Genomic DNA, 144,179 nt, shown 5'->3' on the forward strand with positions numbered 1-144,179 from the left:
GGACATTGTGCTGGTTGTCTTGTATAGGTGACTTCCAAGTCAGCCGTGTTGCATGGGGGACATTGTGCTGGTGGCCATGTTCTATAGGTGACTTCCAAGTCAGCCATATTGCATGGGGAACATTGTGCTGGTTGCCATGTTGTATAGGTGACTTCCAAGTCAGCCATATTGCTTGGGGGACATTGTGCTGGTTGCCATGTCCTATAGGTGACTTCCAAGTCAGCCATATTGCATGGGGGACATTGTGCTGGTTGTGTTGTATAGGTGACTTCCAAATCAGCCATATTGCATGGGGGACATTGTGCTGGTTGTATTGTATAGGTGACTTCCAAGTCAGCCATATTGCATGGGGGACATTGTGCTGGTGGCCATGTCCTATAGGTGACTTCCAAGTGAGCCATATTGCATGGGGGACATTGTGCTGGTTGTCTTGTATAGGTTACTTCCAAGTCAGCCATATTGCTTGGGGGACTTTGTGCTGGTTGCCATGTTGTATAGGTGACTTCCAAGTCAGCCATATTGCATGGGGGACATTGTGCTGGTGGCCATGTTCTATAGGTGACTTCCAAGTCAGCCATATTGCATTTGGGACATTGTGCTGGTTGTCTTGTATAGGTGACTTCCAAGTCAGCCATATTGCATGGGGGACATTGTGCTGGTTGTGTTGTATAGGTGACTTCCAAATCAGCCATATTGCATGGGGGACATTGTGCTGGTTGTCTTGTATAGGTGACTTCCAAGTCAGCCATATTGCTTGGGGGACATTGTGCTGGTTGTATTGTATAGGTGACTTCCAAGTCAGCCATATTGCATGGGGGACATTGTGCTGGTTGCCATGTTGTATAGGTGACTTCCAAGTCAGCCATACTGCATGGGGGACATTGTGCTGGTGGCCATGTTCTATAGGTGACTTCCAAGTCAGCCATATTGCATTTGGGACATTGTGCTGGTTGTCTTGTATAGGTGACTTCCAAGTCAGCCATATTGCTTGGGGGACATTGTGCTGGTTGCCATGTCCTATAGGTGACTTCCAAGTCAGCCATATTGCATTGGGGACATTGTGCTGGTTGTCTTGTATAGGTGACTTCCAAGTCAGCCATATTGCATGGGGGACATTGTGCTGGTTGCCATGTTGAATAGGTGACTTCCAAGTCAGCCATATTGCATGGGGGACATTGTGCTGGTTGCCATGTGGTATAGGTGACTTCCAAGTGAGCCATATTGCTTGGGGGACATTGTGCTGGTTGTGTTGTAAAGGTGACTTCCAAGTCAGCCATATTGCATTGGGGACATTGCGCTGGTTGTCTTGTATAGGTGACTTCCAAGTCAGCCGTGTTGCATGGGGGACATTGTGCTGGTGGCCATGTTCTATAGGTGACTTCCAAGTCAGCCATATTGCATGAGGGACATTGTGCTGGTTGCCATGTTGTATAGGTGACTTCCAAGTCAGCCATATTGCTTGGGGGACATTGTGCTGGTTGCCATGTTCTATAGGTGACTTCCAAGTGAGCCATATTGCTTGGGGGACATTGTGCTGGTTGCCATGTTGTATAGGTGACTTCCAAGTCAGCCATATTGCATGGGGGACATTGTGCTGGTGGCCATGTTCTATAGGTGACTTCCAAGTCAGCCATATTGCATGGGGGACATTGTGCTGGTTGTCTTGTATAGGTGACTTCCAAGTCAGCCATATTGCATGGGGGACATTGTGCTGGTTGCCATGTCCTATAGGTGACTTCCAAGTCAGCCATATTGCATGGGGGAAATTGTGCTGGTTGTCTTGTATAGGTGACTTTTAAGTCAGCAATATTGCTTGGGGGACATTGTGCTGGTTGCCATGTTCTATAGGTGACTTGCAAGTCAGCCATATTGCTTGGGGGACATTGTGCTGGTTGCCATGTTGTATAGGTGACTTCCAAGTCAGCCATATTGCTTGGGGGACATTGTGCTGGTTGCCATGTTGTATAGGTGACTTCCAAGTCAGCCATATTGCTTGGGGGACATTGTGCTGGTTGTATTGTATAGGTGACTTCCAAGTCAGCCATATTGCATGGGGGACATTGTGCTGGTTGCCATGTTGTATAGGTGACTTCCAAGTCAGCCATATTGCATGGGGGACATTGTGCTGGTGGCCATGTTCTATAGGTGACTTCCAAGTCAGCCATATTGCATTTGGGACATTGTGCTGGTTGTCTTGTATAGGTGACTTCCAAGTCAGCCATATTGCATGGGGGACATTGTGCTGGTTGTGTTGTATAGGTGACTTCCAAATCAGCCATATTGCATGGGGGACATTGTGCTGGTTGTATTGTATAGGTGACTTCCAAGTCAGCCATATTGCATGGGGGATATTGTGCTGGTTGTATTGTATAGGTGACTTCCAAGTCAGCCATATTGCATGGGGGACATTGTGCTGGTGGCCATGTCCTATAGGTGACTTCCAAGTCAGCCATATTGCATGGGGGACATTGTGCTGGTTGTCTTGTATAGGTGACTTCCAAGTCAGCCATATTGCTTGGGGGACATTGTGCTGGTTGTATTGTATAGGTGACTTCCAAGTCAGCCATATTGCATGGGGGACATTGTGCTGGTTGCCATGTTGTATAGGTGACTTCCAAGTCAGCCATACTGCATGGGGGACATTGTGCTGGTGGCCATGTTCTATAGGTGACTTCCAAGTCAGCTATATTGCATTTGGGACATTGTGCTGGTTGTCTTGTATAGGTGACTTCCAAGTCAGCCATATTGCTTGGGGGACATTGTGCTGGTTGCCATGTCCTATAGGTGACTTCCAAGTCAGCCATATTGCATTGGGGACATTGTGCTGGTTGTCTTGTATAGGTGACTTCCAAGTCAGCCATATTGCATGGGGGACATTGTGCTGGTTGCCATGTTGAATAGGTGACTTCCAAGTCAGCCATATTGCATGGGGGACATTGTGCTGGTTGCCATGTGGTATAGGTGACTTCCAAGTGAGCCATATTGCTTGGGGGACATTGTGCTGGTTGTGTTGTAAAGGTGACTTCCAAGTCAGCCATATTGCATTGGGGACATTGCGCTGGTTGTCTTGTATAGGTGACTTCCAAGTCAGCCGTGTTGCATGGGGGACATTGTGCTGGTGGCCATGTTCTATAGGTGACTTCCAAGTCAGCCATATTGCATGAGGGACATTGTGCTGGTTGCCATGTTGTATAGGTGACTTCCAAGTCAGCCATATTGCTTGGGGGACATTGTGCTGGTTGCCATGTTCTATAGGTGACTTCCAAGTGAGCCATATTGCTTGGGGGACATTGTGCTGGTTGCCATGTTGTATAGGTGACTTCCAAGTCAGCCATATTGCATGGGGGACATTGTGCTGGTGGCCATGTTCTATAGGTGACTTCCAAGTCAGCCATATTGCATGGGGGACATTGTGCTGGTTGTCTTGTATAGGTGACTTCCAAGTCAGCCATATTGCATGGGGGACATTGTGCTGGTTGCCATGTTGTATAGGTGACTTCCAAGTCAGCCATATTGCATGGGGGACATTGTGCTGGTTGTGTTGTATAGGTGACTTCCAAGTCAGCCAGATTGCATGGGGGACATTGTGCTGGTTGTGTTGTATAGGTGACTTCCAAGTCAGCCATATTGCATGGGGGTCATTGTGCTGGTTGTATTGTATAGGTGACTTCCAAGTCAGCCATATTGCATGGGGGACATTGTGCTGGTTGTATTGTATAGGTGACTTCCAAGTGAGCCATATTGCTTGGGGGACATTGTGCTGGTGGCCATGTTCTATAGGTGACTTCCAAGTCAGCCATATTGCATGGGGGACATTTTGCTGGTTGCCATGTCCTATAGGTGACTTCCAAGTCAGCCATATTGCATGGGGGACATTGTGCTGGTGGCCATGTTGTAAAGGTGACTTCCAAGTCAGCCATATTGCATGGGGGACATTGTGCTGGTTGCCATGTTGTATAGGTGACTTCCAAGTCAGCCATATTGCATGGGGGACATTGTGCTGGTTGCCATGTTGTATAGGTGACTTACAAGTCAGCCATATTGCATGGGGACATTGTGCTGGTTGCCATGTCCTATAGGTGACTTCCAAGTCAGCCATATTGCATGGGGGAAATTGTGCTGGTTGTCTTGTATAGGTGACTTTTAAGTCAGCAATATTGCTTGGGGGACATTGTGCTGGTTGCCATGTTCTATAGGTGACTTGCAAGTCAGCCATATTGCTTGGGGGACATTGTGCTGGTTGCCATGTTGTATAGGTGACTTCCAAGTCAGCCATATTGCTTGGGGGACATTGTGCTGGTTGCCATGTTGTATAGGTGACTTCCAAGTCAGCCATATTGCATGGGGGACATTGTGCTGGTGGCCATGTTCTATAGGTGACTTCCAAGTCAGCCATATTGCATGGGGGACATTGTGCTGGTTGTCTTGTATAGGTGACTTCCAAGTCAGCCATATTGCATGGGGGACATTGTGCTGGTTGTGTTGTATAGTTGACTTCCAAATCAGCCATATTGCATGGGGGACATCGTGCTGGTTGTATTGTATAGGTGACTTCCAAGTCAGCCATATTGCATGGGGGACATTGTGCTGGTTGTATTGTATAGGTGACTTCCAAGTCAGCCATATTGCATGGGGGACATTGTGCTGGTGACCATGTCATATAGGTGACTTCGAAGTCAGCCATATTGCATGGGGGAAATTGTGCTGGTTGTCTTGTATAGGTGACTTCCAAGTCAGCCATATTGCTTGGGGGACATTTTGCTGGTTGTATTGTATAGGTGACTTCCAAGTCAGCCATATTGCATGGGGGACATTGTGCTGGTTGCCATGTTGTATAGGTGACTTCCAAGTCAGCCATATTGCATGGGGGACATTGTGCTGGTGGCCATGTTCTATAGGTGACTTCCAAGTCAGCCATATTGCATTTGGGACATTGTGCTGGTTGTCTTGTATAGGTGACTTCCAAGTCAGCCATATTGCATGGGGGACATTGTGCTGGTTGTATTGTATAGGTGACTTCCAAGTCAGCCATATTGCATGGGGGACATTGTGCTGGTGGCCATGTCGTATAGGTGACTTCCAAGTCAGCCATATTGCATGGGGGACATTGTGCTGGTTGTCTTGTATAGGTGACTTCCAAGTCAGCCATATTGCTTGGGGGACATTGTGCTGGTTGTATTGTATAGGTGACTTCCAAGTCAGCCATATTGCATGGGGGACATTGTGCTGGTTGCCATGTTGTATAGGTGACTTCCAAGTCAGCCATATTTCATGGGGGACTTTGTGCTGGTGGCCATGTTCTATAGGTGACTTCCAAGTCAGCCATATTGCATTTGGGACATTGTGCTGGTTGTATTGTATAGGTGACTTCCAAGTCAGCCATATTGCATGGGGGACATTGTGCTGGTTGTATTGTATAGGTGACTTCCAAGTGAGCCATATTGCTTGGGGTACATTTAGCTGGTGGCCATGTTTTATAGGTGACTTCCAAGTCAGCCATATTGCATGGGGGACATTGTGCTGGTTGCCATGTCCTATAGGTGACTTCCAAGTCAGCCATATTGCATTGGGGACATTGTGCTGGTTGTCTTGTATAGGTGACTTCCAAGTCAGCCATATTGCTTGGGGGACATTGTGCTGGTGGCCATGTTCTATAGGTGACTTCCAAGTCAGCCATATTGCTTGGGGGACATTGTGCTGGTTGCCATGTTGTATAGGTGACTTCCAAGTCAGCCATATTGCATGGGGGACATTGTGCTGGTGGCCATGTTCTATAGGTGACTTCCAAGTCAGCCATATTGCATGGGGGACATTGTGCTGGTTGTGTTGTATAGGTGACTTCCAAGTCAGCCATATTGCATGGGGGACATTGTGCTGGTTGTATTGTATAGGTGACTTCCAAGTCAGCCATATTGCATGGGGGACATTGTGCTGGTTGTATTGTATAGGTGACTTCCAAGTCAGCCATATTGCATTTGGGACATTGTGCTGGTTGTATTGTATAGGTGACTTCCAAGTCAGCCATATTGCATGGGGGACATTGTGCTGGTTGTATTGTATATTTGACTTCCAAGTGAGCCATATTGCTTGGGGGACATTTAGCTGGTGGCCATGTTTTATAGGTGACTTCCAAGTCAGCCATATTGCATGGGGGACATTGTGCTGGTTGCCATGTCCTATAGGTGACTTCCAAGTCAGCCATATTGCATTGGGGACATTGTGCTGGTTGTCTTGTATAGGTGACTTCCAAGTCAGCCATATTGCTTGGGGGACATTGTGCTGGTTGCCATGTTCTATAGGTGACTTCCAAGTCAGCCATATTGCTTGGGGGACATTGTTCTGGTGGCCATGTTCTAGAGGTGACTTCCAAGTCAGCCATATTGCTTGGGGGACATTGTGCTGGTTGCCATGTTGTATAGGTGACTTCCAAGTCAGCCATATTGCATGGGGGACATTGTGCTGGTGGCCATGTTCTATAGGTGACTTCCAAGTCAGCCATATTGCATGGGGGACATTGTGCTGGTTGTGTTGTATAGGTGACTTCCAAGTCAGCCATATTGCATGGGGGACATTGTGCTGGTTGTATTGTATAGGTGACTTCCAAGTCAGCCATATTGCATGGGGGACATTGTGCTGGTTGTATTGTATAGGTGACTTCCAAGTCAGCCATATTGCATGGGGCACATTGTGCTGGTTGTCTTGTATAGGTGACTTCCAAGTCAGCCATATTGCTTGGGGGACATTGTGCTGGTTGCCATTTTCTATAGGTGACTTCCAATTCAGCCATATTGCATGGGGGACATTGTGCTGGTTGTATTGTATAGGTGTCTTCCAAGTCAGCCATATTGCATGGGGGACATTGTGCTGGTTGTATGTATAGGTGACTTCCAAGTCAGCCATATTGCATGGGGGACATTGTGCTGGTTGCCATGTCCTATAGGTGACTTCCAAGTCAGCCATATTGCATGGGGGACATTGTGCTGGTTGTTTTGTATAGGTGACTTCCAAGTCAGCCATATTGCTTGGGGGACATTGTGCTGGTTGCCATGTTCTATAGGTGACTTCCAAGTCAGCCATATTGCTTGGGGGACATTGTGCTGGTGGCCATGTTCTATAGGTGACTTCCAAGTCAGCCATATTGCTTGGGGGACATTGTGCTGGTTGCCATGTTGTATAGGTGACTTCCAAGTCAGCCATATTGCATGGGGGACATTGTGCTGGTGGCCATGTTCTATAGGTGACTTCCAAGTCAGCCATATTGCATGGGGGACATTGTGCTGGTTGTCTTGTATAGGTGACTTCCAAGTCAGCCATATTGCATGGGGGACATTGTGCTGGTGGCCATGTTCTATAGGTGACTTCCAAGTCAGCCATATTGCTTGGGGGACATTGTGCTGGTTGTATTGTATAGGTGACTTCCAAGTCAGCCATATTGCATGGGGGACATTGTGCTGGTTGCCATGTTGTATAGGTGACTTCCAAGTGAGCCATATTGCTTGGGGGACATTGTGCTGGTTGTGTTGTATAGGTGACTTCCAAGTCAGCCATATTGCATGGGGGACATTGTGCTGGTTGTCTTGTATAGGTGACTTCCAAGTCAGCCGTGTTGCATGGGGGACATTGTGCTGGTGGCCATGTTGTATAGGTGACTTCCAAGTCAGCCATATTGCTTGGGGGACATTGTGCTGGTGGCCATGTTCTATAGGTGACTTCCAAGTCAGCCATATTGCATGGGGGACATTGTGCTGGTTGCCATGTTGTATAGGTGACTTACAAGTCAGCCATATTGCATGGGGGACATTGTGCTGGTTGCCATGTCCTATAGGTGACTTCCAAGTCAGCCATATTGCATGGGGGAAATTGTGCTGGTTGTCTTGTATAGGTGACTTTTAAGTCAGCCATATTGCTTGGGGGACATTGTGCTGGTTGCCATGTTCTATAGGTGACTTCCAAGTCAGCCATATTGCTTGGGGGACATTGTGCTGGTTGCCATGTTGTATAGGTGACTTCCAAGTCAGCCATATTGCTTGGAGGACATTGTGCTGGTTGCCATGTTGTATAGGTGACTTCCAAGTCAGCCATATTGCATGGGGGACATTGTGCTGGTGGCCATGTTCTATAGGTGACTTCCAAGTCAGCCATATTGCATGGGGGACATTGTGCTGGTTGTCTTGTATAGGTGACTTCCAAGTCAGCCATATTGCATGGGGGACATTGTGCTGGTTGTGTTGTATAGGTGACTTCCCAATCAGCCATATTGCATGGGGGACATTGTGCTGGTTGCCATGTTGTATAGGTGACTTCCAAGTCAGCCATATTGCATGGGGGACATTGTGCTGGTGGCCATGTTCTATAGGTGACTTCCAAGTCAGCCATATTGCATTTGCGACATTGTGCTGGTTGTCTTGTATAGGTGACTTCCAAGTCAGCCATATTGCATGGGAGACATTGTGCTGGTTGTGTTGTATAGGTGACTTCCAAGTCAGCCATATTGCATGGGGGACATTGTGCTGGTTGTATTGTATAGGTGACTTCCAAGTCAGCCATATTGCATGGGGGACATTGTGCTGGTGGCCATGTCCTATAGGTGACTTCCAAGTCAGCCATATTGCATGGGGGACATTGTGCTGGTTGTCTTGTATAGGTGACTTCCAAGTCAGCCATATTGCTTGGGGGACATTGTGCTGGTTGTATTGTATAGGTGACTTCCAAGTCAGCCATATTGCATGGGGGACATTGTGCTGGTTGCCATGTTGTATAGGTGACTTCCAAGTCAGCCATATTGCATGGGGGACATTGTGCTGGTTGTCTTGTATAGGTGACTTCCAAGTCAGCCATATTGCATGGGGGACATTGTGCTGGTTGCCATGTTGTAGAGGTGACTTCCAAGTGAGCCATATTGCATGGGGAACATTGTGCTGGTTGCCATGTTGTATAGGTGACTTCCAAGTCAGCCATATTGCATGGGGGACATTGTGCTGGTTGCCATGTTGTATAGGTGACTTCCAAGTCAGCCATATTGCATGGGGGACATTGTGCTGGTTGCCATGTTGTAGAGGTGACTTCCAAGTGAGCCATATTGCTTGGGGGACATTGTGCTGGTTGCCATGTTGTATAGGTGACTTCCAAGTCAGCCATATTGCATGGGGGACATTGTGCTGGTTGCCATGTTGTATAGGTGACTTCCAAGTCAGCCATATTGCATGGGGGACATTGTGCTGGTGGCCATGTTCTATAGGTGACTTCCAAGTCAGCCATATTGCATGGGGGACATTGTGCTGGTTGTCTTGTATAGGTGACTTCCAAGTCAGCCATATTGCATGGGGGACATTGTGCTGGTTGTGTTGTATAGGTGACTTCCAAATCAGCCATATTGCATGGGGGACATTGTGCTGGTTGTATTGTATAGGTGACTTCCAAGTCAGCCATATTGCATGGGGGACATTGTGCTGGTTGTATTGTATAGGTGACTTCCAAGTCAGCCATATTGCATGTGGGACATTGTGCTGGTGGCCATGTCCTATAGGTGACTTCCAAGTCAGCCATATTGCATGGGGGACATTGTGCTGGTTGTCTTGTATAGGTGACTTCCAAGTCAGCCATATTGCTTGGGGGACATTGTGCTGGTTGTATTGTATAGGTGACTTCCAAGTCAGCCATATTGCATAGGGGACATTGTGCTGGTTGCCATGTTGTATAGGTGACTTCCAAGTCAGCCATATTGCATGGGGGACATTGTGCTGGTGGCCATGTTCTATAGGTGACTTCCAAGTCAGCCATATTGCATTTGGGACATTGTGCTGGTTGTCTTGTATAGGTGACTTCCAAGTCAGCCATATTGCATGGGGGACATTGTGCTGGTTGTCTTGTATAGGTGACTTCCAAGTCAGCCATATTGCTTGGGGGACATTGTGCTGGTTGTATTGTATAGGTGACTTCCAAGTCAGCCATATTGCATGGGGGACATTGTGCTGGTTGCCATGTTGTATAGGTGACTTCCAAGTCAGCCATATTGCATGGGGGACATTGTGCTGGTGGCCATGTTCTATAGGTGACTTCCAAGTCAGCCATATTGCATTTGGGACATTGTGCTGGTTGTATTGTATAGGTGACTTCCAAGTCAGCCATATTGCATGGGGGACATTGTGCTGGTTGTATTGTATAGGTGACTTCCAAGTGAGCCATATTGCTTGGCGGACATTGTGCTGGTGGCCATGTTCTATAGGTGACTTCCAAGTCAGCCATATTGCATTCGGGACATTGTGCTGGTTGCCATGTCCTATAGGTGACTTCCAAGTCAGCCATATTGCATGGGGGACATTGTGCTGGTTGTCTTGTATAGGTGACTTCCAAGTCAGCCATATTGCTTGGGGGACATTGTGCTGGTTGCCATGTTCTATAGGTGACTTCCAAGTCAGCCATATTGCATGGGGGACATTGTGCTGGTGGCCATGTCCTATAGGTGACTTCCAAGTCAGCCATATTGCATGGGGGACATTGTGCTGGTTGTCTTGTATAGGTGACTTCCAAGTCAGCCATATTGCTTGGGGGACATTGTGCTGGTTGTATTGTATAGGTGACTTCCAAGTCAGCCATATTGCATGGGGGACATTGTGCTGGTTGCCATGTTGTATAAGTGACTTCCAAGTCAGCCATATTGCATGGGGGACATTGTGCTGGCGGCCATGTTCTATAGGTGACTTCCAAGTCAGCCATATTGCATTTGGGACATTGTGCTGGTTGTCTTGTATAGGTGACTTCCAAGTCAGCCATATTGCATGGGGGACATTGTGCTGGTTGTGTTGTATAGGTGACTTCCAAATCAGCCATATTGCATGGGGGACATTGTGCTGGTTGTATTGTATAGGTGACTTCCAAGTCAGCCATATTGCATGGGGGACATTGTGCTGGTTGTCTTGTATAGGTGACTTCCAAGTCAGCCATATTGCGTGGGGGACATAGTGCTGGTTGTATTGTATAGGTGACTTCCAAGTCAGCCATATTGCATGGAGGACATTGTGCTGGTTGCCATGTTGTATAGGTGACTTCCAAGTCAGCCATATTGCATGGGGGACATTGTGCTGGTGGCCATGTTGTATAGGTGACTTCCAAGTGAGCCATATTGCATGGGGGACATTGTGCTGGTTGTGTTGTATAGGTGACTTCCAAGTCAGCCATATTGCATGGGGGACATTGTTCTGGTTGTGTTGTATAGATGACTTCCAAGTCAGCCATATTGCATGGGGGACATTGTGCTGGTTGTATTGTAAAGGTGACTTCCAAGTCAGCCATATTGCATGGGGGACATTGTGCTGGTTGTATTGTATAGGTGACTTCCAAGTGAGCCATATTGCTTGGGGGACATTGTGCTGGTGGCCATGTTCTATAGGTGACTTTCAAGTCAGCCATATTGCATGGGGGACATTGTGCTGGTTGCCATGTCCTATAGGTGACTTCCAAGTCAGCCATATTGCATGGGGGACATTGTGCTGGTTGCCATGTTGTAAAGGTGACTTCCAAGTCAGCCATATTGCATGAGGGACATTGTGCTGGTTGCCATGTTGTATAGGTGACTTCCAAGTCAGCCATATTGCATGGGGGACATTGTGCTGGTTGCCATGTTGTATAGGTGACTTACAAGTCAGCCATATTGCATAGGGGACATTGTGCTGGTTGCCATGTCCTATAGGTGACTTCCAAGTCAGCCAAATTGCATGGGGGAAATTGTGCTGGTTGTCTTGTATAGGTGACTTTTAAGTCAGCCATATTGCTTGGGGGACATTGTGCTGGTTGCCATGTTCTATAGGTGACTTCCAAGTCAGCCATATTGCTTGGGGGACATTGTGCTGGTTGCCATGTTGTATAGGTGACTTCCAAGTCAGCCATATTGCTTGGGGGACATTGTGTTGGTTGCCATGTTGTATAGGTGACTTCCAAGTCAGCCATATTGCATGGGGGACATTGTGCTGGTGGCCATGTTCTATAGGTGACTTCCAAGTCAGCCATATTGCATGGGGGACATTGTGCTGGTTGTGTTATATAGGTGACTTCCAAATAAGCCATATTGCATGGGGGACATTGTGCTGGTTGTATTGTATAGGTGACTTCCAAGTCAGCCATATTGCATGGGGGACATTGTGCTGGTTGTATTGTATAGGTGACTTCCAAGTCAGCCATATTGCATGGGGGACATTGTGCTGGTGGCCATGTCCTATAGGTGACTTCCAAGTCAGCCATATTGCATGGGGGACATTGTGCTGGTTGTCTTGTATAGGTGACTTCCAAGTCAGCCATATTGCTTGGGGGACATTGTGCTGGTTGTATTGTATAGGTGACTTCCAAGTCAGCCATATTGCATGGGGGACATTGTGCTGGTTGCCATGTTGTATAAGTGACTTCCAAGTCAGCCATATTGCATGGGGGACATTGTGCTGGCGGCCATGTTCTATAGGTGACTTCCAAGTCAGCCATATTGCATTTGGGACATTGTGCTGGTTGTCTTGTATAGGTGACTTCCAAGTCAGCCATATTGCATGGGGGACATTGTGCTGGTTGTGTTGTATAGGTGACTTCCAAATCAGCCATATTGCATGGGGGACATTGTGCTGGTTGTATTGTATAGGTGACTTCCAAGTCAGCCATATTGCATGGGGGACATTGTGCTGGTTGTCTTGTATAGGTGACTTCCAAGTCAGCCATATTGCTTGGGGGACATTGTGCTGGTTGTATTGTATAGGTGACTTCCAAGTCAGCCATATTGCATGGAGGACATTGTGCTGGTTGCCATGTTGTATAGGTGACTTCCAAGTCAGCCATATTGCATGGGGGACATTGTGCTGGTGGCCATGTTCTATAGGTGACTTCCAAGTCAGCCATATTGCATTTGGGACATTGTGCTGGTTGTATTGTATAGGTGACTTCCAAGTCAGCCATATTGCATGGGGGACATTGTGCTGGTTGTATTGTATAGGTGACTTCCAAGTGAGCCATATTGCTTGGGGGACATTGTGCTGGTGGCCATGTTCTATAGGTGACTTCCAAGTCAGCCATATTGCATGGGGGACATTGTGCTGGTTGCCATGTTCTATAGGTGACTTCCAAGTCAGCCATATTGCATGGGGGACATTGTGCTGGTTGTCTTGTATAGGTGACTTCCAAGTCAGTCATATTGCTTGGGGGACATTGTGCTGGTTGCCATGTTCTATAGGTGACTTCCAAGTCAGCCATATTGCTTGGGGGACATTGTGCTGGTGGCCATGTTCTATAGGTGACTTCCAAGTCAGCCATATTGCATGGGGGACATTGTGCTGGTGGCCATGTTCTATAGGTGACTTCCAAGTCAGCCATATTGCATGGGGGACATTGTGCTGGTTGCCATGTTGTATAGGTGACTTCCAAGTCAGCCATATTGCATGGGGGACATTGTGCTGGTGGCCATGTTCTATAGGTGACTTCCAAGTCAGCCATATTGCATGGGGGACATTGTGCTGGTTGTCTTGTATAGGTGACTTCCAAGTCAGCCATATTGCATGGGGGACATTGTGCTGGTTGTGTTGTATAGGTGACTTCCAAATCAGCCATATTGCATGGGGGACATTGTGCTGGTTGTATTGTATAGGTGACTTCCAAGTCAGCCATATTGCATGGGGGACATTGTGCTGGTTGTATTGTATAGGTGACTTCCAAGTCAGCCATATTGCATGTGGGACATTGTGCTGGTGGCCATGTCCTATAGGTGACTTCCAAGTCAGCCATATTGCATGGGGGACATTGTGCTGGTTGTCTTGTATAGGTGACTTCCAAGTCAGCCATATTGCTTGGGGGACATTGTGCTGGTTGTATTGTATAGGTGACTTCCAAGTCAGCCATATTGCATAGGGGACATTGTGCTGGTTGCCATGTTGTATAGGTGACTTCCAAGTCAGCCATATTGCATGGGGGACATTGTGCTGGTGGCCATGTTCTATAGGTGACTTCCAAGTCAGCCATATTGCATTTGGGACATTGTGCTGGTTGTCTTGTATAGGTGACTTCCAAGTCAGCCATATTGCATGGGGGACATTGTGCTGGTTGTGTTTGTAAAGGTGACTTCCAAATCAGCCATATTGCATCGGGGACATTGTGCTGGTTGTATTGTATAGGTGACTTCCAAGTCAGCCATATTGCATGGGGGACATTGTGCTGGTTGTCTTGTATAGGTGACTTCCAAGTCAGCCATATTGCTTGGGGGACATTGTGCTGGTTGTATTGTATAGGTGACTTCCAAGTCAGCCATATTGCATGGGGGACATTGTGCTGGTTGCCATGTTGTATAGGTGACTTCCAAGTCAGCCATATTGCATGGGGGACATTGTGCTGGTGGCCATGTTCTATAGGTGACTTCCAAGTCAGCCATATTGCATTTGGGACATTGTGCTGGTTGTATTGTATAGGTGACTTCCAAGTCAGCCATATTGCATGGGGGACATTGTGCTGGTTGTATTGTATAGGTGACTTCCAAGTGAGCCATATTGCTTGGCGGACATTGTGCTGGTGGCCATGTTCTATAGGTGACTTCCAAGTCAGCCATATTGCATTCGGGACATTGTGCTGGTTGCCATGTCCTATAGGTGACTTCCAAGTCAGCCATATTGCATGGGGGACATTGTGCTGGTTGTCTTGTATAGGTGACTTCCAAGTCAGCCATATTGCTTGGGGGACATTGTGCTGGTTGCCATGTTCTATAGGTGACTTCCAAGTCAGCCATATTGCTTGGGGGACATTGTGCTGGTGGCCATGTTCTATAGGTGACTTCCAAGTCAGCAATATTGCTTGGGGGACATTGTGCTGGTTGCCATGTTGTATAGGTGACTTCCAAGTCAGCCATATTGCATGGGGGACATTGTGCTGGTGGCCATGTTCTATAGGTGACTTCCAAGTCAGCCATATTGCATGGGGGACATTGTGCTGGTTGCCATGTTGTATAGGTGACTTCCAAGTCAGCCATATTGCATGGGGGACATTGTGCTGGTTGTATTGTATAGGTGACTTCCAAGTCAGCCATATTGCATGGGGGACATTGTGCTGGTTGCCTTGTCCTATAGGTGACTTCCAAGTCAGCCATATAGCATGGGGGAAATTGTGCTGGTTGTCTTGTATAGGTGACTTCCAAGTCAGCCATATTGCTTGGGGGACATTGTGCTGGTTGCCATGTTCTATAGGTGACTTCCAAGTCAGCCATATTGCATGGGGGACATTGTGCTGGTGGCCATGTTCTATAGGTGACTTCCAAGTCAGCCATATTGCATGGGGGACATTGTGCTGGTTGTCTTGTATAGGTGACTTCCAAGTCAGCCATATTGCATGGGGGACATTGTGCTGGTGGCCATGTTCTATAGGTGACTTCCAAGTCAGCCATATTGCTTGGGGGACATTGTGCTGGTTGTATTGTATAGGTGACTTCCAAGTCAGCCATATTGCATGGGGGACATTGTGCTGGTTGCCATGTTGTATAGGTGACTTCCAAGTGAGCCATATTGCTTGGGGGACATTGTGCTGGTTGTGTTGTATAGGTGACTTCCAAGTCAGCCATATTGCATGGGGGACATTGTGCTGGTTGTCTTGTATAGGTGACTTCCAAGTCAGCCATATTGCATAGGGGACTTTGTGCTGGTTGCCATGTTGTATAGGTGACTTCCAAGTCAGCCATATTGCATGGGGGACATTGTGCTGGTGGCCATGTTCTATAGGTGACTTCCAAGTCAGCCATATTGCATTTGGGACATTGTGCTGGTTGTCTTGTATAGGTGACTTCCAAGTCAGCCATATTGCATGGGGGACATTGTGCTGGTTGTGTTTGTATAGGTGACTTCCAAATCAGCCATATTGCATCGGGGACATTGTGCTGGTTGTATTGTATAGGTGACTTCCAAGTCAGCCATATTGCATGGGGGACATTGTGCTGGTTGTCTTGTATAGGTGACTTCCAAGTCAGCCATATTGCTTGGGGGACATTGTGCTGGTTGCCATGTTGTATAGGTGACTTCCAAGTCAGCCATATTGCATGGGGGACATTGTGCTGGTGGCCATGTTCTATAGGTGACTTCCAAGTCAGCCATATTGCATTTGGGACATTGTGCTGGTTGTATTGTATAGGTGACTTCCAAGTCAGCCATATTGCATGGGGGACATTGTGCTGGTTGTATTGTATAGGTGACTTCCAAGTGAGCCATATTGCTTGGCGGACATTGTGCTGGTGGCCATGTTCTATAGGTGACTTCCAAGTCAGCCATATTGCATTCGGGACATTGTGCTGGTTGCCATGTCCTATAGGTGACTTCCAAGTCAGCCATATTGCATGGGGGACATTGTGCTGATTGTCTTGTATAGGTGACTTCCAAGTCAGCCATATTGCTTGGGGGACATTGTGCTGGTTGCCATGTTCTATAGGTGACTTCCAAGTCAGCCATATTGCTTGGGGGACATTGTGCTGGTGGCCATGTTCTATAGGTGACTTCCAAGTCAGCCATATTGCTTGGGGGACATTGTGCTGGTTGCCATGTTGTATAGGTGACTTCCAAGTCAGCCATATTGCATGGGGGACATTGTGCTGGTGGCCATGTTCTATAGGTGACTTCCAAGTCAGCCATATTGCATGGGGACATTGTGCTGGTTGCCATGTTGTATAGGTGACTTCCAAGTCAGCCATATTGCATGGGGGACATTGTGCTGGTTGTATTGTATAGGTGACTTCCAAGTCAGCCATATTGCATGGGGGACATTGTGCTGGTTGTATTGTATAGGTGACTTCCAAGTGAGCCATATTGCTTGGCGGACATTGTGCTGGTGGCCATGTTCTATAGGTGACTTCCAAGTCAGCCATATTGCATTCGGGACATTGTGCTCTTTGCCATGTCCTATAGGTGACTTCCAAGTCAGCCATATTGCATGGGGGACATTGTGCTGGTTGTCTTGTATAGGTGACTTCCAAGTCAGCCATATTGCTTGGGGGACATTGTGCTGGTTGCCATGTTCTATAGGTGACTTCCAAGTCAGCCATATTGCTTGGGGGACATTGTGCTGGTGGCCATGTTCTATAGGTGACTTCCAAGTCAGCCATATTGCTTGGGGGACATTGTGCTGGTTGTATTGTATAGGTGACTTCCAAGTCAGCCATATTGCATGGGGGACATTGTGCTGGTTGCCATGTTGTATAGGTGACTTCCAAGTCAGCCATATTGCATGGGGGACATTGTGCTGGTGGCCATGTTCTATAGGTGACTTCCAAGTCAGCCATATTGCATTTGGGACATTGTGCTGGTTGTCTTGTATAGGTGACTTCCAAATCAGCCATATTGCATGGGGGACATTGTGCTGGTTGCCATGTTGTAGAGGTGACTTCCAAGTGAGCCATATTGCATGGGGAACATTGTGCTGGTTGCCATGTTGTATAGGTGACTTCCAAGTCAGCCATATTGCATGGGGGACATTGTGCTGGTTGCCATGTTGTATAGGTGACTTCCAAGTCAGCCATATTGCATGGGGGACATTGTGCTGGTTGCCATGTTGTAGAGGTGACTTCCAAGTGAGCCATATTGCTTGGGGGACATTGTGCTGGTTGCCATGTTGTATAGGTGACTTCCAAGTCAGCCATATTGCATGGGGGACATTGTGCTGGTTGCCATGTTGTATAGGTGACTTCCAAGTCAGCCATATTGCATGGGGGACATTGTGCTGGTGGCCATGTTCTATAGGTGACTTCCAAGTCAGCCATATTGCATGGGGGACATTGTGCTGGTTGTCTTGTATAGGTGACTTCCAAGTCAGCCATATTGCATGGGGGACATTGTGCTGGTTGTGTTGTATAGGTGACTTCCAAATCAGCCATATTGCATGGGGGACATTGTGCTGGTTGTATTGTATAGGTGACTTCCAAGTCAGCCATATTGCATGGGGGACATTGTGCTGGTTGTATTGTATAGGTGACTTCCAAGTCAGCCATATTGCATGTGGGACATTGTGCTGGTGGCCATGTCCTATAGGTGACTTCCAAGTCAGCCATATTGCATGGGGGACATTGTGCTGGTTGTCTTGTATAGGTGACTTCCAAGTCAGCCATATTGCTTGGGGGACATTGTGCTGGTTGTATTGTATAGGTGACTTCCAAGTCAGCCATATTGCATAGGGGACATTGTGCTGGTTGCCATGTTGTATAGGTGACTTCCAAGTCAGCCATATTGCATGGGGGACATTGTGCTGGTGGCCATGTTCTATAGGTGACTTCCAAGTCAGCCATATTGCATTTGGGACATTGTGCTGGTTGTCTTGTATAGGTGACTTCCAAGTCAGCCATATTGCATGGGGGACATTGTGCTGGTTGTGTTTGTAAAGGTGACTTCCAAATCAGCCATATTGCATCGGGGACATTGTGCTGGTTGTATTGTATAGGTGACTTCCAAGTCAGCCATATTGCATGGGGGACATTGTGCTGGTTGTCTTGTATAGGTGACTTCCAAGTCAGCCATATTGCTTGGGGGACATTGTGCTGGTTGTATTGTATAGGTGACTTCCAAGTCAGCCATATTGCATGGGGGACATTGTGCTGGTTGCCATGTTGTATAGGTGACTTCCAAGTCAGCCATATTGCATGGGGGACATTGTGCTGGTGGCCATGTTCTATAGGTGACTTCCAAGTCAGCCATATTGCATTTGGGACATTGTGCTGGTTGTATTGTATAGGTGACTTCCAAGTCAGCCATATTGCTTGGGGGACATTGTGCTGGTGGCCATGTTCTATAGGTGACTTCCAAGTCAGCAATATTGCTTGGGGGACATTGTGCTGGTTGCCATGTTGTATAGGTGACTTCCAAGTCAGCCATATTGCATGGGGGACATTGTGCTGGTGGCCATGTTCTATAGGTGACTTCCAAGTCAGCCATATTGCATGGGGGACATTGTGCTGGTTGCCATGTTGTATAGGTGACTTCCAAGTCAGCCATATTGCATGGGGGACATTGTGCTGGTTGTATTGTATAGGTGACTTCCAAGTCAGCCATATTGCATGGGGGACATTGTGCTGGTTGCCTTGTCCTATAGGTGACTTCCAAGTCAGCCATATAGCATGGGGGAAATTGTGCTGGTTGTCTTGTATAGGTGACTTCCAAGTCAGCCATATTGCTTGGGGGACATTGTGCTGGTTGCCATGTTCTATAGGTGACTTCCAAGTCAGCCATATTGCATGGGGGACATTGTGCTGGTGGCCATGTTCTATAGGTGACTTCCAAGTCAGCCATATTGCATGGGGGACATTGTGCTGGTTGTCTTGTATAGGTGACTTCCAAGTCAGCCATATTGCATGGGGGACATTGTGCTGGTGGCCATGTTCTATAGGTGACTTCCAAGTCAGCCATATTGCTTGGGGGACATTGTGCTGGTTGTATTGTATAGGTGACTTCCAAGTCAGCCATATTGCATGGGGGACATTGTGCTGGTTGCCATGTTGTATAGGTGACTTCCAAGTGAGCCATATTGCTTGGGGGACATTGTGCTGGTTGTGTTGTATAGGTGACTTCCAAGTCAGCCATATTGCATGGGGGACATTGTGCTGGTTGTCTTGTATAGGTGACTTCCAAGTCAGCCATATTGCATAGGGGACTTTGTGCTGGTTGCCATGTTGTATAGGTGACTTCCAAGTCAGCCATATTGCATGGGGGACATTGTGCTGGTGGCCATGTTCTATAGGTGACTTCCAAGTCAGCCATATTGCATTTGGGACATTGTGCTGGTTGTCTTGTATAGGTGACTTCCAAGTCAGCCATATTGCATGGGGGACATTGTGCTGGTTGTGTTTGTATAGGTGACTTCCAAATCAGCCATATTGCATCGGGGACATTGTGCTGGTTGTATTGTATAGGTGACTTCCAAGTCAGCCATATTGCATGGGGGACATTGTGCTGGTTGTCTTGTATAGGTGACTTCCAAGTCAGCCATATTGCTTGGGGGACATTGTGCTGGTTGCCATGTTGTATAGGTGACTTCCAAGTCAGCCATATTGCATGGGGGACATTGTGCTGGTGGCCATGTTCTATAGGTGACTTCCAAGTCAGCCATATTGCATTTGGGACATTGTGCTGGTTGTATTGTATAGGTGACTTCCAAGTCAGCCATATTGCATGGGGGACATTGTGCTGGTTGTATTGTATAGGTGACTTCCAAGTGAGCCATATTGCTTGGCGGACATTGTGCTGGTGGCCATGTTCTATAGGTGACTTCCAAGTCAGCCATATTGCATTCGGGACATTGTGCTGGTTGCCATGTCCTATAGGTGACTTCCAAGTCAGCCATATTGCATGGGGGACATTGTGCTGATTGTCTTGTATAGGTGACTTCCAAGTCAGCCATATTGCTTGGGGGACATTGTGCTGGTTGCCATGTTCTATAGGTGACTTCCAAGTCAGCCATATTGCTTGGGGGACATTGTGCTGGTGGCCATGTTCTATAGGTGACTTCCAAGTCAGCCATATTGCTTGGGGGACATTGTGCTGGTTGCCATGTTGTATAGGTGACTTCCAAGTCAGCCATATTGCATGGGGGACATTGTGCTGGTGGCCATGTTCTATAGGTGACTTCCAAGTCAGCCATATTGCATGGGGACATTGTGCTGGTTGCCATGTTGTATAGGTGACTTCCAAGTCAGCCATATTGCATGGGGGACATTGTGCTGGTTGTATTGTATAGGTGACTTCCAAGTCAGCCATATTGCATGGGGGACATTGTGCTGGTTGTATTGTATAGGTGACTTCCAAGTGAGCCATATTGCTTGGCGGACATTGTGCTGGTGGCCATGTTCTATAGGTGACTTCCAAGTCAGCCATATTGCATTCGGGACATTGTGCTCTTTGCCATGTCCTATAGGTGACTTCCAAGTCAGCCATATTGCATGGGGGACATTGTGCTGGTTGTCTTGTATAGGTGACTTCCAAGTCAGCCATATTGCTTGGGGGACATTGTGCTGGTTGCCATGTTCTATAGGTGACTTCCAAGTCAGCCATATTGCTTGGGGGACATTGTGCTGGTGGCCATGTTCTATAGGTGACTTCCAAGTCAGCCATATTGCTTGGGGGACATTGTGCTGGTTGTATTGTATAGGTGACTTCCAAGTCAGCCATATTGCATGGGGGACATTGTGCTGGTTGCCATGTTGTATAGGTGACTTCCAAGTCAGCCATATTGCATGGGGGACATTGTGCTGGTGGCCATGTTCTATAGGTGACTTCCAAGTCAGCCATATTGCATTTGGGACATTGTGCTGGTTGTCTTGTATAGGTGACTTCCAAATCAGCCATATTGCATGGGGGACATTGTGCTGGTTGCCATGTTGTAGAGGTGACTTCCAAGTGAGCCATATTGCATGGGGAACATTGTGCTGGTTGCCATGTTGTATAGGTGACTTCCAAGTCAGCCATATTGCATGGGGGACATTGTGCTGGTTGCCATGTTGTATAGGTGACTTCCAAGTCAGCCATATTGCATGGGGGACATTGTGCTGGTTGCCATGTTGTAGAGGTGACTTCCAAGTGAGCCATATTGCTTGGGGGACATTGTGCTGGTTGCCATGTTGTATAGGTGACTTCCAAGTCAGCCATATTGCATGGGGGACATTGTGCTGGTTGCCATGTTGTATAGGTGACTTCCAAGTCAGCCATATTGCATGGGGGACATTGTGCTGGTGGCCATGTTCTATAGGTGACTTCCAAGTCAGCCATATTGCATGGGGGACATTGTGCTGGTTGTCTTGTATAGGTGACTTCCAAGTCAGCCATATTGCATGGGGGACATTGTGCTGGTTGTGTTGTATAGGTGACTTCCAAATCAGCCATATTGCATGGGGGACATTGTGCTGGTTGTATTGTATAGGTGACTTCCAAGTCAGCCATATTGCATGGGGGACATTGTGCTGGTTGTATTGTATAGGTGACTTCCAAGTCAGCCATATTGCATGTGGGACATTGTGCTGGTGGCCATGTCCTATAGGTGACTTCCAAGTCAGCCATATTGCATGGGGGACATTGTGCTGGTTGTCTTGTATAGGTGACTTCCAAGTCAGCCATATTGCTTGGGGGACATTGTGCTGGTTGTATTGTATAGGTGACTTCCAAGTCAGCCATATTGCATAGGGGACATTGTGCTGGTTGCCATGTTGTATAGGTGACTTCCAAGTCAGCCATATTGCATGGGGGACATTGTGCTGGTGGCCATGTTCTATAGGTGACTTCCAAGTCAGCCATATTGCATTTGGGACATTGTGCTGGTTGTCTTGTATAGGTGACTTCCAAGTCAGCCATATTGCATGGGGGACATTGTGCTGGTTGTGTTTGTAAAGGTGACTTCCAAATCAGCCATATTGCATCGGGGACATTGTGCTGGTTGTATTGTATAGGTGACTTCCAAGTCAGCCATATTGCATGGGGGACATTGTGCTGGTTGTCTTGTATAGGTGACTTCCAAGTCAGCCATATTGCTTGGGGGACATTGTGCTGGTTGTATTGTATAGGTGACTTCCAAGTCAGCCATATTGCATGGGGGACATTGTGCTGGTTGCCATGTTGTATAGGTGACTTCCAAGTCAGCCATATTGCATGGGGGACATTGTGCTGGTGGCCATGTTCTATAGGTGACTTCCAAGTCAGCCATATTGCATTTGGGACATTGTGCTGGTTGTATTGTATAGGTGACTTCCAAGTCAGCCATATTGCATGGGGGACATTATGCTGGTTGTATTGTATAGGTGACTTCCAAGTGAGCCATATTGCTTGGCGGACATTGTGCTGGTGGCCATGTTCTATAGGTGACTTCCAAGTCAGCCATATTGCATTCGGGACATTGTGCTGGTTGCCATGTCCTATAGGTGACTTCCAAGTCAGCCATATTGCATGGGGGACATTGTGCTGGTTGTCTTGTATAGGTGACTTCCAAGTCAGCCATATTGCTTGGGGGACATTGTGCTGGTTGCCATGTTCTATAGGTGACTTCCAAGTCAGCCATATTGCATGGGGGACATTGTGCTGGTGGCCATGTCCTATAGGTGACTTCCAAGTCAGCCATATTGCATGGGGGACATTGTGCTGGTTGTCTTGTATAGGTGACTTCCAAGTCAGCCATATTGCTTGGGGGACATTGTGCTGGTTGTATTGTATAGGTGACTTCCAAGTCAGCCATATTGCATGGGGGACATTGTGCTGGTTGCCATGTTGTATAAGTGACTTCCAAGTCAGCCATATTGCATGGGGGACATTGTGCTGGCGGCCATGTTCTATAGGTGACTTCCAAGTCAGCCATATTGCATTTGGGACATTGTGCTGGTTGTCTTGTATAGGTGACTTCCAAGTCAGCCATATTGCATGGGGGACATTGTGCTGGTTGTGTTGTATAGGTGACTTCCAAATCAGCCATATTGCATGGGGGACATTGTGCTGGTTGTATTGTATAGGTGACTTCCAAGTCAGCCATATTGCATGGGGGACATTGTGCTGGTTGTCTTGTATAGGTGACTTCCAAGTCAGCCATATTGCGTGGGGGACATAGTGCTGGTTGTATTGTATAGGTGACTTCCAAGTCAGCCATATTGCATGGAGGACATTGTGCTGGTTGCCATGTTGTATAGGTGACTTCCAAGTCAGCCATATTGCATGGGGGACATTGTGCTGGTGGCCATGTTGTATAGGTGACTTCCAAGTGAGCCATATTGCATGGGGGACATTGTGCTGGTTGTGTTGTATAGGTGACTTCCAAGTCAGCCATATTGCATGGGGGACATTGTTCTGGTTGTGTTGTATAGATGACTTCCAAGTCAGCCATATTGCATGGGGGACATTGTGCTGGTTGTATTGTATAGGTGACTTCCAAGTCAGCCATATTGCATGGGGGACATTGTGCTGGTTGTATTGTATAGGTGACTTCCAAGTGAGCCATATTGCTTGGGGGACATTGTGCTGGTGGCCATGTTCTATAGGTGACTTTCAAGTCAGCCATATTGCATGGGGGACATTGTGCTGGTTGCCATGTCCTATAGGTGACTTCCAAGTCAGCCATATTGCATGGGGGACATTGTGCTGGTTGCCATGTTGTAAAGGTGACTTCCAAGTCAGCCATATTGCATGAGGGACATTGTGCTGGTTGCCATGTTGTATAGGTGACTTCCAAGTCAGCCATATTGCATGGGGGACATTGTGCTGGTTGCCATGTTGTATAGGTGACTTACAAGTCAGCCATATTGCATAGGGGACATTGTGCTGGTTGCCATGTCCTATAGGTGACTTCCAAGTCAGCCAAATTGCATGGGGGAAATTGTGCTGGTTGTCTTGTATAGGTGACTTTTAAGTCAGCCATATTGCTTGGGGGACATTGTGCTGGTTGCCAAGTTCTATAGGTGACTTCCAAGTCAGCCATATTGCTTGGGGGACATTGTGCTGGTTGCCATGTTGTATAGGTGACTTCCAAGTCAGCCATATTGCTTGGGGGACATTGTGTTGGTTGCCATGTTGTATAGGTGATTTCCAAGTCAGCCATATTGCATGGGGGACATTGTGCTGGTGGCCATGTTCTATAGGTGACTTCCAAGTCAGCCATATTGCATGGGGGACATTGTGCTGGTTGTGTTATATAGGTGACTTCCAAATAAGCCATATTGCATGGGGGACATTGTGCTGGTTGTATTGTATAGGTGACTTCCAAGTCAGCCATATTGCATGGGGGACATTGTGCTGGTTGTATTGTATAGGTGACTTCCAAGTCAGCCATATTGCATGGGGGACATTGTGCTGGTGGCCATGTCCTATAGGTGACTTCCAAGTCAGCCATATTGCATGGGGGACATTGTGCTGGTTGTCTTGTATAGGTGACTTCCAAGTCAGCCATATTGCTTGGGGGACATTGTGCTGGTTGTATTGTATAGGTGACTTCCAAGTCAGCCATATTGCATGGGGGACATTGTGCTGGTTGCCATGTTGTATAAGTGACTTCCAAGTCAGCCATATTGCATGGGGGACATTGTGCTGGCGGCCATGTTCTATAGGTGACTTCCAAGTCAGCCATATTGCATTTGGGACATTGTGCTGGTTGTCTTGTATAGGTGACTTCCAAGTCAGCCATATTGCATGGGGGACATTGTGCTGGTTGTGTTGTATAGGTGACTTCCAAATCAGCCATATTGCATGGGGGACATTGTGCTGGTTGTATTGTATAGGTGACTTCCAAGTCAGCCATATTGCATGGGGGACATTGTGCTGGTTGTCTTGTATAGGTGACTTCCAAGTCAGCCATATTGCTTGGGGGACATTGTGCTGGTTGTATTGTATAGGTGACTTCCAAGTCAGCCATATTGCATGGAGGACATTGTGCTGGTTGCCATGTTGTATAGGTGACTTCCAAGTCAGCCATATTGCATGGGGGACATTGTGCTGGTGGCCATGTTCTATAGGTGACTTCCAAGTCAGCCATATTGCATTTGGGACATTGTGCTGGTTGTATTGTATAGGTGACTTCCAAGTCAGCCATATTGCATGGGGGACATTGTGCTGGTTGTATTGTATAGGTGACTTCCAAGTGAGCCATATTGCTTGGGGGACATTGTGCTGGTGGCCATGTTCTATAGGTGACTTCCAAGTCAGCCATATTGCATGGGGGACATTGTGCTGGTTGCCATGTTCTATAGGTGACTTCCAAGTCAGCCATATTGCATGGGGGACATTGTGCTGGTTGTCTTGTATAGGTGACTTCCAAGTCAGTCATATTGCTTGGGGGACATTGTGCTGGTTGCCATGTTCTATAGGTGACTTCCAAGTCAGCCATATTGCTTGGGGGACATTGTGCTGGTGGCCATGTTCTATAGGTGACTTCCAAGTCAGCCATATTGCATGGGGGACATTGTGCTGGTGGCCATGTTCTATAGGTGACTTCCAAGTCAGCCATATTGCATGGGGGACATTGTGCTGGTTGCCATGTTGTATAGGTGACTTCCAAGTCAGCCATATTGCATGGGGGACATTGTGCTGGTGGCCATGTTCTATAGGTGACTTCCAAGTCAGCCATATTGCATGGGGGACATTGTGCTGGTTGTCTTGTATAGGTGACTTCCAAGTCAGCCATATTGCATGGGGGACATTGTGCTGGTTGTGTTGTATAGGTGACTTCCAAATCAGCCATATTGCATGGGGGACATTGTGCTGGTTGTATTGTATAGGTGACTTCCAAGTCAGCCATATTGCATGGGGGACATTGTGCTGGTTGTATTGTATAGGTGACTTCCAAGTCAGCCATATTGCATGTGGGACATTGTGCTGGTGGCCATGTCCTATAGGTGACTTCCAAGTCAGCCATATTGCATGGGGGACATTGTGCTGGTTGTCTTGTATAGGTGACTTCCAAGTCAGCCATATTGCTTGGGGGACATTGTGCTGGTTGTATTGTATAGGTGACTTCCAAGTCAGCCATATTGCATAGGGGACATTGTGCTGGTTGCCATGTTGTATAGGTGACTTCCACGTCAGCCATATTGCATGGGGGACATTGTGCTGGTGGCCATGTTCTATAGGTGACTTCCAAGTCAGCCATATTGCATTTGGGACATTGTGCTGGTTGTCTTGTATAGGTGACTTCCAAGTCAGCCATATTGCATGGGGGACATTGTGCTGGTTGTGTTTGTAAAGGTGACTTCCAAATCAGCCATATTGCATCGGGGACATTGTGCTGGTTGTATTGTATAGGTGACTTCCAAGTCAGCCATATTGCATGGGGGACATTGTGCTGGTTGTCTTGTATAGGTGACTTCCAAGTCAGCCATATTGCTTGGGGGACATTGTGCTGGTTGTATTGTATAGGTGACTTCCAAGTCAGCCATATTGCATGGGGGACATTGTGCTGGTTGCCATGTTGTATAGGTGACTTCCAAGTCAGCCATATTGCATGGGGGACATTGTGCTGGTGGCCATGTTCTATAGGTGACTTCCAAGTCAGCCATATTGCATTTGGGACATTGTGCTGGTTGTATTGTATAGGTGACTTCCAAGTCAGCCATATTGCATGGGGGACATGGTGCTGGGTGTATTGTATAGGTGACTTCCAAGTGAGCCATATTGCTTGGCGGACATTGTGCTGGTGGCCATGTTCTATAGGTGACTTCCAAGTCAGCCATATTGCATTCGGGACATTGTGCTGGTTGCCATGTCCTATAGGTGACTTCCAAGTCAGCCATATTGCATGGGGGACATTGTGCTGGTTGTCTTGTATAGGTGACTTCCAAGTCAGCCATATTGCTTGGGGGACATTGTGCTGGTTGCCATGTTCTATAGGTGACTTCCAAGTCAGCCATATTGCTTGGGGGACATTGTGCTGGTGGCCATGTTCTATAGGTGACTTCCAAGTCAGCAATATTGCTTGGGGGACATTGTGCTGGTTGCCATGTTGTATAGGTGACTTCCAAGTCAGCCATATTGCATGGGGGACATTGTGCTGGTGGCCATGTTCTATAGGTGACTTCCAAGTCAGCCATATTGCATGGGGGACATTGTGCTGGTTGCCATGTTGTATAGGTGACTTCCAAGTCAGCCATATTGCATGGGGGACATTGTGCTGGTTGTATTGTATAGGTGACTTCCAAGTCAGCCATATTGCATGGGGGACATTGTGCTGGTTGCCTTGTCCTATAGGTGACTTCCAAGTCAGCCATATAGCATGGGGGAAATTGTGCTGGTTGTCTTGTATAGGTGACTTCCAAGTCAGCCATATTGCTTGGGGGACATTGTGCTGGTTGCCATGTTCTATAGGTGACTTCCAAGTCAGCCATATTGCATGGGGGACATTGTGCTGGTGGCCATGTTCTATAGGTGACTTCCAAGTCAGCCATATGCATGGGGGACATTGTGCTGGTTGTCTTGTATAGGTGACTTCCAAGTCAGCCATATTGCATGGGGGACATTGTGCTGGTGGCCATGTTCTATAGGTGACTTCCAAGTCAGCCATATTGCTTGGGGGACATTGTGCTGGTTGTATTGTATAGGTGACTTCCAAGTCAGCCATATTGCATGGGGGACATTGTGCTGGTTGCCATGTTGTATAGGTGACTTCCAAGTGAGCCATATTGCTTGGGGGACATTGTGCTGGTTGTGTTGTATAGGTGACTTCCAAGTCAGCCATATTGCATGGGTGACATTGTGCTGGTTGTCTTGTATAGGTGACTTCCAAGTCAGCCATATTGCATAGGGGACTTTGTGCTGGTTGCCATGTTGTATAGGTGACTTCCAAGTCAGCCATATTGCATGGGGGACATTGTGCTGGTGGCCATGTTCTATAGGTGACTTCCAAGTCAGCCATATTGCATTTGGGACATTGTGCTGGTTGTCTTGTATAGGTGACTTCCAAGTCAGCCATATTGCATGGGGGACATTGTGCTGGTTGTGTTTGTATAGGTGACTTCCAAATCAGCCATATTGCATCGGGGACATTGTGCTGGTTGTATTGTATAGGTGACTTCCAAGTCAGCCATATTGCATGGGGGACATTGTGCTGGTTGTCTTGTATAGGTGACTTCCAAGTCAGCCATATTGCTTGGGGGACATTGTGCTGGTTGCCATGTTGTATAGGTCACTTCCAAGTCAGCCATATTGCATGGGGGACATTGTGCTGGTGGCCATGTTCTATAGGTGACTTCCAAGTCAGCCATATTGCATTTGGGACATTGTGCTGGTTGTATTGTATAGGTGACTTCCAAGTCAGCCATATTGCATGGGGGACATTGTGCTGGTTGTATTGTATAGGTGACTTCCAAGTGAGCCATATTGCTTGGCGGACATTGTGCTGGTGGCCATGTTCTATAGGTGACTTCCAAGTCAGCCATATTGCATTCGGGACATTGTGCTGGTTGCCATGTCCTATAGGTGACTTCCAAGTCAGCCATATTGCATGGGGGACATTGTGCTGATTGTCTTGTATAGGTGACTTCCAAGTCAGCCATATTGCTTGGGGGACATTGTGCTGGTTGCCATGTTCTATAGGTGACTTCCAAGTCAGCCATATTGCTTGGGGGACATTGTGCTGGTGGCCATGTTCTATAGGTGACTTCCAAGTCAGCCATATTGCTTGGGGGACATTGTGCTGGTTGCCATGTTGTATAGGTGACTTCCAAGTCAGCCATATTGCATGGGGGACATTGTGCTGGTGGCCATGTTCTATAGGTGACTTCCAAGTCAGCCATATTGCATGGGGACATTGTGCTGGTTGCCATGTTGTATAGGTGACTTCCAAGTCAGCCATATTGCATGGGGGACATTGTGCTGGTTGTATTGTATAGGTGACTTCCAAGTCAGCCATATTGCATGGGGGACATTGTGCTGGTTGTATTGTATAGGTGACTTCCAAGTGAGCCATATTGCTTGGCGGACATTGTGCTGGTGGCCATGTTCTATAGGTGACTTCCAAGTCAGCCATATTGCATTCGGGACATTGTGCTGTTTGCCATGTCCTATAGGTGACTTCCAAGTCAGCCATATTGCATGGGGGACATTGTGCTGGTTGTCTTGTATAGGTGACTTCCAAGTCAGCCATATTGCTTGGGGGACATTGTGCTGGTTGCCATGTTCTATAGGTGACTTCCAAGTCAGCCATATTGCTTGGGGGACATTGTGCTGGTGGCCATGTTCTATAGGTGACTTCCAAGTCAGCCATATTGCTTGGGGGACATTGTGCTGGTTGCCATGTTGTATAGGTGACTTCCAAGTCAGCCATATTGCATGGGGGACATTGTGCTGGTGGCCATGTTCTATAGGTGACTTCCAAGTCAGCCATATTGCATGGGGGACATTGTGCTGGTTGCCATGTTGTATAGGTGACTTCCAAGTCAGCCATATTGCATTGGGGACATTGTGCTGGTTGTATTGTATAGGTGACTTCCAAGTCATCCATATTGCATGGGGGACATTGTGCTGGTTGCCTTGTCCTATAGGTGACTTCCAAGTCAGCCATATTGCATGGGGGAAATTGTGCTGGTTGTCTTGTATAGGTGACTTCCAAGTCAGCCATATTGCTTGGGGGACATTGTGCTGGTTGCCATGTTCTATAGGTGACTTCCAAGTCAGCCATATTGCATGGGGGACATTGTGCTGCTGGCCATGTTCTATAGGTGACTTCCAAGTCAGCCATATTGCATGGGGGACATTGTGCTGGTTGTCTTGTAGGTGACTTCCAAGTCAGCCATATTGCATGGGGGACATTGTGCTGGTGGCCATGTTCTATAGGTGACTTCCAAGTCAGCCATATTGCTTGGGGGACATTGTGCTGGTTGTATTGTATAGGTGACTTCCAAATCAGCCATATTGCATGGGGGACATTGTGCTGGTTGCCATGTTGTATAGGTGACTTCCAAGTGAGCCATATTGCTTGGGGGACATTGTGCTGGTTGTGTTGTATAGGTGACTTCCAAGTCAGCCATATTGCATGGGGGACATTGTGCTGGTTGTCTTGTATAGGTGACTTCCAAGTCAGCCGTGTTGCATGGGGGACATTGTGCTGGTTGTCTTGTATAGGTGACTTCCAAGTCAGCCATATTGCTTGGGGGACATTGTGCTCGTTGCCATGTTCTGTAGGTGACTTCCAAGTCAGCCATATTGCTTGGGGGACATTGTGCTCGTGGCCATGTTCTATAGGTGACTTCCAAGTCAGCCATATTGCTTGGGGGACATTGTGCTGGTTGCCATGTTGTATAGGTGACTTCCAAGTCAGCCATATTGCATGGGGGACATTGTGCTGGTGGCCATGTTCTATAGGTGACTTCCAAGTCAGCCATATTGCATTTGGGACATTGTGCTGGTTGTCTTGTATAGGTGACTTCCAAGTCAGCCATATTGCATGGGGGACATTGTGCTGGTTGTGTTTGTATAGGTGACTTCCAAATCAGCCATATTGCATCAGGGACATTGTGCTGGTTGTATTGTATAGGTGACTTCCAAGTCAGCCATATTGCATGGGGGACATTGTGCTGGTTGTCTTGTATAGGTGACTTCCAAGTCAGCCATATTGCATGGGGGACATTGTGCTGGTTGTATTGTATAGGTGACTTCCAAATCAGCCATATTGCATGGGGGACATTGTGCTGGTTGCCATGTTGTATAGGTGACTTCCAAGTCAGCCATATTGCATGGGGGACATTGTGCTGGTGGCCATGTTCTATAGGTGACTTCCAAGTCAGCCATATTGCATTTGGGACATTGTGCTGGTTGTATTGTATAGGTGACTTCCAAGTCAGCCATATTGCATGGGGGACATTGTGCTGGTTGTATTGTATAGGTGACTTCCAAGTGAGCCATATTGCTTGGCGGACATTGTGCTGGTGGCCATGTTCTATAGGTGACTTCCAAGTCAGCCATATTGCATTCGGGACATTGTGCTGGTTGCCATGTCCTATAGGTGACTTCCAAGTCAGCCATATTGCATGGGGGACATTGTGCTGGTTGTCTTGTATAGGTGACTTCCAAGTCAGCCATATTGCTTGGGGGACATTGTGCTGGTTGCCATGTTCTATAGGTGACTTCCAAGTCAGCCATATTGCTTGGGGGACATTGTGCTGGTGGCCATGTTCTATAGGTGACTTCCAAGTCAGCCATATTGCTTGGGGGACATTGTGCTGGTTGCCATGTTGTATAGGTGACTTCCAAGTCAGCCATATTGCATGGGGGACATTGTGCTGGTGGCCATGTTCTATAGGTGACTTCCAAGTCAGCCATATTGCATGGGGACATTGTGCTGGTTGCCATGTTGTATAGGTGACTTCCAAGTCAGCCATATTGCATGGGGGACATTGTGCTGGTTGTATTGTATAGGTGACTTCCAAGTCAGCCATATTGCATGGGGGACATTGTGCTGGTTGTATTGTATAGGTGACTTCCAAGTGAGCCATATTGCTTGGCGGACATTGTGCTGGTGGCCATGTTCTATAGGTGACTTCCAAGTCAGCCATATTGCATTCGGGACATTGTGCTGGTTGCCATGTCCTATAGGTGACATCCAAGTCAGCCATATTGCATGGGGGACATTGTGCTGGTTGTCTTGTATAGGTGACTTCCAAGTCAGCCATATTGCTTGGGGGACATTGTGCTGGTTGCCATGTTCTATAGGTGACTTCCAAGTCAGCCATATTGCTTGGGGGACATTGTGCTGGTGGCCATGTTCTATAGGTGACTTCCAAGTCAGCCATATTGCTTGGGGGACATTGTGCTGGTTGCCATGTTGTATAGGTGACTTCCAAGTCAGCCATATTGCATGGGGGACATTGTGCTGGTGGCCATGTTCTATAGGTGACTTCCAAGTCAGCCATATTGCATGGGGGACATTGTGCTGGTTGCCATGTTGTATAGGTGACTTCCAAGTCAGCCATATTGCATGGGGGACATTGTGCTGGTTGTATTGTATAGGTGACTTCCAAGTCATCCATATTGCATGGGGGACATTGTGCTGGTTGCCTTGTCCTATAGGTGACTTCCAAGTCAGCCATATTGCATGGGGGAAATTGTGCTGGTTGTCTTGTATAGGTGACTTCCAAGTCAGCCATATTGCATGGGGGACATTGTGCTGGTGGCCATGTTCTATAGGTGACTTCCAAGTCAGCCATATTGCATGGGGGACATTGTGCTGGTTGTCTTGTATAGGTGACTTCCAAGTCAGCCATATTGCATGGGGGACATTGTGCTGGTGGCCATGTTCTATAGGTGACTTCCAAGTCAGCCATATTGCTTGGGGGACATTGTGCTGGTTGTATTGTATAGGTGACTTCCAAGTCAGCCATATTGCATGGGGGACATTGTGCTGGTTGCCATGTTGTATAGGTGACTTCCAAGTGAGCCATATTGCTTGGGGGACATTGTGCTGGTTGTGTTGTATAGGTGACTTCCAAGTCAGCCATATTGCATGGGGGACATTGTGCTGGTTGTCTTGTATAGGTGACTTCCAAGTCAGCCGTGTTGCATGGGGGACATTGTGCTGGTTGTCTTGTATAGGTGACTTCCAAGTCAGCCATATTGCTTGGGGGACATTGTGCTCGTTGCCATGTTCTGTAGGTGACTTCCAAGTCAGCCATATTGCTTGGGGGACATTGTGCTGGTTGCCATGTTGTACAGGTGACTTCCAACTCAGCCATATTGCATGGGGGACATTGTGCTGGTGGCCATGTTCTATAGGTGACTTCCAAGTCAGCCATATTGCATTTGGGGCATTGTGCTGGTTGTCTTGTATAGGTGACTTCCAAGTCAGCCATATTGCTTGGGGGACATTGTGCTGGTTGCCATGTCCTATAGGTGACTTCCAAGTCAGCCATATTGCATGGTGGACATTGTGCTGGTTGTCTTGTATAGGTGTCTTCCAAGTCAGCCATATTGCATGGGGGACATTGTGCTGGTGGCCATGTTGTATAGGTGACTTCCAAGTCAGCCATATTGCATGGGGGACATTGTGCTGGTTGCCATGTTGTATAAGTGACTTCCAAGTCAGCCATATTGCATGGGGGACATTGTGCTGGTTGCCATGTTGTATAGGTGACTTCCAAGTCAGCCATATTGCATGGGGGACATTGTGCTGGTTGCCATGTTGTATAGGTGACTTCCAAGTCAGCCATATTGCTTGGGGGACATTGTGCTGGTTGCCATGTTGTATAGGTGACTTCCAAGTCAGCCATATTGCCTGGGGGACATTGTGCTGGTTGTATTGTATAGGTGACTTCCAAGTCAGCCATATTGCATTGGGGACATTGTGCTGGTTGCCATGTTGTATAGGTGACTTCCAAGTCAGCCATATTGCTTGGGGGACATTGTGCTGGTTGCCATGTTCTATAGGTGACTTCCAAGTCAGCCATATTGCATGGGGGACATTGTGCTGCTGGCCATGTTCTATAGGTGACTTCCAAGTCAGCCATATTGCATGGGGGACATTGTGCTGGTTGTCTTGTAGGTGACTTCCAAGTCAGCCATATTGCATGGGGGACATTGTGCTGGTGGCCATGTTCTATAGGTGACTTCCAAGTCAGCCATATTGCTTGGGGGACATTGTGCTGGTTGTATTGTATAGGTGACTTCCAAATCAGCCATATTGCATGGGGGACATTGTGCTGGTTGCCATGTTGTATAGGTGACTTCCAAGTGAGCCATATTGCTTGGGGGACATTGTGCTGGTTGTGTTGTATAGGTGACTTCCAAGTCAGCCATATTGCATGGGGGACATTGTGCTGGTTGTCTTGTATAGGTGACTTCCAAGTCAGCCGTGTTGCATGGGGGACATTGTGCTGGTTGTCTTGTATAGGTGACTTCCAAGTCAGCCATATTGCTTGGGGGACATTGTGCTCGTTGCCATGTTCTGTAGGTGACTTCCAAGTCAGCCATATTGCTTGGGGGACATTGTGCTCGTGGCCATGTTCTATAGGTGACTTCCAAGTCAGCCATATTGCTTGGGGGACATTGTGCTGGTTGCCATGTTGTATAGGTGACTTCCAAGTCAGCCATATTGCATGGGGGACATTGTGCTGGTGGCCATGTTCTATAGGTGACTTCCAAGTCAGCCATATTGCATTTGGGACATTGTGCTGGTTGTCTTGTATAGGTGACTTCCAAGTCAGCCATATTGCATGGGGGACATTGTGCTGGTTGTGTTTGTATAGGTGACTTCCAAATCAGCCATATTGCATCGGGGACATTGTGCTGGTTGTATTGTATAGGTGACTTCCAAGTCAGCCATATTGCATGGGGGACATTGTGCTGGTTGTCTTGTATAGGTGACTTCCAAGTCAGCCATATTGCATGGGGGACATTGTGCTGGTTGTATTGTATAGGTGACTTCCAAATCAGCCATATTGCATGGGGGACATTGTGCTGGTTGCCATGTTGTATAGGTGACTTCCAAGTCAGCCATATTGCATGGGGGACATTGTGCTGGTGGCCATGTTCTATAGGTGACTTCCAAGTCAGCCATATTGCATTTGGGACATTGTGCTGGTTGTATTGTATAGGTGACTTCCAAGTCAGCCATATTGCATGGGGGACATTGTGCTGGTTGTATTGTATAGGTGACTTCCAAGTGAGCCATATTGCTTGGCGGACATTGTGCTGGTGGCCATGTTCTATAGGTGACTTCCAAGTCAGCCATATTGCATTCGGGACATTGTGCTGGTTGCCATGTCCTATAGGTGACTTCCAAGTCAGCCATATTGCATGGGGGACATTGTGCTGGTTGTCTTGTATAGGTGACTTCCAAGTCAGCCATATTGCTTGGGGGACATTGTGCTGGTTGCCATGTTCTATAGGTGACTTCCAAGTCAGCCATATTGCTTGGGGGACATTGTGCTGGTGGCCATGTTCTATAGGTGACTTCCAAGTCAGCCATATTGCTTGGGGGACATTGTGCTGGTTGCCATGTTGTATAGGTGACTTCCAAGTCAGCCATATTGCATGGGGGACATTGTGCTGGTGGCCATGTTCTATAGGTGACTTCCAAGTCAGCCATATTGCATGGGGACATTGTGCTGGTTGCCATGTTGTATAGGTGACTTCCAAGTCAGCCATATTGCATGGGGGACATTGTGCTGGTTGTATTGTATAGGTGACTTCCAAGTCAGCCATATTGCATGGGGGACATTGTGCTGGTTGTATTGTATAGGTGACTTCCAAGTGAGCCATATTGCTTGGCGGACATTGTGCTGGTGGCCATGTTCTATAGGTGACTTCCAAGTCAGCCATATTGCTTGGGGGACATTGTGCTGGTTGTATTGTATAGGTGACTTCCAAATCAGCCATATTGCATGGGGGACATTGTGCTGGTTGCCATGTTGTATAGGTGACTTCCAAGTGAGCCATATTGCTTGGGGGACATTGTGCTGGTTGTGTTGTATAGGTGACTTCCAAGTCAGCCATATTGCATGGGGGACATTGTGCTGGTTGTCTTGTATAGGTGACTTCCAAGTCAGCCGTGTTGCATGGGGGACATTGTGCTGGTTGTCTTGTATAGGTGACTTCCAAGTCAGCCATATTGCTTGGGGGACATTGTGCTCGTTGCCATGTTCTGTAGGTGACTTCCAAGTCAGCCATATTGCTTGGGGGACATTGTGCTCGTGGCCATGTTCTATAGGTGACTTCCAAGTCAGCCATATTGCTTGGGGGACATTGTGCTGGTTGCCATGTTGTATAGGTGACTTCCAAGTCAGCCATATTGCATGGGGGACATTGTGCTGGTGGCCATGTTCTATAGGTGACTTCCAAGTCAGCCATATTGCATTTGGGACATTGTGCTGGTTGTCTTGTATAGGTGACTTCCAAGTCAGCCATATTGCATGGGGGACATTGTGCTGGTTGTGTTTGTATAGGTGACTTCCAAATCAGCCATATTGCATCGGGGACATTGTGCTGGTTGTATTGTATAGGTGACTTCCAAGTCAGCCATATTGCATGGGGGACATTGTGCTGGTTGTCTTGTATAGGTGACTTCCAAGTCAGCCATATTGCATGGGGGACATTGTGCTGGTTGTATTGTATAGGTGACTTCCAAATCAGCCATATTGCATGGGGGACATTGTGCTGGTTGCCATGTTGTATAGGTGACTTCCAAGTCAGCCATATTGCATGGGGGACATTGTGCTGGTGGCCATGTTCTATAGGTGACTTCCAAGTCAGCCATATTGCATTTGGGACATTGTGCTGGTTGTATTGTATAGGTGACTTCCAAGTCAGCCATATTGCATGGGGGACATTGTGCTGGTTGTATTGTATAGGTGACTTCCAAGTGAGCCATATTGCTTGGCGGACATTGTGCTGGTGGCCATGTTCTATAGGTGACTTCCAAGTCAGCCATATTGCATTAGGGACATTGTGCTGGTTGCCATGTCCTATAGGTGACTTCCAAGTCAGCCATATTGCATGGGGGACATTGTGCTGGTTGTCTTGTATAGGTGACTTCCAAGTCAGCCATATTGCTTGGGGGACATTGTGCTGGTTGCCATGTTCTATAGGTGACTTCCAAGTCAGCCATATTGCTTGGGGGACATTGTGCTGGTGGCCATGTTCTATAGGTGACTTCCAAGTCAGCCATATTGCTTGGGGGACATTGTGCTGGTTGCCATGTTGTATAGGTGACTTCCAAGTCAGCCATATTGCATGGGGGACATTGTGCTGGTGGCCATGTTCTATAGGTGACTTCCAAGTCAGCCATATTGCATGGGGACATTGTGCTGGTTGCCATGTTGTATAGGTGACTTCCAAGTCAGCCATATTGCATGGGGGACATTGTGCTGGTTGTATTGTATAGGTGACTTCCAAGTCAGCCATATTGCATGGGGGACATTGTGCTGGTTGTATTGTATAGGTGACTTCCAAGTGAGCCATATTGCTTGGCGGACATTGTGCTGGTGGCCATGTTCTATAGGTGACTTCCAAGTCAGCCATATTGCATTCGGGACATTGTGCTGGTTGCCATGTCCTATAGGTGACATCCAAGTCAGCCATATTGCATGGGGGACATTGTGCTGGTTGTCTTGTATAGGTGACTTCCAAGTCAGCCATATTGCTTGGGGGACATTGTGCTGGTTGCCATGTTCTATAGGTGACTTCCAAGTCAGCCATATTGCTTGGGGGACATTGTGCTGGTGGCCATGTTCTATAGGTGACTTCCAAGTCAGCCATATTGCTTGGGGGACATTGTGCTGGTTGCCATGTTGTATAGGTGACTTCCAAGTCAGCCATATTGCATGGGGGACATTGTGCTGGTGGCCATGTTCTATAGGTGACTTCCAAGTCAGCCATATTGCATGGGGGACATTGTGCTGGTTGCCATGTTGTATAGGTGACTTCCAAGTCAGCCATATTGCATGGGGGACATTGTGCTGGTTGTATTGTATAGGTGACTTCCAAGTCATCCATATTGCATGGGGGACATTGTGCTGGTTGCCTTGTCCTATAGGTGACTTCCAAGTCAGCCATATTGCATGGGGGAAATTGTGCTGGTTGTCTTGTATAGGTGACTTCCAAGTCAGCCATATTGCATGGGGGACATTGTGCTGGTGGCCATGTTCTATAGGTGACTTCCAAGTCAGCCATATTGCTTGGGGGACATTGTGCTGGTTGTATTGTATAGGTGACTTCCAAGTCAGCCATATTGCATGGGGGACATTGTGCTGGTTGCCATGTTGTATAGGTGACTTCCAAGTGAGCCATATTGCTTGGGGGACATTGTGCTGGTTGTGTTGTATAGGTGACTTCCAAGTCAGCCATATTGCATGGGGGACATTGTGCTGGTTGTCTTGTATAGGTGACTTCCAAGTCAGCCGTGTTGCATGGGGGACATTGTGCTGGTTGTCTTGTATAGGTGACTTCCAAGTCAGCCATATTGCTTGGGGGACATTGTGCTCGTTGCCATGTTCTGTAGGTGACTTCCAAGTCAGCCATATTGCTTGGGGGACATTGTGCTGGTTGCCATGTTGTACAGGTGACTTCCAACTCAGCCATATTGCATGGGGGACATTGTGCTGGTGGCCATGTTCTATAGGTGACTTCCAAGTCAGCCATATTGCATTTGGGGCATTGTGCTGGTTGTCTTGTATAGGTGACTTCCAAGTCAGCCATATTGCTTGGGGGACATTGTGCTGGTTGCCATGTCCTATAGGTGACTTCCAAGTCATCCATATTGCATGGTGGACATTGTGCTGGTTGTCTTGTATAGGTGTCTTCCAAGTCAGCCATATTGCATGGGGGACATTGTGCTGGTGGCCATGTTGTATAGGTGACTTCCAAGTCAGCCATATTGCATGGGGGACATTGTGCTGGTTGCCATGTTGTATAAGTGACTTCCAAGTCAGCCATATTGCATGGGGGACATTGTGCTGGTTGCCATGTTGTATAGGTGACTTCCAAGTCAGCCATATTGCATGGGGGACATTGTGCTGGTTGCCATGTTGTATAGGTGACTTCCAAGTCAGCCATATTGCTTGTGGGACATTGTGCTGGTTGCCATGTTGTATAGGTGACTTCCAAGTCAGCCATATTGCCTGGGGGACATTGTGCTGGTTGTATTGTATAGGTGACTTCCAAGTCAGCCATATTGCATTGGGGACATTGTGCTGGTTGCCATGTTGTATAGGTGACTTCCAAGTCAGCCATATTGCATGGGGGACATTGTGCTGGTTGCCATGTTGTATAGGTGACTTCCAAGTCAGCCATATTGCCTGGGGGACATTGTGCTGGTTGTATTGTATAGGTGACTTCCAAGTCAGCCATATTGCATGGGGGACATTGTGCTGGTTGCCATGTTGTATAGGTGACTTCCAAGTCAGCCATATTGCATGGGGGACATTGTGCTGGTTGCCATGTTGTATAGGTGACGTCCAAGTGAGCCATATTGCTTGGGGGACATTGTGCTGGTTGTGCTGTATAGGTGACTTCCAAGTCAGCCATATTGCATGGGGGACATTGTGCTGGTTGTCTTGTATAGGTGACTTCCAAGTCAGCCGTGTTGCATGGGGGACATTGTGCTGGTGGCCATGTTCTATAGGTGACTTCCAAGTCAGCCATATTGCATGGGGGACATTGTGCTGGTTGCCATGTTGTATAAGTGACTTCCAAGTCAGCCATATTGCATGGGGGACATTGTGCTGGTTGTGTTGTATAGGTGACTTCCAAGTCAGCCATATTGCATGGGGGACATTGTGCTGGTTGTATTGTATAGGTGACTTCCAAGTCAGCCATATTGCATGGGGGACATTGTGCTGGTTGTATTGTATAGGTGACTTCCAAGTGAGCCATATTGCTTGGGGGACATTCTGCTGGTGGCCATGTTGTATAGGTGACTTCCAAGTCAGCCATATTGCTTGGGGGACATTGTGCTGGTTGCCATGTTCTATAGGTGACTTCCAAGTCAGCCATATTGCATGGGGGACATTGTGCTGGTTGTGTTGTATAGGTGACTTCCAAGTCAGCCATATTGCATGGGGGACATTGTGCTGGTTGTGTTGTATAGGTGACTTCCAAGTCAGCCATATTGCATGGGGGACATTGTGCTGGTTGTATTGCATAGGTGACTTCCAAGTCAGCCATATTGCATGGGGGACATTGTGCTGGTTGCCATGTTGTATAGGTGACTTCCAAGTCAGCCATATTGCATGGGGGACATTGTGCTGGTGGCCATGTTCTATAGGTGACTTCCAAGTCAGCCATATTGCATTTGGGACATTGTGCTGGTTGTCTTGTATAGGTGACTTCCAAGTCAGCCATATTGCATGGGGGACATTGTGCTGGTTGTGTTGTATACGTGACTTCCAAATCAGCCATATTGCATGGGGGACATTGTGCTGGTTGTATTGTATAGGTGACTTCCAAGTCAGCCATATTGCATGGGGGACATTGTGCTGGTTGTATTGTATAGGTGACTTCCAAGTCAGCCATATTGCATGGGGGACATTGTGCTGGTGGCCATGTCCTATAGGTGACTTCCAAGTCAGCCATATTGCATGGGGGACATTGTGCTGGTTGTCTTGTATAGGTGACTTCCAAATCAGCCATATTGCTTGGGGGACATTGTGCTGGTGGTATTGTATAGGTGACTTCCAAGTCAGCCATATTGCATGGGGGACATTGTGCTGGTTGCCATGTTGTATAGGTGACTTCCAAGTCAGCAATATTGCATGGGGGACATTGTGCTGTTGGCCATGTTCTATAGGTGCCTTCCAAGTCAGCCATATTGCATTTGGGACATTGTGCTGGTTGTCTTGTATAGGTGACTTCCAAGTCAGCCATATTGCATGGGTGACATTGTGCTGGTTGCCATGTTGTATAGGTGACTTCCAAGTGAGCCATATTGCTTGGGGGACATTGTGCTGGTTGTGTTGTATAGGTGACTTCCAAGTCAGCCATATTGCATGGGGGACATTGTGCTGGTTGTCTTGTATAGGTGACTTCCAAGTCAGCCGTGTTGCATGGGGGACATTGTGCTGGTGGCCATGTTCTATAGGTGACTTCCAAGTGAGCCATATTGCATGGGGGACATTGTGCTGGTTGCCATGTTGTATAGGTGACTTCCAAGTCAGCCATATTGCTTGGGGGACATTGTGCTGGTTGCCATGTTCTATAGGTGACTTCCAAGTGAGCCATATTGCTTGGGGGACATTGTGCTGGTTGCCATGTTGTATAGGTGACTTCCAAGTCAGCCATATTGCATGGGGGACATTGTGCTGGATGCCATGTTGTATAGGTGACTTCCAAGTGAGCCATATTGCATGGGGGACATTGTGCTGGTTGTGTTGTATAGGTGACTTCCAAGTCAGCCATATTGCATGGGGGACATTGTGCTGGTTGTGTTGTATAGGTGACTTCCAAGTCAGCCATATTGCATGGGGGACATTGTGCTGGTTGTATTGTATAGGTGACTTCCAAGTCAGCCATATTGCATGGGGGACATTGTGCTGGTTGTATTGTATAGGTGACTTCCAAGTGAGCCATATTGCTTGGGGGACATTGTGCTGGTGGCCATGTTCTATAGGTGACTTCAAAGTCAGCCATATTGCATGGGGGACATTGTGCTGGTTGCCATGTCCTATAGGTGACTTCCAAGTCAGCCATATTGCATGGGGGACATTGTGCTGGTTGCCATGTTGTATAGGTGACTTCCAAGTCAGCCATATTGCATGGGGGACATTGTGCTGGTTGCCATGTTGTATAGGTGACTGCCAAGTGAGCCATATTGCTTGGGGGACATTGTGCTGGTTGTGTTGTATAGGTGACTTCCAAGTCAGCCATATTGCATGGGGGACATTGTGCTGGTTGTCTTGTATAGGTGACTTCCAAGTCAGCCGTGTTGCATGGGGGACATTGTGCTGGTGGCCATGTTCTATAGGTGACTTCCAAGTCAGCCATATTGCATGGGGGACATTGTGCTGGTTGCCATGTTGTATAGGTGACTTCCAAGTCAGCCATATTGCTTGGGGGACATTGTGCTGGTTGCCATGTTCTATAGGTGACTTCCAAGTGAGCCATATTGCTTGGGGGACATTGTGCTGGTTGCCATGTTGTATAGGTGACTTCCAAGTCAGCCATATTGCATGGGGGACATTGTGCTGGATGCCATGTTGTATAGGTGACTTCCAAGTGAGCCATATTGCATGGGGGACATTGTGCTGGTTGTGTTGTATAGGTGACTTCCAAGTCAGCCATATTGCATGGGGGACATTGTGCTGGTTGTGTTGTATAGGTGACTTCCAAGTCAGCCATATTGCATGGGGGACATTGTGCTGGTTGTATTGTATAGGTGACTTCCAAGTCAGCCATATTGCATGGGGGACATTGTGCTGGTTGTATTGTATAGGTGACTTCCAAGTGAGCCATATTGCTTGGGGGACATTGTGCTGGTGGCCATGTTCTATAGGTGACTTCAAAGTCAGCCATATTGCATGGGGGACATTGTGCTGGTTGCCATGTCCTATAGGTGACTTCCAAGTCAGCCATATTGCATGGGGGACATTGTGCTGGTTGCCATGTTGTATAGGTGACTTCCAAGTCAGCCATATTGCATGGGGGACATTGTGCTGGTTGCCATGTTGTATAGGTGACTGCCAAGTGAGCCATATTGCTTGGGGGACATTGTGCTGGTTGTGTTGTATAGGTGACTTCCAAGTCAGCCATATTGCATGGGGGACATTGTGCTGGTTGTCTTGTATAGGTGACTTCCAAGTCAGCCGTGTTGCATGGGGGACATTGTGCTGGTGGCCATGTTGTAAAGGTGACTTCCAAGTCAGCCATATTGCATGGGGGACATTGTGCTGGTTGACATGTTGTATAGGTGACTTCCAAGTCAGCCATATTGCATGGGGGACATTGTGCTGGTTGCCATGTTGTATAGGTGACTTACAAGTCAGCCATATTGCATGGGGGACATTGTGCTGGTTGCCATGTCCTATAGGTGACTTCCAAGTCAGCCATATTGCATGGGGGAAATTGTGCTGGTTGTCTTGTATAGGTGACTTTTAAGTCAGCCATATTGCTTGGGGGACATTGTGCTGGTTGCCATGTTCTATAGGTGACTTCCAAGTCAGCCATATTGCTTGGGGGACATTGTGCTGGTTGCCATGTTGTATAGGTGACTTCCAAGTCAGCCATATTGCTTGGGGGACATTGTGCTGGTTGCCATGTTCTATAGGTGACTTACAAGTCAGCCATATTGCATGGGGGACGTTGTGCTGGTTGTCTTGTATAGGTGACTTCCAAGTCAGCCATATTGCATGGGGGACATTGTGCTGGTTGTATTGTATAGGTGACTTCCAAGTCAGCCATATTGCATGGGGGACATTGTGCTGGTGGCCATGTCCTATAGGTGACTTCCAAGTCAGCCATATTGCATGGGGGACATTGTGCTGGTTGTCTTGTATAGGTGACTTCCAAGTCAGCCATATTGCTTGGGGGACATTGTGCTGGTTGTATTGTATAGGTGACTTCCAAGTCCGCCATATTGCATGGGGGACATTGTGCTGGTTGCCATGTTGTATAGGTGACTTCCAAGTCAGCCATATTGCATGGGGGACATTGTGCTGGTGGCCATGTTCTATAGGTGACTTCCAAGTCAGCCATATTGCATTTGGGACATTGTGCTGGTTGTCTTGTATAGGTGACTTTCAAGTCAGCCATATTGCATGGGGGACATTGTGCTGGTTGTGTTGTATAGGTGACTTCCAAATCAGCCATATTGCATGGGGGACATTGTGCTGGTTGTATTGTATAGGTGACTTCGAAGTCAGCCATATTGCATGGGGGACATTGTGTTGGTGGCCATGTTCTATAGGTGACTTCCAAGTGAGCCATATTGCATGGGGGACATTGTGCTGGTTGCCATGTTGTATAGGTGACTTCCAAGTCAGCCATATTGCTTGGGGGACATTGTGCTGGTTGCCATGTTCTATAGGTGACTTCCAAGTGAGCCATATTGCTTGGGGGACATTGTGCTGGTTGCCATGTTGTATAGGTGACTTCCAAGTCAGCCATATTGCATGGGGGACATTGTGCTGGATGCCATGTTGTATAGGTGACTTCCAAGTGAGCCATATTGCATGGGGGACATTGTGCTGGTTGTGTTGTATAGGTGACTTCCAAGTCAGCCATATTGCATGGGGGACATTGTGCTGGTTGTGTTGTATAGGTGACTTCCAAGTCAGCCATATTGCATGGGGGACATTGTGCTGGTTGTATTGTATAGGTGACTTCCAAGTCAGCCATATTGCATGGGGGACATTGTGCTGGTTGTATTGTATAGGTGACTTCCAAGTGAGCCATATTGCTTGGGGGACATTGTGCTGGTGGCCATGTTCTATAGGTGACTTCCAAGTCAGCCATATTGCATGGGGGACATTGTGCTGGTTGCCATGTCCTATAGGTGACTTCCAAGTCAGCCATATTGCATGGGGGACATTGTGCTGGTTGCCATGTTGTATAGGTGACTTCCAAGTCAGCCATATTGCATGGGGGACATTGTGCTGGTTGCCATGTTGTATAGGTGACTGCCAAGTGAGCCATATTGCTTGGGGGACATTGTGCTGGTTGTGTTGTATAGGTGACTTCCAAGTCAGCCATATTGCATGGGGGACATTGTGCTGGTTGTCTTGTATAGGTGACTTCCAAGTCAGCCGTGTTGCATGGGGGACATTGTGCTGGTGGCCATGTTGTAAAGGTGACTTCCAAGTCAGCCATATTGCATGGGGGACATTGTGCTGGTTGACATGTTGTATAGGTGACTTCCAAGTCAGCCATATTGCATGGGGGACATTGTGCTGGTTGCCATGTTGTATAGGTGACTTACAAGTCAGCCATATTGCATGGGGGACATTGTGCTGGTTGCCATGTCCTATAGGTGACTTCCAAGTCAGCCATATTGCATGGGGGAAATTGTGCTGGTTGTCTTGTATAGGTGACTTTTAAGTCAGCCATATTGCTTGGGGGACATTGTGCTGGTTGCCATGTTCTATAGGTGACTTCCAAGTCAGCCATATTGCTTGGGGGACATTGTGCTGGTTGCCATGTTGTATAGGTGACTTCCAAGTCAGCCATATTGCTTGGGGGACATTGTGCTGGTTGCCATGTTCTATAGGTGACTTACAAGTCAGCCATATTGCATGGGGGACGTTGTGCTGGTTGTCTTGTATAGGTGACTTCCAAGTCAGCCATATTGCATGGGGGACATTGTGCTGGTTGTATTGTATAGGTGACTTCCAAGTCAGCCATATTGCATGGGGGACATTGTGCTGGTGGCCATGTCCTATAGGTGACTTCCAAGTCAGCCATATTGCATGCGGGACATTGTGCTGGTTGTCTTGTATAGGTGACTTCCAAGTCAGCCATATTGCTTGGGGGACATTGTGCTGGTTGTATTGTATAGGTGACTTCCAAGTCCGCCATATTGCATGGGGGACATTGTGCTGGTTGCCATGTTGTATAGGTGACTTCCAAGTCAGCCATATTGCATGGGGGACATTGTGCTGGTGGCCATGTTCTATAGGTGACTTCCAAGTCAGCCATATTGCATTTGGGACATTGTGCTGGTTGTCTTGTATAGGTGACTTTCAAGTCAGCCATATTGCATGGGGGACATTGTGCTGGTTGTGTTGTATAGGTGACTTCCAAATCAGCCATATTGCATGGGGGACATTGTGCTGGTTGTATTGTATAGGTGACTTCGAAGTCAGCCATATTGCATGGGGGACATTGTGCTGGTTGTCTTGTATAGGTGACTTCCAAGTCAGCCGTATTGCATGGGGGACATTGTGCTGGTTGTATTGTATAGGTGACTTCCAAGTCAGCCATATTGCATGGGGGACATTGTGCTGGTGGCCATGTTCTATAGGTGACTTCCAAGTCAGCCACATTGCATGGGGGACATTGTGCTGGTTTCTTGTATAGGTGACTTCCAAGTCAGCCATATTGCATGGGGGACATTGTGCTGGTTGCTATGTTGTATAGGTGACTTCCAAGTCAGCCATATTGCATGGGGGACATTGTGCTGGTTGCCATGTTGTATAGGTGACTTCCAAGTCAGCCATATTGCATGGGGTACATTGTGCTGGATGCCATGTTGTATAGGTGACTTCCAAGTGAGCCATATTGCATGGGGGACATTGTGCTGGTTGTGTTGTATAGGTGACTTCCAAGTCAGCCATATTGCATGGGGGACATTGTGCTGGTTGTATTGTATAGGTGACTTCCAAGTCAGCCATATTGCATGGGGGACATTGTGCTGGTGGCCATGTTCTATAGGTGACTTCCAAGTCAGCCATATTGCATTTGGGACATTGTGCTGGTTGTCTTGTATAGGTGACTTCCAAGTCAGCCATATTGCATGGGGGACATTGTGCTGGTTGTGTTGTATAGGTGACTTCCAAATCAGCCATATTGCATGGGGGACATTGTGCTGGTTGTATTGTATAGGTGACTTCGAAGTCAGCCATATTGCATAGGGGACATTGTGCTGGTTGTCTTGTATAGGTGACTTCCAAGTCAGCCGTATTGCATGGGGGACATTGTGCTGGTTGTATTGTATAGGTGACTTCCAAGTCAGCCATATTGCATGGGGGACATTGTGCTGGTGGCCATGTTCTATAGGTGACTTCCAAGTCAGCCACATTGCATGGGGGACATTGTGCTGGTTTCTTGTATAGGTGACTTCCAAGTCAGCCATATTGCATGGGGGACATTGTGCTGGTTGCCATGTTGTATAGGTGACTTCCAAGTCAGCCATATTGCATGGGGGACATTGTGCTGGATGCCATGTTGTATAGGTGACTTCCAAGTGAGCCATATTGCATGGGGGACATTGTGCTGGTTGTGTTGTATAGGTGACTTCCAAGTCAGCCATATTGCATGGGGGACATTGTGCTGGTTGTATTGTATAGGTGACTTCCAAGTCAGCCATATTGCATGGGGGACATTGTGCTGGTTGTATTGTATAGGTGACTTCCACGTGAGCCATATTGCTTGGGGGACATTGTGCTGGTGGCCATGTTCTATAGGTGACTTCCAAGTCAGCCATATTGCATGGGGGACATTGTGCTGGTTGCCATGTCCTATAGGTGACTTCCAAGTCAGCCATATTGCATGGGGGACATTGTGCTGGTTGCCATGTTGTATAGGTGACTTCCAAGTGAGCCATATTGCTTGGGGGACATTGTGCTGGTTGTGTTGTATAGGTGACTTCCAAGTCAGCCATATTGCATGGGGGACATTGTGCTGGTTGTATTGTATAGGTGACTTCCAAGTCAGCCATATTGCATGGGGGACATTGTGCTGGTGGCCATGTCCTATAGGTGACTTCCAAGTCAGCCATATTGCATGGGGGACATTGTGCTGGTTGTCTTGTATAGGTGACTTCCAAATCAGCCATATTGCTTGGGGGACATTGTGCTGGTGGTATTGTATAGGTGACTTCCAAGTCAGCCATATTGCATGGGGGACATTGTGCTGGTTGCCATGTTGTATAGGTGACTTCCAAGTCAGCAATATTGCATGGGGGACATTGTGCTGTTGGCCATGTTCTATAGGTGCCTTCCAAGTCAGCCATATTGCATTTGGGACATTGTGCTGGTTGTCTTGTATAGGTGACTTCCAAGTCAGCCATATTGCATGGGTGACATTGTGCTGGTTGCCATGTTGTATAGGTGACTTCCAAGTGAGCCATATTGCTTGGGGGACATTGTGCTGGTTGTGTTGTATAGGTGACTTCCAAGTCAGCCATATTGCATGGGGGACATTGTGCTGGTTGTCTTGTATAGGTGACTTCCAAGTCAGCCGTGTTGCATGGGGGACATTGTGCTGGTGGCCATGTTCTATAGGTGACTTCCAAGTGAGCCATATTGCATGGGGGACATTGTGCTGGTTGCCATGTTGTATAGGTGACTTCCAAGTCAGCCATATTGCTTGGGGGACATTGTGCTGGTTGCCATGTTCTATAGGTGACTTCCAAGTGAGCCATATTGCTTGGGGGACATTGTGCTGGTTGCCATGTTGTATAGGTGACTTCCAAGTCAGCCATATTGCATGGGGGACATTGTGCTGGATGCCATGTTGTATAGGTGACTTCCAAGTGAGCCATATTGCATGGGGGACATTGTGCTGGTTGTGTTGTATAGGTGACTTCCAAGTCAGCCATATTGCATGGGGGACATTGTGCTGGTTGTGTTGTATAGGTGACTTCCAAGTCAGCCATATTGCATGGGGGACATTGTGCTGGTTGTATTGTATAGGTGACTTCCAAGTCAGCCATATTGCATGGGGGACATTGTGCTGGTTGTATTGTATAGGTGACTTCCAAGTGAGCCATATTGCTTGGGGGACATTGTGCTGGTGGCCATGTTCTATAGGTGACTTCCAAGTCAGCCATATTGCATGGGGGACATTGTGCTGGTTGCCATGTCCTATAGGTGACTTCCAAGTCAGCCATATTGCATGGGGGACATTGTGCTGGTTGCCATGTTGTATAGGTGACTTCCAAGTCAGCCATATTGCATGGGGGACATTGTGCTGGTTGCCATGTTGTATAGGTGACTGCCAAGTGAGCCATATTGCTTGGGGGACATTGTGCTGGTTGTGTTGTATAGGTGACTTCCAAGTCAGCCATATTGCATGGGGGACATTGTGCTGGTTGTCTTGTATAGGTGACTTCCAAGTCAGCCGTGTTGCATGGGGGACATTGTGCTGGTGGCCATGTTGTAAAGGTGACTTCCAAGTCAGCCATATTGCATGGGGGACATTGTGCTGGTTGACATGTTGTATAGGTGACTTCCAAGTCAGCCATATTGCATGGGGGACATTGTGCTGGTTGCAATGTTGTATAGGTGACTTACAAGTCAGCCATATTGCATGGGGGACATTGTGCTGGTTGCCATGTCCTATAGGTGACTTCCAAGTCAGCCATATTGCATGGGGGAAATTGTGCTGGTTGTCTTGTATAGGTGACTTTTAAGTCAGCCATATTGCTTGGGGGACATTGTGCTGGTTGCCATGTTCTATAGGTGACTTCCAAGTCAGCCATATTGCTTGGGGGACATTGTGCTGGTTGCCATGTTGTATAGGTGACTTCCAAGTCAGCCATATTGCTTGGGGGACATTGTGCTGGTTGCCATGTTCTATAGGTGACTTACAAGTCAGCCATATTGCATGGGGGACGTTGTGCTGGTTGTCTTGTATAGGTGACTTCCAAGTCAGCCATATTGCATGGGGGACATTGTGCTGGTTGTATTGTATAGGTGACTTCCAAGTCAGCCATATTGCATGGGGGACATTGTGCTGGTGGCCATGTCCTATAGGTGACTTCCAAGTCAGCCATATTGCATGGGGGACATTGTGCTGGTTGTCTTGTATAGGTGACTTCCAAGTCAGCCATATTGCTTGGGGGACATTGTGCTGGTTGTATTGTATAGGTGACTTCCAAGTCCGCCATATTGCATGGGGGACATTGTGCTGGTTGCCATGTTGTATAGGTGACTTCCAAGTCAGCCATATTGCATGGGGGACATTGTGCTGGTGGCCATGTTCTATAGGTGACTTCCAAGTCAGCCATATTGCATTTGGGACATTGTGCTGGTTGTCTTGTATAGGTGACTTTCAAGTCAGCCATATTGCATGGGGGACATTGTGCTGGTTGTGTTGTATAGGTGACTTCCAAATCAGCCATATTGCATGGGGGACATTGTGCTGGTTGTATTGTATAGGTGACTTCGAAGTCAGCCATATTGCATGGGGGACATTGTGCTGGTTGTCTTGTATAGGTGACTTCCAAGTCAGCCGTATTGCATGGGGGACATTGTGCTGGTTGTATTGTATAGGTGACTTCCAAGTCAGCCATATTGCATGGGGGACATTGTGCTGGTGGCCATGTTCTATAGGTGACTTCCAAGTCAGCCACATTGCATGGGGGACATTGTGCTGGTTTCTTGTATAGGTGACTTCCAAGTCAGCCATATTGCATGGGGGACATTGTGCTGGTTGCTATGTTGTATAGGTGACTTCCAAGTCAGCCATATTGCATGGGGGACATTGTGCTGGTTGCCATGTTGTATAGGTGACTTCCAAGTCAGCCATATTGCATGGGGTACATTGTGCTGGATGCCATGTTGTATAGGTGACTTCCAAGTGAGCCATATTGCATGGGGGACATTGTGCTGGTTGTGTTGTATAGGTGACTTCCAAGTCAGCCATATTGCATGGGGGACATTGTGCTGGTTGTATTGTATAGGTGACTTCCAAGTCAGCCATATTGCATGGGGGACATTGTGCTGGTGGCCATGTTCTATTGGTGACTTCCAAGTCAGCCATATTGCATTTGGGACATTGTGCTGGTTGTCTTGTATAGGTGACTTCCAAGTCAGCCATATTGCATGGGGGACATTGTGCTGGTTGTGTTGTATAGGTGACTTCCAAATCAGCCATATTGCATGGGGGACATTGTGCTGGTTGTATTGTATAGGTGACTTCGAAGTCAGCCATATTGCATAGGGGACATTGTGCTGGTTGTCTTGTATAGGTGACTTCCAAGTCAGCCGTATTGCATGGGGGACATTGTGCTGGTTGTATTGTATAGGTGACTTCCAAGTCAGCCATATTGCATGGGGGACATTGTGCTGGTGGCCATGTTCTATAGGTGACTTCCAAGTCAGCCACATTGCATGGGGGACATTGTGCTGGTTTCTTGTATAGGTGACTTCCAAGTCAGCCATATTGCATGGGGGACATTGTGCTGGTTGCCATGTTGTATAGGTGACTTCCAAGTCAGCCATATTGCATGGGGGACATTGTGCTGGATGCCATGTTGTATAGGTGACTTCCAAGTGAGCCATATTGCATGGGGGACATTGTGCTGGTTGTGTTGTATAGGTGACTTCCAAGTCAGCCATATTGCATGGGGGACATTGTGCTGGTTGTATTGTATAGGTGACTTCCAAGTCAGCCATATTGCATGGGGGACATTGTGCTGGTTGTATTGTATAGGTGACTTCCACGTGAGCCATATTGCTTGGGGGACATTGTGCTGGTGGCCATGTTCTATAGGTGACTTCCAAGTCAGCCATATTGCATGGGGGACATTGTGCTGGTTGCCATGTCCTATAGGTGACTTCCAAGTCAGCCATATTGCATGGGGGACATTGTGCTGGTTGCCATGTTGTATAGGTGACTTCCAAGTGAGCCATATTGCTTGGGGGACATTGTGCTGGTTGTGTTGTATAGGTGACTTCCAAGTCAGCCATATTGCATGGGGGACATTGTGCTGGTTGTCTTGTATAGGTGACTTCCAAGTCAGCCGTGTTGCATGGGGGACATTGTGCTGGTGGCCATGTTGTAAAGGTGACTTCCAAGTCAGCCATATTGCATGGGGGACATTGTGCTGGTTGCCATGTTGTATAGGTGACTTCCAAGTCAGCCATATTGCATGGGGGACATTGTGCTGGTTGCCATGTTGTATAGGTGACTTACAAGTCAGCCATATTGCATGGGGGAAATTGTGCTGGTTGTCTTGTATAGGTGACTTTTAAGTCAGCCATATTGCTTGGGGGACATTGTGCTGGTTGCCATGTTCTATAGGTGACTTCCAAGTCAGCCATATTGCATGGGGGACATTGTGCTGGTGGCCATGTTCTATAGGTGACTTCCAAGTCAGCCATATTGCTTGGGGGACATTGTGCTGGTTGCCATGTTGTATAGGTGACTTCCAAGTCAGCCATATTGCTTGGGGGACATTGTGCTGGTTGCCATGTTGTATAGGTGACTTCCAAGTCAGCCATATTGCATGGGGGACATTGTGCTGGTGGCCATGTTCTATAGGTGACTTCCAAGTCAGCCATATTGCATGGGGGACGTTGTGCTGGTTGTCTTGTATAGGTGACTTCCAAGTCAGCCATATTGCATGGGGGACATTGTGCTGGTTGTGTTGTATAGGTGACTTACATATCAGCCATATTGCATGGGGGACATTGTGCTGGTTGTATTGTATAGGTGACTTCCAAGTCAGCCATATTGCATGGGGGACATTGTGCTGGTTGTATTGTATAGGTGACTTCCAAGTCAGCCATATTGCATGGGGGACATTGTGCTGGTGGCCATGTCCTATAGGTGACTTCCAAGTCAGCCATATTGCATGGGGGACATTGTGCTGGTTGTATTGTATAGGTGACTTCCAAGTCAGCCATATTGCATGGGGGACATTGTGCTGGTGGCCATGTCCTATAGGTGACTTCCAAGTCAGCCATATTGCATGGGGGACATTTTGCTGGTTGTCTTGTATAGGTGACTTCCAAGTCAGCCATATTGCTTGGGGGACATTGTGCTGGTTGTATTGTATAGGTGACTTCCAAGTCAGCCATATTGCATGGGGGACATTGTGCTGGTTGCCATGTTGTATAGGTGACTTCCAAGTCAGCCATATTGCATGGGGGACATTGTGCTGGTGGCCATGTTCTATAGGTGACTTCCAAGTCAGCCATATTCCATTTGGGACATTGTGCTGGTTGTCTTGTATAGGTGACTTCCAAGTCAGCCATATTGCATGGGGGACATTGTGCTGGTTGTGTTGTATAGGTGACTTCCAAATCAGCCATATTGCATGGGGGACATTGTGCTGGTTGTATTGTATAGGTGACTTCCAAGTCAGCCATATTGCATGGGGGACATTGTGCTGGTTGTCTTGTATAGGTGACTTCCAAGTCAGCCATATTGCATGGGGGACATTGTGCTGGTTGTATTGTATAGGTGACTTCCAAGTCAGCCATATTGCATGGGGGACATTGTGCTGGTTGCCATGTTGTATAGGTGACTTCCAAGTCAGCCATATTGCATGGGGGACATTGTGCTGGTGGCCATGTTCTAAAGGTGACTTCCAAGTCAGCCTTATTGCATTTGGGACATTGTGCTGGTTGTATTGTATAGGTGACTTCCAAGTCAGCCATATTGCATGGGGGACATTGTGCTGGTTGTATTGTATAGGTGACTTCCAAGTGAGCCATATTGCTTGGGGGACATTGTGCTGGTGGCCATGTTCTATAGGTGACTTCCAAGTCAACCATATTGCATGGGGGACATTGTGCTGGTTGCCATGTCCTATAGGTGACTTCCAAGTCAGCCATATTGCAAGGGGGACATTGTGCTGGTTGTCTTGTATAGGTGACTTCCAAGTCAGCCATATTGCTTGGGGGACATTGTGCTGGTTGCCATGTTCTATAGGTGACTTCCAAGTCAGCCATATTGCTTGGGGGACATTGTGCTGGTGGCCATGTTCTATAGGTGACTTCCAAGTCAGCCATATTGCTTGGGGGACATTGTGCTGGTTGCCATTTTGTATAGGTGACTTCCAAGTCAGCCATATTGCATGGGGGACATTGTGCTGGTGGCCATGTTCTATAGGTGACTTCCAAGTCAGCCAAATTGCATGGGGGACATTGTGCTGGTTGCCATGTTGTATAGGTGACTTCCAAGTCAGCCATATTGTATGGGGGACATTGTGCTGGTGGCCATGTTCTATAGGTGACTTCCAAGTCAGCCATATTGCATTTGGGACATTGTGCTGGTTGTCTTGTATAGGTGACTTCCAAGTCAGCCATATTGCATGGGGGACATTGTGCTGGTTGTGTTGTATAGGTGACTTCCAAATCAGCCATATTGCATGGGGGACATTGTGCTGGTTGTATTGTATAGGTGACTTCCAAGTCAGCCATATTGCATGGGGGACATTGTGCTGGTTGTCTTGTATAGGTGACTTCCAAGTCAGCCATATTGCATGGGGGACATTGTGCTGGTTGTATTGTATAGGTGACTTCCAAGTCAGCCATATTGCATGGGGGACATTGTGCTGGTTGCCATGTTGTATAGGTGACTTCCAAGTCAGCCATATTGCATGGGGGACATTGTGCTGGTGGCCATGTTCTATAGGGGACTTCCAAGTCAGCCATATTGCATTTGGGACATTGTGCTGGTTGTATTGTATAGGTGACTTCCAAGTCAGCCATATTGCATGGGGGACATTGTGCTGGTTGTATTGTATAGGTGACTTCCAAGTGAGCCATATTGCTTGGGGGACATTGTGCTGGTGGCCATGTTCTATAGGTGACTTCCAAGTCAGCCATATTGCATGGGGGACATTGTGCTGGTTGCCATGTCCTATAGGTGACTTCCAAGTCAGCCATATTGCAAGGGGGACATTGTGCTGGTTGTCTTGTATAGGTGACTTCCAATTCAGCCATATTGCTTGGGGGACATTGTGCTGGTTGCCATGTTCTTTGGGTGACTTCCAAGTCAGCCATATTGCTTGGTGTACATTGTGCTGGTGGCCATGTTCTATAGGTGACTTCCAAGTCAGCCATATTGCTTGGGGGACATTGTGCTGGTTGCCATGTTGTATAGGTGACTTCCAAGTCAGCCATTTTGCATGGGGGACATTGTGCTGGTGGCCATGTTCTATAGGTGACTTCCAAGTCAGCCATATTGCATGGGGGACATTGTGCTGGTTGCCATGTTGTATAGGTGACTTCCAAGTCAGCCATATTGCATGGGGGACATTGTGCTGGTGGCCATGTTCTATAGGTGACTTCCAAGTCAGCCATATTGCATTTGGGACATTGTGCTGGTTGTATTGTATAGGTGACTTCCAAGTCAGCCATATTGCATGGGGGACATTGTGCTGGTTGTATTGCATAGGTGACTTCCAAGTGAGCCATATTGCTTGGGGGACATTGTGCTGGTGGCCATGTTCTATAGGTGACTTCCAAGTCAGCCATATTGCATGGGGGACATTGTGCTGGTTGCCATGTCCTATAGGTGACTTCCAAGTCAGCCAAATTGCAAGGGGGACATTGTGCTGGTTGTCTTGTATAGGTGACTTCCAAGTCAGCCATATTGCTTGGGGGACATTGTGCTGGTTGCCATGTTCTATAGGTGACTTCCAAGTCAGCCATATTGCTTGGGGGACATTGTGCTGGTGGCCATGTTCTATAGGTGACTTCCAAGTCAGCCATATTGCTTGGGGGACATTGTGCTGGTTGCCATGTTGTATAGGTGACTTCCAAGTCAGCCATATTGCATGGGGGACATTGTGCTGGTGGCCATGTTCTATAGGTGACTTCCAAGTCAGCCATATTGCATGGGGGACATTGTGCTGGTTGCCATGTTGTATAGGTGACTTCCAAGTCAGCCATATTGCATGGGGGACATTGTGCTGGTGGCCATGTTCTATAGGTGACTTCCAAGTCAGCCATATTGCATTTGGGACATTGTGCTGGTTGTCTTGTATAGGTGACTTCCAAGTCAGCCATATTGCATGGGGGACATTGTGCTGGTTGTGTTGTATAGGTGACTTCCAAATCAGCCATATTGCATGGGGGACATTGTGCTGGTTGTATTGTATAGGTGACTTCCAAGTCAGCCATATTGCATGGGGGACGTTGTGCTTGTTGTCTTGTATAGGTGACTTCCAAGTCAGCCATATTGCATGGGGGACATTGTGCTGGTTGTATTGTATAGGTGACTTCCAAGTCAGCCATATTGCATGGGGGACATTGTGCTGGTTGCCATGTTGTATAGGTGACTTCCAAGTCAGCCATATTGCATGGGGGACATTGTGCTGGTGGCCATGTTCTATAGGTGACTTCCAAGTCAGCCATATTGCATTTGGGACATTGTGCTGGTTGTGTTGTATAGGTGACTTCCAAGTCAGCCATATTGCATGGTGGACATTGTGCTGGTTGTATTGTATAGGTGACTTCCAAGTGAGCCATATTGCTTGGGGGACATTGTGCTGGTGGCCATGTTCTATAGGTGACTTCCAAGTCAGCCATATTGCATGGGGGACATTGTGCTGGTTGCCATGTTGTATAGGTGACTTCCAAGTCAGCCATATTGCATGGGGGACATTGTGCTGGTGGCCATGTTCTATAGGTGACTTCCAAGTCAGCCATATTGCATTTGGGACATTGTGCTGGTTGTATTGTATAGGTGACTTCCAAGTCAGCCATATTGCATGGGGGACATTGTGCTGGTTGTATTGCATAGGTGACTTCCAAGTGAGCCATATTGCTTGGGGGACATTGTGCTGGTGGCCATGTTCTATAGGTGACTTCCAAGTCAGCCATATTGCATGGGGGACATTGTGCTGGTTGCCATGTCCTATAGGTGACTTCCAAGTCAGCCAAATTGCAAGGGGGACATTGTGCTGGTTGTCTTGTATAGGTGACTTCCAAGTCAGCCATATTGCTTGGGGGACATTGTGCTGGTTGCCATGTTCTATAGGTGACTTCCAAGTCAGCCATATTGCTTGGGGGACATTGTGCTGGTGGCCATGTTCTATAGGTGACTTCCAAGTCAGCCATATTGCTTGGGGGACATTGTGCTGGTTGCCATGTTGTATAGGTGACTTCCAAGTCAGCCATATTGCATGGGGGACATTGTGCTGGTGGCCATGTTCTATAGGTGACTTCCAAGTCAGCCATATTGCATGGGGGACATTGTGCTGGTTGCCATGTTGTATAGGTGACTTCCAAGTCAGCCATATTGCATGGGGGACATTGTGCTGGTGGCCATGTTCTATAGGTGACTTCCAAGTCAGCCATATTGCATTTGGGACATTGTGCTGGTTGTCTTGTATAGGTGACTTCCAAGTCAGCCATATTGCATGGGGGACATTGTGCTGGTTGTGTTGTATAGGTGACTTCCAAATCAGCCATATTGCATGGGGGACATTGTGCTGGTTGTATTGTATAGGTGACTTCCAAGTCAGCCATATTGCATGGGGGACGTTGTGCTTGTTGTCTTGTATAGGTGACTTCCAAGTCAGCCATATTGCATGGGGGACATTGTGCTGGTTGTATTGTATAGGTGACTTCCAAGTCAGCCATATTGCATGGGGGACATTGTGCTGGTTGCCATGTTGTATAGGTGACTTCCAAGTCAGCCATATTGCATGGGGGACATTGTGCTGGTGGCCATGTTCTATAGGTGACTTCCAAGTCAGCCATATTGCATTTGGGACATTGTGCTGGTTGTGTTGTATAGGTGACTTCCAAGTCAGCCATATTGCATGGTGGACATTGTGCTGGTTGTATTGTATAGGTGACTTCCAAGTGAGCCATATTGCTTGGGGGACATTGTGCTGGTGGCCATGTTCTATAGGTGACTTCCAAGTCAGCCATATTGCATGGGGGACATTGTGCTGGTTGCCATGTCCTATAGGTGACTTTTAAGTCAGCCATATTGCAAGGGGGACATTGTGCTGGTTGTCTTGTATAGGTGACTTCCAAGTCAGCCATATTGCTTGGGGGACATTGTGCTGGTTGCCATGTTCTATAGGTGACTTCCAAGTCAGCCATATTGCTTGGTGGACATTGTGCTGGTGGGCCTGTTCTATAGGTGACTTCCAAGTCAGCCATATTGCTTGGGGGACATTGTGCTGGTTGCCATGTTGTTTAGGTGACTTCCAAGTCAGCCATATTGCATGGGGGACATTGTGCTGGTGGCCATGTTCTATAGGTGACTTCCAGGTCAGCCATATTGCATGGGGGACATTGTGCTGGTTGCCATGTTGTATAGGTGACTTCCAAGTCAGCCATATTGCATGGGGGACATTGTGCTGGTGGCCATGTTCTATAGGTGACTTCCAAGTCAGCCATATTGCATGGGGGACATTGTGCTGGTTGTCTTGTATAGGTGACTTCCAAGTCAGCCATATTGCTTGGGGGACATTGTGCTGGTTGTATTGTATAGGTGACTTCCAAGTCAGCCATATTGCATGGGGGACATTGTGCTGGTTGCCATGTTGTTTAGGTGACTTCCAAGTCAGCCATATTGCATGGGGGACATTGTGCTGGTGGCCATGTTCTATAGGTGACTTCCAAGTCAGCCACATTGCATGGGGGACATTGTGCTGGTTTCTTGTATAGGTGACTTCCAAGTCAGCCATATTGCATGGGGGACATTGTGCTGGTTGCCATGTTGTATAGGTGACTTCCAAGTCAGCCATATTGCATGGGGGACATTGTGCTGGTTGCCATGTTGTATATGTGACTTCCAAGTCAGCCATATTGCATGGGGGACATTGTGCTGGATGCCATGTTGTATAGGTTACTTCCAAGTGAGCCATATTGCATGGGGGACATTGTGCTGGTTGTGTTGTATAGGTGACTTCCAAGTTAGCCATATTGCATGGGGGACATTGTGCTGGTTGTGTTGTATAGGTGACTTCCAAGTCAGCCATATTGCATGGGGGACATTGTGCTGGTTGTATTGTATAGGTGACTTCCAAGTCAACCATATTGCATGGGGGACATTGTGCTGGTTGTATTGTATAGGTGACTTCCAAGTGAGCCATATTGTTTGGGGGACATTGTGCTGGTGGCCATGTTCTATAGGTGACTTCCAAGTCAGCCATATTGCATGGGGGACATTGTGCTGGTTGCCATGTCCTATAGGTGACTTCCAAGTCAGCCATATTGCATGGGGGACATTGTGCTGGTTGCCATGTTGTATAGGTGACTTCCAAGTGAGCCATATTGCTTGGGGGACATTGTGCTGGTTGTGTTGTATAGGTGACTTCCAAGTCAGCCATATTGCATGGGGGACATTGTGCTGGTTGCCATGTTGTATAGGTGACTTCCAAGTCAGCCATTTTGCATGGGGGACATTGTGCTGGTGGCCATGTTCTATAGGTGACTTCCAAGTCAGCCATATTGCATGGGGGACATTGCGCTGGTTGCCATGTTGTATAGGTGACTTCCAAGTCAGCCATATTGCATGGGGGACATTGTGCTGGTGGCCATGTTCTATAGGTGACTTCCAAGTCAGCAATATTGCATGGGGGACATTGTGCTGGTTGTATTGCATAGGTGACTTCCAAGTGAGCCATATTGCTTGGGGGACATTGTGCTGGTGGCCATGTTCTATAGGTGACTTCCAAGTCAGCCATATTGCATGGGGGACATTGTGCTGGTTGCCATGTCCTATAGGTGACTTCCAAGTCAGCCATATTGCAAGGGGGACATTGTGCTGGTTGTCTTGTATAGGTGACTTCCAAGTCAGCCATATTGCTTGGGGGACATTGTGCTGGTTGCCATGTTCTATAGGTGACTTCCAAGTCAGCCATATTGCTTGGGGGACATTGTGCTGGTGGCCATGTTCTATAGGTGACTTCCAAGTCAGCCATATTGCTTGGGGGACATTGTGCTGGTTGCCATGTTGTATAGGTGACTTCCAAGTCAGCCATATTGCATGGGGGACATTGTGCTGGTGGCCATGTTCTATAGGTGACTTCCAAGTCAGCCATATTGCATGGGGAACATTGTGCTGGTTGCCATGTTGTATAGGTGACTTCCAAGTCAGCCATATTGCATGGGGGACATTGTGCTGGTGGCCATGTTCTATAGGTGACTTCCAAGTCAGCCATATTGCATTTTGGACATTGTGCTGGTTGTCTTGTATAGGTGACTTCCAAGTCAGCCATATTGCATGGGGGACATTGTGCTGGTTGTGTTGTATAGGTGACTTCCAAATCAGCCATATTGCATAGGGGACATTGTGCTGGTTGTATTGTATAGGTGACTTCCAAGTCAGCCATATTGCATGGGGGACATTGTGCTGGTTGTCTTGTATAGGTGACATCCAAGTCAGCCATATTGCATGGGGGACATTGTGCTGGTTGTATTGTATAGGTGACTTCCAAGTCAGCCATATTGCATGGGGGACATTGTGCTGGTTGCCATGTTGTATAGGTGACTTCCAAGTCAGCCATATTGCATGAGGGACATTGTGCTGGTGGCCATGTTCTATAGGTGACTTCCAAGTCAGCCATATTGCATTTGGGACATTGTGCTGGTTGTATTGTATAGGTGACTTCCAAGTCAGCCATATTGCATGGGGGACATTGTGCTGGTTGTATTGTATAGGTGACTTCCAAGTGAGCCATATTGCTTGGGGGACATTGTGCTGGTGGCCATGTTCTATAGGTGACTTCCAAGTCAGCCATATTGCATGGGGGACATTGTGCTGGTTGCCATGTCCTATAGGTGACTTCCAAGTCAGCCATATTGCAAGGGGGACATTGTGCTGGTTGTCTTGTATAGGTGACTTCCAAGTCAGCCATATTGCTTGGGGGACATTGTGCTGGTTGCCATGTTCTATAGGTGACTTCCAAGTCAGCCATATTGCTTGGTGGACATTGTGCTGGTGGCCATGTTCTATAGGTGACTTCCAAGTCAGCCATATTGCTTGGGGGACATTGTGCTGGTTGCCATGTTGTATAGGTGACTTCCAAGTCAGCCATATTGCATGGGGGACATTGTGCTGGTGGCCATGTTCTATAGGTGACTTCCAGGTCAGCCATATTGCATGGGGGACATTGTGCTGGTTGCCATGTTGTATAGGTGACTTCCAAGTCAGCCATATTGCATGGGGGACATTGTGCTGGTGGCCATGTTCTATAGGTGACTTCCAAGTCAGCCATATTGCATGGGGGACATTGTGCTGGTTGTCTTGTATAGGTGACTTCCAAGTCAGCCATATTGCTTGGGGGACATTGTGCTGGTTGTATTGTATAGGTGACTTCCAAGTCAGCCATATTGCATGGGGGACATTGTGCTGGTTGCCATGTTGTATAGGTGACTTCCAAGTCAGCCATATTGCATGGCGGACATTGTGCTGGTGGCCATGTTCTATAGGTGACTTCCAAGTCAGCCACATTGCATGGGGGACATTGTGCTGGTTTCTTGTATAGGTGACTTCCAAGTCAGCCATATTGCATGGGGGACATTGTGCTGGTTGCCATGTTGTATAGGTGACTTCCAAGTCAGCCATATTGCATGGGGGACATTGTTCTGGTTGCCATGTTGTATAGGTGACTTCCAAGTCAGCCATATTGCATGGGGGACATTGTGCTGGATGCCATGTTGTATAGGTGACTTCCAAGTGAGCCATATTGCATGGGGGACATTGTGCTGGTTGTGTTGTATAGGTGACTTCCAAGTCAGCCATATTGCATGGGGGACATTGTGCTGGTTGTGTTGTATAGGTGACTTCCAAGTCAGCCATATTGCATGGGGGACATTGTGCTGGTTGTATTGTGTAGGTGACTTCCAAGTCATCCATATTGCATTGGGGACATTGTGCTGGTTGTATTGTATAGGTGAATTCCAAGTGAGCCATATTGTTTGGGGGACATTGTGCTGGTGGCCATGTTCTATAGGTGACTTCCAAGTCAGCCATATTGCATGGGGGCATTGTGCTGGTTGCCATGTCCTATAGGTGACTTCCAAGTCAGCCATATTGCATGGGGGACATTGTGCTGGTTGCCATGTTGTATAGGTGACTTCCAAGTGAGCCATATTGCTTGGGGGACATTGTGCTGGTTGTGTTGTATAGGTGACTTCCAAGTCAGCCATATTGCATGGGGGACATTGTGCTGGTTGTCTTGTATAGGTGACTTCCAAGTCAGCCATATTGCATGGGGGACATTGTGCTGGTGGCCATGTTGTAAAGGTGACTTCCAAGTCAGCCATATTGCATGGGGGACATTGTGCTGGTTGCCATGTTGTATAGGTGACTTCCAAGTCAGCCATATTGCATGGGGGACATTGTGCTGGTTGCCATGTTGTATAGGTGACTTCCAAGTCAGCCATATTGCATGGGGGACATTGTGCTGGTTGCCATGTTGTATAGGTGACTTCCAAGTCAGCCATATTGCATGGGGGACATTGTGCTGGTTGCCATGTTGTATAGGTGACTTACAAGTCAGCCATATTGCATGGGGGACATTGTGCTGGTTGTCTTGTATAGGTGACTTCCAAGTCAGCCATATTGCTTGAGGGACATTGTGCTGGTTGTATTGTATAGGTGACTTCCAAGTCAGCCATATTGCATGGGGGACATTGTGCTGGTTGCCATGTTGTATAGGTGACTTCCAAGTCAGCCATATTGCATGGGGGACATTGTGCTGGTGGCCATGTTCTATAGGTGACTTCCAAGTCAGCCATATTGCATTTGGGACATTGTGCTGGTTGTCTTGTATAGGTGACTTCCAAGTCAGCCATATTGCATGGGGGACATTGTGCTGGTTGTGTTGTATAGGTGACTTACAAATCAGCCATATTGCATGGGGGACATTGTGCTGGTTGTATTGTATAGGTGACTTCCAAGTCAGCCATATTGCATGGGGGACATTGTGCTTATTGTATTGTATAGGTGACTTCCAAGTGAGCCATATTGCTTGGGGGACATTGTGCTGGTGGCCATGTTCTCTAGGTGACTTCCATGTCAGCCATATTGCATGGGGGACATTGTGCTGGTTGCCATGTCCTATAGGTGACTTCCAAGTCAGCCATATTGCATGGGGGACATTGTGCTGGTTTTCTTGTATAGGTGACTTCCAATTTAGCCATATTGCTTGGGGGACATTGTGCTGGTTGCCATGTTCTATAGGTGACTTCCAAGTCAGCCATACTGCTTGGGGGACATTGTGCTGGTGGCCATGTTCTATAGGTGACTTCCAAGTCAGCCATATTGCTTGGGGGACATTGTGCTGGTTGCCATGTTGTATAGGTGACTTCCAAGTCAGCCATATTGCATGGGGGACATTGTGCTGGTGGCCATGTTCTATAGGTGACTTCCAAGTGAGCCATATTGCATGGGGGACATTGTGCTGGTTGTGTTGTATAGGTGACTTCCAAGTCAGCCATATTGCATGGGGGACATTGTGCTGGTTGTGTTGTATAGGTGACTTCCAAGTCAGCCATATTGCATGGGGGACATTGTGCTGGTTGTATTGTATAGGTGACTTCCAAGTCATCCATATTGCATTGGGGACATTGTGCTGGTTGTATTGTATAGGTGAATTCCAAGTGAGCCATATTGTTTGGGGGACATTGTGCTGGTGGCCATGTTCTATAGGTGACTTCCAAGTCAGCCATATTGTTTGGGGGACATTGTGCTGGTGGCCATGTTCTATAGGTGACTTCCAAGTGAGCCATATTGCTTGGGGGACATTGTGCTGGTTGTGTTGTATAGGTGACTTCCAAGTCAGCCATATTGCATGGGGGACATTGTGCTGGTTGTCTTGTATAGGTGACTTCCAAGTCAGCCGTGTTGCATGGGGGACATTGTGCTGGTTGTGTTGTATAGGTGACTTCCAAGTCAGCCATATTGCATGGGGGACATTGTGCTGGTGGCCATGTTCTATAGGTGACTTCCAAGTCAGCCATATTGCTTGGGGGACATTGTGCTGGTTGCCATGTTGTATAGGTGACTTCCAAGTCAGCCATATTGCATGGGGGACATTGTGCTGTGGCCATGTTCTATAGGTGACTTCCAAGTCAGCCATATTGCATGGGGGACATTGTGCTGGTTGCCATGTTGTATAGGTGACTTCCAAGTCAGCCATATTGCATGGGGGACATTGTGCTGGTGGCCATGTTCTATAGGTGACTTCCAAGTCAGCCATATTGCATTTGGGACATTGTGCTGGTTGTCTTGTATAGGTGACTTCCAAGTCAGCCATATTGCATGGGGGACATTGTGCTGGTTGTGTTGTATAGGTGACTTCCAAATCAGCCATATTGCATGGGGGACATTGTGCTGGTTGTATTGTATAGGTGACTTCCAAGTCAGCCATATTGCATGGGGGACGTTGTGCTTGTTGTCTTGTATAGGTGACTTCCAAGTCAGCCATATTGCATGGGGGACATTGTGCTGGTTGTATTGTATAGGTGACTTCCAAGTCAGCCATATTGCATGGGGGACATTGTGCTGGTTGCCATGTTGTATAGGTGACTTCCAAGTCAGCCATATTGCATGGGGGACATTGTGCTGGTGGCCATGTTCTATAGGTGACTTCCAAGTCAGCCATATTGCATTTGGGACATTGTGCTGGTTGTGTTGTATAGGTGACTTCCAAGTCAGCCATATTGCATGGTGGACATTGTGCTGGTTGTATTGTATAGGTGACTTCCAAGTGAGCCATATTGCTTGGGGGACATTGTGCTGGTGGCCATGTTCTATAGGTGACTTCCAAGTCAGCCATATTGCATGGGGGACATTGTGCTGGTTGCCATGTCCTATAGGTGACTTCTAAGTCAGCCATATTGCAAGGGGGACATTGTGCTGGTTGTCTTGTATAGGTGACTTCCAAGTCAGCCATATTGCTTGGGGGACATTGTGCTGGTTGCCATGTTCTATAGGTGACTTCCAAGTCAGCCATATTGCTTGGTGGACATTGTGCTGGTGGGCCTGTTCTATAGGTGACTTCCAAGTCAGCCATATTGCTTGGGGGACATTGTGCTGGTTGCCATGTTGTTTAGGTGACTTCCAAGTCAGCCATATTGCATGGGGGACATTGTGCTGGTGGCCATGTTCTATAGGTGACTTCCAGGTCAGCCATATTGCATGGGGGACATTGTGCTGGTTGCCATGTTGTATAGGTGACTTCCAAGTCAGCCATATTGCATGGGGGACATTGTGCTGGTGGCCATGTTCTATAGGTGACTTCCAAGTCAGCCATATTGCATGGGGGACATTGTGCTGGTTGTCTTGTATAGGTGACTTCCAAGTCAGCCATATTGCTTGGGGGACATTGTGCTGGTTGTATTGTATAGGTGACTTCCAAGTCAGCCATATTGCATGGGGGACATTGTGCTGGTTGCCATGTTGTTTAGGTGACTTCCAAGTCAGCCATATTGCATGGGGGACATTGTGCTGGTGGCCATGTTCTATAGGTGACTTCCAAGTCAGCCACATTGCATGGGGGACATTGTGCTGGTTTCTTGTATAGGTGACTTCCAAGTCAGCCATATTGCATGGGGGACATTGTGCTGGTTGCCATGTTGTATAGGTGACTTCCAAGTCAGCCATATTGCATGGGGGACATTGTGCTGGTTGCCATGTTGTATATGTGACTTCCAAGTCAGCCATATTGCATGGGGGACATTGTGCTGGATGCCATGTTGTATAGGTGACTTCCAAGTGAGCCATATTGCATGGGGGACATTGTGCTGGTTGTGTTGTATAGGTGACTTCCAAGTTAGCCATATTGCATGGGGGACATTGTGCTGGTTGTGTTGTATAGGTGACTTCCAAGTCAGCCATATTGCATGGGGGACATTGTGCTGGTTGTATTGTATAGGTGACTTCCAAGTCAACCATATTGCATGGGGGACATTGTGCTGGTTGTATTGTATAGGTGACTTCCAAGTGAGCCATATTGTTTGGGGGACATTGTGCTGGTGGCCATGTTCTATAGGTGACTTCCAAGTCAGCCATATTGCATGGGGGACATTGTGCTGGTTGCCATGTCCTATAGGTGACTTCCAAGTCAGCCATATTGCATGGGGGACATTGTGCTGGTTGCCATGTTGTATAGGTGACTTCCAAGTGAGCCATATTGCTTGGGGGACATTGTGCTGGTTGTGTTGTATAGGTGACTTCCAAGTCAGCCATATTGCATGGGGGACATTGTGCTGGTTGCCATGTTGTATAGGTGACTTCCAAGTCAGCCATTTTGCATGGGGGACATTGTGCTGGTGGCCATGTTCTATAGGTGACTTCCAAGTCAGCCATATTGCATGGGGGACATTGCGCTGGTTGCCATGTTGTATAGGTGACTTCCAAGTCAGCCATATTGCATGGGGGACATTGTGCTGGTGGCCATGTTCTATAGGTGACTTCCAAGTCAGCAATATTGCATGGGGGACATTGTGCTGGTTGTATTGCATAGGTGACTTCCAAGTGAGCCATATTGCTTGGGGGACATTGTGCTGGTGGCCATGTTCTATAGGTGACTTCCAAGTCAGCCATATTGCATGGGGGACATTGTGCTGGTTGCCATGTCCTATAGGTGACTTCCAAGTCAGCCATATTGCAAGGGGGACATTGTGCTGGTTGTCTTGTATAGGTGACTTCCAAGTCAGCCATATTGCTTGGGGGACATTGTGCTGGTTGCCATGTTCTATAGGTGACTTCCAAGTCAGCCATATTGCTTGGGGGACATTGTGCTGGTGGCCATGTTCTATAGGTGACTTCCAAGTCAGCCATATTGCTTGGGGGACATTGTGCTGGTTGCCATGTTGTATAGGTGACTTCCAAGTCAGCCATATTGCATGGGGGACATTGTGCTGGTGGCCATGTTCTATAGGTGACTTCCAAGTCAGCCATATTGCATGGGGAACATTGTGCTGGTTGCCATGTTGTATAGGTGACTTCCAAGTCAGCCATATTGCATGGGGGACATTGTGCTGGTGGCCATGTTCTATAGGTGACTTCCAAGTCAGCCATATTGCATTTTGGACATTGTGCTGGTTGTCTTGTATAGGTGACTTCCAAGTCAGCCATATTGCATGGGGGACATTGTGCTGGTTGTGTTGTATAGGTGACTTCCAAATCAGCCATATTGCATAGGGGACATTGTGCTGGTTGTATTGTATAGGTGACTTCCAAGTCAGCCATATTGCATGGGGGACATTGTGCTGGTTGTCTTGTATAGGTGACATCCAAGTCAGCCATATTGCATGGGGGACATTGTGCTGGTTGTATTGTATAGGTGACTTCCAAGTCAGCCATATTGCATGGGGGACATTGTGCTGGTTGCCATGTTGTATAGGTGACTTCCAAGTCAGCCATATTGCATGAGGGACATTGTGCTGGTGGCCATGTTCTATAGGTGACTTCCAAGTCAGCCATATTGCATTTGGGACATTGTGCTGGTTGTATTGTATAGGTGACTTCCAAGTCAGCCATATTGCATGGGGGACATTGTGCTGGTTGTATTGTATAGGTGACTTCCAAGTGAGCCATATTGCTTGGGGGACATTGTGCTGGTGGCCATGTTCTATAGGTGACTTCCAAGTCAGCCATATTGCATGGGGGACATTGTGCTGGTTGCCATGTCCTATAGGTGACTTCCAAGTCAGCCATATTGCAAGGGGGACATTGTGCTGGTTGTCTTGTATAGGTGACTTCCAAGTCAGCCATATTGCTTGGGGGACATTGTGCTGGTTGCCATGTTCTATAGGTGACTTCCAAGTCAGCCATATTGCTTGGTGGACATTGTGCTGGTGGCCATGTTCTATAGGTGACTTCCAAGTCAGCCATATTGCTTGGGGGACATTGTGCTGGTTGCCATGTTGTATAGGTGACTTCCAAGTCAGCCATATTGCATGGGGGACATTGTGCTGGTGGCCATGTTCTATAGGTGACTTCCAGGTCAGCCATATTGCATGGGGGACATTGTGCTGGTTGCCATGTTGTATAGGTGACTTCCAAGTCAGCCATATTGCATGGGGGACATTGTGCTGGTGGCCATGTTCTATAGGTGACTTCCAAGTCAGCCATATTGCATGGGGGACATTGTGCTGGTTGTCTTGTATAGGTGACTTCCAAGTCAGCCATATTGCTTGGGGGACATTGTGCTGGTTGTATTGTATAGGTGACTTCCAAGTCAGCCATATTGCATGGGGGACATTGTGCTGGTTGCCATGTTGTATAGGTGACTTCCAAGTCAGCCATATTGCATGGCGGACATTGTGCTGGTGGCCATGTTCTATAGGTGACTTCCAAGTCAGCCACATTGCATGGGGGACATTGTGCTGGTTTCTTGTATAGGTGACTTCCAAGTCAGCCATATTGCATGGGGGACATTGTGCTGGTTGCCATGTTGTATAGGTGACTTCCAAGTCAGCCATATTGCATGGGGGACATTGTTCTGGTTGCCATGTTGTATAGGTGACTTCCAAGTCAGCCATATTGCATGGGGGACATTGTGCTGGATGCCATGTTGTATAGGTGACTTCCAAGTGAGCCATATTGCATGGGGGACATTGTGCTGGTTGTGTTGTATAGGTGACTTCCAAGTCAGCCATATTGCATGGGGGACATTGTGCTGGTTGTGTTGTATAGGTGACTTCCAAGTCAGCCATATTGCATGGGGGACATTGTGCTGGTTGTATTGTATAGGTGACTTCCAAGTCATCCATATTGCATTGGGGACATTGTGCTGGTTGTATTGTATAGGTGAATTCCAAGTGAGCCATATTGTTTGGGGGACATTGTGCTGGTGGCCATGTTCTATAGGTGACTTCCAAGTCAGCCATATTGCATGGGGGCATTGTGCTGGTTGCCATGTCCTATAGGTGACTTCCAAGTCAGCCATATTGCATGGGGGACATTGTGCTGGTTGCCATGTTGTATAGGTGACTTCCAAGTGAGCCATATTGCTTGGGGGACATTGTGCTGGTTGTGTTGTATAGGTGACTTCCAAGTCAGCCATATTGCATGGGGGACATTGTGCTGGTTGTCTTGTATAGGTGACTTCCAAGTCAGCCATATTGCATGGGGGACATTGTGCTGGTGGCCATGTTGTAAAGGTGACTTCCAAGTCAGCCATATTGCATGGGGGACATTGTGCTGGTTGCCATGTTGTATAGGTGACTTCCAAGTCAGCCATATTGCATGGGGGACATTGTGCTGGTTGCCATGTTGTATAGGTGACTTCCAAGTCAGCCATATTGCATGGGGGACATTGTGCTGGTTGCCATGTTGTATAGGTGACTTCCAAGTCAGCCATATTGCATGGGGGACATTGTGCTGGTTGCCATGTTGTATAGGTGACTTACAAGTCAGCCATATTGCATGGGGGACATTGTGCTGGTTGTCTTGTATAGGTGACTTCCAAGTCAGCCATATTGCTTGAGGGACATTGTGCTGGTTGTATTGTATAGGTGACTTCCAAGTCAGCCATATTGCATGGGGGACATTGTGCTGGTTGCCATGTTGTATAGGTGACTTCCAAGTCAGCCATATTGCATGGGGGACATTGTGCTGGTGGCCATGTTCTATAGGTGACTTCCAAGTCAGCCATATTGCATTTGGGACATTGTGCTGGTTGTCTTGTATAGGTGACTTCCAAGTCAGCCATATTGCATGGCGGACATTGTGCTGGTTGTGTTGTATAGGTGACTTACAAATCAGCCATATTGCATGGGGGACATTGTGCTGGTTGTATTGTATAGGTGACTTCCAAGTCAGCCATATTGCATGGGGGACATTGTGCTTATTGTATTGTATAGGTGACTTCCAAGTGAGCCATGTTGCTTGGGGGACATTGTGCTGGTGGCCATGTTCTCTAGGTGACTTCCATGTCAGCCATATTGCATGGGGGACATTGTGCTGGTTGCCATGTCCTATAGGTGACTTCCAAGTCAGCCATATTGCATGGGGGACATTGTGCTGGTTTTCTTGTATAGGTGACTTCCAATTTAGCCATATTGCTTGGGGGACATTGTGCTGGTTGCCATGTTCTATAGGTGACTTCCAAGTCAGCCATACTGCTTGGGGGACATTGTGCTGGTGGCCATGTTCTATAGGTGACTTCCAAGTCAGCCATATTGCTTGGGGGACATTGTGCTGGTTGCCATGTTGTATAGGTGACTTCCAAGTCAGCCATATTGCATGGGGGACATTGTGCTGGTGGCCATGTTCTATAGGTGACTTCCAAGTGAGCCATATTGCATGGGGGACATTGTGCTGGTTGTGTTGTATAGGTGACTTCCAAGTCAGCCATATTGCATGGGGGACATTGTGCTGGTTGTGTTGTATAGGTGACTTCCAAGTCAGCCATATTGCATGGGGGACATTGTGCTGGTTGTATTGTATAGGTGACTTCCAAGTCATCCATATTGCATTGGGGACATTGTGCTGGTTGTATTGTATAGGTGAATTCCAAGTGAGCCATATTGTTTGGGGGACATTGTGCTGGTGGCCATGTTCTATAGGTGACTTCCAAGTCAGCCATATTGCATGGGGGACATTGTGCTGGTTGCCATGTCCTATAGGTGACTTCCAAGTCAGCCATATTGCATGGGGGACATTGTGCTGGTTGCCATGTTGTATAGGTGACTTCCAAGTGAGCCATATTGCTTGGGGGACATTGTGCTGGTTGTGTTGTATAGGTGACTTCCAAGTCAGCCATATTGCATGGGGGACATTGTGCTGGTTGTCTTGTATAGGTGACTTCCAAGTCAGCCGTGTTGCATGGGGGACATTGTGCTGGTTGTGTTGTATAGGTGACTTCCAAGTCAGCCATATTGCATGGGGGACATTGTGCTGGTGGCCATGTTGTAAAGGTGACTTCCAAGTCAGCCATATTGCATGGGGGACATTGTGCTGGTTGCCATGTTGTATAGGTGACTTCCAAGTCAGCCATATTGCATGGGGGACATTGTGCTGGTTGCCATGTTGTATAGGTGACTTCCAAGTCAGCCATATTGCATGGGGGACATTGTGCTGGTTGCCATGTTGTATAGGTGACTTCCAAGTCAGCCATATTGCATGGGGGACATTGTGCTGGTTGCCATGTTGTATAGGTGACTTACAAGTCAGCCATATTGCATGGGGGACATTGTGCTGGTTGTCTTGTATAGGTGACTTCCAAGTCAGCCATATTGCTTGAGGGACATTGTGCTGGTTGTATTGTATAGGTGACTTCCAAGTCAGCCATATTGCATGGGGGACATTGTGCTGGTTGCAATGTTGTATAGGTGACTTCCAAGTCAGCCATATTGCATGGGGGACATTGTGCTGGTGGCCATGTTCTATAGGTGACTTCCAAGTCAGCCATATTGCATTTGGGACATTGTGCTGGTTGTCTTGTATAGGTGACTTCCAAGTCAGCCATATTGCATGGGGGACATTGTGCTGGTTGTGTTGTATAGGTGACTTACAAATCAGCCATATTGCATGGGGGACATTGTGCTGGTTGTATTGTATAGGTGACTTCCAAGTCAGCCATATTGCATGGGGGACATTGTGCTGGTTGTATTGTATAGGTGACTTCCAAGTGAGCCATATTGCTTGGGGGACATTGTGCTGGTGGCCATGTTCTCTAGGTGACTTCCATGTCAGCCATATTGCATGGGGGACATTGTGCTGGTTGCCATGTCCTATAGGTGACTTCCAAGTCAGCCATATTGCATGGGGGACATTGTGCTGGTTTTCTTGTATAGGTGACTTCCAATTTAGCCATATTGCTTGGGGGACATTGTGCTGGTTGCCATGTTCTATAGGTGACTTCCAAGTCAGCCATATTGCTTGGGGGACATTGTGCTGGTGGCCATGTTCTATAGGTGACTTCCAAGTCAGCCATATTGCTTGGGGGACATTGTGCTGGTTGCCATGTTGTATAGGTGACTTCCAAGTCAGCCATATTGCATGGGGGACATTGTGCTGGTGGCCATGTTCTATAGGTGACTTCCAAGTCAGCCATATTGCATGGGGGACATTGTGCTGGTTGCCATGTTGTATAGGTGACTTCCAAGTCAGCCATATTGCATGGGGGACATTGTGCTGGTGGCCATGTTCTATAGGTGACTTCCAAGTCAGCCATATTGCATGGGGGACATTGTGCTGGTTGTCTTGTATAGGTGACTTCCAAGTCAGCCATATTGCATGGGGGACATTGTGCTGGTTGTGTTGTATAGGTGACTTCCAAGTCAGCCATATTGCATGGGGGACATTGTGCTGGTGGCCATGTTCTATAGGTGACTTCCAAGTCAGCCATATTGCATAGGGGACATTGTGCTGGTTGTCTTGTATAGGTGACTTCCAAGTCAGCCATATTGCATGGGGGACATTGTGCTGGTTGTGTTGTATAGGTGACTTCCAAATCAGCCATATTGCATGGGGGACATTGTGCTGGTTGTATTGTATAGGTGACTTCAAGTCAGCCATATTGCATGGGGGACATTGTGCTGGTTGTATTGTATAGGTGACTTCCAAGTCAGCCATATTGCATGGGGGACATTGTGCTGGTGGCCATGTCCTATAGGTGACTTCCAAGTCAGCCATATTGCATGGGGGACATTGTGCTGGTTGTCTTGTATAGGTGACGTCCAAGTCAGCCATATTGCTTGGGGGACATTGTGCTGGTTGTATTGTATAGGTGACTTCCAAGTCAGCCATATTGCATGGGGGACATTGTGCTGGTTGCCATGTTGTATAGGTGACTTCCAAGTCAGCCATATTGCATGGGGGACATTGTGCTGGTGGCCATGTTCTATAGGTGACTTCCAAGTCAGCCATATTGCATTTGGGACATTGTGCTGGTTGTCTTGTATAGGTGACTTCCAAGTCAGCCATATTGCATGGGGGACATTGTGCTGGTTGTGTTGTATAGGTGACTTCCAAATCAGCCATATGGCATGGGGGACATTGTGCTGGTTGTATTGTATAGGTGACTTCCAAGTGAGCCATATTGCATGGGGGACATTGTGCTGGTTGTCTTGTATAGGTGACTTCCAAGTCAGCCATATTGCTTGGGGGACATTGTGCTGGTTGTATTGTATAGGTGACTTCCAAGTCAGCCCTATTGCATGGGGGACATTGTGCTGGTTGCCATGTTGTATAGGTGACTTCCAAGTCAGCCATATTGCATGGGGGACATTGTGCTGGTTGTCTTGTATAGGTGACTTCCAAGTCAGCCATATTGCATGGGGGACATTGTGCTGGTTGTGTTGTATAGGTGACTTCCAAATCAGCCATATTGCATGGGGGACATTGTGCTGGTTGTATTGTATAGGTGACTTCCAAGTGAGCCATATTGCATGGGGGACATTGTGCTGGTTGTCTTGTATAGGTGACTTCCAAGTCAGCCATATTGCTTGGGGGACATTGTGCTGGTTGTATTGTATAGGTGACTTCCAAGTCAGCCCTATTGCATGGGGGACATTGTGCTGGTTGCCATGTTGTATAGGTGACTTCCAAGTCAGCCATATTGCATGGGGGACATTGTGCTGGTTGCTATGTTCTATAGGTGACTTCCAAGTCAGCCATATTGCATTTGGGACATTGTGCTGGTTGTATTGTATAGGTGACTTCCAAGTCAGCCATATTGCATGGGGGACATTGTGCTGGTTGCCATGTCCTATAGGTGACTTCCAAGTCAGCCATATTGCATGGGGGACATTGTGCTGGTTGCCATGTCCTATAGGTGACTTCCAAGTCAGCCATATTGCATGGGGGACATTGTGCTGGTTGTCTTGTATAGGTGACTTCCAAGTCAGCCATATTGCTTGGGGGACATTGTGCTGGTTGCCATGTTCTATAGGTGACTTCCAAGTCAGCCATATTGCTTGGGGGACATTGTGCTGGTGGCCATGTTCTATAGGTGACTTCCAAGTCAGCCATATTGCTTGGGGGACATTGTGCGGGTGGCCATGTTCTATAGGTGACTTCCAAGTCAGCCATATTGCATGGGGGACATTGTGCTGGTTGCCATGTCCTATAGGTGACTTCCAAGTCAGCCATATTGCATGGGGGACATTGTGCTGGTTGTCTTGTATAGGTGACTTCCAAGTCAGCCATATTGCTTGGGGGACATTGTGCTGGTTGCCATGTTCTATAGGTGACTTCCAAGTCAGCCATATTGCTTGGGGGACATTGTGCTGGTGGCCATGTTCTATAGGTGACTTCCAAGTCAGCCATATTGCTTGGAGGACATTGTGCTGGTTGCCATGTTGTATAGGTGACTTCCAAGTCAGCCATATTGCATGGGGGACATTGTGCTGGTGGCCATGTTCTATAGGTGACTTCCAAGTCAGCCATATTGCATGGGGGACATTGTGCTGGTTGCCATGTTGTATAGGTGACTTCCAAGTCAGCCATATTGCATGGGGGACATTGTGCTGGTTGTATTGTATAGGTGACTTCCAAGTCAGCCATATTGCATGGGGGACATTGTGCTGGTTGCCATGTCCTATAGGTGACTTCCAAGTCAGCCATATTGCAAGGGGGACATTGTGCTGGTTGTCTTGTATAGGTGACTTCCAAGTCAGCCATATTGCTTGGGGGACATTGCGCTGGTTGCCATGTTCTATAGGTGACTTCCAAGTCAGCCATATTGCTTGAGGGACATTGTGCTGGTTGCCATGTTGTATAGGTGACTTCCAAGTCAGCCATATTGCATGGGGGACATTGTGCTGGTGGCCATGTTCTATAGGTGACTTCCAAGTCAGCCATATTGCATGGGGAACATTGTGCTGGTTGCCATGTTGTATAGGTGACTTCCAAGTCAGCCATATTGCATGGGGGACATTGTGCTGGTGGCCATGTTCTATAGGTGACTTCCAAGTCAGCCATATTGCATTTTGGACATTGTGCTGGTTGTCTTGTATAGGTGACTTCCAAGTCAGCCATATTGCATGGGGGACATTGTGCTGGTTGTGTTGTATAGGTGACTTCCAAATCAGCCATATTGCATGGGGGACATTGTGCTGGTTGTATTGTATAGGTGACTTCCAAGTCAGCCATATTGCATGGGGGACATTGTGCTGGTTGTCTTGTATAGGTGACTTCCAAGTCAGCCATATTGCATGGGGGACATTGTGCTGGTTGTATTGTATAGGTGACTTCCAATTCAGCCATATTGCATGGGGGACATTGTGCTGGTTGCCATGTTGTATAGGTGACTTCCAAGTCAGCCATATTGCATGGGGGACATTGTGCTGGTGGCCATGTTCTATAGGTGACTTCCAAGTCAGCCATATTGCATTTGGGACATTGTGCTGGTTGTATTGTATAGGTGACTTCTAAGTCAGCCATATTGCATGGGGGACATTGTGCTGGTTGTATTGTATAGGTGACTTCCAAGTGAGCCATATTGCTTGGGGGACATTGTGCTGGTGGCCATGTTCTATAGGTGACTTCCAAGTCAGCCATATTGCATGGGGGACATTGTGCTGGTTGCCATGTCCTATAGGTGACTTCCAAGTCAGCCATATTGCAAGGGGGACATTGTGCTGGTTGTCTTGTACAGGTGACTTCCAAGTCAGCCATATTGCATGGGGACATTGTGCTGGTGGCCATGTTCTATAGGTGACTTCCAAGTCAGCCATATTGCATGGGGGACATTGTGCTGGTTGTCTTGTATAGGTGACTTCCAAGTCAGCCATATTTCTTGGGGGACATTGTGCTGGTTGTATTGTATAGGTGACTTCCAAGTCAGCCATATTGCATGGGGGACATTGTGCTGGTTGCCATGTTGTATAGGTGACTTCCAAGTCAGCCATATTGCATGGGGGACATTGTGCTGGTGGCCATGTTCTATAGGTGACTTCCAAGTCAGCCACATTGCATGGGGGACATTGTGCTGGTTTCTTGTATAGGTAACTTCCAAGTCAGCCATATTGCATGGGGGACATTGTGCTGGTTGCCATGTTGTATAGGTGACTTCCAAGTCAGCCATATTGCATGGGGGACATTGTTCTGGTTGCCATGTTGTATAGGTGACTTCCAAGTCAGCCATATTGCATGGGGGACATTGTGCTGGATGCCATGTTGTATAGGTGACTTCCAAGTGAGCCATATTGCATGGGGGACATTGTGCTGGTTGTGTTGTATAGGTGACTTCCAAGTCAGCCATATTGCATGGGAGACATTGTGCTGGTTGTGTTGTATAGGTGACTTCCAAGTCAGCCATATTGCATGGGGGACATTGTGCTGGTTGTATTGTATAGGTGACTTCCAAGTCAGCCATATTGCATGGGGGACATTGTGCTGGTTGTATTGTATAGGTGACTTCCAAGTGAGCCATATTGTTTGGGGGACATTGTGCTGGTGGCCATGTTCTATAGGTGACTTCCAAGTCAGCCATATTGCATGGGGGACATTGTGCTGGTTGCCATGTCCTATAGGTGACTTCCAAGTCAGCCATATTGCATGGGGGACATTGTGCTGGTTGCCATGTTGTATAGGTGACTTCCAAGTGAGCCATATTGCTTGGGGGACATTGTGCTGGTTGTGTTGTATAGGTGACTTCCAAGTCAGCCATATTGCATGGGGGACATTGTGCTGGTTGTCTTGTATAGGTGACTTCCAAGTCAGCCGTGTTGCATGGGGGACATTGTGCTGGTTGTGTTGTATAGGTGACTTCCAAGTCAGCCATATTGCATGGGGGACATTGTGCTGGTGGCCATGTTGTAAAGGTGACTTCCAAGTCAGCCATATTGCATGGGGGACATTGTGCTGGTTGCCATGTTGTATAGGTGACTTCCAAGTCAGCCATATTGCATGGGGGACATTGTGCTGGTTGCCATGTTGTATAGGTGACTTCCAAGTCAGCCATATTGCATGGGGGACATTGTGCTGGTTGCCATGTTGTATAGGTGACTTCCAAGTCAGCCATATTGCATGGGGGACATTGTGCTGGTTGCCATGTTGTATAGGTGACTTACAAGTCAGCCATATTGCATGGGGGAAATTGTGCTGGTTGTCTTGTATAGGTGACTTTTAAGTCAGCCATATTGCTTGTGGGACATTGTGCTGGTTGCCATGTTATATAGGTGACTTCCAAGTCAGCCATATTGCTTGGGGGACATTGTGCTGGTTGCCATGTTGTATAGGTGACTTCCAAGTCAGCCATATTGCTTGGGGGACATTGTGCTGGTTGCCATGTTGTATTGGTGACTTCTAAGTCAGCCATATTGCATGGGGACATTGTGCTGGTGGCCATGTTCTATAGGTGACTTCCAAGTCAGCCATATTGCATGGGGGACATTGTGCTGGTTGTCTTGTATAGGTGACTTCCAAGTCAGCCATATTGCATTTGGGACATTGTGCTGGTTGTGTTGTATAGGTGACTTCCAAATCAGCCATATTGCATGCGGGACATTGTGCTGGTTGTATTGTATAGGTGACTTCCAAGTCAGCCATATTGCATGGGGGACATTGTGCTGGTTGTATTGTATAGGTGACTTCCAAGTCAGCCATATTGCATGGGGGACATTGTACTGGTGGCCATGTCCTATAGGTGACTTCCAAGTCAGCCATATTGCATGGGGGACATTGTGCTGGTTGTCTTGTATAGGTGACTTCCAAGTCAGCCATATTGCTTGGGGGACATTGTGCTGGTTGTATTGTATAGGTGACTTCCAAGTCAGCCATATTGCATGGGGGACATTGTGCTGGTTGCCATGTTGTATAGGTGACTTCCAAGTCAGCCATATTGCATGGGGGACATTGTGCTGGTGGCCATGTTCTATAGGTGACTTCCAAGTCAGCCATATTGCATTTGGGACATTGTGCTGGTTGTCTTGTATAGGTGACTTCCAAGTCAGCCATATTGCATGGGGGACATTGTGCTGGTTGTGTTGTATAGGTGACTTACAAATCAGCCATATTGCATGGGGGACATTGTGCTGGTTGTATTGTATAGGTGACTTCCAAGTCAGCCATATTGCATGGGGGACATTGTGCTGGTTGTATTGTATAGGTGACTTCCAAGTGAGCCATATTGCTTGGGGGACATTGTGCTGGTGGCCATGTTCTATAGGTGACTTCCATGTCAGCCATATTGCATGGGGGACATTGTGCTGGTTGCCATGTCCTATAGGTGACTTCCAAGTCAGCCATATTGCATGGGGGACATTGTGCTGGTTTTCTTGTATAGGTGACTTCCAATTTAGCCATATTGCTTGGGGGACATTGTGCTGGTTGCCATGTTCTATAGGTGACTTCCAAGTCAGCCATATTGCTTGGGGGACATTGTGCTGGTGGCCATGTTCTATAGGTGACTTCCAAGTCAGCCATATTGCTTGGGGGACATTGTGCTGGTTGCCATGTTGTATAGGTGACTTCCAAGTCAGCCATATTGCATGGGGGACATTGTGCTGGTGGCCATGTTCTATAGGTGACTTCCAAGTCAGCCATATTGCATGGGGGACATTGTGCTGGTTGCCATGTTGTATAGGTGACTTCCAAGTCAGCCATATTGCATGGGGGACATTGTGCTGGTGGCCATGTTCTATAGGTGACTTCCAAGTCAGCCATATTGCATGGGGGACATTGTGCTGGTTGTCTTGTATAGGCGACTTCCAAGTCAGCCATATTGCATGGGGGACATTGTCCTGGTTGTGTTGTATAGGTGACTTCCAAGTCAGCCATATTGCATGGGGGACATTGTGCTGGTGGCCATGTTCTATAGGTGACTTCCAAGTCAGCCATATTGCATGGGGGACATTGTGCTGGTTGTCTTGTATAGGTGACTTCCAAGTCAGCCATATTGCATGGGGGACATTGTGCTGGTTGTGTTGTATAGGTGACTTCCAAATCAGCCATATTGCATGGGGGACATTGTGCTGGTTGTATTGTATAGGTGACTTCCAAGTCAGCCATATTGCATGGGGGACATTGTGCTGGTTGTATTGTATAGGTGACTTCCAAGTCAGCCATATTGCATGGGGGACATTGTGCTGGTGGCCATGTCCTATAGGTGACTTCCAAGTCAGCCATATTGCATGGGGGACATTGTGCTGGTTGTCTTGTATAGGTGACGTCCAAGTCAGCCATATTGCTTGGGGGACATTGTGCTGGTTGTATTGTATAGGTGACTTCCAAGTCAGCCATATTGCATGGGGGACATTGTGCTGGTTGCCATGTTGTATAGGTGACTTCCAAGTCAGCCATATTGCATGGGGGACATTGTGCTGGTGGCCATGTTCTATAGGTGACTTCCAAGTCAGCCATATTGCATTTGGGACATTGTGCTGGTTGTCTTGTATAGGTGACTTCCAAGTCAGCCATATTGCATGGGGGACATTGTGCTGGTTGTGTTGTATAGGTGACTTCCAAATCAGCCATATTGCATGGGGGACATTGTGCTGGTTGTATTGTATAGGTGACTTCCAAGTGAGCCATATTGCATGGGGGACATTGTGCTGGTTGTCTTGTATAGGTGACTTCCAAGTCAGCCATATTGCTTGGGGGACATTGTGCTGGTTGTATTGTATAGGTGACTTCCAAGTCAGCCATATTGCATGGGGGACATTGTGCTGGTTGCCATGTTGTATAGGTGACTTCCAAGTCAGCCATATTGCATGGGGGACATTGTGCTGGTGGCTATGTTCTATAGGTGACTTCCAAGTCAGCCATATTGCATTTGGGACATTGTGCTGGTTGTATTGTATAGGTGACTTCCAAGTCAGCCATATTGCATGGGGGACATTGTGCTGGTTGTATTGTATAGGTGACTTCTAAGTGAGCCATATTGCTTGGGGGACATTGTGCGGGTGGCCATGTTCTATAGGTGACTTCCAAGTCAGCCATATTGCATGGGGGACATTGTGCTGGTTGCCATGTCCTACAGGTGACTTCCAAGTCAGCCATATTGCATGGGGGACATTGTGCTGGTTGTCTTGTATAGGTGACTTCCAAGTCAGCCATATTGCATGGGGGACATTGTGCTGGTTGTGTTGTATAGGTGACTTCCAAATCAGCCATATTGCATGGGGGACATTGTGCTGGTTGTCTTGTATAGGTGACTTCCAAGTCAGCCATATTGCATGGGGGACATTGTGCTGGTTGTGTTGTATAGGTGACTTCCAAATCAGCCATATTGCATGGGGGACATTGTGCTGGTTGTATTGTATAGGTGACTTCCAAGTGAGCCATATTGCATGGGGGACATTGTGCTGGTTGTCTTGTAGAGGTGACTTCCAAGTCAGCCATATTGCTTGGGGGACATTGTGCTGGTTGTATTGTATAGGTGACTTCCAAGTCAGCCATATTGCATGGGGGACATTGTGCTGGTTGCCATGTTGTATAGGTGACTTCCAAGTCAGCCATATTGCATGGGGGACATTGTGCTGGTGGCTATGTTCTATAGGTGACTTCCAAGTCAGCCATATTGCATTTGGGACATTGTGCTGGTTGTATTGTATAGGTGACTTCCAAGTCAGCCATATTGCATGGGGGACATTGTGCTGGTTGTATTGTATAGGTGACTTCTAAGTGAGCCATATTGCTTGGGGGACATTGTGCGGGTGGCCATGTTCTATAGGTGACTTCCAAGTCAGCCATATTGCATGGGGGACATTGTGCTGGTTGCCATGTCCTATAGGTGACTTCCAAGTCAGCCATATTGCATGGGGGACATTGTGCTGGTTGTCTTGTATAGGTGACTTCCAAGTCAGCCATATTGCTTGGGGGACATTGTGCTGGTTGCCATGTTCTATAGGTGACTTCCAAGTCAGCCATATTGCTTGGGGGACATTGTGCTGGTGGCCATGTTCTATAGGTGACTTCCAAGTCAGCCATATTGCTTGGGGGACATTGTGCTGGTTGCCATGTTATATAGGTGACTTCCAAGTCAGCCATATTGCATGGGGGACATTGTGCTGGTGGCCATGTTCTATAGGTGACTTCCAAGTCAGCCATATTGCATGGGGGACATTGTGCTGGTTGCCATGTTGTATAGGTGACTTCCAAGTCAGCCATATTGCATGGGGGACATTGTGCTGGTTGCCATGTTCTATAGGTGACTTCCAAGTCAGTCATATTGCATTTGGGACATTGTGCTGGTTGTCTTGTATAGGTGACTTCCAAGTCAGCCATATTACATGGGGGACATTGTGCTGGTTGTGTTGTATAGGTGACTTACAAATCAGCCATATTGCATGGGGGACATTGTGCTGGTTGTATTGTATAGGTGACTTCCAAGTCAGCCATATTGCATGGGGGACATTGTGCTGGTTGTATTGTATAGGTGACTTCCAAGTGAGCCATATTGCTTGGGGGACATTGTGCTGGTGGCCATGTTCTATAGGTGACTTCCATGTCAGCCATATTGCATGGGGGACATTGTGCTGGTTGCCATGTCCTATAGGTGACTTCCAAGTCAGCCATATTGCATGGGGGACATTGTGCTGGTTTTCTTGTATAGGTGACTTCCAATTTAGCCATATTGCTTGGGGGACATTGTGCTGGTTGCCATGTTCTATAGGTGACTTCCAAGTCAGCCATATTGCTTGGGGGACATTGTGCTGGTGGCCATGTTCTATAGGTGACTTCCAAGTCAGCCATATTGCTTGGGGGACATTGTGCTGGTTGCCATGTTGTATAGGTGACTTCCAAGTCAGCCATATTGCATGGGGGACATTGTGCTGGTGGCCATGTTCTATAGGTGACTTCCAAGTCAGCCATATTGCATGGGGGACATTGTGCTGGTTGCCATGTTGTATAGGTGACTTCCAAGTCAGCCATATTGCATGGGGGACATTGTGCTGGTGGCCATGTTCTATAGGTGACTTCCAAATCAGCCATATTGCATGGGGGACATTGTGCTGGTTGTCTTATATAGGTGACTTCCAAGTCAGCCATATTGCATGGGGGACATTGTGCTGGTTGTGTTGTATAGGTGACTTCCAAGTCAGCCATATTGCATGGGGGACATTGTGCTGGTGGCCATGTTCTATAGGGGACTTCCAAGTCAGCCATATTGCATGGGGGACATTGTGCTGGTTGTCTTGTATAGGTGACTTCCAAGTCAGCCATATTGCATGGGGGACATTGTGCTGGTTGTGTTGTATAGGTGACTTCCAAATCAGCCATATTGCATGGGGGACATTGTTCTGGTTGTATTGTATAGGTGACTTCCAAGTCAGCCATATTGCATGGGGGACATTGTGCTGGTTGTATTGTATAGGTGACTTCCAAGTCAGCCATATTGCATGGGGGACATTGTGCTGGTGGCCATGTCCTATAGGTGACTTCCAAGTCAGCCATATTGCATGGGGGACATTGTGCTGGTTGTCTTGTATAGGTGACGTCCAAGTCAGCCATATTGCTTGGGGGACATTGTGCTGGTTGTATTGTATAGGTGACTTCCAAGTGAGCCATATTGCATGGGGGACATTGTGCTGGTTGTCTTGTAAAGGTGACTTCCAAGTCAGCCATATTGCTTGGGGGACATTGTGCTGGTTGTATTGTATAGGTGACTTCCAAGTCAGCCATATTGCATGGGGGACATTGTGCTAGTTGCCATGTTGTATAGGTGACTTCCAAGTCAGCCATATTGCATGGGGGACATTGTGCTGGTGGCTATGTTCTATAGGTGACTTCCAAGTCAGCCATATTGCATTTGGGACATTGTGCTGGTTGTATTGTATAGGTGACTTCCAAGTCAGCCATATTGCATGGGGGACATTGTGCTGGTTGTATTGTATAGGTGACTTCCAAGTGAGCCATATTGCTTGGGGGACATTGTGCGGGTGGCCATGTTCTATAGGTGACTTCCAAGTCAGCCATATTGCATGGGGGACATTGTGCTGGTTGCCATGTCCTATAGGTGACTTCCAAGTCAGCCATATTGCATGGGGGACATTGTGCTGGTTGTCTTGTATAGGTGACTTCCAAGTCAGCCATATTGCTTGGGGGACATTGTGCTGGTTGCCATGTTCTATAGGTGACTTCCAAGTCAGCCATATTGCTTGGGGGACATTGTGCTGGTGGCCATGTTCTATAGGTGACTTCCAAGTCAGCCATATTGCTTGGGGGACATTGTGCTGGTTGCCATGTTGTATAGGTGACTTCCAAGTCAGCCATATTGCATGGGGGACATTGTGCTGGTGGCCATGTTCTATAGGTGACTTCCAAGTCAGCCATATTGCATGGGGGACATTGTGCTGGTTGCCATGTTGTATAGGTGACTTCCAAGTCAGCCATATTGCATGGGGGACATTGTGCTGGTTGTATTGTATAGGTGACTTCCAAGTCAGCCATATTGCATGGGGGACATTGTGCTGGTTGCCATGTCCTATAGGTGACTTCCAAGTCAGCCATATTGCATGGGGGAAATTGTGCTGGTTGTCTTGTATAGGTGACTTCCAAGTCAGCCATATTGCTTGGGGGACATTGTGCTGGTTGCCATGTTCTATAGGTGACTTCCAAGTCAGCCATATTGCATGGGGGACATTGTGCTGGTGGCCATGTTCTATAGGTGACTTCCAAGTCAGCCATATTGCATGGGGGACATTGTGCTGGTTGTCTTGTATAGGTGACTTCCAAGTCAGCCATATTGCATGGGGGACATTGTGCTGGTGGCCATGTTCTATAGGTGACTTCCAAGTCAGCCATATTGCTTGGGGGACATTGTGCTGGTTGTATTGTAAAGGTGACTTCCAATTCAGCCATATTGCATGGGGGACATTGTGCTGGTTGCCATGTTGTATAGGTGACTTCCAAGTGTGCCATATTGCTTGGGGGACATTGTGCTGGTTGCCATGTTCTGTAGGTGACTTCCAAGTCAGCCATATTGCTTGGGGGACATTGTGCTGGTGGCCATGTTCTATAGGTGACTTCCAAGTCAGCCATATTGCTTGGGGGACATTGTGCTGGTTGCCATGTTGTATAGGTGACTTCCAAGTCAGCCATATTGCATGGGGGACATTGTGCTGGTGGCCATCTTCTATAGGTGACTTCCAAGTCAGCCATATTGCATTTGGGACATTGTGCTGGTTGTCTTGTATAGGTGACTTCCAAGTCAGCCAAATTGCTTGGGGGACATTGTGCTGGTTGCCATGTCCTATAGGTGACTTCCAAGTCAGCCATATTGCATGGGGGACATTGTGCTGGTTGTCTTGTATAGGTGACTTCCACGTCAGCCATATTGCATGGGGGACATTGTGCTGGTGGCCATGTTGTATAGGTGACTTCCAAGTCAGCCATATTGCATGGGGGATATTGTGCTGGTTGCCATGTTGTATAGGTGACTTCCAAGTCAGCCATATTGCATGTGGGACATTGTGCTGGTTGCCATGTTGTATAGGTGACTTCCAAGTCAGCCATATTGCATGGGGGACATTGTGCTGGTTGCCATGTTGTATAGGTGACTTCCAAGTCAGCCATATTGCTTGGGGGACATTGTGCTGGTTGCCATGTTGTATAGGTGACTTCCAAGTCAGCCATATTGCCTGGGGGACATTGTGCTGGTTGTATTGTATAGGTGACTTCCAAGTCAGCCATATTGCATGGGGGACATTGTGCTGGTTGCCATGTTGTATAGGTGACTTCCAAGTCAGCCATATTGCATGGGGGACATTGTGCTGGTTGTCTTGTATAGGTGACTTCCAAGTCAGCCATATTGCATGGGGGACATTGTGCTGGTTGCCATGTTGTATAGGTGACTTCCAAGTCAGCCATATTGCTTGGGGGACATTGTGCTGGTTGCCATGTTCTATAGGTGACTTCCAAGTCAGCCATATTGCATGGGGGACATTGTGCTGGTTGTCTTGTATAGGTGACTTCCAAGTCAGCCATATTGCATGGGGGACATTGTGCTGGTGGCCATGTTCTATAGGTGACTTCCAGGTCAGCCATATTGCTTGGGGGACATTGTGCTGGTTGTATTGTATAGGTGACTTCCAATTCAGCCATATTGCATGGGGGACATTGTGCTGGTTGCCATGTTGTATAGGTGACTTCCAAGTCAGCCATATTGCATGGGGGACATTGTGCTGGTGGCCATGTTCTACAGGTGACTTCCAAGTCAGCCATATTGCATGGGGGACATTGTGCTGGTTGCCATGTTGTATAGGTGACTTCCAAGTCAGCCATATTGCATGGGGGACATTGTGCTGGTTGTATTGTATAGGTGACTTCCAAGTCAGCCATATTGCATGGGGGACATTGTGCTGGTTGCCATGTCCTATAGGTGACTTCCAAGTCAGCCATATTGCATGGGGGAAATTGTGCTGGTTGTCTTGTATAGGTGACTTCCAAGTCAGCCATATTGCTTGGGGGACATTGTGCTGGTTGCCATGTTCTATAGGTGACTTCCAAGTCAGCCATATTGCATGGGGGACATTGTGCTGGTGGCCATGTTCTATAGGTGACTTCCAAGTCAGCCATATTGCATGGGGGACATTGTGCTGGTTGTCTTGTATAGGTGACTTCCAAGTCAGCCATATTGCATGGGGGACATTGTGCTGGTGGCCATGTTCTATAGGTGCCTTCCAAGTCAGCCATATTGCTTGGGGGATATTGTGCTGGTTGTATTGTATAGGTGACTTCCAATTCAGCCATATTGCATGGGGGACATTGTGCTGGTTGCCATGTTGTATAGGTGACTTCCAAGTGTGCCATATTGCTTGGGGGACATTGTGCTGGTTGTGTTGTATAAGTGACTTCCAAGTCAGCCATATTGCATGGGGGACATTGTGCTGGTTGTCTTGTATAGGTGACTTCCAAGTCAGCCGTGTTGCATGGGGGACATTGTGCTGGTTGTCTTGTATAGGTGACTTCCAAGTCAGCCATATTGCTTGGGGGACATTGTGCTGGTTGCCATGTTCTGTAGGTGACTTCCAAGTCAGCCATATTGCTTGGGGGACATTGTGCTGGTGGCCATGTTCTATAGGTGACTTCCAAGTCAGCCATATTGTTTGGGGGACATTGTGCTGGTTGCCATGTTGTATAGGTGACTTCCAAGTCAGCCATATTGCATGGGGGACATTGTGCTGGTGGCCATGTTCTATAGGTGACTTTCAAGTCAGCCATATTGCATTTGGGACATTGTGCTGGTTGTCTTGTATAGGTGACTTCCAAGTCAGCCATATTGCTTGGGGGACATTGTGCTGGTTGCCATGTCCTATAGGTGACTTCCAAGTCAGCCATATTGCATGGGGGACATTGTGCTGGTTGTCTTGTATAGGTGACTTCCACGTCAGCCATATTGCATGGGGGACATTGTGCTGGTGGCCATGTTGTATAGGTGACTTCCAAGTCAGCCATATTGCATGGGGGATATTGTGCTGGTTGCCATGTTCTATAGGTGACTTCCAAGTCAGCCATATTGCTTGGGGGACATTGTGCTGGTTGCCATGTCCTATAGGTGACTTCCAAGTCAGCCATATTGCATGGGGGACATTGTGCTGGTTGTCTTGTATAGGTGACTTCCACGTCAGCCATATTGCATGGGGGACATTGTGCTGGTGGCCATGTTGTATAGGTGACTTCCAAGTCAGCCATATTGCATGGGGGATATTGTGCTGGTTGCCATGTTGTATAGGTGACTTCCAAGTCAGCCATATTGCATGGGGGACATTGTGCTGGTTGCCATGTTGTATAGGTGACTTCCAAGTCAGCCATATTGCATGGGGGACATTGTGCTGGTTGCCATGTTGTATAGGTGACTTCCAAGTCAGCCATATTGCTTGGGGGACATTGTGCTGGTTGCCATGTTGTATAGGTGACTTCCAAGTCAGCCATATTGCCTGGGGGACATTGTGCTGGTTGTATTGTAAAGGTGACTTCCAAGTCAGCCATATTGCATGGGGGACATTGTGCTGGTTGCCATGTTGTATAGGTGACTTCCAAGTCAGCCATATTGCATGGGGGACATTGTGCTTTTTGCCATGTTGTATAGGTGACTTCCAAGTGAGCCATATTGCTTGTGGGACATTGTGCTGGTTGTGTTGTATAGGTGACTTCCAAGTCAGCCATATTGCATGGGGGACATTGTGCTGGTTGTCTTGTATAGGTGACTTTCAAGTCAGCCGTGTTGCATGGGGGACATTGTGCTGGTGGCCATGTACTATAGGTGACTTTCAAGTCAGCCATATTGCATGGGGGACATTGTGCTGGTTGCCATGTTGTATAGGTGACTTCCAAGTGAGCCATATTGCTTGGGGGACATTGTGCTGGTTGCCATGTTGTATAGGTGACTTCCAAGTCAGCCATATTGCATGGGGACATTGTGCTGGTTGTGTTGTATAGGTGACTTCCAAGTCAGCCATATTGCATGGGGGACATTGTGCTGGTTGCCATGTTGTATAGGTGACTTTCAAGTCAGCCGTGTTGCATGGGGGACATTGTGCTGGTGGCCATGTACTATAGGTGACTTCCAAGTCAGCCATATTGCATGGGGGACATTGTGCTGGTTGCCATGTTGTATAGGTGACTTCCAAGTGAGCCATATTGCTTGGGGGACATTGTGCTGGTTGCCATGTTGTATAGGTGACTTCCAAGTCAGCCATATTGCATGGGGGACATTGTGCTGGTGGCCATGTTCTATAGGTGACTTCCAAGTCAGCCATATTGCATGGGGACATTGTGCTGGTTGTCTTGTATAGGTGACTTCCAAGTCAGCCATATTGCATGGGGGACATTGTGCCTGTTGCCATGTTGTATAGGTGACTTCCAAGTCAGCCATATTGCATGGGGGACATTGTGCTGGTTGCCATGTTGTACAGGTGACTTCCAAGTCAGCCATATTGCATGGGGGACATTGTGCTGGTTGTGTTGTATAGGTGACTTCCAAGTCAGCCATATTGCTTGGGGGACATTGTGCTGGTGGCCATGTTGTATAGGTGACTTCCAAGTCAGCCATATTGCTTGGGGGACATTGTGCTGGTTGCCATGTTCTATAGGTGACTTCCAAGTCAGCCATATTGCATGGGGGACATTGTGCTGGTTGTGTTGTATAGGTGAGTTCCAAGTCAGCCATATTGCATGGGGGACATTGTGCTGGTTGTGTTGTATAGGTGACTTCCAAGTCAGCCATATTGCATGGGGGACATTGTGCTGGTTGCCATGTTGTATAGGTGACTTCCAAGTGAGCCATATTGCTTGGGGGACATTGTGCTGGTTGCCATGTTGTATAGGTGACTTCCAAGTCAGCCATATTGCATGGGGGACATTGTGCTGGTGGCCATGTTCTATAGGTGACTTCCAAGTCAGCCATATTGCATGGGGACATTGTGCTGGTTGTCTTGTATAGGTGACTTCCAAGTCAGCCATATTGCATGGGGGACATTGTGCTGGTTGCCATGTTGTATAGGTGACTTCCAAGTCAGCCATATTGCATGGGGGACATTGTGCTGGTTGCCATGTTGTATAGGTGACTTCCAAGTCAGCCATATTGCATGGGGGACATTGTGCTGGTTGTGTTGTATAGGTGACTTCCAAGTCAGCCATATTGCTTGGGGGACATTGTGCTGGTGGCCATGTTGTATAGGTGACTTCCAAGTCAGCCATATTGCTTGGGGGACATTGTGCTGGTTGCCATGTTCTATAGGTGACTTCCAAGTCAGCCATATTGCATGGGGGACATTGTGCTGGTTGTGTTGTATAGGTGACTTCCAAGTCAGCCATATTGCATGGGGGACATTGTGCTGGTTGTGTTGTATAGGTGACTTCCAAGTCAGCCATATTGCATGGGGGACATTGTGCTGGTTGTATTGCATAGGTGACTTCCAAGTCAGCCATATTGCATGGGGGACATTGTGCTGGTTGCCATGTTGTATAGGTGACTTCCAAGTCAGCCATATTGCATGGGGGACATTGTGCTGGTTGCCATGTTGTATAGGTGACTTCCAAGTCAGCCATATTGCATGGGGGACATTGTGCTGGTGGCCATGTTCTATAGGTGACTTCCAAGTCAGCCATATTGCATGGGGGACATTGTGCTGGTTGCCATGTTGTATAGGTGACTTCCAAGTCAGCCATATTGCTTGGGGGACATTGTGCTGGTTGCCATGTTGTATAGGTGACTTCCAAGTCAGCCATATTGCCTGGGGGACATTGTGCTGGTTGTATTGTATAGGTGACTTCCAAGTCAGCCATATTGCATGGGGGACATTGTGCTGGTTGCCATGTTGTATAGGTGACTTCCAAGTCAGCCATATTGCATGGGGGACATTGTGCTGGTTGCCATGTTGTATAGGTGACTTCCAAGTGAGCCATATTGCTTGGGGGACATTGTGCTGGTTGTGTTGTATAGGTGACTTCCAAGTCAGCCATATTGCATGGGGGACATTGTGCTGGTTGTATTGTATAGGTGACTTTCAAGTCAGCCGTGTTGCATGGGGGACATTGTGCTGGTGGCCATGTACTATAGGTGACTTCCAAGTCAGCCATATTGCATGGGGGACATTGTGCTGGTTGCCATGTTGTATAGGTGACTTCCAAGTGAGCCATATTGCTTGGGGGACATTGTGCTGGTTGCCATGTTGTATAGGTGTCTTCCAAGTCAGCCATATTGCATGGGGGACATTGTGCTGGTGGCCATGTTCTATAGGTGACTTCCAAGTCAGCCATATTGCATGGGGGACATTGTGCTGGTTGCCATGTTGTATAGGTGACTTCCAAGTCAGCCATATTGCATGGGGGACATTGTGCTGGTTGTATTGTATAGGTGACTTCCAAGTCAGCCATATTGCATGGGGGACATTGTGCTGGTTGCCATGTCCTATAGGTGACTTCCAAGTCAGCCATATTGCATGGGGGAAATTGTGCTGGTTGTCTTGTATAGGTGACTTCCAAGTCAGCCATATTGCTTGGGGGACATTGTGCTGGTTGCCATGTTCTATAGGTGACTTCCAAGTCAGCCATATTGCATGGGGGACATTGTGCTGGTGGCCATGTTCTATAGGTGACTTCCAAGTCAGCCATATTGCATGGGGGACATTGTGCTGGTTGTCTTGTATAGGTGACTTCCAAGTCAGCCATATTGCATGGGGGACATTGTGCTGGTGGCCATGTTCTATAGGTGCCTTCCAAGTCAGCCATATTGCTTGGGGGACATTGTGCTGGTTGTATTGTAAAGGTGACTTCCAATTCAGCCATATTGCATGGGGGACATTGTGCTGGTTGCCATGTTGTATAGGTGACTTCCAAGTGTGCCATATTGCTTGGGGGACATTGTGCTGGTTGCCATGTTCTGTAGGTGACTTCCAAGTCAGCCATATTGCTTGGGGGACATTGTGCTGGTGGCCATGTTCTATAGGTGACTTCCAAGTCAGCCATATTGCTTGGGGGACATTGTGCTGGTTGCCATGTTGTATAGGTGACTTCCAAGTCAGCCATATTGCATGGGGGACATTGTGCTGGTGGCCATGTTCTATAGGTGACTTCCAAGTCAGCCATATTGCATTTGGGACATTGTGCTGGTTGTCTTGTATAGGTGACTTCCAAGTCAGCCATATTGCTTGGGGGACATTGTGCTGGTTGCCATGTCCTATAGGTGACTTCCAAGTAAGCCATATTGCATGGGGGACATTGTGCTGGTTGTCTTGTATAGGTGACTTCCACGTCAGCCATATTGCATGGGGGACATTGTGCTGGTGGCCATGTTGTATAGGTGACTTCCAAGTCAGCCATATTGCATGGGGGATATTGTGCTGGTTGCCATGTTGTATAGGTGACTTCCAAGTCAGCCATATTGCATGGGGGACATTGTGCTGGTTGCCATGTTGTATAGGTGACTTCCAAGTCAGCCATATTGCATGGGGGACATTGTGCTGGTTGCCATGTTGTATAGGTGACTTCCAAGTCAGCCATATTGCTTGGGGGACATTGTGCTGGTTGCCATGTTGTATAGGTGACTTCCAAGTCAGCCATATTGCCTGGGGGACATTGTGCTGGTTGTATTGTATAGGTGACTTCCAAGTCAGCCATATTGCATGGGGGACATTGTGCTGGTTGTATTGTATAGGTGACTTTCAAGTCAGCCGTGTTGCATGGGGGACATTGTGCTGGTGGCCATGTACTATAGGTGACTTCCAAGTCAGCCATATTGCATGGGGGACATTGTGCTGGTTGCCATGTTGTATAGGTGACTTCCAAGTGAGCCATATTGCTTGGGGGACATTGTGCTGGTTGCCATGTTGTATAGGTGACTTCCAAGTCAGCCATATTGCATGGGGGACATTGTGCTGGTGGCCATGTTCTATAGGTGACTTCCAAGTCAGCCATATTGCATGGGGGACATTGTGCTGGTTGCCATGTTGTATAGGTGACTTCCAAGTCAGCCATATTGCATGGGGGACATTGTGCTGGTTGTATTGTATAGGTGACTTCCAAGTCAGCCATATTGCATGGGGGACATTGTGCTGGTTGCCATGTCCTATAGGTGACTTCCAAGTCAGCCATATTGCATGGGGGAAATTGTGCTGGTTGTCTTGTATAGGTGACTTCCAAGTCAGCCATATTGCTTGGGGGACATTGTGCTGGTTGCCATGTTCTATAGGTGACTTCCAAGTCAGCCATATTGCATGGGGGACATTGTGCTGGTGGCCATGTTCTATAGGTGACTTCCAAGTCAGCCATATTGCATGGGGGACATTGTGCTGGTTGTCTTGTATAGGTGACTTCCAAGTCAGCCATATTGCATGGGGGACATTGTGCTAGTGGCCATGTTCTATAGGTGACTTCCAAGTCAGCCATATTGCTTGGGGGACATTGTGCTGGTTGTATTGTAAAGGTGACTTCCAATTCAGCCATATTGCATGGGGGACATTGTGCTGGTTGCCATGTTGTATAGGTGACTTCCAAGTGTGCCATATTGCTTGGGGGACATTGTGCTGGTTGCCATGTTCTGTAGGTGACTTCCAAGTCAGCCATATTGCTTGGGGGACATTGTGCTGGTGGCCATGTTCTATAGGTGACTTCCAAGTCAGCCATATTGCTTGGGGGACATTGTGCTGGTTGCCATGTTGTATAGGTGACTTCCAAGTCAGCCATATTGCATGGGGGACATTGTGCTGGTGGCCATGTTCTATAGGTGACTTCCAAGTCAGCCATATTGCATTTGGGACATTGTGCTGGTTGTCTTGTATAGGTGACTTCCAAGTCAGCCATATTGCTTGGGGGACATTGTGCTGGTTGCCATGTCCTATAGGTGACTTCCAAGTCAGCCATATTGCATGGGGGACATTGTGCTGGTTGTCTTGTATAGGTGACTTCCAAGTCAGCCATATTGCATGGGGGACATTGTGCTGGTGGCCATGTTCTATAGGTGACTTCCAAGTCAGCCATATTGCATGGGGGACATTGTGCTGGTTGCCATGTTGTATAGGTGACTTCCAAGTGAGCCATATTGCTTGGGGGACATTGTGCTGGTTGCCATGTTGTATAGGTGACTTCCAAGTCAGCCATATTGCATGGGGGACATTGTGCTGGTGGCCATGTTCTATAGGTGACTTCCAAGTCAGCCATATTGCATGGGGGACATTGTGCTGGTTGCCATGTTGTATAGGTGACTTCCAAGTCAGCCATATTGCATGGGGGACATTGTGCTGGTTGTATTGTATAGGTGACTTCCAAGTCAGCCATATTGCATGGGGGACATTGTGCTGGTTGCCATGTCCTATAGGTGACTTCCAAGTCAGCCATATTGAATGGGGGAAATTGTGCTGGTTGTCTTGTATAGGTGACTTCCAAGTCAGCCATATTGCTTGGGGGACATTGTGCTGGTTGCCATGTTCTATAGGTGACTTCCAAGTCAGCCATATTGCATGGGGGACATTGTGCTGGTGGCCATGTTCTATAGGTGACTTCCAAGTCAGCCATATTGCATGGGGGACATTGTGCTGGTTGTCTTGTATAGGTGACTTCCAAGTCAGCCATATTGCATGGGGGACATTGTGCTAGTGGCCATGTTCTATAGGTGACTTCCAAGTCAGCCATATTGCTTGGGGGACATTGTGCTGGTTGTATTGTAAAGGTGACTTCCAATTCAGCCATATTGCATGGGGGACATTGTGCTGGTTGCCATGTTGTATAGGTGACTTCCAAGTGTGCCATATTGCTTGGGGGACATTGTGCTGGTTGCCATGTTCTGTAGGTGACTTCCAAGTCAGCCATATTGCTTGGGGGACATTGTGCTGGTGGCCATGTTCTATAGGTGACTTCCAAGTCAGCCATATTGCTTGGGGGACATTGTGCTGGTTGCCATGTTGTATAGGTGACTTCCAAGTCAGCCATATTGCATGGGGGACATTGTGCTGGTGGCCATGTTCTATAGGTGACTTCCAAGTCAGCCATATTGCATTTGGGACATTGTGCTGGTTGTCTTGTATAGGTGACTTCCAAGTCAGCCATATTGCTTGGGGGACATTGTGCTGGTTGCCATGTCCTATAGGTGACTTCCAAGTCAGCCATATTGCATGGGGGACATTGTGCTGGTTGTCTTGTATAGGTGACTTCCACGTCAGCCATATTGCATGGGGGACATTGTGCTGGTGGCCATGTTGTATAGGTGACTTCCAAGTCAGCCATATTGCATGGGGGATATTGTGCTGGTTGCCATGTTGTATAGGTGACTTCCAAGTCAGCCATATTGCATGGGGGACATTGTGCTGGTTGCCATGTTGTATAGGTGACTTCCAAGTCAGCCATATTGCATGGGGGACATTGTGCTGGTTGCCATGTTGTATAGGTGACTTCCAAGTCAGCCATATTGCTTGGGGGACATTGTGCTGGTTGCCATGTTGTATAGGTGACTTCCAAGTCAGCCATATTGCCTGGGGGACATTGTGCTGGTTGTATTGTATAGGTGACTTCCAAGTCAGCCATATTGCATGGGGGACATTGTGCTGGTTGCCATGTTGTATAGGTGACTTCCAAGTCAGCCATATTGCATGGGGGACATTGTGCTGGTTGTCTTGTATAGGTGACTTCCAAGTCAGCCATATTGCATGGGGGACATTGTGCTGGTTGCCATGTTGTATAGGTGACTTCCAAGTCAGCCATATTGCATGGGGGACATTGTGCTGGTTGTATTGTATAGGTGACTTCCAAGTCAGCCATATTGCATGGGGGACATTGTGCTGGTTGCCATGTCCTATAGGTGACTTCCAAGTCAGCCATATTGCATGGGGGAAATTGTGCTGGTTGTCTTGTATAGGTGACTTCCAAGTCAGCCATATTGCTTGGGGGACATTGTGCTGGTTGCCATGTTCTATAGGTGACTTCCAAGTCAGCCATATTGCATGGGGGACATTGTGCTGGTGGCCATGTTCTATAGGTGACTTCCAAGTCAGCCATATTGCATGGGGGACATTGTGCTGGTTGTCTTGTATAGGTGACTTCCAAGTCAGCCATATTGCATGGGGGACATTGTGCTGGTGGCCATGTTCTATAGGTGACTTCCAAGTCAGCCATATTGCTTGGGGGACATTGTGCTGGTTGTATTGTATAGGTGACTTCCAATTCAGCCATATTGCTTGGGGGACATTGTGCTGCTTGCCATGTTGTATAGGTGACTTCCAAGTCAGCCATATTGCATGGGGGACATTGTGCTGGTGGCCATGTTCTATAGGTGACTTCCAAGTCAGCCATATTGCATGAGGGACATTGTGCTGGTTGCCATGTTGTATAGGTGACTTCCAAGTCAGCCATATTGCATGGGGGACATTGTGCTGGTTGTATTGTATAGGTGACTTCCAAGTCAGCCATATTGCATGGGGGACATTGTGCTGGTTGCCATGTCCTATAGGTGACTTCCAAGTCAGCCATATTGCATGGGGGAAATTGTGCTGGTTGTCTTGTATAGGTGACTTCCAAGCCAGCCATATTGCTTGGGGGACATTGTGCTGGTTGCCATGTTCTATAGGTGACTTCCAAGTCAGCCATATTGCATGGGGGACATTGTGCTGGTGGCCATGTTCTATAGGTGACTTCCAAGTCAGCCATATTGCATGGGGGACATTGTGCTGGTTGTCTTGTATAGGTGACTTCCAAGTCAGCCATATTGCATGGGGGACATTGTGCTGGTGGCCATGTTCTATAGGTGCCTTCCAAGTCAGCCATATTGCTTGGGGGACATTGTGCTGGTTGTATTGTATAGGTGACTTCCAATTCAGCCATATTGCATGGGGGACATTGTGCTGGTTGCCATGTTGTATAGGTGACTTCCAAGTGTGCCATATTGCTTGGGGGACATTGTGCTGGTTGTGTTGTATAGGTGACTTCCAAGTCAGCCATATTGCATGGGGGACATTGTGCTGGTTGTCTTGTATAGGTGACTTCCAAGTCAGCCGTGTTGCATGGGGGACATTGTGCTGGTTGTCTTGTATAGGTGACTTCCAAGTCAGCCATATTGCTTGGGGGACATTGTGCTGGTTGCCATGTTCTGTAGGTGACTTCCAAGTCAGCCATATTGCTTGGGGGACATTGTGCTGGTGGCCATGTTCTATAGGTGACTTCCAAGTCAGCCATATTGCTTGGGGGACATTGTGCTGGTTGCCATGTTGTATAGGTGACTTCCAAGTCAGCCATATTGCATGGGGGACATTGTGCTGGTGGCCATGTTCTATAGGTGACTTTCAAGTCAGCCATATTGCATTTGGGACATTGTGCTGGTTGTCTTGTATAGGTGACTTCCAAGTCAGCCATATTGCTTGGGGGACATTGTGCTGGTTGCCATGTCCTATAGGTGACTTCCAAGTCAGCCATATTGCATGGGGGACATTGTGCTGGTTGTCTTGTATAGGTGACTTCCACGTCAGCCATATTGCATGGGGGACATTGTGCTGGTGGCCATGTTGTATAGGTGACTTCCAAGTCAGCCATATTGCATGGGGGATATTGTGCTGGTTGCCATGTTCTATAGGTGACTTCCAAGTCAGCCATATTGCTTGGGGGACATTGTGCTGGTTGCCATGTCCTATAGGTGACTTCCAAGTCAGCCATATTGCATGGGGGACATTGTGCTGGTTGTCTTGTATAGGTGACTTCCACGTCAGCCATATTGCATGGGGGACATTGTGCTGGTGGCCATGTTGTATAAGTGACTTCCAAGTCAGCCATATTGCATGGGGGATATTGTGCTGGTTGCCATGTTGTATAGGTGACTTCCAAGTCAGCCATATTGCATGGGGGACATTGTGCTGGTTGCCATGTTGTATAGGTGACTTCCAAGTCAGCCATATTGCATGGGGGACATTGTGCTGGTTGCCATGTTGTATAGGTGACTTCCAAGTCAGCCATATTGCTTGGAGGACATTGTGCTGGTTGCCATGTTGTATAGGTGACTTCCAAGTCAGCCATATTGCCTGGGGGACATTGTGCTGGTTGTATTGTAAAGGTGACTTCCAAGTCAGCCATATTGCATGGGGGACATTGTGCTGGTTGCCATGTTGTATAGGTGACTTCCAAGTCAGCCATATTGCATGGGGGACATTGTGCTTTTTGCCATGTTGTATAGGTGACTTCCAAGTGAGCCATATTGCTTGGGGGACATTGTGCTGGTTGTGTTGTATAGGTGACTTCCAAGTCAGCCATATTGCATGGGGGACATTGTGCTGGTTGTCTTGTATAGGTGACTTTCAAGTCAGCCGTGTTGCATGGGGGACATTGTGCTGGTGGCCATGTACTATAGGTGACTTTCAAGTCAGCCATATTGCATGGGGGACATTGTGCTGGTTGCCATGTTGTATAGGTGACTTCCAAGTGAGCCATATTGCTTGGGGGACATTGTGCTGGTTGTCTTGTATAGGTGACTTTCAAGTCAGCCATATTGCATGGGGGACATTGTGCTGGTGGCCATGTTCTATAGGTGACTTCCAAGTCAGCCATATTGCATGGGGACATTGTGCTGGTTGTCTTGTATAGGTGACTTCCAAGTCAGCCATATTGCATGGGGGACATTGTGCCTGTTGCCATGTTGTATAGGTGACTTCCAAGTCAGCCATATTGCATGGGGGATATTGTGCTGGTTGCCATGTTGTATAGGTGACTTCCAAGTCAGCCATATTGCATGGGGGACATTGTGCTGGTTGCCATGTTGTATAGGTGACTTCCAAGTCAGCCATATTGCATGGGGGACATTGTGCTGGTTGCCATGTTGTATAGGTGACTTCCAAGTCAGCCATATTGCTTGGGGGACATTGTGCTGGTTGCCATGTTGTATAGGTGACTTCCAAGTCAGCCATATTGCCTGGGGGACATTGTGCTGGTTGTATTGTAAAGGTGACTTCCAAGTCAGCCATATTGCATGGGGGACATTGTGCTGGTTGCCATGTTGTATAGGTGACTTCCAAGTCAGCCATATTGCATGGGGGACATTGTGCTTTTTGCCATGTTGTATAGGTGACTTCCAAGTGAGCCATATTGCTTGGGGGACATTGTGCTGGTTGTGTTGTATAGGTGACTTCCAAGTCAGCCATATTGCATGGGGGACATTGTGCTGGTTGTCTTGTATAGGTGACTTTCAAGTCAGCCGTGTTGCATGGGGGACATTGTGCTGGTGGCCATGTACTATAGGTGACTTTCAAGTCAGCCATATTGCATGGGGGACATTGTGCTGGTTGCCATGTTGTATAGGTGACTTCCAAGTGAGCCATATTGCTTGGGGGACATTGTGCTGGTTGCCATGTTGTATAGGTGACTTCCAAGTCAGCCATATTGCATGGGGACATTGTGCTGGTTGTGTTGTATAGGTGACTTCCAAGTCAGCCATATTGCATGGGGGACATTGTGCTGGTTGCCATGTTGTATAGGTGACTTTCAAGTCAGCCGTGTTGCATGGGGGACATTGTGCTGGTGGCCATGTACTATAGGTGACTTCCAAGTCAGCCATATTGCATGGGGGACATTGTGCTGGTTGCCATGTTGTATAGGTGACTTCCAAGTGAGCCATATTGCTTGGGGGACATTGTGCTGGTTGCCATGTTGTATAGGTGACTTCCAAGTCAGCCATATTGGATGGGGGACATTGTGCTGGTGGCCATGTTCTATAGGTGACTTCCAAGTCAGCCATATTGCATGGGGACATTGTGCTGGTTGTCTTGTATAGGTGACTTCCAAGTCAGCCATATTGCATGGGGGACATTGTGCCTGTTGCCATGTTGTATAGGTGACTTCCAAGTCAGCCATATTGCATGGGGGACATTGTGCTGGTTGCCATGTTGTATAGGTGACTTCCAAGTCAGCCATATTGCATGGGGGACATTGTGCTGGTTGTGTTGTATAGGTGACTTCCAAGTCAGCCATATTGCTTGGGGGACATTGTGCTGGTGGCCATGTTGTATAGGTGACTTCCAAGTCAGCCATATTGCTTGGGGGACATTGTGCTGGTTGCCATGTTCTATAGGTGACTTCCAAGTCAGCCATATTGCATGGGGGACATTGTGCTGGTTGTGTTGTATAGGTGAGTTCCAAGTCAGCCATATTGCATGGGGGACATTGTGCTGGTTGCCATGTTGTATAGGTGACTTCCAAGTCAGCCATATTGCATGGAGGACATTGTGCTGGTTGTGTTGTATAGGTGACTTCCAAGTCAGCCATATTGCTTGGGGGACATTGTGCTGGTGGCCATGTTGTATAGGTGACTTCCAAGTCAGCCATATTGCTTGGGGGACATTGTGCTGGTTGCCATGTTCTATAGGTGACTTCCAAGTCAGCCATATTGCATGGGGGACATTGTGCTGGTTGTGTTGTATAGGTGACTTCCAAGTCAGCCATATTGCATGGGGGACATTGTGCTGGTTGTGTTGTATAGGTGACTTCCAAGTCAGCCATATTGCATGGGGGACATTGTGCTGGTTGTATTGCATAGATGACTTCCAAGTCAGCCATATTGCATGGGGGACATTGTGCTGGTTGCCATGTTGTATAGGTGACTTCCAAGTCAGCCATATTGCATGGGGGACATTGTGCTGGTTGCCATGTTGTATAGGTGACTTCCAAGTCAGCCATATTGCATGGGGGACATTGTGCTGGTGGCCATGTTCTATAGGTGACTTCCAAGTCAGCCATATTGCATGGGGGACATTGTGCTGGTTGCCATGTTGTATAGGTGACTTCCAAGTCAGCCATATTGCTTGGGGGACATTGTGCTGGTTGCCATGTTGTATAGGTGACTTCCAAGTCAGCCATTTTGCCTGGGGGACATTGTGCTGGTTGTATTGTATAGGTGACTTCCAAGTCAGCCATATTGCATGGGGGACATTGTGCTGGTTGCCATGTTGTATAGGTGACTTCCAAGTCAGCCAGATTGCATGGGGGACATTGTGCTGGTTGCCATGTTGTATAGGTGACTTCCAAGTGAGCCATATTGCTTGGGGGACATTGTGCTGGTTGTGTTGTATAGGTGACTTCCAAGTCAGCCATATTGCATGGGGGACATTGTGCTGGTTGTCTTGTATAGGTGACTTTCAAGTCAGCCGTGTTGCATGGGGGACATTGTGCTGGTGGCCATGTACTATAGGTGACTTCCAAGTCAGCCATATTGCATGGGGGACATTGTGCTGGTTGCCATGTTGTATAGGTGACTTCCAAGTGAGCCATATTGCTTGGGGGACATTGTGCTGGTTGCCATGTTGTATAGGTGACTTCCAAGTCAGCCATATTGCATGGGGACATTGTGCTGGTTGTCTTGTATAGGTGACTTCCAAGTCAGCCATATTGCTTGGGGGACATTGTGCTGGTGGCCATGTTGTATAGGTGACTTCCAAGTCAGCCATATTGCTTGGGGGACATTGTGCTGGTTGCCATGTTCTATAGGTGACTTCCAAGTCAGCCATATTGCATGGGGGACATTGTGCTGGTTGTGTTGTATAGGTGACTTCCAAGTCAGCCATATTGCATGGGGGACATTGTGCTGGTTGTGTTGTATAGGTGACTTCCAAGTCAGCCATATTGCATGGGGGACATTGTGCTGGTTGTATTGCATAGGTGACTTCCAAGTCAGCCATATTGCATGGGGGACATTGTGCTGGTTGCCATGTTGTATAGGTGACTTCCAAGTCAGCCATATTGCATGGGGGACATTGTGCTGGTTGCCATGTTGTATAGGTGACTTCCAAGTCAGCCATATTGCATGGGGGACATTGTGCTGGTGGCCATGTTCTATAGGTGACTTCCAAGTCAGCCATATTGCATGGGGGACATTGTGCTGGTTGCCATGTTGTATAGGTGACTTCCAAGTCAGCCATATTGCTTGGGGGACATTGTGCTGGTTGCCATGTTGTATAGGTGACTTCCAAGTCAGCCATATTGCCTGGGGGACATTGTGCTGGTTGTATTGTATAGGTGACTTCCAAGTCAGCCATATTGCATGGGGGACATTGTGCTGGTTGCCATGTTGTATAGGTGACTTCCAAGTCAGCCATATTGCATGGGGGACATTGTGCTGGTTGCCATGTTGTATAGGTGACTTCCAAGTGAGCCATATTGCTTGGGGGACATTGTGCTGGTTGTGTTGTATAGGTGACTTCCAAGTCAGCCATATTGCATGGGGGACATTGTGCTGGTTGTCTTGTATAGGTGACTTTCAAGTCAGCCGTGTTGCATGGGGGACATTGTGCTGGTGGCCATGTACTATAGGTGACTTCCAAGTCAGCCATATTGCATGGGGGACATTGTGCTGGTTGCCATGTTGTATAGGTGACTTCCAAGTGAGCCATATTGCTTGGGGGACATTGTGCTGGTTGCCATGTTGTATAGGTGACTTCCAAGTCAGCCATATTGCATGGGGACATTGTGCTGGTTGTCTTGTATAGGTGACTTCCAAGTCAGCCATATTGCTTGGGGGACATTGTGCTGGTGGCCATGTTGTATAGGTGACTTCCAAGTCAGCCATATTGCTTGGGGGACATTGTGCTGGTTGCCATGTTCTATAGGTGACTTCCAAGTCAGCCATATTGCATGGGGGACATTGTGCTGGTTGTGTTGTATAGGTGACTTCCAAGTCAGCCATATTGCATGGGGGACATTGTGCTGGTTGTGTTGTATAGGTGACTTCCAAGTCAGCCATATTGCATGGGGGACATTGTGCTGGTTGTATTGCATAGGTGACTTCCAAGTCAGCCATATTGCATGGGGGACATTGTGCTGGTTGCCATGTTGTATAGGTGACTTCCAAGTCAGCCATATTGCATGGGGGACATTGTGCTGGTTGCCATGTTGTATAGGTGACTTCCAAGTCAGCCATATTGCATGGGGGACATTGTGCTGGTGGCCATGTTCTTTAGGTGACTTCCAAGTCAGCCATATTGCATGGGGGACATTGTGCTGGTTGCCATGTTGTATAGGTGACTTCCAAGTCAGCCATATTGCTTGGGGGACATTGTGCTGGTTGCCATGTTGTATAGGTGACTTCCAAGTCAGCCATATTGCCTGGGGGACATTGTGCTGGTTGTATTGTATAGGTGACTTCCAAGTCAGCCATATTGCATGGGGGACATTGTGCTGGTTGCCATGTTGTATAGGTGACTTCCAAGTCAGCCATATTGCATGGGGGACATTGTGCTGGTTGTATTGTATAGGTGACTTTCAAGTCAGCCGTGTTGCATGGGGGACATTGTGCTGGTGGCCATGTACTATAGGTGACTTCCAAGTCAGCCATATTGCATGGGGGACATTGTGCTGGTTGCCATGTTGTATAGGTGACTTCCAAGTGAGCCATATTGCTTGGGGGACATTGTGCTGGTTGCCATGTTGTATAGGTGACTTCCAAGTCAGCCATATTGCATGGGGGACATTGTGCTGGTGGCCATGTTCTATAGGTGACTTCCAAGTCAGCCATATTGCATGGGGGACATTGTGCTGGTTGCCATGTTGTATAGGTGACTTCCAAGTCAGCCATATTGCATGGGGGACATTGTGCTGGTTGTATTGTATAGGTGACTTCCAAGTCAGCCATATTGCATGGGGGACATTGTGCTGGTTGCCATGTCCTATAGGTGACTTCCAAGTCAGCCATATTGCATGGGGGAAATTGTGCTGGTTGTCTTGTATAGGTGACTTCCAAGTCAGCCATATTGCTTGGGGGACATTGTGCTGGTTGCCATGTTCTATAGGTGACTTCCAAGTCAGCCATATTGCATGGGGGACATTGTGCTGGTGGCCATGTTCTATAGGTGACTTCCAAGTCAGCCATATTGCATGGGGGACATTGTGCTGGTTGTCTTGTATAGGTGACTTCCAAGTCAGCCATATTGCATGGGGGACATTGTGCTAGTGGCCATGTTCTATAGGTGACTTCCAAGTCAGCCATATTGCTTGGGGGACATTGTGCTGGTTGTATTGTAAAGGTGACTTCCAATTCAGCCATATTGCATGGGGGACATTGTGCTGGTTGCCATGTTGTATAGGTGACTTCCAAGTGTGCCATATTGCTTGGGGGACATTGTGCTGGTTGCCATGTTCTGTAGGTGACTTCCAAGTCAGCCATATTGCTTGGGGGACATTGTGCTGGTGGCCATGTTCTATAGGTGACTTCCAAGTCAGCCATATTGCTTGGGGGACATTGTGCTGGTTGCCATGTTGTATAGGTGACTTCCAAGTCAGCCATATTGCATGGGGGACATTGTGCTGGTGGCCATGTTCTATAGGTGACTTCCAAGTCAGCCATATTGCATTTGGGACATTGTGCTGGTTGTCTTGTATAGGTGACTTCCAAGTCAGCCATATTGCTTGGGGGACATTGTGCTGGTTGCCATGTCCTATAGGTGACTTCCAAGTCAGCCATATTGCATGGGGGACATTGTGCTGGTTGTCTTGTATAGGTGACTTCCAAGTCAGCCATATTGCATGGGGGACATTGTGCTGGTGGCCATGTTCTATAGGTGACTTCCAAGTCAGCCATATTGCATGGGGGACATTGTGCTGGTTGCCATGTTGTATAGGTGACTTCCAAGTGAGCCATATTGCTTGGGGGACATTGTGCTGGTTGCCATGTTGTATAGGTGACTTCCAAGTCAGCCATATTGCATGGGGGACATTGTGCTGGTGGCCATGTTCTATAGGTGACTTCCAAGTCAGCCATATTGCATGGGGGACATTGTGCTGGTTGCCATGTTGTATAGGTGACTTCCAAGTCAGCCATATTGCATGGGGGACATTGTGCTGGTTGTATTGTATAGGTGACTTCCAAGTCAGCCATATTGCATGGGGGACATTGTGCTGGTTGCCATGTCCTATAGGTGACTTCCAAGTCAGCCATATTGAATGGGGGAAATTGTGCTGGTTGTCTTGTATAGGTGACTTCCAAGTCAGCCATATTGCTTGGGGGACATTGTGCTGGTTGCCATGTTCTATAGGTGACTTCCAAGTCAGCCATATTGCATGGGGGACATTGTGCTGGTGGCCATGTTCTATAGGTGACTTCCAAGTCAGCCATATTGCATGGGGGACATTGTGCTGGTTGTCTTGTATAGGTGACTTCCAAGTCAGCCATATTGCATGGGGGACATTGTGCTAGTGGCCATGTTCTATAGGTGACTTCCAAGTCAGCCATATTGCTTGGGGGACATTGTGCTGGTTGTATTGTAAAGGTGACTTCCAATTCAGCCATATTGCATGGGGGACATTGTGCTGGTTGCCATGTTGTATAGGTGACTTCCAAGTGTGCCATATTGCTTGGGGGACATTGTGCTGGTTGCCATGTTCTGTAGGTGACTTCCAAGTCAGCCATATTGCTTGGGGGACATTGTGCTGGTGGCCATGTTCTATAGGTGACTTCCAAGTCAGCCATATTGCTTGGGGGACATTGTGCTGGTTGCCATGTTGTATAGGTGACTTCCAAGTCAGCCATATTGCATGGGGGACATTGTGCTGGTGGCCATGTTCTATAGGTGACTTCCAAGTCAGCCATATTGCATTTGGGACATTGTGCTGGTTGTCTTGTATAGGTGACTTCCAAGTCAGCCATATTGCTTGGGGGACATTGTGCTGGTTGCCATGTCCTATAGGTGACTTCCAAGTCAGCCATATTGCATGGGGGACATTGTGCTGGTTGTCTTGTATAGGTGACTTCCACGTCAGCCATATTGCATGGGGGACATTGTGCTGGTGGCCATGTTGTATAGGTGACTTCCAAGTCAGCCATATTGCATGGGGGATATTGTGCTGGTTGCCATGTTGTATAGGTGACTTCCAAGTCAGCCATATTGCATGGGGGACATTGTGCTGGTTGCCATGTTGTATAGGTGACTTCCAAGTCAGCCATATTGCATGGGGGACATTGTGCTGGTTGCCATGTTGTATAGGTGACTTCCAAGTCAGCCATATTGCTTGGGGGACATTGTGCTGGTTGCCATGTTGTATAGGTGACTTCCAAGTCAGCCATATTGCCTGGGGGACATTGTGCTGGTTGTATTGTATAGGTGACTTCCAAGTCAGCCATATTGCATGGGGGACATTGTGCTGGTTGCCATGTTGTATAGGTGACTTCCAAGTCAGCCATATTGCATGGGGGACATTGTGCTGGTTGTCTTGTATAGGTGACTTCCAAGTCAGCCATATTGCATGGGGGACATTGTGCTGGTTGCCATGTTGTATAGGTGACTTCCAAGTCAGCCATATTGCATGGGGGACATTGTGCTGGTTGTATTGTATAGGTGACTTCCAAGTCAGCCATATTGCATGGGGGACATTGTGCTGGTTGCCATGTCCTATAGGTGACTTCCAAGTCAGCCATATTGCATGGGGGAAATTGTGCTGGTTGTCTTGTATAGGTGACTTCCAAGTCAGCCATATTGCTTGGGGGACATTGTGCTGGTTGCCATGTTCTATAGGTGACTTCCAAGTCAGCCATATTGCATGGGGGACATTGTGCTGGTGGCCATGTTCTATAGGTGACTTCCAAGTCAGCCATATTGCATGGGGGACATTGTGCTGGTTGTCTTGTATAGGTGACTTCCAAGTCAGCCATATTGCATGGGGGACATTGTGCTGGTGGCCATGTTCTATAGGTGACTTCCAAGTCAGCCATATTGCTTGGGGGACATTGTGCTGGTTGTATTGTATAGGTGACTTCCAATTCAGCCATATTGCTTGGGGGACATTGTGCTGCTTGCCATGTTGTATAGGTGACTTCCAAGTCAGCCATATTGCATGGGGGACATTGTGCTGGTGGCCATGTTCTATAGGTGACTTCCAAGTCAGCCATATTGCATGAGGGACATTGTGCTGGTTGCCATGTTGTATAGGTGACTTCCAAGTCAGCCATATTGCATGGGGGACATTGTGCTGGTTGTATTGTATAGGTGACTTCCAAGTCAGCCATATTGCATGGGGGACATTGTGCTGGTTGCCATGTCCTATAGGTGACTTCCAAGTCAGCCATATTGCATGGGGGAAATTGTGCTGGTTGTCTTGTATAGGTGACTTCCAAGCCAGCCATATTGCTTGGGGGACATTGTGCTGGTTGCCATGTTCTATAGGTGACTTCCAAGTCAGCCATATTGCATGGGGGACATTGTGCTGGTGGCCATGTTCTATAGGTGACTTCCAAGTCAGCCATATTGCATGGGGGACATTGTGCTGGTTGTCTTGTATAGGTGACTTCCAAGTCAGCCATATTGCATGGGGGACATTGTGCTGGTGGCCATGTTCTATAGGTGCCTTCCAAGTCAGCCATATTGCTTGGGGGACATTGTGCTGGTTGTATTGTATAGGTGACTTCCAATTCAGCCATATTGCATGGGGGACATTGTGCTGGTTGCCATGTTGTATAGGTGACTTCCAAGTGTGCCATATTGCTTGGGGGACATTGTGCTGGTTGTGTTGTATAGGTGACTTCCAAGTCAGCCATATTGCATGGGGGACATTGTGCTGGTTGTCTTGTATAGGTGACTTCCAAGTCAGCCGTGTTGCATGGGGGACATTGTGCTGGTTGTCTTGTATAGGTGACTTCCAAGTCAGCCATATTGCTTGGGGGACATTGTGCTGGTTGCCATGTTCTGTAGGTGACTTCCAAGTCAGCCATATTGCTTGGGGGACATTGTGCTGGTGGCCATGTTCTATAGGTGACTTCCAAGTCAGCCATATTGCTTGGGGGACATTGTGCTGGTTGCCATGTTGTATAGGTGACTTCCAAGTCAGCCATATTGCATGGGGGACATTGTGCTGGTGGCCATGTTCTATAGGTGACTTTCAAGTCAGCCATATTGCATTTGGGACATTGTGCTGGTTGTCTTGTATAGGTGACTTCCAAGTCAGCCATATTGCTTGGGGGACATTGTGCTGGTTGCCATGTCCTATAGGTGACTTCCAAGTCAGCCATATTGCATGGGGGACATTGTGCTGGTTGTCTTGTATAGGTGACTTCCACGTCAGCCATATTGCATGGGGGACATTGTGCTGGTGGCCATGTTGTATAGGTGACTTCCAAGTCAGCCATATTGCATGGGGGATATTGTGCTGGTTGCCATGTTCTATAGGTGACTTCCAAGTCAGCCATATTGCTTGGGGGACATTGTGCTGGTTGCCATGTCCTATAGGTGACTTCCAAGTCAGCCATATTGCATGGGGGACATTGTGCTGGTTGTCTTGTATAGGTGACTTCCACGTCAGCCATATTGCATGGGGGACATTGTGCTGGTGGCCATGTTGTATAAGTGACTTCCAAGTCAGCCATATTGCATGGGGGATATTGTGCTGGTTGCCATGTTGTATAGGTGACTTCCAAGTCAGCCATATTGCATGGGGGACATTGTGCTGGTTGCCATGTTGTATAGGTGACTTCCAAGTCAGCCATATTGCATGGGGGACATTGTGCTGGTTGCCATGTTGTATAGGTGACTTCCAAGTCAGCCATATTGCTTGGAGGACATTGTGCTGGTTGCCATGTTGTATAGGTGACTTCCAAGTCAGCCATATTGCCTGGGGGACATTGTGCTGGTTGTATTGTAAAGGTGACTTCCAAGTCAGCCATATTGCATGGGGGACATTGTGCTGGTTGCCATGTTGTATAGGTGACTTCCAAGTCAGCCATATTGCATGGGGGACATTGTGCTTTTTGCCATGTTGTATAGGTGACTTCCAAGTGAGCCATATTGCTTGGGGGACATTGTGCTGGTTGTGTTGTATAGGTGACTTCCAAGTCAGCCATATTGCATGGGGGACATTGTGCTGGTTGTCTTGTATAGGTGACTTTCAAGTCAGCCGTGTTGCATGGGGGACATTGTGCTGGTGGCCATGTACTATAGGTGACTTTCAAGTCAGCCATATTGCATGGGGGACATTGTGCTGGTTGCCATGTTGTATAGGTGACTTCCAAGTGAGCCATATTGCTTGGGGGACATTGTGCTGGTTGTCTTGTATAGGTGACTTTCAAGTCAGCCATATTGCATGGGGGACATTGTGCTGGTGGCCATGTTCTATAGGTGACTTCCAAGTCAGCCATATTGCATGGGGACATTGTGCTGGTTGTCTTGTATAGGTGACTTCCAAGTCAGCCATATTGCATGGGGGACATTGTGCCTGTTGCCATGTTGTATAGGTGACTTCCAAGTCAGCCATATTGCATGGGGGATATTGTGCTGGTTGCCATGTTGTATAGGTGACTTCCAAGTCAGCCATATTGCATGGGGGACATTGTGCTGGTTGCCATGTTGTATAGGTGACTTCCAAGTCAGCCATATTGCATGGGGGACATTGTGCTGGTTGCCATGTTGTATAGGTGACTTCCAAGTCAGCCATATTGCTTGGGGGACATTGTGCTGGTTGCCATGTTGTATAGGTGACTTCCAAGTCAGCCATATTGCCTGGGGGACATTGTGCTGGTTGTATTGTAAAGGTGACTTCCAAGTCAGCCATATTGCATGGGGGACATTGTGCTGGTTGCCATGTTGTATAGGTGACTTCCAAGTCAGCCATATTGCATGGGGGACATTGTGCTTTTTGCCATGTTGTATAGGTGACTTCCAAGTGAGCCATATTGCTTGGGGGACATTGTGCTGGTTGTGTTGTATAGGTGACTTCCAAGTCAGCCATATTGCATGGGGGACATTGTGCTGGTTGTCTTGTATAGGTGACTTTCAAGTCAGCCGTGTTGCATGGGGGACATTGTGCTGGTGGCCATGTACTATAGGTGACTTTCAAGTCAGCCATATTGCATGGGGGACATTGTGCTGGTTGCCATGTTGTATAGGTGACTTCCAAGTGAGCCATATTGCTTGGGGGACATTGTGCTGGTTGCCATGTTGTATAGGTGACTTCCAAGTCAGCCATATTGCATGGGGACATTGTGCTGGTTGTGTTGTATAGGTGACTTCCAAGTCAGCCATATTGCATGGGGGACATTGTGCTGGTTGCCATGTTGTATAGGTGACTTTCAAGTCAGCCGTGTTGCATGGGGGACATTGTGCTGGTGGCCATGTACTATAGGTGACTTCCAAGTCAGCCATATTGCATGGGGGACATTGTGCTGGTTGCCATGTTGTATAGGTGACTTCCAAGTGAGCCATATTGCTTGGGGGACATTGTGCTGGTTGCCATGTTGTATAGGTGACTTCCAAGTCAGCCATATTGGATGGGGGACATTGTGCTGGTGGCCATGTTCTATAGGTGACTTCCAAGTCAGCCATATTGCATGGGGACATTGTGCTGGTTGTCTTGTATAGGTGACTTCCAAGTCAGCCATATTGCATGGGGGACATTGTGCCTGTTGCCATGTTGTATAGGTGACTTCCAAGTCAGCCATATTGCATGGGGGACATTGTGCTGGTTGCCATGTTGTATAGGTGACTTCCAAGTCAGCCATATTGCATGGGGGACATTGTGCTGGTTGTGTTGTATAGGTGACTTCCAAGTCAGCCATATTGCTTGGGGGACATTGTGCTGGTGGCCATGTTGTATAGGTGACTTCCAAGTCAGCCATATTGCTTGGGGGACATTGTGCTGGTTGCCATGTTCTATAGGTGACTTCCAAGTCAGCCATATTGCATGGGGGACATTGTGCTGGTTGTGTTGTATAGGTGAGTTCCAAGTCAGCCATATTGCATGGGGGACATTGTGCTGGTTGCCATGTTGTATAGGTGACTTCCAAGTCAGCCATATTGCATGGAGGACATTGTGCTGGTTGTGTTGTATAGGTGACTTCCAAGTCAGCCATATTGCTTGGGGGACATTGTGCTGGTGGCCATGTTGTATAGGTGACTTCCAAGTCAGCCATATTGCTTGGGGGACATTGTGCTGGTTGCCATGTTCTATAGGTGACTTCCAAGTCAGCCATATTGCATGGGGGACATTGTGCTGGTTGTGTTGTATAGGTGACTTCCAAGTCAGCCATATTGCATGGGGGACATTGTGCTGGTTGTGTTGTATAGGTGACTTCCAAGTCAGCCATATTGCATGGGGGACATTGTGCTGGTTGTATTGCATAGATGACTTCCAAGTCAGCCATATTGCATGGGGGACATTGTGCTGGTTGCCATGTTGTATAGGTGACTTCCAAGTCAGCCATATTGCATGGGGGACATTGTGCTGGTTGCCATGTTGTATAGGTGACTTCCAAGTCAGCCATATTGCATGGGGGACATTGTGCTGGTGGCCATGTTCTATAGGTGACTTCCAAGTCAGCCATATTGCATGGGGGACATTGTGCTGGTTGCCATGTTGTATAGGTGACTTCCAAGTCAGCCATATTGCTTGGGGGACATTGTGCTGGTTGCCATGTTGTATAGGTGACTTCCAAGTCAGCCATTTTGCCTGGGGGACATTGTGCTGGTTGTATTGTATAGGTGACTTCCAAGTCAGCCATATTGCATGGGGGACATTGTGCTGGTTGCCATGTTGTATAGGTGACTTCCAAGTCAGCCAGATTGCATGGGGGACATTGTGCTGGTTGCCATGTTGTATAGGTGACTTCCAAGTGAGCCATATTGCTTGGGGGACATTGTGCTGGTTGTGTTGTATAGGTGACTTCCAAGTCAGCCATATTGCATGGGGGACATTGTGCTGGTTGTCTTGTATAGGTGACTTTCAAGTCAGCCGTGTTGCATGGGGGACATTGTGCTGGTGGCCATGTACTATAGGTGACTTCCAAGTCAGCCATATTGCATGGGGGACATTGTGCTGGTTGCCATGTTGTATAGGTGACTTCCAAGTGAGCCATATTGCTTGGGGGACATTGTGCTGGTTGCCATGTTGTATAGGTGACTTCCAAGTCAGCCATATTGCATGGGGACATTGTGCTGGTTGTCTTGTATAGGTGACTTCCAAGTCAGCCATATTGCTTGGGGGACATTGTGCTGGTGGCCATGTTGTATAGGTGACTTCCAAGTCAGCCATATTGCTTGGGGGACATTGTGCTGGTTGCCATGTTCTATAGGTGACTTCCAAGTCAGCCATATTGCATGGGGGACATTGTGCTGGTTGTGTTGTATAGGTGACTTCCAAGTCAGCCATATTGCATGGGGGACATTGTGCTGGTTGTGTTGTATAGGTGACTTCCAAGTCAGCCATATTGCATGGGGGACATTGTGCTGGTTGTATTGCATAGGTGACTTCCAAGTCAGCCATATTGCATGGGGGACATTGTGCTGGTTGCCATGTTGTATAGGTGACTTCCAAGTCAGCCATATTGCATGGGGGACATTGTGCTGGTTGCCATGTTGTATAGGTGACTTCCAAGTCAGCCATATTGCATGGGGGACATTGTGCTGGTGGCCATGTTCTATAGGTGACTTCCAAGTCAGCCATATTGCATGGGGGACATTGTGCTGGTTGCCATGTTGTATAGGTGACTTCCAAGTCAGCCATATTGCTTGGGGGACATTGTGCTGGTTGCCATGTTGTATAGGTGACTTCCAAGTCAGCCATATTGCCTGGGGGACATTGTGCTGGTTGTATTGTATAGGTGACTTCCAAGTCAGCCATATTGCATGGGGGACATTGTGCTGGTTGCCATGTTGTATAGGTGACTTCCAAGTCAGCCATATTGCATGGGGGACATTGTGCTGGTTGCCATGTTGTATAGGTGACTTCCAAGTGAGCCATATTGCTTGGGGGACATTGTGCTGGTTGTGTTGTATAGGTGACTTCCAAGTCAGCCATATTGCATGGGGGACATTGTGCTGGTTGTCTTGTATAGGTGACTTTCAAGTCAGCCGTGTTGCATGGGGGACATTGTGCTGGTGGCCATGTACTATAGGTGACTTCCAAGTCAGCCATATTGCATGGGGGACATTGTGCTGGTTGCCATGTTGTATAGGTGACTTCCAAGTGAGCCATATTGCTTGGGGGACATTGTGCTGGTTGCCATGTTGTATAGGTGACTTCCAAGTCAGCCATATTGCATGGGGACATTGTGCTGGTTGTCTTGTATAGGTGACTTCCAAGTCAGCCATATTGCTTGGGGGACATTGTGCTGGTGGCCATGTTGTATAGGTGACTTCCAAGTCAGCCATATTGCTTGGGGGACATTGTGCTGGTTGCCATGTTCTATAGGTGACTTCCAAGTCAGCCATATTGCATGGGGGACATTGTGCTGGTTGTGTTGTATAGGTGACTTCCAAGTCAGCCATATTGCATGGGGGACATTGTGCTGGTTGTGTTGTATAGGTGACTTCCAAGTCAGCCATATTGCATGGGGGACATTGTGCTGGTTGTATTGCATAGGTGACTTCCAAGTCAGCCATATTGCATGGGGGACATTGTGCTGGTTGCCATGTTGTATAGGTGACTTCCAAGTCAGCCATATTGCATGGGGGACATTGTGCTGGTTGCCATGTTGTATAGGTGACTTCCAAGTCAGCCATATTGCATGGGGGACATTGTGCTGGTGGCCATGTTCTTTAGGTGACTTCCAAGTCAGCCATATTGCATGGGGGACATTGTGCTGGTTGCCATGTTGTATAGGTGACTTCCAAGTCAGCCATATTGCTTGGGGGACATTGTGCTGGTTGCCATGTTGTATAGGTGACTTCCAAGTCAGCCATATTGCCTGGGGGACATTGTGCTGGTTGTATTGTATAGGTGACTTCCAAGTCAGCCATATTGCATGGGGGACATTGTGCTGGTTGCCATGTTGTATAGGTGACTTCCAAGTCAGCCATATTGCATGGGGGACATTGTGCTGGTTGCCATGTTGTATAGGTGACTTCCAAGTGAGCCATATTGCTTGGGGGACATTGTGCTGGTTGTGTTGTATAGGTGACTTCCAAGTCAGCCATATTGCATGGGGGACATTGTGCTGGTTGTCTTGTATAGGTGACTTTCAAGTCAGCCGTGTTGCATGTGGGACATTGTGCTGGTGGCCATGTACTATAGGTGACTTCCAAGTCAGCCATATTGCATGGGGGACATTGTGCTGGTTGCCATGTTGTATAGGTGACTTCCAAGTGAGCCATATTGCTTGGGGGACATTGTGCTGGTTGCCATGTTGTATAGGTGACTTCCAAGTCAGCCATATTGCATGGGGACATTGTGCTGGTTGTCTTGTATAGGTGACTTCCAAGTCAGCCATATTGCTTGGGGGACATTGTGCTGGTGGCCATGTTGTATAGGTGACTTCCAAGTCAGCCATATTGCATGGGGACATTGTGCTGGTTGTCTTGTATAGGTGACTTCCAAGTCAGCCATATTGCATGGGGGACATTGTGCTGGTTGCCATGTTGTATAGGTGACTTCCAAGTCAGCCATATTGCATGGGGGACATTGTGCTGGTTGCCATGTTGTATAGGTGACTTCCAAGTCAGCCATATTGCATGGAGGACATTGTGCTGGTTGTGTTGTATAGGTGACTTCCAAGTCAGCCATATTGCTTGGGGGACATTGTGCTGGTGGCCATGTTGTATAGGTGACTTCCAAGTCAGCCATATTGCTTGGGGGACATTGTGCTGGTTGCCATGTTCTATAGGTGACTTCCAAGTCAGCCATATTGCATGGGGGACATTGTGCTGGTTGCCATGTTGTATAGGTGACTTCCAAGTCAGCCATATTGCATGGGGGACATTGTGCTGGTGGCCATGTTCTATAGGTGACTTCCAAGTCAGCCATATTGCATGGGGGACATTGTGCTGGTGGCCATGTTCTATAGGTGACTTCCAAGTCAGCCATATTGCTTGGGGGACATTGTGCTGGTTGCCATGTTGTATAGGTGACTTCCAAGTCAGCCATTTTGCCTGGGGGACATTGTGCTGGTTGTATTGTATAGGTGACTTCCAAGTCAGCCATATTGCATGGGGGACATTGTGCTGGTTGCCATGTTGTATAGGTGACTTCCAAGTCAGCCAGATTGCATGGGGGACATTGTGCTGGTTGCCATGTTGTATAGGTGACTTCCAAGTGAGCCATATTGCTTGGGGGACATTGTGCTGGTTGTGTTGTATAGGTGACTTCCAAGTCAGCCATATTGCATGGGGGACATTGTGCTGGTTGTCTTGTATAGGTGACTTTCAAGTCAGCCGTGTTGCATGGGGGACATTGTGCTGGTGGCCATGTACTATAGGTGACTTCCAAGTCAGCCATATTGCATGGGGGACATTGTGCTGGTTGCCATGTTGTATAGGTGACTTCCAAGTGAGCCATATTGCTTGGGGGACATTGTGCTGGTTGCCATGTTGTATAGGTGACTTCCAAGTCAGCCATATTGCATGGGGACATTGTGCTGGTTGTCTTGTATAGGTGACTTCCAAGTCAGCCATATTGCTTGGGGGACATTGTGCTGGTGGCCATGTTGTATAGGTGACTTCCAAGTCAGCCATATTGCTTGGGGGACATTGTGCTGGTTGCCATGTTCTATAGGTGACTTCCAAGTCAGCCATATTGCATGGGGGACATTGTGCTGGTTGTGTTGTATAGGTGACTTCCAAGTCAGCCATATTGCATGGGGGACATTGTGCTGGTTGTGTTGTATAGGTGACTTCCAAGTCAGCCATATTGCATGGGGGACATTGTGCTGGTTGTATTGCATAGGTGACTTCCAAGTCAGCCATATTGCATGGGGGACATTGTGCTGGTTGCCATGTTGTATAGGTGACTTCCAAGTCAGCCATATTGCATGGGGGACATTGTGCTGGTTGCCATGTTGTATAGGTGACTTCCAAGTCAGCCATATTGCATGGGGGACATTGTGCTGGTGGCCATGTTCTATAGGTGACTTCCAAGTCAGCCATATTGCATGGGGGACATTGTGCTGGTTGCCATGTTGTATAGGTGACTTCCAAGTCAGCCATATTGCTTGGGGGACATTGTGCTGGTTGCCATGTTGTATAGGTGACTTCCAAGTCAGCCATATTGCCTGGGGGACATTGTGCTGGTTGTATTGTATAGGTGACTTCCAAGTCAGCCATATTGCATGGGGGACATTGTGCTGGTTGCCATGTTGTATAGGTGACTTCCAAGTCAGCCATATTGCATGGGGGACATTGTGCTGGTTGCCATGTTGTATAGGTGACTTCCAAGTGAGCCATATTGCTTGGGGGACATTGTGCTGGTTGTGTTGTATAGGTGACTTCCAAGTCAGCCATATTGCATGGGGGACATTGTGCTGGTTGTCTTGTATAGGTGACTTTCAAGTCAGCCGTGTTGCATGGGGGACATTGTGCTGGTGGCCATGTACTATAGGTGACTTCCAAGTCAGCCATATTGCATGGGGGACATTGTGCTGGTTGCCATGTTGTATAGGTGACTTCCAAGTGAGCCATATTGCTTGGGGGACATTGTGCTGGTTGCCATGTTGTATAGGTGACTTCCAAGTGAGCCATATTGCATGGGGACATTGTGCTGGTTGTCTTGTATAGGTGACTTCCAAGTCAGCCATATTGCTTGGGGGACATTGTGCTGGTGGCCATGTTGTATAGGTGACTTCCAAGTCAGCCATATTGCTTGGGGGACATTGTGCTGGTTGCCATGTTCTATAGGTGACTTCCAAGTCAGCCATATTGCATGGGGGACATTGTGCTGGTTGTGTTGTATAGGTGACTTCCAAGTCAGCCATATTGCATGGGGGACATTGTGCTGGTTGTGTTGTATAGGTGACTTCCAAGTCAGCCATATTGCATGGGGGACATTGTGCTGGTTGTATTGCATAGGTGACTTCCAAGTCAGCCATATTGCATGGGGGACATTGTGCTGGTTGCCATGTTGTATAGGTGACTTCCAAGTCAGCCATATTGCATGGGGGACATTGTGCTGGTTGCCATGTTGTATAGGTGACTTCCAAGTCAGCCATATTGCATGGGGGACATTGTGCTGGTGGCCATGTTCTTTAGGTGACTTCCAAGTCAGCCATATTGCATGGGGGACATTGTGCTGGTTGCCATGTTGTATAGGTGACTTCCAAGTCAGCCATATTGCTTGGGGGACATTGTGCTGGTTGCCATGTTGTATAGGTGACTTCCAAGTCAGCCATATTGCCTGGGGGACATTGTGCTGGTTGTATTGTATAGGTGACTTCCAAGTCAGCCATATTGCATGGGGGACATTGTGCTGGTTGCCATGTTGTATAGGTGACTTCCAAGTCAGCCATATTGCATGGGGGACATTGTGCTGGTTGCCATGTTGTATAGGTGACTTCCAAGTGAGCCATATTGCTTGGGGGACATTGTGCTGGTTGTGTTGTATAGGTGACTTCCAAGTCAGCCATATTGCATGGGGGACATTGTGCTGGTTGTCTTGTATAGGTGACTTTCAAGTCAGCCGTGTTGCATGTGGGACATTGTGCTGGTGGCCATGTACTATAGGTGACTTCCAAGTCAGCCATATTGCATGGGGGACATTGTGCTGGTTGCCATGTTGTATAGGTGACTTCCAAGTGAGCCATATTGCTTGGGGGACATTGTGCTGGTTGCCATGTTGTATAGGTGACTTCCAAGTCAGCCATATTGCATGGGGACATTGTGCTGGTTGTCTTGTATAGGTGACTTCCAAGTCAGCCATATTGCTTGGGGGACATTGTGCTGGTGGCCATGTTGTATAGGTGACTTCCAAGTCAGCCATATTGCTTGGGGGACATTGTGCTGGTTGCCATGTTCTATAGGTGACTTCCAAGTCAGCCATATTGCATGGGGGACATTGTGCTGGTTGTGTTGTATAGGTGAGTTCCAAGTCAGCCATATTGCATGGGGGACATTGTGCTGGTTGTGTTGTATAGGTGACTTCCAAATCAGCCATATTGCATGGGGGACATTGTGCTGGTTGCCATGTTGTATAGGTGACTTCCAAGTGAGCCATATTGCTTGGGGGACATTGTGCTGGTTGCCATGTTGTATAGGTGACTTCCAAGTCAGCCATATTGCATGGGGGACATTGTGCTGGTGGCCATGTTCTATAGGTGACTTCCAAGTCAGCCATATTGCATGGGGACATTGTGCTGGTTGTCTTGTATAGGTGACTTCCAAGTCAGCCATATTGCATGGGGGACATTGTGCTGGTTGCCATGTTGTATAGGTGACTTCCAAGTGAGCCATATTGCTTGGGGGACATTGTGCTGGTTGCCATGTTGTATAGGTGACTTCCAAGTCAGCCATATTGCATGGGGGACATTGTGCTGGTGGCCATGTTCTATAGGTGACTTCCAAGTCAGCCATATTGCATGGGGACATTGTGCTGGTTGTCTTGTATAGGTGACTTCCAAGTCAGCCATATTGCATGGGGGACATTGTGCTGGTTGCCATGTTGTATAGGTGACTTCCAAGTCAGCCATATTGCATGGGGGACATTGTGCTGGTTGCCATGTTGTATAGGTGACTTCCAAGTCAGCCATATTGCATGGGGGACATTGTGCTGGTTGTCTTGTATAGGTGACTTCCAAGTCAGCCATATTGCTTGGGGGACATTGTGCTGGTGGCCATGTTGTATAGGTGACTTCCAAGTCAGCCATATTGCTTGGGGGACATTGTGCTGGTTGCCATGTTCTATAGGTGACTTCCAAGTCAGCCATATTGCATGGGGGACATTGTGCTGGTTGCGTTGTATAGGTGAGTTCCAAGTCAGCCATATTGCATGGGGGACATTGTGCTGGTTGTGTTGTATAGGTGACTTCCAAGTCAGCCATATTGCATGGGGGACATTGTGCTGGTTGCCATGTTGTATAGGTGACTTCCAAGTGAGCCATATTGCTTGGGGGACATTGTGCTGGTTGCCATGTTGTATAGGTGACTTCCAAGTCAGCCATATTGCATGGGGGACATTGTGCTGGTGGCCATGTTCTATAGGTGACTTCCAAGTCAGCCATATTGCATGGGGACATTGTGCTGGTTGTCTTGTATAGGTGACTTCCAAGTCAGCCATATTGCATGGGGGACATTGTGCTGGTTGCCATGTTGTATAGGTGACTTCCAAGTCAGCCATATTGCATGGGGGACATTGTGCTGGTTGTGTTGTATAGGTGACTTCCAAGTCAGCCATATTGCTTGGGGGACATTGTGCTGGTGGCCATGTTGTATAGGTGACTTCCAAGTCAGCCATATTGCTTGGGGGACATTGTGCTGGTTGCCATGTTCTATAGGTGACTTCCAAGTCAGCCATATTGCATGGGGGACATTGTGCTGGTTGTCTTGTATAGGTGACTTCCAAGTCAGCCATATTGCTTGGGGGACATTGTGCTGGTTGCCATGTTGTATAGGTGACTTCCAAGTCAGCCATATTGCATGGGGACATTGTGCTGGTTGTCTTGTATAGGTGACTTCCAAGTCAGCCATATTGCTTGGGGGACATTGTGCTGGTGGCCATGTTGTATAGGTGACTTCCAAGTCAGCCATATTGCTTGGGGGACATTGTGCTGGTTGCCATGTTCTATAGGTGACTTCCAAGTCAGCCATATTGCATGGGGGACATTGTGCTGGTTGTGTTGTATAGGTGACTTCCAAGTCAGCCATATTGCATGGGGGACATTGTGCTGGTTGTGTTGTATAGGTGACTTCCAAGTCAGCCATATTGCATGGGGGACATTGTGCTGGTTGTATTGCATAGGTGACTTCCAAGTCAGCCATATTGCATGGGGGACATTGTGCTGGTTGCCATGTTGTATAGGTGACTTCCAAGTCAGCCATATTGCATGGGGGACATTGTGCTGGTTGCCATGTTGTATAGGTGACTTCCAAGTCAGCCATATTGCATGGGGGACATTGTGCTGGTGGCCATGTTCTTTAGGTGACTTCCAAGTCAGCCATATTGCATGGGGGACATTGTGCTGGTTGCCATGTTGTATAGGTGACTTCCAAGTCAGCCATATTGCTTGGGGGACATTGTGCTGGTTGCCATGTTGTATAGGTGACTTCCAAGTCAGCCATATTGCCTGGGGGACATTGTGCTGGTTGTATTGTATAGGTGACTTCCAAGTCAGCCATATTGCATGGGGGACATTGTGCTGGTTGCCATGTTGTATAGGTGACTTCCAAGTCAGCCATATTGCATGGGGGACATTGTGCTGGTTGCCATGTTGTATAGGTGACTTCCAAGTGAGCCATATTGCTTGGGGGACATTGTGCTGGTTGTGTTGTATAGGTGACTTCCAAGTCAGCCATATTGCATGGGGGACATTGTGCTGGTTGTCTTGTATAGGTGACTTTCAAGTCAGCCGTGTTGCATGTGGGACATTGTGCTGGTGGCCATGTACTATAGGTGACTTCCAAGTCAGCCATATTGCATGGGGGACATTGTGCTGGTTGCCATGTTGTATAGGTGACTTCCAAGTCAGCCATATTGCATGGGGACATTGTGCTGGTTGTCTTGTATAGGTGACTTCCAAGTCAGCCATATTGCTTGGGGGACATTGTGCTGGTGGCCATGTTGTATAGGTGACTTCCAAGTCAGCCATATTGCTTGGGGGACATTGTGCTGGTTGCCATGTTCTATAGGTGACTTCCAAGTCAGCCATATTGCATGGGGGACATTGTGCTGGTTGTGTTGTATAGGTGAGTTCCAAGTCAGCCATATTGCATGGGGGACATTGTGCTGGTTGTGTTGTATAGGTGACTTCCAAATCAGCCATATTGCATGGGGGACATTGTGCTGGTTGCCATGTTGTATAGGTGACTTCCAAGTGAGCCATATTGCTTGGGGGACATTGTGCTGGTTGCCATGTTGTATAGGTGACTTCCAAGTCAGCCATATTGCATGGGGGACATTGTGCTGGTGGCCATGTTCTATAGGTGACTTCCAAGTCAGCCATATTGCATGGGGACATTGTGCTGGTTGTCTTGTATAGGTGACTTCCAAGTCAGCCATATTGCATGGGGGACATTGTGCTGGTTGCCATGTTGTATAGGTGACTTCCAAGTGAGCCATATTGCTTGGGGGACATTGTGCTGGTTGCCATGTTGTATAGGTGACTTCCAAGTCAGCCATATTGCATGGGGGACATTGTGCTGGTGGCCATGTTCTATAGGTGACTTCCAAGTCAGCCATATTGCATGGGGACATTGTGCTGGTTGTCTTGTATAGGTGACTTCCAAGTCAGCCATATTGCATGGGGGACATTGTGCTGGTTGCCATGTTGTATAGGTGACTTCCAAGTCAGCCATATTGCATGGGGGACATTGTGCTGGTTGCCATGTTGTATAGGTGACTTCCAAGTCAGCCATATTGCATGGGGGACATTGTGCTGGTTGTCTTGTATAGGTGACTTCCAAGTCAGCCATATTGCTTGGGGGACATTGTGCTGGTGGCCATGTTGTATAGGTGACTTCCAAGTCAGCCATATTGCTTGGGGGACATTGTGCTGGTTGCCATGTTCTATAGGTGACTTCCAAGTCAGCCATATTGCATGGGGGACATTGTGCTGGTTGTGTTGTATAGGTGAGTTCCAAGTCAGCCATATTGCATGGGGGACATTGTGCTGGTTGTGTTGTATAGGTGACTTCCAAGTCAGCCATATTGCATGGGGGACATTGTGCTGGTTGCCATGTTGTATAGGTGACTTCCAAGTGAGCCATATTGCTTGGGGGACATTGTGCTGGTTGCCATGTTGTATAGGTGACTTCCAAGTCAGCCATATTGCATGGGGGACATTGTGCTGGTGGCCATGTTCTATAGGTGACTTCCAAGTCAGCCATATTGCATGGGGACATTGTGCTGGTTGTCTTGTATAGGTGACTTCCAAGTCAGCCATATTGCATGGGGGACATTGTGCTGGTTGCCATGTTGTATAGGTGACTTCCAAGTCAGCCATATTGCATGGGGGACATTGTGCTGGTTGTGTTGTATAGGTGACTTCCAAGTCAGCCATATTGCTTGGGGGACATTGTGCTGGTGGCCATGTTGTATAGGTGACTTCCAAGTCAGCCATATTGCTTGGGGGACATTGTGCTGGTTGCCATGTTCTATAGGTGACTTCCAAGTCAGCCATATTGCATGGGGGACATTGTGCTGGTTGTGTTGTATAGGTGACTTCCAAGTCAGCCATATTGCTTGAGGGACATTGTGCTGGTGGCCATGTTGTATAGGTGACTTCCAAGTCAGCCATATTGCTTGGGGGACATTGTGCTGGTTGCCATGTTCTATAGGTGACTTCCAAGTCAGCCATATTGCATGGGGGACATTGTGCTGGTTGTGTTGTATAGGTGACTTCCAAGTCAGCCATATTGCATGGGGGACATTGTGCTGGTTGTGTTGTATAGGTGACTTCCAAGTCAGCCATATTGCATGGGGGACATTGTGCTGGTTGTATTGCATAGGTGACTTCCAAGTCAGCCATATTGCATGGGGGACATTGTGCTGGTTGCCATGTTGTATAGGTGACTTCCAAGTCAGCCATATTGCATGGGGGACATTGTGCTGGTTGTGTTGTATAGGTGACTTCCAAATCAACCATATTGCATGGGGAACATTGTGCTGGTTGTATTGTATAGGTGACTTCCAAGTCAGCCATATTGCATGGGGGACATTGTGCTGGTTGTCTTGTATAGGTGACTTCCAAGTCAGCCATATTGCTTGGGGGACATTGTGCTGGTTGTATTGTATAGGTGACTTCCAAGTCAGCCATATTGCATGGGGGACATTGTGCTGGTTGCCATGTTGTATAGGTGACTTCCAAGTCAGCCATATTGCATGGGGGACATTGTGCTGGTGGCCATGTTCTATAGGTGACTTCCAAGTCAGCCATATTGCATGGGGGACATTGTGCTGGTTGCCATGTTGTATAGGTGACTTCCAAGTCAGCCATATTGCTTGGGGGACATTGTGCTGGTTGCCATGTTGTATAGGTGACTTCCAAGTCAGCCATATTGCCTGGGGGACATTGTGCTGGTTGTATTGTATAGGTGACTTCCAAGTCAGCCATATTGCATGGGGGACATTGTGCTGGTTGCCATGTTGTATAGGTGACTTCCAAGTCAGCCATATTGCATAGGGGACATTGTGCTGGTTGCCATGTTGTATAGGTGACTTCCAAGTGAGCCATATTGCTTGGGGGACATTGTGCTGGTTGTGTTGTATAGGTGACTTCCAAGTCAGCCATATTGCATGGGGGACATTGTGCTGGTTGTCTTGTATAGGTGACTTTCAAGTCAGCCGTGTTGCATGGGGGACATTGTGCTGGTGGCCATGTACTATAGGTGACTTCCAAGTCAGCCATATTGCATGGGGGACATTGTGCTGGTTGCCATGTTGTATAGGTGACTTCCAAGTGAGCCATATTGCTTGGGGGACATTGTGCTGGTTGCCATGTTGTATAGGTGACTTCCAAGTCAGCCATATTGCATGGGGGACATTGTGCTGGTGGCCATGTTCTATAGGTGACTTCCAAGTCAGCCATATTGCATGGGGACATTGTGCTGGTTGTCTTGTATAGGTGACTTCCAAGTCAGCCATATTGCATGGGGGACATTGTGCTGGTTGCCATGTTGTATAGGTGACTTCCAAGTCAGCCATATTGCATGGGGGACATTGTGCTGGTTGCCATGTTGTATAGGTGACTTCCAAGTCAGCCATATTGTATGGGGGACATTGTGCTGGTTGTGTTGTATAGGTGACTTCCAAGTCAGCCATATTGCTTGGGGGACATTGTGCTGGTGGCCATGTTGTATAGGTGACTTCCAAGTCAGCCATATTGCATGGGGGACATTGTGCTGGTTGTCTTGTATAGGTGACTTCCAAGTCAGCCATATTGCTTGGGGGACATTGTGCTGGTTGTATTGTATAGGTGACTTCCAAGTCAGCCATATTGCATGGGGGACATTGTGCTGGTTGCCATGTTGTATAGGTGACTTCCAAGTCAGCCATATTGCATGGGGGACATTGTGCTGGTGGCCATGTTCTATAGGTGACTTCCAAGTCAGCCATATTGCATGGGGGACATTGTGCTGGTGGCCATGTTCTATAGGTGACTTCCAAGTCAGCCATATTGCATGGGGGACATTGTGCTGGTTGCCATGTTGTATAGGTGACTTCCAAGTCAGCCATATTGCTTGGGGGACATTGTGCTGGTTGCCATTTTGTATAGGTGACTTCCAAGTCAGCCATATTGCCTGGGGGACATTGTGCTGGTTGTATTGTATAGGTGACTTCCAAGTCAGCCATATTGCATGGGGGACATTGTGCTGGTTGCCATGTTGTATAGGTGACTTCCAAGTCAGCCATATTGCATAGGGGACATTGTGCTGGTTGCCATGTTGTATAGGTGACTTCCAAGTGAGCCATATTGCTTGGGGGACATTGTGCTGGTTGTGTTGTATAGGTGACTTCCAATTCAGCCATATTGCATGGGGGACATTGTGCTGGTTGTCTTGTATAGGTGACTTTCAAGTCAGCCGTGTTGCATGGGGGACATTGTGCTGGTGGCCATGTACTATAGGTGACTTCCAAGTCAGCCATATTGCATGGGGGACATTGTGCTGGTTGCCATGTTGTATAGGTGACTTCCAAGTGAGCCATATTGCTTGGGGGACATTGTGCTGGTTGCCATGTTGTATAGGTGACTTCCAAGTCAGCCATATTGCATGGGGGACATTGTGCTGGTGGCCATGTTCTATAGGTGACTTCCAAGTCAGCCATATTGCATGGGGACATTGTGCTGGTTGTCTTGTATAGGTGACTTCCAAGTCAGCCATATTGCATGGGGGACATTGTGCTGGTTGCCATGTTGTATAGGTGACTTCCAAGTCAGCCATATTGCATGGGGGACATTGTGCTGGTTGCCATGTTGTATAGGTGACTTCCAAGTCAGCCATATTGCATGGGGGACATTGTGCTGGTTGTGTTGTATAGGTGACTTCCAAGTCAGCCATATTGCTTGGGGGACATTGTGCTGGTGGCCATGTTGTATAGGTGACTTCCAAGTCAGCCATATTGCTTGGGGGACATTGTGCTGGTTGCCATGTTCTATAGGTGACTTCCAAGTCAGCCATATTGCATGGGGGACATTGTGCTGGTTGTGTTGTATAGGTGAGTTCCAAGTCAGCCATATTGCATGGGGGACATTGTGCTGGTTGTGTTGTATAGGTGACTTCCAAGTCAGCCATATTGCATGGGGGACATTGTGCTGGTTGCCATGTTGTATAGGTGACTTCCAAGTGAGCCATATTGCTTGGGGGACATTGTGCTGGTTGCCATGTTGTATAGGTGACTTCCAAGTCAGCCATATTGCATGGGGGACATTGTGCTGGTGGCCATGTTCTATAGGTGACTTCCAAGTCAGCCATATTGCATGGGGACATTGTGCTGGTTGTCTTGTATAGGTGACTTCCAAGTCAGCCATATTGCATGGGGGACATTGTGCTGGTTGCCATGTTGTATAGGTGACTTCCAAGTCAGCCATATTGCATGGGGGACATTGTGCTGGTTGCCATGTTGTATAGGTGACTTCCAAGTCAGCCAAATTGCATGGGGGACATTGTGCTGGTTGTGTTGTATAGGTGACTTCCAAGTCAGCCATATTGCTTGGGGGACATTGTGCTGGTGGCCATGTTGTATAGGTGACTTCCAAGTCAGCCATATTGCTTGGGGGACATTGTGCTGGTTGCCATGTTCTATAGGTGACTTCCAAGTCAGCCATATTGCATGGGGGACATTGTGCTGGTTGTGTTGTATAGGTGACTTCCAAGTCAGCCATATTGCATGGGGGACATTGTGCTGGTTGTGTTGTATAGGTGACTTCCAAGTCAGCCATATTGCATGGGGGACATTGTGCTGGTTGTATTGCATAGGTGACTTCCAAGTCAGCCATATTGCATGGGGGACATTGTGCTGGTTGCCATGTTGTATAGGTGACTTCCAAGTCAGCCATATTGCATGGGGGACATAGTGCTGGTTGTGTTGTATAGGTGACTTCCAAATCAGCCATATTGCATGGGGAACATTGTGCTGGTTGTATTGTATAGGTGACTTCCAAGTCAGCCATATTGCATGGGGGACATTGTGCTGGTGGCCATGTTCTATAGGTGACTTCCAAGTTAGCCATATTGCATGGGGACATTGTGCTGGTTGTCTTGTATAGGTGACTTCCAAGTCAGCCATATTGCATGGGGGACATTGTGCTGGTTGCCATGTTGTATAGGTGACTTCCAAGTCAGCCATATTGCATGGGGGACATTGTGCTGGTTGCCATGTTGTATAGGTGACTTCCAAGTCAGCCATATTGCAATGGGGGACATTGTGCTGGTTGTGTTGTATAGGTGACTTCCAAGTCAGCCATATTGCTTGGGGGACATTGTGCTGGTGGCCATGTTGTATAGGTGACTTCCAAGTCAGCCATATTGCTTGGGGGACATTGTGCTGGTTGCCATGTTCTATAGGTGACTTCCAAGTCAGCCATATTGCATGGGGGACATTGTGCTGGTTGTGTTGTATAGGTGAGTTCCAAGTCAGCCATATTGCATGGGGGACATTGTGCTGGTTGTGTTGTATAGGTGACTTCCAAGTCAGCCATATTGCATGGGGGACATTGTGCTGGTTGCCATGTTGTATAGGTGACTTCCAAGTGAGCCATATTGCTTGGGGGACATTGTGCTGGTGGCCATGTTGTATAGGTGACTTCCAAGTCAGCCATATTGCATGGGGGACATTGTGCTGGTGGCCATGTTCTATAGGTGACTTCCAAGTCAGCCATATTGCATGGGGACATTGTGCTGGTTGTCTTGTATAGGTGACTTCCAAGTCAGCCATATTGCATGGGGGACATTGTGCTGGTTGCCATGTTGTATAGGTGACTTCCAAGTCAGCCATATTGCATGGGGGACATTGTGCTGGTTGCCATGTTGTATAGGTGACTTCCAAGTCAGCCATATTGCATGGGGGACATTGTGCTGGTTGTGTTGTATAGGTGACTTCCAAGTCAGCCATATTGCTTGGGGGACATTGTGCTGGTGGCCATGTTGTATAGGTGACTTCCAAGTCAGCCATATTGCTTGGGGGACATTGTGCTGGTTGCCATGTTCTATAGGTGACTTCCAAGTCAGCCATATTGCATGGGGGACATTGTGCTGGTTGTGTTGTATAGGTGACTTCCAAGTCAGCCATATTGCTTGGGGGACATTGTGCTGGTGGCCATGTTGTATAGGTGACTTCCAAGTCAGCCATATTGCTTGGGGGACATTGTGCTGGTTGCCATGTTCTATAGGTGACTTCCAAGTCAGCCATATTGCATGGGGGACATTGTGCTGGTTGTGTTGTATAGGTGACTTCCAAGTCAGCCATATTGCATGGGGGACATTGTGCTGGTTGTGTTGTATAGGTGACTTCCAAGTCAGCCATATTGCATGGGGGACATTGTGCTGGTTGTATTGCATAGGTGACTTCCAAGTCAGCCATATTGCATGGGGGACATTGTGCTGGTTGCCATGTTGTATAGGTGACTTCCAAGTCAGCCATATTGCATGGGGGACATAGTGCTGGTTGTGTTGTATAGGTGACTTCCAAATCAGCCATATTGCATGGGGAACATTGTGCTGGTTGTATTGTATAGGTGACTTCCAAGTCAGCCATATTGCATGGGGGACATTGTGCTGGTGGCCATGTTCTATAGGTGACTTCCAAGTTAGCCATATTGCATGGGGACATTGTGCTGGTTGTCTTGTATAGGTGAATTCCAAGTCAGCCATATTGCATGGGGGACATTGTGCTGGTTGCCATGTTGTATAGGTGACTTCCAAGTCAGCCATATTGCATGGGGGACATTGTGCTGGTTGCCATGTTGTATAGGTGACTTCCAAGTCAGCCATATTGCAATGGGGGACATTGTGCTGGTTGTGTTGTATAGGTGACTTCCAAGTCAGCCATATTGCTTGGGGGACATTGTGCTGGTGGCCATGTTGTATAGGTGACTTCCAAGTCAGCCATATTGCTTGGGGGACATTGTGCTGGTTGCCATGTTCTATAGGTGACTTCCAAGTCAGCCATATTGCATGGGGGACATTGTGCTGGTTGTGTTGTATAGGTGAGTTCCAAGTCAGCCATATTGCATGGGGGACATTGTGCTGGTTGTGTTGTATAGGTGACTTCCAAGTCAGCCATATTGCATGGGGGACATTGTGCTGGTTGCCATGTTGTATAGGTGACTTCCAAGTGAGCCATATTGCTTGGGGGACATTGTGCTGGTGGCCATGTTGTATAGGTGACTTCCAAGTCAGCCATATTGCATGGGGGACATTGTGCTGGTGGCCATGTTCTATAGGTGACTTCCAAGTCAGCCATATTGCATGGGGACATTGTGCTGGTTGTCTTGTATAGGTGACTTCCAAGTCAGCCATATTGCATGGGGGACATTGTGCTGGTTGCCATGTTGTATAGGTGACTTCCAAGTCAGCCATATTGCATGGGGGACATTGTGCTGGTTGCCATGTTGTATAGGTGACTTCCAAGTCAGCCATATTGCATGGGGGACATTGTGCTGGTTGTGTTGTATAGGTGACTTCCAAGTCAGCCATATTGCTTGGGGGACATTGTGCTGGTGGCCATGTTGTATAGGTGACTTCCAAGTCAGCCATATTGCTTGGGGGACATTGTGCTGGTTGCCATGTTCTATAGGTGACTTCCAAGTCAGCCATATTGCATGGGGGACATTGTGCTGGTTGTGTTGTATAGGTGACTTCCAAGTCAGCCATATTGCATGGGGGACATTGTGCTGGTTGTGTTGTATAGGTGACTTCCAAGTCAGCCATATTGCATGGGGGACATTGTGCTGGTTGTATTGCATAGGTGACTTCCAAGTCAGCCATATTGCATGGGGGACATTGTGCTGGTTGCCATGTTGTATAGGTGACTTCCAAGTCAGCCATATTGCATGGGGGACATTGTGCTGGTTGTGTTGTATAGGTTACTTCCAAATCAGCCATATTGCATGGGGAACATTGTGCTGGTTGTATTGTATAGGTGACTTCCAAGTCAGCCATATTGCATGGGGGACATTGTGCTGGTTGTCTTGTATAGGTGACTTCCAAGTCAGCCATATTGCTTGGGGGACATTGTGCTGGTTGTATTGTATAGGTGACTTCCAAGTCAGCCATATTGCATGGGGGACATTGTGCTGGTTGCCATGTTGTATAGGTGACTTCCAAGTCAGCCATATTGCATGGGAGACATTGTGCTGGTGGCCATGTTCTATAGGTGACTTCCAAGTCAGCCATATTGCATGGGGGACATTGTGCTGGTTGCCATGTTGTATAGGTGACTTCCAAGTCAGCCATATTGCTTGGGGGACATTGTGCTGGTTGCCATGTTGTATAGGTGACTTCCAAGTCAGCCATATTACCTGGGGGACATTGTGCTGGTTGTATTGTATAGGTGACTTCCAAGTCAGCCATATTGCATGGGGGACATTGTGCTGGTTGCCATGTTGTATAGGTGACTTCCAAGTCAGCTATATTGCATGGGGGACATTGTGCTGGTTGCCATGTTGTATAGGTGACTTCCAAGTGAGCCATATTGCTTGGGGGACATTGTGCTGGTTGTGTTGTATAGGTGACTTCCAAGTCAGCCATATTGCATGGGGGACATTGTGCTGGTTGTCTTGTATAGGTGACTTTCAAGTCAGCCGTGTTGCATGGGGGACATTGTGCTGGTTGCCATGTTGTATAGGTGACTTCCAAGTGAGCCATATTGCTTGGGGGACATTGTGCTGGTTGTGTTGTATAGGTGACTTCCAAGTCAGCCATATTGCATGGGGGACATTGTGCTGGTTGTCTTGTATAGGTGACTTTCAAGTCAGCCGTGTTGCATGGGGGACATTGTGCTGGTGGCCATGTACTATAGGTGACTTCCAAGTCAGCCATATTGCATGGGGGACATTGTGCTGGTTGCCATGTTGTATAGGTGACTTCCAAGTGAGCCATATTGCTTGGGGGACATTGTGCTGGTTGCCATGTTGTATAGGTGACTTCCAAGTCAGCCATATTGCATGGGGGACATTGTGCTGGTGGCCATGTTCTATAGGTGACTTCCAAGTCAGCCATATTGCATGGGGACATTGTGCTGGTTGTCTTGTATAGGTGACTTCCAAGTCAGCCATATTGCATGGGGGACATTGTGCTGGTTGCCATGTTGTATAGGTGACTTCCAAGTCAGCCATATTGCATGGGGGACATTGTGCTGGTTGCCATGTTGTATAGGTGACTTCCAAGTCAGCCATATTGCATGGGGGACATTGTGCTGGTTGTGTTGTATAGGTGACTTCCAAGTCAGCCATATTGCTTGGGGGACATTGTGCTGGTGGCCATGTTGTATAGGTGACTTCCAAGTCAGCCATATTGCTTGGGGGACATTGTGCTGGTTGCCATGTTCTATAGGTGACTTCCAAGTCAGCCATATTGCATGGGGGACATTGTGCTGGTTGTGTTGTATAGGTGAGTTCCAAGTCAGCCATATTGCATGGGGGACATTGTGCTGGTTGTGTTGTATAGGTGACTTCCAAGTCAGCCATATTGCATGGGGGACATTGTGCTGGTTGCCATGTTTTATAGGTGACTTCCAAGTGAGCCATATTGCTTGGGGGACATTGTGCTGGTTGCCATGTTGTATAGGTGACTTCCAAGTCAGCCATATTGCATGGGGGACATTGTGCTGGTGGCCATGTTCTATAGGTGACTTCCAAGTCAGCCATATTGCATGGGGACATTGTGCTGGTTGTCTTGTATAGGTGACTTCCAAGTCAGCCATATTGCATGGGGGACATTGTGCTGGTTGCCATGTTGTATAGGTGACTTCCAAGTCAGCCATATTGCATGGGGGACATTGTGCTGGTTGCCATGTTGTATAGGTGACTTCCAAGTCAGCCAAATTGCATGGGGGACATTGTGCTGGTTGTGTTGTATAGGTGACTTCCAAGTCAGCCATATTGCTTGGGGGACATTGTGCTGGTGGCCATGTTGTATAGGTGACTTCCAAGTCAGCCATATTGCTTGGGGGACATTGTGCTGGTTGCCATGTTCTATAGGTGACTTCCAAGTCAGCCATATTGCATGGGGGACATTGTGCTGGTTGTGTTGTATAGGTGACTTCCAAGTCAGCCATATTGCATGGGGGACATTGTGCTGGTTGTGTTGTATAGGTGACTTCCAAGTCAGCCATATTGCATGGGGGACATTGTGCTGGTTGTATTGCATAGGTGACTTCCAAGTCAGCCATATTGCATGGGGGACATTGTGCTGGTTGCCATGTTGTATAGGTGACTTCCAAGTCAGCCATATTGCATGGGGGACATAGTGCTGGTTGTGTTGTATAGGTGACTTCCAAATCAGCCATATTGCATGGGGAACATTGTGCTGGTTGTATTGTATAGGTGACTTCCAAGTCAGCCATATTGCATGGGGGACATTGTGCTGGTGGCCATGTTCTATAGGTGACTTCCAAGTTAGCCATATTGCATGGGGACATTGTGCTGGTTGTCTTGTATAGGTGACTTCCAAGTCAGCCATATTGCATGGGGGACATTGTGCTGGTTGCCATGTTGTATAGGTGACTTCCAAGTCAGCCATATTGCATGGGGGACATTGTGCTGGTTGCCATGTTGTATAGGTGACTTCCAAGTCAGCCATATTGCAATGGGGGACATTGTGCTGGTTGTGTTGTATAGGTGACTTCCAAGTCAGCCATATTGCTTGGGGGACATTGTGCTGGTGGCCATGTTGTATAGGTGACTTCCAAGTCAGCCATATTGCTTGGGGGACATTGTGCTGGTTGCCATGTTCTATAGGTGACTTCCAAGTCAGCCATATTGCATGGGGGACATTGTGCTGGTTGTGTTGTATAGGTGAGTTCCAAGTCAGCCATATTGCATGGGGGACATTGTGCTGGTTGTGTTGTATAGGTGACTTCCAAGTCAGCCATATTGCATGGGGGACATTGTGCTGGTTGCCATGTTGTATAGGTGACTTCCAAGTGAGCCATATTGCTTGGGGGACATTGTGCTGGTGGCCATGTTGTATAGGTGACTTCCAAGTCAGCCATATTCCATGGGGGACATTGTGCTGGTGGCCATGTTCTATAGGTGACTTCCAAGTCAGCCATATTGCATGGGGACATTGTGCTGGTTGTCTTGTATAGGTGACTTCCAAGTCAGCCATATTGCATGGGGGACATTGTGCTGGTTGCCATGTTGTATAGGTGACTTCCAAGTCAGCCATATTGCATGGGGGACATTGTGCTGGTTGCCATGTTGTATAGGTGACTTCCAAGTCAGCCATATTGCATGGGGGACATTGTGCTGGTTGTGTTGTATAGGTGACTTCCAAGTCAGCCATATTGCTTGGGGGACATTGTGCTGGTGGCCATGTTGTATAGGTGACTTCCAAGTCAGCCATATTGCTTGGGGGACATTGTGCTGGTTGCCATGTTCTATAGGTGACTTCCAAGTCAGCCATATTGCATGGGGGACATTGTGCTGGTTGTGTTGTATAGGTGACTTCCAAGTCAGCCATATTGCTTGGGGGACATTGTGCTGGTGGCCATGTTGTATAGGTGACTTCCAAGTCAGCCATATTGCTTGGGGGACATTGTGCTGGTTGCCATGTTCTATAGGTGACTTCCAAGTCAGCCATATTGCATGGGGGACATTGTGCTGGTTGTGTTGTATAGGTGACTTCCAAGTCAGCCATATTGCATGGGGGACATTGTGCTGGTTGTGTTGTATAGGTGACTTCCAAGTCAGCCATATTGCATGGGGGACATTGTGCTGGTTGTATTGCATAGGTGACTTCCAAGTCAGCCATATTGCATGGGGGACATTGTGCTGGTTGCCATGTTGTATAGGTGACTTCCAAGTCAGCCATATTGCATGGGGGACATAGTGCTGGTTGTGTTGTATAGGTGACTTCCAAATCAGCCATATTGCATGGGGAACATTGTGCTGGTTGTATTGTATAGGTGACTTCCAAGTCAGCTATATTGCATGGGGGACATTGTGCTGGTGGCCATGTTCTATAGGTGACTTCCAAGTTAGCCATATTGCATGGGGACATTGTGCTGGTTGTCTTGTATAGGTGAATTCCAAGTCAGCCATATTGCATGGGGGACATTGTGCTGGTTGCCATGTTGTATAGGTGACTTCCAAGTCAGCCATATTGCATGGGGGACATTGTGCTGGTTGCCATGTTGTATAGGTGACTTCCAAGTCAGCCATATTGCAATGGGGGACATTGTGCTGGTTGTGTTGTATAGGTGACTTCCAAGTCAGCCATATTGCTTGGGGGACATTGTGCTGGTGGCCATGTTGTATAGGTGACTTCCAAGTCAGCCATATTGCTTGGGGGACATTGTGCTGGTTGCCATGTTCTATAGGTGACTTCCAAGTCAGCCATATTGCATGGGGGACATTGTGCTGGTTGTGTTGTATAGGTGAGTTCCAAGTCAGCCATATTGCATGGGGGACATTGTGCTGGTTGTGTTGTATAGGTGACTTCCAAGTCAGCCATATTGCATGGGGGACATTGTGCTGGTTGCCATGTTGTATAGGTGACTTCCAAGTGAGCCATATTGCTTGGGGGACATTGTGCTGGTGGCCATGTTGTATAGGTGACTTCCAAGTCAGCCATATTGCATGGGGGACATTGTGCTGGTGGCCATGTTCTATAGGTGACTTCCAAGTCAGCCATATTGCATGGGGACATTGTGCTGGTTGTCTTGTATAGGTGACTTCCAAGTCAGCCATATTGCATGGGGGACATTGTGCTGGTTGCCATGTTGTATAGGTGACTTCCAAGTCAGCCATATTGCATGGGGGACATTGTGCTGGTTGCCATGTTGTATAGGTGACTTCCAAGTCAGCCATATTGCATGGGGGACATTGTGCTGGTTGTGTTGTATAGGTGACTTCCAAGTCAGCCATATTGCTTGGGGGACATTGTGCTGGTGGCCATGTTGTATAGGTGACTTCCAAGTCAGCCATATTGCTTGGGGGACATTGTGCTGGTTGCCATGTTCTATAGGTGACTTCCAAGTCAGCCATATTGCATGGGGGACATTGTGCTGGTTGTGTTGTATAGGTGACTTCCAAGTCAGCCATATTGCATTGGGGACATTGTGCTGGTTGTGTTGTATAGGTGACTTCCAAGTCAGCCATATTGCATGGGGGACATTGTGCTGGTTGTATTGCATAGGTGACTTCCAAGTCAGCCATATTGCATGGGGGACATTGTGCTGGTTGCCATGTTGTATAGGTGACTTCCAAGTCAGCCATATTGCATGGGGGACATTGTGCTGGTTGTGTTGTATAGGTTACTTCCAAATCAGCCATATTGCATGGGGAACATTGTGCTGGTTGTATTGTATAGGTGACTTCCAAGTCAGCCATATTGCATGGGGGACATTGTGCTGGTTGTCTTGTATAGGTGACTTCCAAGTCAGCCATATTGCTTGGGGGACATTGTGCTGGTTGTATTGTATAGGTGACTTCCAAGTCAGCCATATTGCATGGGGGACATTGTGCTGGTTGCCATGTTGTATAGGTGACTTCCAAGTCAGCCATATTGCATGGGAGACATTGTGCTGGTGGCCATGTTCTATAGGTGACTTCCAAGTCAGCCATATTGCATGGGGGACATTGTGCTGGTTGCCATGTTGTATAGGTGACTTCCAAGTGAGCCATATTGCTTGGGGGACATTGTGCTGGTTGCCATGTTGTATAGGTGACTTACAAGTCAGCCATATTGCATGGGGGACATTGTGCTGGTGGCCATGTTCTATAGGTGACTTCCAAGTCAGCCATATTGCATGGGGACATTGTGCTGGTTGTCTTGTATAGGTGACTTCCAAGTCAGCCATATTGCATGGGGGACATTGTGCTGGTTGCCATGTTGTATAGGTGACTTCCAAGTCAGCCATATTGCATGGGGGACATTGTGCTGGTTGCCATGTTGTATAGGTGACTTCCAAGTCAGCCATATTGCATGGGGGACATTGTGCTGGTTGTGTTGTATAGGTGACTTCCAAGTCAGCCATATTGCTTGGGGGACATTGTGCTGGTGGCCATGTTGTATAGGTGACTTCCAAGTCAGCCATATTGCTTGGGGGACATTGTGCTGGTTGCCATGTTCTATAGGTGACTTCCAAGTCAGCCATATTGCATGGGGGACATTGTGCTGGTTGTGTTGTATAGGTGAGTTCCAAGTCAGCCATATTGCATGGGGGACATTGTGCTGGTTGCCATGTTGTATAGGTGACTTCCAAGTCAGCCATATTGCATGGGGGACATTGTGCTGGTTGTGTTGTATAGGTGACTTCCAAATCAGCCATATTGCATGGGGAACATTGTGCTGGTTGTATTGTATAGGTGACTTCCAAGTCAGCCATATTGCATGGGGGACATTGTGCTGGTTGTCTTGTATAGGTGACTTCCAAGTCCGCCATATTGCTTGGGGGACATTGTGCTGGTTGTATTGTATAGGTGACTTCCAAGTCAGCCATATTGCATGGGGGACATTGTGCTGGTTGCCATGTTGTATAGGTGACTTCCAAGTCAGCCATATTGCATGGGGGACATTGTGCTGGTGGCCATTTTCTATAGGTGACTTCCAAGTCAGCCATATTGCATTTGGGACATTGTGCTGGTTGTCTTGTATAGGTGACTTCCAAGTCAGCCATATTGCTTGGGGGACATTGTGCTGGTTGCCATGTCCTATAGGTATCTTCCAAGTCAGCCATATTGCATGGGGGACATTGTGCTGGTTGTCTTGTATAGGTGACTTCCAAGTCAGCCATATTGCATGGGGGACATTGTGCTGGTTGCCATGTTGTATAGGTGACTTCCAAGTCAGCCATATTGCATGGGGGACATTGTGCTGGTTGCCATGTTGTATAGGTGACTTCCAAGTGAGACATATTGCTTGGGGGACATTGTGCTGGTTGTGTTGTATAGGTGACTTCCAAGTCAGCCATATTGCATGGGGGACATTGTGCTGGTTGTCTTGTATAGGTGACTTCCAAGTCAGCCGTGTTGCATGGGGGACATTGTGCTGGTGGCCATGTTCTATAGGTGACTTCCAAGTCAGCCATATTGCATGGGGGACATTGTGCTGGTTGCCATGTTGTATAGGTGACTTCCAAGTCAGCCATATTGCTTGGGGGACATTGTGCTGGTTGCCATGTTCTATAGGTGACTTCCAAGTCAGCCATATTGCATGGGGGACATTGTGCTGGTTGTGTTGTATAGGTGACTTCCAAGTCAGCCATATTGCTTGGGGGACATTGTGCTGGTTGTATTGTATAGGTGACTTCCAAGTCAGCCATATTGCATGGGGGACATTGTGCTGGTTGCCATGTTGTATAGGTGACTTCCAAGTCAGCCATATTGCATGGGGGACATTGTGCTGGTGGCCATGTTCTATAGGTGACTTCCAAGTCAGCCATATTGCATTTGGGACATTGTGCTGGTTGTCTTGTATAGGTGACTTCCAAGTCAGCCATATTGCTTGGGGGACATTGTGCTGGTTGCCATGTCCTATAGGTGACTTCCAAGTCAGCCATATTGCATGTGGGACATTGTGCTGGTTGTCTTGTATAGGTGACTTCCAAGTCAGCCATATTGCATGGGGGACATTGTGCTGGTTGCCATGTTGTATAGGTGACTTCCAAGTCAGCCATATTGCATGGGGGACATTGTGCTGGTTGCCATGTTGTATAGGTGACTTCCAAGTGAGCCATATTGCTTGGGAGACATTGTGCTGGTTGTGTTGTATAGGTGACTTCCAAGTCAGCCATATTGCATGGGGGACATTGTGCTGGTTGTTTTGTATAGGTGACTTCCAAGTCAGCCGTGTTGCATGGGGGACATTGTACTGGTGGCCATGTTCTATAGGTGACTTCCAAGTCAGCCATATTGCATGGGGGACATTGTGCTGGTTGCCATGTTGTATAGGTGACTTCCAAGTCAGCCATATTGCTTGGGGGACATTGTGCTGGTTGCCATGTGCTATAGGTGACTTCCAAGTGAGCCATATTGCTTGGGTGACATTGTGCTGGTTGCCATGTTATATAGGTGACTTCCAAGTCAGCCATATTGCATGGGGAACATTGTGCTGGTGGCCATGTTCTATAGGTGACTTCCAAGTCAGCCACATTGCATGGGGGACATTGTGCTGGTTTCTTGTATAGGTGACTTCCAAGTCAACCATATTGCATTAGGGACATTGTGCTGGTTGCCATGTTGTATAGGTGACTTCCAAGTCAACCATATTGCATGGGGGACATTGTGCTGGTTGCCATGTTGTATAGGTGACTTCCAAGTCAGCCATATTGCATGGGGTACATTGTGCTGGATGCCATGTTGTATAGGTGACTTCCAAGTGAGCCATATTGCATGGGGGACATTGTGCTGGTTGTGTTGTATAGGTGACTTCCAAGTGAGCCATATTGCATGGGGGACATTGTGCTGGTTGTGTTGTATAGGTGACTTCCAAGTCAACCATATTGCATGGGGGACATTGTGCTGGTTGTATTGTATAGGTGACTTCCAATTCAGCCATATTGCATGGGGGACATTGTGCTGGTTGTATTGTATAGGTGACTTCCAAGTGAGCCATATTGCTTGGGGGACATTGTGCTGGTGGCCATGTTCTATAGGTGACTTCCAAGCCAGCCATATTGCATGGGGGACATTGTGCTGGTTGCCATGTCCTATAGGTGACTTCCAAGTCAGCCATATTGCATGGGGGACATTGTGCTGGTTGCCTTGTTGTATAGGTGACTTCCAAGTGAGCCATATTGCTTGGGGGACATTGTGCTGGTTGTGTTGTATAGGTGACTTCCAAGTCAGCCATATTGCATGGGGGACATTGTGCTGGTTGTCTTGTATAGGTGACTTCCAAGTCAGCCGTGTTGCATGGGGTACATTGTGCTGGTTGTATTGTATAGGTGACTTCCAAGTCAGCCATATTGCATGGGGGACATTGTGCTGGTGGCCATGTTGTAAAGGTGACTTCCAAGTCAGCCATATTGCATGGGGGACATTGTGCTCTTTGCCATGTTGTATAGGTGACTTCCAAGTCAGCCATATTGCATGGGAGACATTGTGCTGGTTGCCATGTTGTATAGGTAACTTACAAGTCAGCCATATTGCATGGGGGACATTGTGCTGGTTGCCATGTCCTATAGGTGACTTCCAAGTCAGCCATATTGCATGGGGGAAATTGTGCTGGTTGTCTTGTATAGGTGACTTTTAAGTCAGCCACATTGCTTGGGGGACATTGTGCTGGTTGCCATGTTCTATAGGTGACTTCCAAGTCAGCCATATTGCTTGGTAGACATTGCGCTGGTTGCCATGTTGTATAGGTGACTTCCAAGTCAGCCATATTGCTTGGGGGACATTGGGCTGGTTGCCATGTTGTATAGGTGACTTCCAAGTCAGCGATATTGCATGGGGGACATTGTGCTGGTGCCATGTTCTATAGGTGACTTCCAAGTCAGCCATATTGCATGGGGGACATTGTGCTGGTTGTCTTGTATAGGTGACTTCCAAGTCAGCCATATTGCATGGGGGACATTGTGCTGGTTGTGTTGTATAGGTGACTTCCAAGTCAGCCATATTGCATGGGGGACATTGTGCTGGTTGTATTGCATAGGTGACTTCCAAGTCAGCCATATTGCATGGGGGACATTGTGCTGGTTGCCATGTTGTATAGGTGACTTCCAAGTCAGCCATATTGCATGGGGGACATTGTGCTGGTTGTGTTGTATAGGTTACTTCCAAATCAGCCATATTGCATGGGGAACATTGTGCTGGTTGTATTGTATAGGTGACTTCCAAGTCAGCCATATTGCATGGGGGACATTGTGCTGGTTGTCTTGTATAGGTGACTTCCAAGTCAGCCATATTGCTTGGGGGACATTGTGCTGGTTGTATTGTATAGGTGACTTCCAAGTCAGCCATATTGCTTGGGGGACATTGTGCTGGTTGTGTTGTATAGGTGAGTTCCAAGTCAGCCATATTGCATGGGGGACATTGTGCTGGTTGTGTTGTATAGGTGACTTCCAAGTCAGCCATATTGCATGGGGGACATTGTGCTGGTTGCCATGTTGTATAGGTGACTTCCAAGTGAGCCATATTGCTTGGGGGACATTGTGCTGGTGGCCATGTTGTATAGGTGACTTCCAAGTCAGCCATATTGCATGGGGGACATTGTGCTGGTGGCCATGTTCTATAGGTGACTTCCAAGTCAGCCATATTGCATGGGGACATTGTGCTGGTTGTCTTGTATAGGTGACTTCCAAGTCAGCCATATTGCATGGGGGACATTGTGCTGGTTGCCATGTTGTATAGGTGACTTCCAAGTCAGCCATATTGCATGGGGGACATTGTGCTGGTTGCCATGTTGTATAGGTGACTTCCAAGTCAGCCATATTGCATGGGGGACATTGTGCTGGTTGTGTTGTATAGGTGACTTCCAAGTCAGCCATATTGCTTGGGGGACATTGTGCTGGTGGCCATGTTGTATAGGTGACTTCCAAGTCAGCCATATTGCTTGGGGGACATTGTGCTGGTTGCCATGTTCTATAGGTGACTTCCAAGTCAGCCATATTGCATGGGGGACATTGTGCTGGTTGTGTTGTATAGGTGACTTCCAAGTCAGCCATATTGCATTGGGGACATTGTGCGGTTGTGTTGTATAGGTGACTTCCAAGTCAGCCATATTGCATGGGGGACATTGTGCTGGTTGTATTGCATAGGTGACTTCCAAGTCAGCCATATTGCATGGGGGACATTGTGCTGGTTGCCATGTTGTATAGGTGACTTCCAAGTCAGCCATATTGCATGGGGGACATTGTGCTGGTTGTGTTGTATAGGTTACTTCCAAATCAGCCATATTGCATGGGGAACATTGTGCTGGTTGTATTGTATAGGTGACTTCCAAGTCAGCCATATTGCATGGGGGACATTGTGCTGGTTGTCTTGTATAGGTGACTTCCAAGTCAGCCATATTGCTTGGGGGACATTGTGCTGGTTGTATTGTATAGGTGACTTCCAAGTCAGCCATATTGCATGGGGGACATTGTGCTGGTTGCCATGTTGTATAGGTGACTTCCAAGTCAGCCATATTGCATGGGAGACATTGTGCTGGTGGCCATGTTCTATAGGTGACTTCCAAGTCAGCCATATTGCATGGGGGACATTGTGCTGGTTGCCATGTTGTATAGGTGACTTCCAAGTGAGCCATATTGCTTGGGGGACATTGTGCTGGTTGCCATGTTGTATAGGTGACTTACAAGTCAGCCATATTGCATGGGGGACATTGTGCTGGTGGCCATGTTCTATAGGTGACTTCCAAGTCAGCCATATTGCATGGGGACATTGTGCTGGTTGTCTTGTATAGGTGACTTCCAAGTCAGCCATATTGCATGGGGGACATTGTGCTGGTTGCCATGTTGTATAGGTGACTTCCAAGTCAGCCATATTGCATGGGGGACATTGTGCTGGTTGCCATGTTGTATAGGTGACTTCCAAGTCAGCCATATTGCATGGGGGACATTGTGCTGGTTGTGTTGTATAGGTGACTTCCAAGTCAGCCATATTGCTTGGGGGACATTGTGCTGGTGGCCATGTTGTATAGGTGACTTCCAAGTCAGCCATATTGCTTGGGGGACATTGTGCTGGTTGCCATGTTCTATAGGTGACTTCCAAGTCAGCCATATTGCATGGGGGACATTGTGCTGGTTGTGTTGTATAGGTGAGTTCCAAGTCAGCCATATTGCATGGGGGACATTGTGCTGGTTGCCATGTTGTATAGGTGACTTCCAAGTCAGCCATATTGCATGGGGGACATTGTGCTGGTTGTGTTGTATAGGTGACTTCCAAATCAGCCATATTGCATGGGGAACATTGTGCTGGTTGTATTGTATAGGTGACTTCCAAGTCAGCCATATTGCATGGGGGACATTGTGCTGGTTGTCTTGTATAGGTGACTTCCAAGTCCGCCATATTGCTTGGGGGACATTGTGCTGGTTGTATTGTATAGGTGACTTCCAAGTCAGCCATATTGCATGGGGGACATTGTGCTGGTTGCCATGTTGTATAGGTGACTTCCAAGTCAGCCATATTGCATGGGGGACATTGTGCTGGTGGCCATTTTCTATAGGTGACTTCCAAGTCAGCCATATTGCATTTGGGACATTGTGCTGGTTGTCTTGTATAGGTGACTTCCAAGTCAGCCATATTGCTTGGGGGACATTGTGCTGGTTGCCATGTCCTATAGGTATCTTCCAAGTCAGCCATATTGCATGGGGGACATTGTGCTGGTTGTCTTGTATAGGTGACTTCCAAGTCAGCCATATTGCATGGGGGACATTGTGCTGGTTGCCATGTTGTATAGGTGACTTCCAAGTCAGCCATATTGCATGGGGGACATTGTGCTGGTTGCCATGTTGTATAGGTGACTTCCAAGTGAGACATATTGCTTGGGGGACATTGTGCTGGTTGTGTTGTATAGGTGACTTCCAAGTCAGCCATATTGCATGGGGGACATTGTGCTGGTTGTCTTGTATAGGTGACTTCCAAGTCAGCCGTGTTGCATGGGGGACATTGTGCTGGTGGCCATGTTCTATAGGTGACTTCCAAGTCAGCCATATTGCATGGGGGACATTGTGCTGGTTGCCATGTTGTATAGGTGACTTCCAAGTCAGCCATATTGCTTGGGGGACATTGTGCTGGTTGCCATGTTCTATAGGTGACTTCCAAGTCAGCCATATTGCATGGGGGACATTGTGCTGGTTGTGTTGTATAGGTGACTTCCAAGTCAGCCATATTGCTTGGGGGACATTGTGCTGGTTGTATTGTATAGGTGACTTCCAAGTCAGCCATATTGCATGGGGGACATTGTGCTGGTTGCCATGTTGTATAGGTGACTTCCAAGTCAGCCATATTGCATGGGGGACATTGTGCTGGTGGCCATGTTCTATAGGTGACTTCCAAGTCAGCCATATTGCATTTGGGACATTGTGCTGGTTGTCTTGTATAGGTGACTTCCAAGTCAGCCATATTGCTTGGGGGACATTGTGCTGGTTGCCATGTCCTATAGGTGACTTCCAAGTCAGCCATATTGCATGGGGGACATTGTGCTGGTTGTCTTGTATAGGTGACTTCCAAGTCAGCCATATTGCATGGGGGACATTGTGCTGGTTGTTTTGTATAGGTGACTTCCAAGTCAGCCGTGTTGCATGGGGGACATTGTACTGGTGGCCATGTTCTATAGGTGACTTCCAAGTCAGCCATATTGCATGGGGGACATTGTGCTGGTTGCCATGTTGTATAGGTGACTTCCAAGTCAGCCATATTGCTTGGGGGACATTGTGCTGGTTGCCATGTGCTATAGGTGACTTCCAAGTGAGCCATATTGCTTGGGTGACATTGTGCTGGTTGCCATGTTATATAGGTGACTTCCAAGTCAGCCATATTGCATGGGGAACATTGTGCTGGTGGCCATGTTCTATAGGTGACTTCCAAGTCAGCCACATTGCATGGGGGACATTGTGCTGGTTTCTTGTATAGGTGACTTCCAAGTCAACCATATTGCATTAGGGACATTGTGCTGGTTGCCATGTTGTATAGGTGACTTCCAAGTCAACCATATTGCATGGGGGACATTGTGCTGGTTGCCATGTTGTATAGGTGACTTCCAAGTCAGCCATATTGCATGGGGTACATTGTGCTGGATGCCATGTTGTATAGGTGACTTCCAAGTGAGCCATATTGCATGGGGGACATTGTGCTGGTTGTGTTGTATAGGTGACTTCCAAGTGAGCCATATTGCATGGGGGACATTGTGCTGGTTGTGTTGTATAGGTGACTTCCAAGTCAACCATATTGCATGGGGGACATTGTGCTGGTTGTCTTGTATAGGTGACTTCCAAGTCCGCCATATTGCTTGGGGGACATTGTGCTGGTTGTATTGTATAGGTGACTTCCAAGTCAGCCATATTGCATGGGGGACATTGTGCTGGTTGCCATGTTGTATAGGTGACTTCCAAGTCAGCCATATTGCATGGGGGACATTGTGCTGGTGGCCATTTTCTATAGGTGACTTCCAAGTCAGCCATATTGCATTTGGGACATTGTGCTGGTTGTCTTGTATAGGTGACTTCCAAGTCAGCCATATTGCTTGGGGGACATTGTGCTGGTTGCCATGTCCTATAGGTATCTTCCAAGTCAGCCATATTGCATGGGGGACATTGTGCTGGTTGTCTTGTATAGGTGACTTCCAAGTCAGCCATATTGCATGGGGGACATTGTGCTGGTTGCCATGTTGTATAGGTGACTTCCAAGTCAGCCATATTGCATGGGGGACATTGTGCTGGTTGCCATGTTGTATAGGTGACTTCCAAGTGAGACATATTGCTTGGGGGACATTGTGCTGGTTGTGTTGTATAGGTGACTTCCAAGTCAGCCATATTGCATGGGGGACATTGTGCTGGTTGTCTTGTATAGGTGACTTCCAAGTCAGCCGTGTTGCATGGGGGACATTGTGCTGGTGGCCATGTTCTATAGGTGACTTCCAAGTCAGCCATATTGCATGGGGGACATTGTGCTGGTTGCCATGTTGTATAGGTGACTTCCAAGTCAGCCATATTGCTTGGGGGACATTGTGCTGGTTGCCATGTTCTATAGGTGACTTCCAAGTCAGCCATATTGCATGGGGGACATTGTGCTGGTTGTGTTGTATAGGTGACTTCCAAGTCAGCCATATTGCTTGGGGGACATTGTGCTGGTTGTATTGTATAGGTGACTTCCAAGTCAGCCATATTGCATGGGGGACATTGTGCTGGTTGCCATGTTGTATAGGTGACTTCCAAGTCAGCCATATTGCATGGGGGACATTGTGCTGGTGGCCATGTTCTATAGGTGACTTCCAAGTCAGCCATATTGCATTTGGGACATTGTGCTGGTTGTCTTGTATAGGTGACTTCCAAGTCAGCCATATTGCTTGGGGGACATTGTGCTGGTTGCCATGTCCTATAGGTGACTTCCAAGTCAGCCATATTGCATGGGGGACATTGTGCTGGTTGTCTTGTATAGGTGACTTCCAAGTCAGCCATATTGCATGGGGGACATTGTGCTGGTTGCCATGTTGTATAGGTGACTTCCAAGTCAGCCATATTGCATGGGGGACATTGTGCTGGTTGCCATGTTGTATAGGTGACTTCCAAGTGAGCCATATTGCTTGGGAGACATTGTGCTGGTTGTGTTGTATAGGTGACTTCCAAGTCAGCCATATTGCATGGGGGACATTGTGCTGGTTGTTTTGTATAGGTGACTTCCAAGTCAGCCGTGTTGCATGGGGGACATTGTACTGGTGGCCATGTTCTATAGGTGACTTCCAAGTCAGCCATATTGCATGGGGGACATTGTGCTGGTTGCCATGTTGTATAGGTGACTTCCAAGTCAGCCATATTGCTTGGGGGACATTGTGCTGGTTGCCATGTGCTATAGGTGACTTCCAAGTGAGCCATATTGCTTGGGTGACATTGTGCTGGTTGCCATGTTATATAGGTGACTTCCAAGTCAGCCATATTGCATGGGGAACATTGTGCTGGTGGCCATGTTCTATAGGTGACTTCCAAGTCAGCCACATTGCATGGGGGACATTGTGCTGGTTTCTTGTATAGGTGACTTCCAAGTCAACCATATTGCATTAGGGACATTGTGCTGGTTGCCATGTTGTATAGGTGACTTCCAAGTCAACCATATTGCATGGGGGACATTGTGCTGGTTGCCATGTTGTATAGGTGACTTCCAAGTCAGCCATATTGCATGGGGTACATTGTGCTGGATGCCATGTTGTATAGGTGACTTCCAAGTGAGCCATATTGCATGGGGGACATTGTGCTGGTTGTGTTGTATAGGTGACTTCCAAGTGAGCCATATTGCATGGGGGACATTGTGCTGGTTGTGTTGTATAGGTGACTTCCAAGTCAACCATATTGCATGGGGGACATTGTGCTGGTTGTATTGTATAGGTGACTTCCAATTCAGCCATATTGCATGGGGGACATTGTGCTGGTTGTATTGTATAGGTGACTTCCAAGTGAGCCATATTGCTTGGGGGACATTGTGCTGGTGGCCATGTTCTATAGGTGACTTCCAAGCCAGCCATATTGCATGGGGGACATTGTGCTGGTTGCCATGTCCTATAGGTGACTTCCAAGTCAGCCATATTGCATGGGGGACATTGTGCTGGTTGCCTTGTTGTATAGGTGACTTCCAAGTGAGCCATATTGCTTGGGGGACATTGTGCTGGTTGTGTTGTATAGGTGACTTCCAAGTCAGCCATATTGCATGGGGGACATTGTGCTGGTTGTCTTGTATAGGTGACTTCCAAGTCAGCCGTGTTGCATGGGGTACATTGTGCTGGTTGTATTGTATAGGTGACTTCCAAGTCAGCCATATTGCATGGGGGACATTGTGCTGGTGGCCATGTTGTAAAGGTGACTTCCAAGTCAGCCATATTGCATGGGGGACATTGTGCTCTTTGCCATGTTGTATAGGTGACTTCCAAGTCAGCCATATTGCATGGGAGACATTGTGCTGGTTGCCATGTTGTATAGGTAACTTACAAGTCAGCCATATTGCATGGGGGACATTGTGCTGGTTGCCATGTCCTATAGGTGACTTCCAAGTCAGCCATATTGCATGGGGGAAATTGTGCTGGTTGTCTTGTATAGGTGACTTTTAAGTCAGCCACATTGCTTGGGGGACATTGTGCTGGTTGCCATGTTCTATAGGTGACTTCCAAGTCAGCCATATTGCTTGGTAGACATTGTGCTGGTTGCCATGTTGTATAGGTGACTTCCAAGTCAGCCATATTGCTTGGGGGACATTGGGCTGGTTGCCATGTTGTATAGGTGACTTCCAAGTCAGCCATATTGCATGGGGGACATTGTGCTGGTTGTCTTGTATAGGTGACTTCCAAGTCCGCCATATTGCTTGGGGGACATTGTGCTGGTTGTATTGTATAGGTGACTTCCAAGTCAGCCATATTGCATGGGGGACATTGTGCTGGTTGCCATGTTGTATAGGTGACTTCCAAGTCAGCCATATTGCATGGGGGACATTGTGCTGGTGGCCATTTTCTATAGGTGACTTCCAAGTCAGCCATATTGCATTTGGGACATTGTGCTGGTTGTCTTGTATAGGTGACTTCCAAGTCAGCCATATTGCTTGGGGGACATTGTGCTGGTTGCCATGTCCTATAGGTATCTTCCAAGTCAGCCATATTGCATGGGGGACATTGTGCTGGTTGTCTTGTATAGGTGACTTCCAAGTCAGCCATATTGCATGGGGGACATTGTGCTGGTTGCCATGTTGTATAGGTGACTTCCAAGTCAGCCATATTGCATGGGGGACATTGTGCTGGTTGCCATGTTGTATAGGTGACTTCCAAGTGAGCCATATTGCTTGGGAGACATTGTGCTGGTTGTGTTGTATAGGTGACTTCCAAGTCAGCCATATTGCATGGGGGACATTGTGCTGGTTGTTTTGTATAGGTGACTTCCAAGTCAGCCGTGTTGCATGGGGGACATTGTACT

The sequence above is a fragment of the Petromyzon marinus genome, unplaced genomic scaffold (assembly GCF_048934315.1).
Source record: "Petromyzon marinus isolate PM22_M1 ecotype Great Lakes invasive population unplaced genomic scaffold, UKy_Petmar_22M1.pri1.0 PM_G_Scaffold_13, whole genome shotgun sequence".
Taxonomy (NCBI): Eukaryota; Metazoa; Chordata; class Hyperoartia; order Petromyzontiformes; family Petromyzontidae; genus Petromyzon; species Petromyzon marinus.